Below are 143,572 nucleotides of genomic sequence, written 5' to 3' on the forward strand. Positions count from 1 at the left end.
TTGGTATACTTCGGTCAAATCCAACTTCCCAAAAATCTTGGAACCGGCCAGGGAGGCGAGGACATGGCTGACCACCGGGACGGGGTATGGGTGGTCCTATAGTGTTTTATTAATTGTGCATTTGTAGTCTGCACAGATGTGCACAACCCCATTCGGCTTGACCGGGGTGACTATGCGGGTTCCCCAAGTGGTGTGGGAGACAGGCTCTAGCACCCTCTGGGCCACAAGGCGGTCCAGTTCGGCCTCGATTTTTGGCTTAAGTGCAAATGGAACATGCTGAGCCTTCAGCCTTTAAGGCCTAACTGTGGAGTCCAGCTGCAATGTGATAGGTGGCCCCTTGTATGTTTCCAGAGTCCCACTGAATACTTCCAGGAACTCCCGGCACACTTGGTCGAAATTGTGGGCCTGTATGTGGTTCTCCCCTACAATTTTGATGTCCAGGGGCTTAAACCAAGCCAATCCCAATAGGGTGGTGAGCTGGTGCTTCACCACAAGAATGTCCAGGGCCCCTTTAAAATTTTTGAACTCCACCCTAACTCTGTCCCACCCCATGATCTGCACTGGATTCTTTTGAAAGTCCTGCAATATGAACTCCGCGAGCCGCAGGTCCGGCCGGTTGTGGGGGCAGAGTTTACTGAGGGTCTTCTCCGAAATAATGGAGATGGAGGATCCTGTGTCCAATTCCATCGGGCAGGGACCCCCCTCGATCAAGACGTGCACTTTGACCTTGTCGGGGGTGTCCTGGGGCAAGTTCATTACCTGGATGCTGCTTGCGGCCATCGTGTGTGTGTGTGTCTGTTGAATCGTGGTGTGTGGACTGGGGCCTCCTGTTGGGTCTGGCCCTGCAAGCTTGGGTGATGTGGCCCACTTTTCCGCAGCTTCTGCAGTCCACGTTACGGTAGGGGCAGTCTCGGCGGTCGTGTGGGTCCCCACAGCTGCCACATTTGGTGCTTGGCTTCTCTGCTGCCCGTGGTCAGTTTGGTGTTTTCAGCCCGCTGTGTGGCTGGCAGCGAAGCTGATGCGCCCCTTTCTCGTCAGAGCTGTCCGAGATCGAGGCAGCGGTGGCCTGGTTCACAGAAGGGCTGGTGTGTGTCTGTTCGAAGGCGGTCGCCTGCCAGAACGCTTTCGCAAGGTCGATCTCTTTGTCCTCATATGCTAGCAACTTTCGGCGCATTTTCTCCTCTCAGATGCCAACTGCGAAACGGTCCAGCAGGATCTCTTCCAGGTCCCCCATGGAATCGCATCTCAGGGCTAATTCACAGAGCTCTGCAAGATACTCAGCAGCGGACTCAGCTTGTCTCTGCTGTCTTGTGTAGAACGCGTGCCTGTGTGTGAGATGGGACGGCTGTGGCGCCATGTGGTTCATAATCACTTTGACCAGCTGGTCGTAGGTTGCCCTTGCGAGGGTGGTCGGCATGATGAGTCGCTTCATCAGCTGGATTGTATATGGTTTTACTGTACATTGTATTTACTTGTTGTGAGCCACCCTGAGCCTGCTTTTGCGGGGAGGGCGGGATATAAATAAAAAGTATTATTATTATTATTATTATTATGGTCTCCACCCCGCACGAACTCAGGAGAAGTGCCTTCTTCTCTGCCGCTGCCTCCATTTTGTGCAGCTCTATTAGTAGTTGATCTCGTCCACCCATGATTCCCACAAGTCAGGCCGGGTGACGTCGAATGCCGGTAGGGTTTGTCTGGGAGCAGTAGCCATGACCTTGGCTGCAGGAGCGCTAGAGCTTGGCTCGCAGGGCTTGCGGGCGGCTGGAGGCAACTCTCTGCAGTATTCCACCTTCATCTCCAGTAAATGTACTGATGTTGGAGACATTTCAGATGGCAACATGTTTTATTAGCGAGTACATCACAAAGACAACATGGAGGGGCCGGGTTCCCTTTCCCAGAACAGCCTTCTTCCTAGTCAGGTTCAATTCTATCCAGTTAAACTTCCTGCCACTGATCGCCATAGGCGGGCTGCGTTCGTCCCTTCCAGGCACCGCCCACAGGTGCGCTGTGCTGTATTTTCTGGGACGAATGCCAGACACAACAGAATGATTCTTAATGAGACAGAAGGTGCTGACTTCACTATCCTGTCTAAATCCTCTTCTTGCTGCCCCATGGAGGTTCTTCTCTTCTTCTTTCTGCACCAGACATGCCTATTCTAACAGAGGCATTCACTAGAACTTGTGAAAAGAGCTGTGGTAACTTTGGTGAGCTGTGGGTGACTTCTTAAGCCTTAGCTGCTGCGAAGAAGGGTACAAAATTCTAAGGGGGCCCAGATCAACTTGGCTGGATAGTAGCAAAAGACATAATCTTGTGGAGGGGAGCAGAGGGGATCTTTGTCGAAGGGCTCAGAATTGCTCTCAGGAGCTCTGTATGACCCTCACAATGAATTTTGCATTATTTCAGCTATCCTTTCAGCTACAACAGTATTAATATTCCCCCTGCCAATGATGATGATGCTCAAACTACAGCAGTTAGTATAAAAGCCACCAAATGAATTCATGGATGTTGAGAGTTTTGCAGCAGTAACTGTTTCCCTGAATCCCTTTGACTGTGAGAGATGAGAGAAAACCGTTATGGATAATGCCAGCAGAAGTGATAAAAATAACAGCTGAGACGGGTGAAGAAAAGTGGTTGTCATATAATCAACTATTAAAAATACAAAGTGCCAAAATAGAATTGAAAACTGCTGAAGAGCTGAATAATAAATATGATTGGTTTCAAATGCAACAAATAAAGAGCTTGGTGGAGAATGACATTAAAACTGAAGGAATAAGAAAAGAGCAAACAGAAATAGAAAAAGTTCTGCTTGGAGACAACGAAAAATTAATTTCAAAATTATATAAATTACTTTTAAAATGGTCTATGGAAGATGTAGTAGTGAAATCTCAAATGATTAAGTGGACAATTAATGTAAATAAAGAAATACAGATGGAAACTTGGGAATATTTGTGGAAGAACTTTATGACGCTTTCGACGTGTCATAGTATTAAAGAGAACTGTTTTAAAATGATGTATAGATGGTATATGACTCCTAAGAAATTGGCAAAGATGAATAATAAGATGCCAGACAGATGTTGGAAATGTAAAAAACATGAAAGTTCTTTCTATCATATGTGGTGGACTTGTGAAAGAGCAAAAAAGTATTGGCAGATGATTCAACAAGAAATTTCTAGGATCTTGGGATATGAATTTAAGAAAGTTGCAGAGACTTTTCTGTTGGGATTACAAATGGAAAAATTTCCAAAAGAAGATAGAACTATAGTTTGGTACTTGCTTTCAACTGCTAGGATGTTATATGTGCAGTTGTGGAAGCAAGAAAAAATACCAGAGAAATGGGATTGGATTGTAAAAGTTATGACATGGAGTGAAATGGACAAATTAACAAGAATTTTAAGAGACTATGATTTAGAAGTTCTTAAGATGGAGTGGAAAAAATTCAGAAGATTTGTAGAAAAAGAGTGGAAAATAAAAGGACACTGGACAATTTTTGATAATGATTAAGTCTTAGAAAAAAGAATATTAATTTTTGTTTTTATTAGTTAAGGGTACCTTTAAACATTAGTACTTTAAGTAGATAACACTGGCGGGGGTCAAGTAACGGGGGGAGGGGTGGTTAGTAAGTAATATATGGGATAGATAAAAGAAATTATTAATGATGCAAGAAATATAATTTGTTACCATATGTTACCAAATAAAATTGTTTTAACATTAAGACTCTTCTTGAAGCATATTGTTTGAATCTCTTGGCAGAGTTTAGCATGAGCTTTTGCCTTCTGGCGGCTGAGCTAGAAATAGCACAGAGGAGAACTGGCTCAATCCCTTTTTCTTTAGTGCCACAGGCTTGCTTTAAGATGTAGAAGCCGATTAGGGTAAATACTAAATATTTAGGCTGCTTTGGGGGGTAAGGGGTGGGGAAGATACAGGGAGATGATTCCTATTTTGATCGCAGCTGTTTCAATTTCTCCCTGGCCAGTCTTTTTGGAGCTTGGCAGAGGCTTCAGCCTCTGGCATTAAGACACCTTATCAAGCTTCTCAACTCCAAGCCAACCATTCATCGGCGAGATCCATAGAAAATTGTTCACGCTTGTTTTCATGCAAACAATAGGTTAAAAAAAAATCTTTTGCTAAAGAACTGATTTATTCAAACCCCCAGAGGCCATAATGGTCGGAGAGCCCCTAACCATGAAACATACATGAATGAATATATATGTGCAGCTGTTATTGCTGCTACCAGATGGTGCTTTTTGATTACTTTGAAGATGATTACTTTTCTTTTTTTGGTCATTCAAGTATTAACAAATTGCATTCCCTGGTTCAAATCTATCATGGGTCAGCATGTGCCCAAAATACAGCACATTCTAGATGTTTTGTTGACCTGGTGCAATAAGAAAATGGAGCCAGTCGTGAAGAATCTTGGATGATGGTCACACAGCCCTTCAAAAACATAGTCTTTGGGACTCACACATGAATCTGCCTCCTAATGAACCAGACCCTTGGTCCATCAAGGGCAGTATTCAAGCTGGCAGCAGCTCTCCAGAGTGTCAGGCAGAGGCCTTTCACTGGAGATGCCGGGGATTGAATCTGGAACCTTCTGCATGCCAAGCAGATGCTCTACCACTGAGCTATGGCCCTTCCTCAAAATGTAGTAAAGGAATGCGGTCACTCATCCAAAAGTGTAGGTTTTGTCTGATAATTCATCTGTTCTGGGTTGGATTTCTTGGATCCATTCTGCTTATGGTGGCCCTTCTACCACTCCCCCTGGGCTGGAAGCCTTGCCTCCAGCAACACCAGAAAGAAAGGTCCTTGCTGTGTGGGAAGTGCCAACATTCATAGGATCTGACTCTAGGACTCAGATGTATAGATGTTTGAACAAAATATTGTTTGGGCAAGTCAGTCATCTTACAGCCTTAACACATGAACATATGAAGCTGCCTTACACTGAATCAGACCGTCAAGGTCAATATTGTCTACTCAGAATAGTTGCAGTTCTCCAGGATTTCAGATATAGGAGTTTCACATCATAGACTCCCTGATCCCTTCAACTGGAGAAACCAGAGATTGAATCGTGGACTTTCTGTGTACCAAGCAAAGCCACAGCCCTTCTCCGACCCATGACATTAGGACTTATTTCCGAAATATGGAATCTACAGGATTGTGTTGTTGCCCTTCTCGGGAGTGTTTTCTTGGATATGTAATATTATCAACTTGGAAAAACACATCTGCTTCCAAACTTGGCTGTTGCTAGATTGAGGGTGGGGTGTGTACCAGCTATTCATGAATCATAGAACCATAGAGTTGGAAGGGACCTCCAGGATAATCTAGCCCAACCCCCTGCACAATGTAGAAAATGCACAAATACCCCCCCCACACACACACACACCCAGTGACCCCTGCTCCATGCCCAGAAGATGGCAAAACAAGATCCCTGGCCAAACTGGCCAAATTGTTGCCTGACCCCAAAGTGGTGTTCAGTGTTTCTCTGGACAAAAGTCCATGAGAACTGATGCAACCCTTCCTGCCCTCCTTCTCATGTGTCAAGCATTCTATTTCTAATTACTGTACCTAGTAAACAGACCAGAGTTAAAGCAGAGTATCACCTTTGTCTTTTCCCCTTTCTTCTTCTCCCCCCTCCTCTCCTTTCTCCCCCTTGGATGCATAATAAATCCATCTGGACCCAGGATGTTTAGTGTAACCTTGTATTAACGGTGTAGAATGCCTCTCCCCCAGATTCACACAGCCATGCCTTATCAGCTAACAGAGAATGTGTGAGAAATGGAGATGTTGTCTTTAGCTAACATTCCTTAGCCATAAAAGAGATACTAGTGAGTAGCCTTTGAACCTTCAAGTCAATTTGCATCTTTATGTTATTCTTTTGAAGTTATCTGTAACCCTGCCTTTTGAAGTTTGCCTATAAGATCCTATTCAATACTATGTATGCCATTACTTCCAAGGAATCCGTCCTTGGAGCAAGCTATGTAGTTTTACAATAAAGCAAGTTTTTGATTAAAGAACAAACGCTTGATTATTGCGAAATATCGATGCTTGACATCATGATCTGCTTAAGTTCACAGAATCAGCATTGCTGTGAGATGGCCATCTGGCCTCTGTTTAAAAACCTCCAAAGAAAGAGAGCCCACCTCTCAAGGAAGCCACTGAGGAGCCACTCTGCCAGGAAGTTCTTCTTAATGTTTAGCCAAAAGCTGTGGGGAAGTCCTATATGAAGTTAGATGCAACAATAGTTTTATATGTAGTTGGGCTAAGCTGTAGAAACGTTTGTCGTGCCGTCTTCAAAGGTATTTGATATTATTCAAAACCGATAAAGCTCACTGGCTGCTGGACTTCTCTGCTAGAAATAGAGATAGGAGAGGGGGCCATGGCCTGCAGAAGGTCACAGGTTCAATCCTCAGCATCTCCAGTTAAAAAGGACTCGGCAGTAAGTGATATGAAAGACCTCCATCTGAGACCCTGGAGATATGGACCAACGGACCGATGGTCTGATTTAGTATAAGGGAGCTTCGTGTTAAGAGTCCAGGGGCACCTTTAAGACCAGCAAAGTTTTATTGAGAATGTAAGCTTTCATGTGCTAAAAGCACACTTCATCAGACAGCTCACATTCTCAATAAAGCTTTTTTGGTCTCCTGCACTCTAACTTGGTTCTGTTGCTTCAGACCAACAAGGCTCCCTACCTGGATCACAGCTTCATGTGTCTGTGCAGAGTCCAAAGAACTTTCTGGAGTAATTTTTGTCATGTTAACCATAATCACACCCTCTAATGTGGATTCTTCGTTGCAAATCACACGAAACGATGGACACACTGCTGCAGCCAAGCACACTCACTCTAGCCAGCACATACTGTAACAAATTAATGTTTCAGGAATAAGTCTGATATTAAAAAATCCCACAGGGTTTGTTAATCAGGTCGCATCTCTTTTTGCTGGGGCTCTTGAATGATCCTCCAGAAGCACGTATCATGTCCGCAAATGTGGCTGGCTTCAGATGTCAAAAGAAACCAGGGTTTAATTAAACTCACTACAGGGGGCACTCCACTCTGGTTAGATAAGATCTGTCAAATCAGGATCAGAAACCAAAGTCTGAAGCTGGTTTATTAATAGCAGTTAATCTTAACTGACCTGAATGGGCCAGCCTTGTCAGAACTTGGAAACTAAACAGCCCCCCCTGGTTAGCCCTTGGATGGGAGACCCCCAAGGAAATGAAGGACTGCAGGACATGGAGGCAGGCAACGGAAACCACCTCTGTGGCTCTTGTGTCTTGGAAACCCTACGAGGTCACCATATGTCAGCAGGGGGGAAAAGCCCTAATTATTGTTGTTTCACATGATGTTTGAATGCGGCCATCTTTGATTCTGGCAGCCCTCCTGCTGGCCACAGAAATGCTTGGTAAGAGCCAGTGCAATGAAACCAGCCTTTGTTGAAGTGAGCCACGGTGTGAGCGATCAAATCAATCAGAGGCTCTTGCAAACCAGCAGGTGAAACGATACACCTGGTTGTGGATGGCAGGGCTTCACACTACTGATGAGGAATGACATAGCCAAATATTTCCCCATGGGGGAGGGGGGGGAACCCTGCACTTAGAAAAATAGTGGAAAACTGAGGGGAAGGTTATTTATTTATTTACTTTATTCATATGATTCCTATGAGAAGAAAAAACGGGAAAAGTTTAAAGAAACCCAGTTGGCTCCATAAACAGCTCTCTAAAGACTTGAGAAATAAAAAAGACTCCTTTCGGAATTGGAAGGAGGGCCTTATAACCAAGGATGAATATAAACAAATCACCAGTGCTTGTAGAGAAAAAGTTAGGAAAGCTAAAGCTCAGTATGAGCTTAGGCTGGCCAAAGATGCTAAAAACAACAAAAAAAAGTTCTTTTCTTATGTTCAAAGTAAGAAAAAGAACAAAGACAAGGTAGGCCCATTGCGAAGGCAGGAAAGTGAAATTGTAACGGGTAATGAAGAGAAGACAGAACTGCTCAATTCCTACTTTTCCTCCGTCTTCTCTTCTGAGGGAAACGGTGCTCAACATGGCAAAAACAGAATATATAAGGAGGGTATGAAGTTCCAACCTAGGATCAGCATAGGGGTAGTACATAAACACCTAGTTTCTTTAAATGACACTAAGTACTCAGGGCCAGATGAATTGCATCCAAGAGTTCTAAAAGAGCTTGCAGATGTAATTTCTGAGCCTCTGGCTAGTAGTTTTGAGAATTCTTGGAGAGCAGGAGAGGTGCCAGAAGATTGGAGGTGGGCGAATGTTGTCCCCATCTTCAAGAAATTAATGTTGTCCCCATCTTCAAGGGGGAAAAGGAGGATCCGGGTAACTACTGACCAGTCAGCTTGTCCTCTATACCTGAAAAAGTTTTAGAACAAATCATCAAACAGTCAGTCCTGGAACATTTAGAAAAAATGGATGTGATTACTAAGAGCCAGCATGGGTTGCTCAAGAACAAGTTATGTCAGACTAATCTGATCTCTTTTTTTGAGAAAGTGACTACCTAGCTGGATCAGGGGAATGCTGTAGACATCGTTTATCTTGATTTCAGTAAGGCTTTTGATAAGCTTCCACCTACTATCCTTGTTGACAAGTTGGTAAAATGTGGTTTCGATCCTGTTACCGTTAGGTAGATCTGTAACTGGTTGACAGATCGCACCCAAAGAGTGCTTGTGAATAGTTCCTCATCCTCTTGGAGAGGAGTGACAAGTGGAATGCCTCAAGGATCTGTCCTGGGACCTGTTTTGTTCAGCATCTTTATCAATGATTTGGATGAAGGAATAGAGGGAATGCTTATTAAATGTTCAGATGATAATAAATTGGGAGGGGTTGCAAATACAGTAGAAGACAGAAACAGGATACAGGATGGCCTTGATAGGAAGGAAGGTGCTTGTGAATAGTTCCTCATCCTCTTGGAGAGGAGTGACAAGTGGAATGCCTCAAGGATCTGTCCTGTTTTGTTCAGCATCTTTATCAATGATTTGGATGAAGGAATAGAGGGAATGCTTATTAAATGTTCAGATGATAATAAATTGGGAGGGGTTGCAAATACAGTAGAAGACAGAAACAGGATACAGGATGACCTTGATAGGATAGGAAGGAAGGAAGGAAGGAAGGAAGGAAGGAAGGAAGGAAGGAAGGAAGGAAGGAAGGAAGGAAGGAAGGAAGGAAGGAAGGAAAATAGGTGAGGAGTGAGAGAGGTGGAAAGAAAGTAACTTGGACTTTAAATGGATTCTCCAAGCCACTGGCTGGTTTGGCTTGAAGAAGTGGTTTAAAGAGACAAATGCCTTCTCTGGTGGGGGCTTCAAAAGCCACACAATGTGTGTGAAAGAGCCACATATGGCTCCTGAGCCACAGTTTGGCCACACCTGAACTAGAGAGATGGGTATAAGGCAGCTTCACATTTTCATGTGTTGCATTTCATATTTTCCTGGTTGCATTTCATATTTCAAAACTGTTGTGGCAAGGCCCAAGCCGAAGGGAAGAAAAGAGCATGGGTGTGTGTGGGGGTTGGGGGAGGGGGAGGGGATAGGCGAGATCAGGACCTTTAATCAAGCACATTTTTTTGAAGGGATGTGGGTTTATTACAGGAAAAGTTGGATCCCACTAATCTGGCAGAAACAGCAGACGGGATCGCCTCTGCTTTAGGTGTGGAAAGGGAGGAACTGCAGGCTTCCTTGCTTTCAAATACAATGCTTCTGATAGCAGTATGTGAGCAGTGCTCTTTCAAGCTACAGGGACCATAAGGCAAATTGTTGATAAGCTGTTTTTGAACTGTTGTTCTGCTATTTTGGTTTTCCAGAGCGTCCCTGACAAGTGTTCGTCCAGCCACTGCTTAAAGACTACCAGTGAGGGGGTTGACTGCACTGTTGAACAACTCTTACTGTTAAAAAGTTTTTCCTATGCCAGTCCTCTCCTCTGCTGCCAGCAGGAGAGTAATGTACAGTGAGCACTGTGGCACCTACTCTCTACACATGCGCAGGATTTCAGTTTTAGTTTAAAGAAAGAAGATGATACTGGATTTACATTCCGTCCTTTACTCTGAATCTCAGGGTCTCAGAGCAGCTCACAATCTCCTTTATCTTCCTCCCCCACAACAGACATCCTGTGAGGTAGGTGGGGCTGAGAGAAGCTCTCCCAGAAGCTGCCCTTACAAGGATAGTTCTGTGATAGCTATGGCTGATCCAAGGCCATTCTAGCTGAAAGTGGAGGAGTGGGGAATCAAACCCGGTTCTCCCAGATAAGAGTCCACGCACTTAACCTCTACACCAAATTGGCCCTCGTTTCTCACATCAGACTTTCTAGTTAATACAATTCAGACTATCCCTGAAGTTTCCAAGGGTAGCCGTGCTGGTCCAGAGTAGAACTAGATTCAAGCCCAGGAGCACCTTAGAGACCAACAAGATTTGGGAGAGGGGGCACAAGCTTTCCAATATTCGAACTCCCTTGGTTAGATAAAAGGAGCTTTGACTCTCAAAAATCTTGTTCTCTAAGCTGCTGCTGGACTCAGACTTAGCCATATAAATCAGTGGACTCTTTTCATCAACTTAATTTATTAACTAACATCATGGATCTCCTGCCTTCCTCTCCCAAGAGGACACTGAAGTGATTTGACACACTCTCCCCTTCTTTTATCCTCACAACGAACCTATGAGATGGGTTAACCGAGAGTATATTATTGGTCCAAGATTTCCGAGCAAGCTGCCAGGACAGAGTGGGTATATGAATCAGGACCTCCAGATCTGATTTGGACACCCTAACCACCAGCTCCTACTAAACACACTAAATTTTAATGTATTCTTTTTTTCCTAATGGAAACTAGAATGATGTTTATAATGTATGTTACATGTTCAAAAGTAAATGAGGTGGACAGGAACACCTCCGGGAAAGGCATGTTCTCAGTTTAACCCAGACCTGCAAGCAACAGAGCAATGAACAGCCTCCATTTATTGCCTTATGACACTCTTGCCATCATTCTCCCATTCTGACATGTTACTATTTTGTTGATTTCCTAAGGAAATGCTATCCAGACCAAATGTTCTCTCAGTTTGTTAATTTCACTATGAGTTGCTTTTTCTAAACTAAAACCTCAGTATTCAGGTTAAATTGCCGTGTTGGCACTTTGCGATAAATAAGTGGGTTTTGGGTTGCAGTTTGGGCACTTGGTCTCTAAAAGGTTCGCCATCACTGGTCTCATGAGTTGGGGAATACCTGAAGATTTGGGGGGTGGAGCCTAAAGAAGGCAGGGTTTGGGAAGGGAGGGATCTCAGTGGGGTGTAATGCCACAGAGCTTACTTTCCAAAGCAGCCATTTTCTCTAGGTGAACTGAGAGAAAACTGCAAATGAAACCAGGGTTTAATTAAACTATGGCTGATCATCCAAAAGGGGTGGGGGGGGGGGAGGGGAAGCCAGTTTGATTTAGTAATCTGGGAGAACCGGGCTTGATTCCCCACTCCTCCAAATGCAGTGGCTGGTATGATCTTGGGTCAGTCACATGTTCTGTCAGAGCTGTTCTCTCAAGAGCACTTCTCTCAGAGCTCTCTCAGCCCCACCTACCTCACAGGGTGTCTGTTGTGGGGAGAGGAAGGGAAGAAGATTGCAAGATGCTCTGAGATGCTGAGTGAAGGGTGGGGTATAAATCCCATCTCTTCTTCTCTGTTGCCTGGAAATCAGTTGCAGTCCCAGGAGATCTCCAGCTACTATCTGGAGGCTGGCAACCCTACCTCTGAGGAAGGTCAGTCGTCCTTTCTCAGCTTCACTGACTTCATAGGATTGTTGTTAGGAGCTGAGCACAACCATGTATGCCACCTTGGAGGAAGGAGGTAGATCAGTTGCCTGTAAATTATTCAGGGCCCTTGGGTTTATGTACTTCATTTATACCCCTTCTTTCTCCCTTGTAGGGATGCAAAGCAGCTTATATCTTCCTCCTCGCCTCCGTTTTATCCTCACAACAGTCTTGTAAGGTAGGTCAGGCAGAGAGAGTGTGCCTGGCCCAAGGTCACCCAATAAGTTTCCATGGCATTATTCGAACCTGGATCTCCCAGATCTTAGCCCAACACTTTAACAGGCTGTGACGTCCCTGTTCTCTGTTCTCTCCTGTGCCACAAACTTCTTTTTTTTCCATAGGGAAGCTTCCAGTCATGGGATTTTCTGCCTGCCATCTGAACCTGTTGTCATCCAGAAACAGATTTGCAGTCTCATCTGAAACTTGTAAGAACCAGGGCTGGTGTTTTAAGCCTCGTCTGTCCCGAACTAAAGTAAGGAGTTTGTCCAACTGCCAGTTTAAGTGGCATCACAGAATCACTTCAGTACCTATCATGATGATCCAAGCACAGGGGACATCCAGCTGTGTTTCCTATGTGAGCAGGAGATGCACTCTGGGAGATTTTGGTGCCAGCTGGCAAACAAGCATTCACTCAGCTTGTGTTTGGGTCAACACTGACACCTCGTGGTTGGTTGTGGTCCTCCCTGTTTTTGAGTGTCGCAAGTGTTTCACTATCCATTTAAGAGCCATACAAATGTTGGTGCCTTCCCTTGGCACGAGGAGTCCTCCCATGTTGCAAGAGACTATAGCGGAAGCGCCATTGTGGGACACAACTCACTGAAAGAAAAATCAGTCCAGGTTCTTTGCAGTTTGCAAGACAAATCAACCAATGCATTGTATTCTGTTCAGCTCCTTTTCATGCTTCAAACATGCTGCTCATCTTCCAACAAAATTCATATAAGATGAGATTTCACTGTCAAATGCTAGTGCTTCTGCTAAGACGGAGGTGGAAATCAAAGTGGTTTTTAAACACACTCTAGATTGTGGGGGTTCCATGAATGTGGTGTGGGATACTTTTAAAGTGAAGATCTGGGGGTCCTTCATTCCCTTATCTTCAGCCTATTTCCATTGCACATTCTTCTCATCCCCTTTTAAATGTGGGGTCAACTTCTCAGTGATGGCTTCAGACCAGGTGACCCAGATCCAGAGAAACAGGAAGCATTGGCTCTCTTAGTTGTAATGAGAGCTGCACAGTTGCACAGAAATTGCTGTCTATTCAGCCACAGGTTTCTCCAGAGATTCTCCTGTCAGATGGACATATGAACATATGAAGCTGCCTTATACTGAATTAGACCCTTGGTCCATCAAAGTCAGTATTGTCTTCTCAGACTGGCAGCGGCTCTCCAGGGTCTCAAGCTGAGGTTTTTCACACCTATTTGCCTGGACCCTTTTTTGGAGATGCCGGGGATTGAACCTGGGACCTTCTGCTTCCCAAGCAGATGCTCTACCACTGAGCCACCGTCCCTCCCCAAATGCTGGACCTGATGCTGGAGAAGATCAATGTTTTCATTCATAATCTTTTGATTCTTTGGAACCAGTCTGGTATATTTCTTCTTGGTTTTTTAATACTGATCTCAACAAGCCCACAGCAGGAGACCCATTGTGGAGGGCTGGACTCTTCTGCCATGAAAACCTGCGCATTTCCGGGGGTTGGGAGGGGTGTGCCGGGAGAATAACAGCTGGAGTGTGACCGAGGGTGGCAGGGCACCAATAAGATGAGACATGTTTCTTTATATATACATTCTTCACCTTGTTAAAAGAAGCCCGCAAACTTTTAAAGAACACTTGCAAAACATTTCTGAGGACTGAGGCATACTGCTGACACCACAGATACTACCCAATCCACTTTGTCCAGCTGATATAGAACAAGGGGCACTTTCTAAATTCCCATCATCCCTATTTCTCCCCAAATGATTCTTTGAAATGGAATCGCTGTTGGAATCAATATTGCTTTTACATTGAATCAATGCATCGGAAATTATTGTTTGAGTCATCTTCTCTTCCAGATTTGGTGCAGAGGGCTACATATGAACATATGGATTATTTTCATATGAACATATGAAGCTGCCTTATACGGAATCAGACCCTCGGTCCATCAGAGTCAGTATTGTCTTCTCAGACTGGCAGCGGCTCTCCAGGGTCTCAAGCTGAGGTTTTTCACACCTATTTGCCTGGACCCTTTTTTGGAGATGCCGGGGATTGAACCTGGGACCTTCTGCTTCCCAAGCAGATGCTCTACCACTGAGCCACCGTCCCTCCCCAAATGCTGGACCTGATGCTGGAGAAGATCAATGTTTTCATTCATAATCTTTTGATTCTTTGGAACCAGTCTGGTATATTTCTTCTTGGTTTTTTAATACTGATCTCAACAAGCCCACAGCAGGAGACCCATTGTGGAGGGCTGGACTCTTCTGCCATGAAAACCTGCGCATTTCCGGGGGTTGGGAGGGGTGTGCCGGGAGAATAACAGCTGGAGTGTGACCGAGGGTGGCAGGGCACCAATAAGATGAGACATGTTTCTTTATATATACATTCTTCACCTTGTTAAAAGAAGCCCGCAAACTTTTAAAGAACACTTGCAAAACATTTCTGAGGACTGAGGCATACTGCTGACACCACAGATACTACCCAATCCACTTTGTCCAGCTGATATAGAACAAGGGGCACTTTCTAAATTCCCATCATCCCTATTTCTCCCCAAATGATTCTTTGAAATGGAATCGCTGTTGGAATCAATATTGCTTTTACATTGAATCAATGCATCGGAAATTATTGTTTGAGTCATCTTCTCTTCCAGATTTGGTGCAGAGGGCTACATATGAACATATGGATTATTTTCATATGAACATATGAAGCTGCCTTATACGGAATCAGACCCTCGGTCCATCAGAGTCAGTATTGTCTTCTCAGACTGGCAGCGGCTCTCCAGGGTCTCAAGCGGAGGTTTTTCACACCTATTTGCCTGGACCCTTTTTTTGGAGATGCCAGGGATTGAACCTGGGACCTTCTGCTTCCCAAGCAGATGCTCTACCACTGAGCCACCGTCCCTCCCCTGCTCTCCAGGGTCTCCAGCTGAGGTTTTTCACACCTACTTGCCTGGACCCTTTTTTGGAGATGCCAGGGATTGAACCTGGGACCTTCTGCTTACCAAGCAGATGCTCTACCGCTGAGCCACCGTCCCTCCCCAAAACATATGAACATAGGAAGCTGCCTTATACCGAATCAGACCCTGGGTCCATCAAAGTCAGTACTGTCTTCTCAGACTGGCAGCGGCTCTCCAGGGTCTCAAGCTGAGGTTTTTCACACCTATTTGCCTTGGCCCTTTTTTGGAGATGCCACGGATTGAACCTGGGACCTTCTGCTTCCCAAGCAGATGCTCTACCACTGAGCCACCGTCCCTCCCCTAACTAACTCTGTGCTAACTCTGTGCACTTTAATGCAGCTTTCAGTTCCCACAGTACATGCACACATCCCCCCACCCCAACACACTATTAACTTTGCATGAACGTGCATTGATCCAAGTCCACAACAAATCAGTCTTAGTGTGATTTATGAACAGTTGTATCAAGATTCTTTGGGTGAAATGCTTTACCCTTGTGTAACAGTGTGTGGGCACATTCGAAAGAACCAGATGCACACACAAAACCCTGATGCTGCCAGGGCTTTTTTTTGCAGCAGGAACTCCTTTGCATATTAGGCCACACCTCCCTGATGTAGCCAATCCTCCTGGAGCTTACGGTAGGCCCTGTACTAAGAACGCTGTAAGCTCTTGGAGCATCAGCAATACCAGGGGTGTTTGGCCTAATATGCAAAGGAGTTCCTGCTACAAAAAAGCCTTGGATGCTGCTATATCTCAGTGGGAAGCCAGCTGATGGGAAGCTTGCCTCTGGGGCTCGTGCCATCCAAATGCTGCTCTTGCTTTGTGCGAGCAGGAGCTGGCTTTAAATCAGATGCTGTGCCAATGTCGAGCCCCATGGGTGGGTCTTTTGCCTCAGACAGAATTGTACTGAAACCAAGCCTCAGGATAGCATCAAGGAAAAACTGCAAAGCAGTGGGCAGGAACGAAATGCCCGGGCAAACTGTGGCTTACAGAATTTTCAAAATCAATTTGTAAATTGAGTCAAACCAGAATGAAGACGGCAGCGCAGGGAGACATTCCGGAGCAGCGGGATGTGGGATCTCTGCTTGCCCTTCACGGCAAAATGGCAGAGCTGTGAGCAAAATGCCACTTCTAGTATTTATTATTATTTATTTTAGCACGTTTCTATTCCGCCCATTCCCTGCAGGGCTCGAGGCAGAGTACAACATATGATAAAACAATAAAATACAGTAAAAACATTCTATAAACAGACAACAGCACTCAGATTACCATGTCATCACCTAGCCGTCTCACATCATGGCAGTTTTTATTCCATTTCCTAGCACAGATGACAGTGCCGGCCGGGGAGGCCAAGCAGATCAAGAAGAGACGCCCGCAGCCCCAGCTAAAAGCCTGGCGGAACAGCTCCGTTTTACAGGCCCTATGGAAGGCTAATAAGCCAGGTAGGGCCCATATCTCAATAGGGAGCCGATTCCACCAGGTTGGGGCCAGGACTGAAAGAGCCCTGGCCCTAGTTGAGGTGAGGCGGGCATCTCTTTAGGCTTCCCAATCCCCAGGTCCCAGAGGGGGATCCCCCAGTTTTACAGGCTTCCCCCCTCCCCCAGCCAGCTGGCCGGCGGGGGAGGCCCCGCCCCCAGAGCCATCATGCACCTCCATGAACGATTCCCATAGGGAATGATGGGGAATTAATCCACGGGTATCGGGGGCTCTGGGGGGGCTGTTTTTTGAGATAGAGGCACCAAATTTGCAGCGTAGCATCTGGTGCCTCTCTCCAATATACTGTCCAAGTTTCAAAAAGATTGGACCACGGGGTCCAATTCTATGAGCCCCAAAAGAAGGTGCCCCTATCCTTCATTATTTCCTATGGAAGGAAGGCATTTAAAAATTTGCGCAGTCCCTTTAAATGTGATGGCCAGAACTCCCTTGAAGTTCAATTATGCTTGTCACACCCTTGCTCTCGGCTCCGCCCCCAATATCCCCTGGCTGCACCCCCAAAGTCCCCAGATATTTCTTAAATTGGACTTGGCAACCCTACATCTCTTGGGCCGGGGACGGCTAACAGATGCTGGGAAGCCGAACGTAATGCCCTCCTGGGCATATATGGAAGGAGATGGTCCCGCAGGTATGTTGGTCCCAGGCCCTGTAAGGCTTTAAACGTTAGAACTAAAACCTTGAAGTGGATCTGGTACTCAACGGCCAGCCAGTGCAGACTGCGGAACGCCAGCCGAATGACCACCCGTAAAGGTGGTGCAGTCAGCAGGCTAGCCGTCGCATTCTGCACCTGCTGCAGTTTCCGGATGAGTCTCAAGGGTAAGCCAGCGTAGAGCAAGTTACAGTATATGGCCTATATGGTCAGGGTCCTGCATACCTTAGGGACCGCCTTTCCCTGCATACGCCCCAGCGAGCCCTTCGGTCCGGATCTCAAAACCTGTTGACAGTTCCCAGCATCAGAGAAGCGAGGCTCAGATCAACAAGAGCCGGGGCCTTTTCCGTTGCTGCCCCTAGCTGGTGGAATGAGCTGCTGGAAGAGATCAGGGCCCCGCAAGAGCTTCCACAGTTCCGCAGGGCCTGCAAAACGTCACTCTTCCACCAGGCATTTTTATGATGATAACGTCTGCAGCAGCGGGATTGGCCCATAGAAACATCACCGATGGCCTACCTCTTCATGCTATTGCGATCCTAGGAGCTCTTAGAATGGCTCGGCACCATTCAGATCGCGGCCTGAAACCTTGAGGCCAGTATAAGTAGACGTTTTTAGAAAATGTTTTAAGGTTTCATGTTTTTATTGTTGTTTTATTTTATTTGGTCAAACAATGTAACTGCGTGACCTCAAATTTGTGAGCCGCCCTGAGCCTGCCTTGGTGGGGAAGGCAGGGTATAAATCAAATCAATCAATAAATAAAACCATAGTCTAATCTGGATCACTGTAGCCAGGTCCTGGGGGGATAGATATGGTGATAGTTGCCTGATCTGCTGAAGATAACAAAAGGCAGACCTGGCAACCATCGTGATTTGGAGAGCCAGTTTGGTGTAGTGGTGAAGTGTGCGGACTCTTATCTGGGAGAACCGGGGTTGATTCCCCACTCCTCCACTTGCACCTGCTAGCATGGCCTTGGGTCTGCCATAGCTCTGGCAGAGGTTGTCCTTGAAAGGGCAGCTGCTGTGAGAGCCCTCTCCAGTCCCACCCACCTCACAGGGTGTCTGTTGTGGGGGGTGGGAAGGGAAAGGAGATTGCGAGCCGCTCTGAGACTCTTTGGAGTGGAGGGCGGGATAGAAATCCAATATCTTCATCTACCTCACAGGGTGTCTGTTGTGGGGGAGGAGGGAAAGGAGATTGTGAGCCGCTCTGGGACTCTTCGGAGTGGAGGGCGGGATATAAATCCAATATCTTCATCTACCTCACAGGGTGTCTGTTGTGGGGGAGGAAGGGAAAGGAGATTGTGAGCCACTCTGAGACTCTTCGGAGTGGAGGGCGGGATATAAATCCAATATCTTCTTCTACCTCACAGGGTGTCTGTTGTGGGGGAGGAAGGGAAAGGAGATTGTGAGCTGCTCTGAGACTCTTTGGAGTAGAGGGCGGGATATAAATCCAATATCTTCATCTACCTCAAAGGGTGCCTGTTGTGGGGGAGGAAGGGAAAGGAGATTGTGAGCCGCTCTGAGACTCTTCGGAGTGGAGGGCGGGATAGAAATCCAATATCTTCTTCTTCTTCTTGGGCCTCCATGGAAAGGGAGGCATCCAAGGTCACTCCTAAGCTCTTCACCTGTTGGGCTGGCACCAATGTGGCACCATCCAAAGCTGGAAGCTCGATGCCCACACCCACCCCACCCCACCCCGACTCAGGTACAGGACCTCCATCTTAGCTGGATTCAATTTCAGCCGGCTCTGTTGTAACCACCCAGCCACAGCTCCCAATGCCTTAGACAACTGGTCAGGGGCAGTGACTGGCCGGCCACTCATCAACAGATAGAGCTGGGTGTCATCAGCGTACCGGTGGCTACCCAAAACCTCGGGCAATTGGGGCAAGGGGGCACATATAGCTGCTAAATAATATTGGTGAGAGAATAACATCGGTAAGTGGATGCCGCAAGGAAGTCTGCTTGCCAAGCACCACCCTCTGCCCCCGTTCCTGGAGAAAGGAGGAAAACCATTGTAAGGCCACCCCCAAACTCCGGCAACGGCAAGGCAGTGGGCCATAAGGTCGTAATCGACCGTGTCAAATGCTGCTGACAGATCGAGAAGTATCACCCGCCTTGATCCAGGTGCCGTCTTAGGTCATCTGTGAGAGCGACTAGGACAGTCTCCGTCCCATGGCCCGGGCGAAAGCCGGACTGGAATGGGGTCCAAGGCGGATGTCTCTGGCCTGTTGTGTCTGCAAAGATTTCTACTGAACGTGGTGAAGCCAGACTAACTTTGGTGCTTCAGAAATACAAGGCCTCGCTTCCCCTCTAGAATTCAAGGTGTTTCCAAGGCGTGTCAATCAGTTTCCTGCATTTCCCCACTTCTGTTTATTGGAGAATAAACTCTTACTTATTAGAATGACTCTGAATGGAAAAGGCTCTTTTCAGCTTGTCCTGCTGCTGCTTGAGCTTTCTCATGAGAAGCAACTCAGACTCAAATGGGCGTCATTTATGAAAACGCTCTGCATTTTACTAAGGATAATGATGCAGAACAATTAGCAGAAGGCACACTTTGGCGCATTTCCAGCGGACGACTTGCTGTTTGCCGAGGGCTCAATGACTCGTTGTCAAGGGGCCTTGCCGTGAATACTGTTGGTCTCTGTATTTGCTGTCCCTGTTCGGAGAATGTTTGGGGGAGTCAGGCTCTGCTGTGTTTTGCTTTGGCCTGTAATGCATAAAGTGATCATTCCACCCTGGCAGGGATGCTCTCGTCTGTGTCAAGAGCACCTCTTGCCATGAATTTGGTGGGATAAGATTCGTGCCTGTATGTAACCTTTGGGGTCCTGCTTGACTATTATCCCTTTACTTTTATGCACTGGCCTGCTGTGTCTGCAAAGGTGCTATAATTCAATGCATCAAGTATCCACTAGCAACCCTGGGACCAGGTTACAGAATGCCTCCAAGGCCAACCACTGTTATCTGACTCCCAGAGACTCTCATGGTTTCGTTTCTGCATGCTTAAGGGGACTTGGAAGGTTCATGGGGGGGATGCTATTGGCAGATTTTGGCGCTTTTGCTTTTGAAGTATGTAATGGACGGACCCAGGGTATATCTATGTGGGCAGGGGTCGTACACTTGAGTTTCAGCAAGAACCTGCTTGCCTGTAACTTCTCTTACTCAATAAACACCTTTACAAGATGAAGGAGTATTGATTGGTGAAGAGCGTGCAGTAGTTGACAGTCTGGACCTCAAGGACGTGCTATCTTCCCCTCAGAGACTATCTTGGCACCTGATAACACGCAATTTGGGGCTGGGTGAGAAACTGTTACCTTTTGCTTTGCACGGGCTTTTTGCTCTGAATTCTGGTGGGCTTCTAACAGTCCAGGAGTGGGTATATAGATCTGGCCCCAGTAGCATAAGCCAGATCTGACGCAAGAGAGTCATACTGCTGTGAGGTGTCTATCAAAAAAAGTAAAACCTTTTCTGAACACCAGAAAGAGGCCTGCTGATGGAGGACTGCTCAGGAGCTGACACTCGCTATGGTTTCTTCCATGTTTATTTTAGCTGCCAGGACTTCTTCCTCCAAGAGGAGAAGGGGAGCACAGGGAACAAATACGCTCACCAACTAGCCTGGAGAGGGGGGGATTTCCTAATAAATATGTAGAAATGGCCAGTTGAAACTTATCACAGCATGGAGGTAAATAACCTCCCATTATGTCTCTATGCCTCTAGGGGAGGGATGGTGGCTCAGTGGTAGAGCATCTGCTTGGTAAGCAGAAGGTCCCAGGTTCAATCCCTGGCATCTCCAACAAAAAAGGGTCCAGGCAAGTAGGCATGAAAAACCTCAGCTGGAGACCCTGGAGAGCTGCTGCCAGTCTGAGGAGACAAGACTGACTTTGATGGACTGAGGGTCTGATTCAGTAGAAGGCAGCTTCATATGTTCATATTAAAGGGGTAGAGCATTGTTCTCCAGGCCAGTAAGGAAATAAGAAGGAAACCAAACTTTTCTTATCTTGCTGAGCAAAAAATACAAATACCTGTTAAGTTGTTTTCCCCAGAAGGAGTAAAAGCAGCTTGGTGGTTTCAACTGACTTCTGGTGACCTCCTGGGGTTTCCAAGGCAAGAGACGCTCAGAGGTGACCTCCGTGTAGCAGCCTGGGACCTCCCTCTTTGCCTCCCATCCAGGTAACTCGCCAGGGCGGACCCGGCTTAACTTCCAAGAGCTGATGAAATGGACTAGCCTGGGCCATCATGGGCATTTGCAAATGATCACACACTAAATAATGCACTTCCAATCCACTTTTAATGGTCTGAACTGGCAAAATCCAGTTGGAAAGTGCACTGAAAGCGGATTGGAAGTGTATTATTTAGTGTGCGTGAGTGCAGACAGGGCAGAAGAAGCTGTGGCGGGGGGGGGGGAGGTTTAGCTTTTTCTAGCAAGAAGACAGTATGGATGGTTAAAGTACCCCTGGCACTGCACCTCCTTTATAAATTCATACCGAATGCTTCAGCTCTAAATAAAGAAAAAGAAGACCCAACTTTAAACCAGCAGAGGAGAAATCCCTGAGATCTATTTGACTCCTGAGACTCTTCAAAACTTGCAGGACCTGAGGACAAACCACACAATATGTTCAGCCATGTCGGGGAAACAACTTTTTTTGTGGGGAGGGGAAGTCTGGAGCCCCTTCCTTACCTGGTCCTGTGGTCCCAATCCAAATCAGGGCCTGCAGCACTTAGTATCATAGAATCATAGAGCTGGAAGGGACCTCCAGGGTCATCTAGTCCAACCCCCTACACAATGCAGGAAATTCACAAATACACACACACACACACACACACATCCCCAGTGACCCGTGCGCCGTGCCCAGAAGATGGCAAAATCCTCCAGGATCCCCTGCCAAACTGGCTTGGAGAAAAACTGCTGCCCTACCCCAAAGCAGAACTCAGCATTTCCCTGGACAAAGACCCACGAGAACTGGTGCAAGGCTCCCTGCCCTCCTTCTCATGATCTGCCTAAGTTCATTTTACTCAGCTAAGTAAGTTCCTTGCAGCTCGTCTAGGAAACCCCATCCTGACTTGCAGCCAATGCATTGGGTACCTGGCAAGGGAAGAGGGCTTCATCTCGTTGGGGATGGTTAGAAGGGGACCTGGGAGCCCTGTGTCCCACAAAGACCACGGGGTGACCTGGGGGGGCCACTCATCTTCTCTCAGCCACACTGACTTCACAGAGCAGAACCGCATCTGCCACCATCAATGCCTGGGAGGAAGGGGGAATGGACTGGGCAGGTCTGTTGCACATACATTATTCAGGGCCCTTGGGTTTTATTGACTTGCTTCCTTCGTTTTATTCTCACAACAACCCAGTGAGGTAGGTTAGCCTGAGAGTGTGTGACGGGCCTAAGGTCTCCCAGCCAGCTTCCATGGCAGAGGCTGGGCCTCTGGGCATCCCATATCCTAGCCTGACACTCCAAGCACTACACAGCACCCCGGCTCCGAACACTTAAAGCACACTGGCGCATCAGAGAGATTCTAATAATTCTTTAAAAATTCACCCCAAACTAGAGACTGCTGGGACTGTCTGAACTTCTCTTGGACCCCTGCTCCGTTCCAAAAGAATCAGTCTTTCTAGACTGGGGTTCTTGGCTAAGCAACACACACTCTCTAAAGCTGCTCTACACAAGGCAACCACACCACACGTCTTGCTATTCTTAGAAGTTTCTAGTTTTTTTCCTCATCCAGTTACAGCAGCTTGCAGCTACAGGAGTTCCTTCCAGCAGCGATCTTCGGCTACGGTTGGTGTCTGAGGTAGTTCAGCAACACAGGTGGGATGTCCAGTCGATCGGCAGCCTGTGGCCGGCTGGCCAGCCTGAGGAACTTCCGAACAGCCAGCCTGCACTGACACATCAAGGACTTGGGGTGAGCTGCACGGGGAGGGTGGGGGGAGAAAAGGGGGAAAGAAAACTTCTAAGACTGCTGAGCTTTCAAGCTGCCTTCAGGCTCTGACAGGGATGCTTCACTGGAAACAGAGAGAAAAAGCAGAAAGGATTTGGCAGCACTGGCCAAGAGAACCTATCTGGCTACCAATGTTCCATCTAAGCTGCAGAGGCTTGTGAGCAAAAATTCTACTTTGTGAGCTACTGGCATTCAAGCTGTGAGTTACTGGCATTCAAGTTGTGAACTACTGGCATTCAAGTTGTGAACTACTGGCATTCAAGCTGTGCATTCAAGCTGTGAGCTACTGGCATTCAACTTGTGAGCTCCTGCATAAATTATTGTGCTCTGGGGCCATTTCTCCTGAGCTAAGACAAAAATGTGTGAACGGAGGCTAAAAATCTCTGTGCTAGCTCACGCTAACTCAGCTTAGAGGGAACACTGGTGGCTACCATCGTCTTCTGTACATCACAGCTGTGCCCAAAAGACAGCCTGCTGGACACCACCTTGTCAAAGGCCCCCTGCCACTCTGGAATTGCACAGGATTGGGAAACTCCTGGAGATTTAGGGGTGAAGCCTGGGGAAGGGAGGGGAGGGGAGGGGTCTCAGCACAGTATAATGCCACAGACTTTACCCTCCAAAGCCGCCAGGCTCTCCAGGGGAACTGATTTCTGTGGTCTGGAGATCAGTTGTAATTCCAGGAGATCTCCAGGCCCCACCTAGGGGATGGCAAACTTAGGAGATGGCCATGCTTTTTTAAAGAAATCATTAAGACCTTCTCTTCCACCACTACCCCCACCCCATAGTAGCACCTGGAAGACCAACAAGGCTTCCAGGGTATAAGCTTTCAAGAATCAAAGCTCCATTTGTCAGACCTCGATTCCTGCTAATCTAGCTCTTCTACGGCAGACCAGCACAGCTGCCCAGCAGAACCGATAAAATGAGTTACCTCTTTCCCTGGCCAGCAGATCCACCACTTCAGAATTTGCAGAGATCTTGCTGAGTGTGATATCGGGTAAGTACACATTGGCTCCAAAATCTATCAGGAGTCTGACAAATTCAGGCCCGCAGCCGTGCCTCAGGCAGATTTCTAGCAGCGTGGCTGGCTTCCTGATTCGTGACAGCATTTTCTGATCAGTGCAGTTGTAATCTGGATTGGCCCCGTAGAGCAGAAGCATCTTGAAGCACTCCAGGTGTCCATAGACGGCTGACAGGTACAAAGGGCCGGAGCAGGAGGCCGAGTTGGCTGCCCAGTCTGGGACTCTGGCTTTGACGTTAGTGTCGGCCCCGTGCTCCAAGAGTTCTTGAAGGATGTCGGTGTCCCCGTCTCTCGCGGCAGTCAGCAGAGGGGTACAGTTGTTGTGGATGCTCCCGCAAGGGTCAGCTCCTGCCTCCAAGAGGGCCTTCACGCAATCGAGGTGGCCGTTGCTGACCGCTGTGAACAGTGGGGTCTGGGCCTTCACATCCAGGCTGTCCACTTCAGCGCCATGAGAGAGGAGAACTTTGAGGCATCTCACATGGCCCTTGGAGGCCGCCAAGCGGAGCGGTGTCCCGGGCACCCCCCACCCGCTCCGACTGTTGATAAACTTCTTGTACCTCTCTTGGCACAACAACTGGTCTAGGAGTTGGTAGTTATCCTGGGACACTGCCAGGTTCAGCTCCTTTCTTTCTCTGACCCCTTCTTCATCTTCTCTAGGCTGGAACATGGAGAAGATCTTGGTGATATCCAGCAGGCTCATCTTGAGTTGTTTCTTGAAGATGACTTTCATCATGGTGTGATGCTTGAGAGCTACGAGGCAAGACTGAGAATCAGAGTCCAGATCTGAAGATCCTGCCAAGCCAAGCAGCCACTGAGATGAGCACGTGGGGGAGCCCTCCTGGCCGACCAATGTAGAGATCAGAATGGGGTTGTCACAGGGTGGGGCTCTGGGTTTATTTACTTTATTTATTTACATCATTTATACCCAACCTTTCTTCCCAATCAGGACTCAAGGTAGTTTACACAGATCTCCTCTCCTCCATTCGATCCTCACAACAACCACCCTGTGAGGCAGGTTAGGCTAAGAGAGTGTGACTGGCCCAAGGTCTCCCATGATAGAGTGGAGATTTGAACCTTGTTCTCTCAAATCCTAGGGCTCTTCCGCATTTGTCGCTTGTGTGTCCCTCTTGCTTTAGCCCCACCCCCCACCCCTTCTGCACATTTTTTTCTCCCTCTATTAGCCAATTTGATATTATATTGCTGTATGTCTAGCCAGGGACGGCACTGGGGTTTTTGCCGCCCCAATCTGCCCCCACGCCTGCGACCCCCCCCCATGGGGGTCGGGGCAAAGCCATGCCACCTCTTTCATCCACTCAGGTCTTGGGCAGGCATTCTGCCCACCTCCCAAACTGTCTTCCCTGCAAGTGTCTCAGGCAGGCCAAAGGGGGCAGTGGGGCTGTTCTGCCTCACTCCAAGGCTGTCTCCCCTGCAAGTGTCTCAGGCAGGCCAAAGGGGGAAGCGGGGCTGTTCTGCCTCGCTCCAAGGCTGTCTCCCTTGCAAGAGGGCATTCCACAAGGCGGAGGCTGCCACCGAAAAGGCTCTCGCTCTAGTGATGGACAGCCGAGCTTCTTTCGGTCCGGGAATCGTGATGAGATTTTGAGAGCTTTGTTCCGGTGGATGGTTTGAGTTCTGAGTCTGGGCTGTACCATGGTAAGGTTGCTGGGGGTGTGTGTGGAATCTACATGCATTTACAAAAATAAGCCTCCCTTCATATACAAAATGAGGCCAGAGGACCCTTCTTTCCAGCATCTAGTTTCCTAAGCATGGGAAATTATTTTGACAGGAGCAATGTGTGCCCTCCTCCCCATTGCATCCTGAAGTGGGACAGCCCTGCCAACGGTGCCTCGCCACGGGGATGAAACCAGACACCTCACTTGCTGAGCCTCTCATTCATCGGGCCAGCACCAGCTAAGTGAGCAGATGCCTATGCTTTCAGATGCCGTAGTATGCTGGGGTTCCTTGTGTATTCTTAACAAGTAAGTGGGATTTGGACTGAGAGCATGGTGCTGCAGGATCACTCACCCCGAGGCGGGGCTACTCATTGTGTCTCTGCATGAGTCTCTGTGGAATCCAGACTTGCCGGGAGGCAATCCCTGATCAGCAATTCATGCAGAATCAGGTGGGGGAAGGAAGACGTTTCATCTGAGAGGCTATTTTTAGATATCCTCCAAAAGCAAATATTTTTATATATTGAAATACATTTTGCCTTACATTTTAACAATAATAATAATAAGAATTGCAGATTTATACCCCGCCCTTCTCTCTGAATCAGAGACTCCGAGTGGCTTACAATCTCCTATATCTTCTCCCCCCACAACAGACACCCTGTGAGGTGAATGGGGCTGAGAGGGCTCTCCCAGCAGCTGCCCTTTCAAGGACAACCTCTGCCAGAGCTATGGCTGACCCAAGACCATTCCAGCAGGTGCAAGTGGAGGAGGGGGGAATCAAACTTGGTTCTCCCAGATAGGAGTCCACACACATAACCACTACACCAAACTTTTCAGGGGGGAAAGGTATGCCTTGGCTAGTAAAAAAGTGGTGAAAAGTACATTACATTAGAGAAAGTGTCAGCCATAGGGGAGGGGCTGTGGCTCAGTGGCAAAGCATCTGCTTGGCATGCGGAAGGTCCCAGGTTCAATCCCCGGCATCTCTAGTTACAGGATCTGGCAACAAATGATGTGAAAGACCTTTCTCTGCCTGAGACCCCAGAGAGTCACGGCCAATCTGAGGAGACAAGGCTGACTTGGATGGACGGAAGGTCTGATCGATGCAGCAGAAGGCAGTTTCAGGTGTTCACAGTGTTGTGTGCTGCTAAGAACGCAGGACCAGGACTGGAGAGATCCAGTAGCTTCACATCCCTGTTCTGCTATGAAGCTGGTCGGGCGTCCTTGGGAAGCTCTCCCAGTCTACTGTACTTCATGGGGTTGTTGTGAGGAATACACAGGGCAGGGCAGGGAGGAGCAAGTACCTGACCTCACCAGAGGTAAGCAGGATGAACACGAGAAAGAGAGAGAGAGACAGAGACAGACAGACAGAGAGAGACAGAGACAGACAGACAGAGACAGACAGACAGAGAGATGGATGCTATGTCCAGCCTCACAAAGCCCTTAGCTAAATTAGGGACAGAAGGATAAAGGGACATTCCTGGCAGCAAGAGGCACTCGTAAGGGAAATCCATGCAAGGCAATTCCTAATCTTCCTTGCGGAGGAATGTCAAGCCCCACCTACCTGGCTATGAAATGCTAGATGCCTGGGGGAGGGGCCATGCATTCCATCTCCAAAATATCCCTCACCCCCACCCCCTCAAAGAAGATGCCTGCCCCTCCTGCAAGTCCCTGGACCAGAGGCTGCCAAACCTGCTTAAAGAAAGAGCCACACAGAATAAACGTCGGATGTTTGAGAGCCACAAGATGGATGGATGGATGGATGGATGGATGGATGGATGGATGGATGGAAGGAAGGAAGGAAGGAAGGAAGGAAGGAAGGAAGGAAGGAAGGAAGGAAGGAAGGAAGGAAAGAAAGATAGATAGATAGATAGATAGATAGATAGATAGATAGATAGATAGATAGATAAGGAGGGAGGGAGGGAGAAGTGGAAAGAAAGCAACTTTAACTTGTAATGCATTCTCCAAGCCACCGGCTGTCTTGGAGAAGTGATTTAAGGAGACAAACACCTTCTTCAAGCTAGCCGGCAGGGCGGTGGGGGCTGGAAGAGCCACATAATATGTGTGAAAGAGCCACAGTTTGGCCACTGTCTTGAGTCTGTGTCAGTCACTTCGTGGCCTTCTGACCTCTTGGAGCCCACCACTGGATCTAGCAGAGAGGCTTGGAGTGGAGACTGGATCCCTCACAGGCAACAGCTTGTGTGTTCGGTCCTTCTGCTAACGTGGGGGCCTCCATGGGTATGTGAAGAAAAATATAACTTTGTAAATTAACCAAAAAAACAAGAGTGAAAGTCCTCAGAGCAGCTGGATGAGAACTGAGCATGCTCCAGAAGGAAAGGAAGAATTTAGAGTCAGTCAAGATGGGGGAAGGGAAAAATGACCAAAGATCTTATAAAATTCCTGGAAGAAGAGGTTTGCGGATGTGAGGAGGAACTACTTCTTCCTCCATGAATTCTCACAGGGCTGCTGCTTGTGCATATGCGTTAGCTAGCTTGGTGAGGTGGTTTGAGTGTTGAAGACCTGTGTTCGAATTCTCCCTCTGGCACAGAAGCCAGCTAGATGACCTTACTCTTTCTCTCTCTCTCTGCTTCGGGTCATAAGAACATAAGAGAAGCCATGTTGGATCAGGCCAACGGCCCATCCAGTCCAACACTCTGTGTCACACAGTGGCCAAAAATTTTATATATACACAAACACTGTGGCTAATAGCCACTGATGGACCTCTGCTCCATATTTTAATCTAAACCCCTCTTGAAGCTGGCTATGCTTGTGGCCGCCACCACCTCCTGTGGCAGTGAATTCCACATGTTAATCACCCTTTGGGTGAAGAAGTACTTCCTTTTATCCGTTTTAACCTGTCTGCTCAGCAATTTCATCGAATGCCCACGAGTTCCTGTATTGTGAGAAAGGTAGAAAAGGACTTCTTTCTCTACTTTCTCCATCCCATGCATTATCTTGTAAACCTCTATCATGTCACCCCGCAGCCAACATTTCTCCAAGCTAAAGAGCCCCAAGCGTTTCAACCTTTCTTCATAGGGAAAGCGTTCCAACCCTTTAATCACTCTAGTTGCCCTTTTCTGCACTTTCTCCAATGCGATAATATCCTTTTTGAGGTGCGGCGACCAGAACTGCACACAGTACTCCAAATGAGACCACACCATCGATTTATACAGGGGCATTATGATACTGGCTGATTTGTTTTCAATTCCCCATTGGGGAGGAGAGTGGAGCAAAAATAAACATGTAGATAAATTTCTGCCGACTGAATGTTAGCAGATGCCTCTGGTTAAGTAGACTTTAGTCCACAGAAATATACTCTGCAAGACTCCTTTGAGTTTCTGATGTCTAATCAGTACGTATTGGATCTCGGAAGCTAAACAGGATCAGCCCTGGTCAGTATTTAGAAGGGGGCCCGCCAAGGCATGCCAGGGTTGCTACACAGAAGCAGACGACAGCAAACCACTTCTGAATGTCTCTCGCCTTGAAAGCGCTATGGAGTCAGCGCAAACTTGGCAGCACTTTCCACCAGCACAAAACGAGCTCTCCTACATGCCAGAAAAGATGCAACAGAGGTAAAAGGGGTCAGGGGACAATCTTCCTAAAAGTGCAGACGAAAGAGAACCTCTGTATTTCTGCAGAGGAGGAGCAGTGTTGTTTGTTTGCTTTTGCAAACCGTTTTGTGGAAGAGAACGGTGATCACTGACAAAACTTAAAGTCATGCTTTGGATGGCTATTGTGAATGGTCACTCAGGGGAAATCAGTCCCAGCAGCAAAGCGTCACTGTTCTTTTGTGTTAACCACTAGACCCCCCAAATGCCAGGGACTCCAGCATCACCTAAAGTCATTGATGTGTGAAAGCCACAGACCCCACAGGGAAAGCCTCTCACAGCCCTACAGGCAGAGATGTTTCCCAATGACTGTGGCACATTTTGCGGTCACTTCCTAAGCATGCATTCTCAAAAACTCCACCAAGGAGGTGTGTGCATGTGCAAACAGCCCTACCTGGAGTGTATCAGCCCAGTGCTGACGCATAGGTATCACGTGCCCCCTCCCCAAATCCAGCACCAAACAACTGGGCTTCCCCATCGCTTGCTTCTCCACAGGCCCAATCCCCCTCTTTTAACTCTCAGGCATCGCCGCCAGGCTAAATGTGGGGCCCTACAAAGATAGGAGAGCGCAGAGAGCAGCAGGAGTCCAGCGCCACCTTCAAGACTGACAAAAATTTGTGGCAGGGGATGAGCTTTCAAAAAGCTCAAGGAAGTTTGTACCTGTCACAAATTCTGTCAGCCTTTCAGGTGCTGCTGGACTCTTGCTACAGACAGGCTGACACGGCTACCCACCTTGAGTGGAGTCCAGAGAGAGACCCAGGCGGGCATAAGAACATAAGAGAAGCCCTGTTGGATCAGGCCAATGGCCCATCCAGTCCAACACTCTGTGTCACAGAAGAACATAAGAGAAGCCCTGTTGGATGAGGCCAATGGCCCATCCAGTCCAACGCTCTGTGTCACAGAAGAACATAAGAGAAGCCATGTTGGATCAGGCCAATGGCCCATCCAGTCCAACGCTCTGTGTCACAGAAGAACATAAGAGAAGCCATATTAGATCAGGCCAATGGCCCGTCCAGTCCAACACTCTGTGTCACATAAGAACGTAAGAGAAGCCATGTTGGATCAGGCCAATGGCCCATCCAGTCCAACACTCTGGATCACACAGTGGCCAATAATACAATACAAGAACTCATGGGCATTCGATGAAATTGCTGAGCAGTCAGGTTAAAACGGATAAAAGGAAGTCCTTCTTCACCCAAAGGGTGATTAACACGTGGAATTCACTGCCACAGGAGGTGGTGGCGGCTACAAGCATAGCCAGCTTCAAGGGGGGATTGGATAAAAATATGGAGCAGCAGCTATTAGCCACAGTATATATATCCTGGCCCCTGGGGGGGTCTGAAGCAACAGAAGAAAGCTTCCGTGCGCGTGCACATCGCGCCAGCTACCGGAGCAGGAGCAGGTGCGCGCGCACGTGCCCACGAGGGCGGCTGCCCGGAATGAACCTGTGCGGGGCCCGGGGCGCCCAAGCTCTGCTCTGAGGCCGCGAGGACTGTACCATTACAGGTGGGGAGGGGGGCAGGAGACAAGCTCCGACTCCCGGACAGCCTCGCCCTCCCTGCAAGTGGGAAGCGCCCCCCCCTCCCCGTCTGGGAGAGAAGCGCGGCCCGCCCGGCTCCCCGCCTCCCCCGAGCCCTGCTCCTGAGAACGAAGGGGGGCCCCTCGGGAAATGTCCCCTCCCCCCCCGCCCGCCCGTCCGCCCTCCTCCTCCTCCTGCTGCTGCTGGGGCTGCCCAGGCGGGCTACTCACGGGGCGAGGCGGCTTGCGGAGTGGCGGCGAAGGGAGCGCTCCCCGGGTGCGGGGAGAGCGGCGTCCAGGCCGGCCGGGCCCCCCGAGCCACGTCGCCGCCGCCCTCTGTGAGGTGGCCAAGCCGGCTGAGGCCGCCCCGCGGGACAGCTGGAGGCAGCGGGCTAATTTTAGCCGCCCCGCGCCGGCCGCTTCCATTCTTGGCCAGGGGGCTGCTCGGCGCCCACCCGCCCCGCCCGGCCCGCCCCACAGCAGGCAGCACGGAAGAGCAGAAGAGCAGCCTGCTTGGAGCAGGCCAGTGGCCCCTCCAGTCCAGCACTCTGGGTCACACAAGAACATAAGAGGAGCCCTGTTGGATCAGGAGGTCCCTCAGTGGGGCTAGAAGCCCTCCCACTGTGCCCCCCCCCCCAGCACCAGAATACAGAGCATCATTGCCCTAGTCATAAGAGCATAAGAGAAGCCATGTTGAATCAGGCCAATGCCCATCCAGTCCAACACTCTGTGTCACACAGGGGCCAATATATGTGTGTGTATACACACACACACATATACATACACACACACACACGTATATATACTGTGGCTAATAGCTGCTGCTCCATATTTTTATCCAATCCCCCCTTGAAGGTGGCTATACTTGTAGCCGCCACCACTTCCTGTGGCAGTGAATTCCACATGTTAATCACCTTTTGGGTGAAGAAGGACTTCCTTTTATCCGTTTTAACCTGGCTGCTCAGCAATTTCATTGAATGCCCATGAGTTCTTTTATTGTGAGAAAGGGAGAAAAGGACTTCTTTCTCTACTTTCTCCATCCCATGCATTATCTTGTAAACCTCTATCATGTCACCCCTCAGTCGACGTTTCTCCAAGCTAAAGAGTCCCAAGCGTTTCAACCTTTCTTCATAGGGAAAGTGTTCCAAACCTTTAATCATTCTAGTTGCCCTTTTCTGGACTTTTTCCAATGCTATAATATCCTTTTTGAGATGCGGTGACCAGAATTGTACACAGTATTCCAAATGAGACCGCACCCCCGCACCCACTGCAGCAGAAGAGGATCCCAGGTGGGGGGGGAGATGGGCCAGACAGACGGAGCCACTCCAGTCATGGCCGGGCTCTCCCCTCCCCACCCCACCCCCAACCTGGGACTGCTTCAGAAGCGCCTGCCTTGGCACTGAAGAAGTGCCCATGCACACTGCACTAAGCGTGGTTGGTCTTAAGTGTGCCCCTGGGCTCCGCCTAGGCCTGGGGACAGAACATGCACGTCGATTACATTGAGAAAGATGCTGTGCTGGGGACACGTTCACCTTTATGGAAACGTGCACCTTTATGGAAACAGCTGTCCGCACACGTGCAAAGGGGCTGCCTGTCTCGGAGGGAGTGCAGCAGCCAGAACTGCCCTGTCTCCTCCCAGTGCCTCAGATAGAGCATAGTGCTGTAGATTCTCAGTCCTCAGAATGATCCGGGGGCAGCGGCTGATGCTGTGCAAATTAGGTCCCCGGAGTCTTGCTGAATCCCCAGGCAGACGTTTGAGGCAAGATGGGAACTTCCCAGAGGTCAGCAGGCAGGGCAAAGCAGCTGCCTTTTTAGCCTCTCTGGCAGAGCCAATTTGACCCAGGGTGACTGGGGGACAGGAGGGGAAAAAAGAAAGCCAGAAACGTCGGTGTCCGTCTCCATCCCATGCTGGATTTATTCTTAGACTTCTGCCCAGAATGTGCTGGTGTGCCGTCTGCTCCTGGCTTGCAGCGCTGCTGTGGGGCATGAGGGGCGAAAGAGGTGAATTCAGTTCCTTGCATGCCTGCAAATGAGGGTTTGATTCCAGATCATGAAAGGACAGGTGAAACAAACACACCAAAAAACCCCACGCATAACATACCCCAGCCCTTGGTCTGTGTGAAAAAGCAAAAAAAGTCATAGAAAAGTGCTTCTGCTTGACAGATTTTATATAAAAAAAAAGTACCTGGCAGACGAAAGTGTGGGTGGGTCCGTGCTGTTTCCAAAAGGGTCCCTCCAAAAGCTTGTGGGAAACGCAACAAGAGGGCAGGAAGGCAGCTGCCATTTGTCCATTGGCTGCTTCTGAACACAAATGTCACGCTGATCTGGTGCTCCATTTACCCCACGCCCATTTAAAAGTGCCAGGTTTAGGGTTGACAACCTCTAGTGGGGCTTGGAGATCTGGAATGACAGTTGCTCTCCAGACCGCAGAGATCAGCTTCCCCAGCTGTGTAGGAGGATGGCCTCTCTGGCATTATACCTCGCTGTGGCTCCCCCTTCCTCACTTCCCACTCCCACGCTCTGCCCTCAAAATCTCCAGGAATTTCCCATCCTGGAGTTGGCAACCTTAGCTAAGGTCGCATCCTGATTCTACCAGTTCATCATCTATTGCATGAACAGCCTCACCCTGCCCCTCCGGCTTTTCAGGCTGCTTGGGGCAGTCCTGATAATATTTAATTAAAATAATTTTACCCTGCCTTTCCACACAACCAGGGTCCACACTAAAACATTTAAACAATTAAAATACAGAAGCAGCCCCGTGGCACAGAGTGGTAAAGCTGCAGTACTGCAGTCCGAGCTCTCTGCTCACAACCTGAGTTCAATCCTGGTGGAAGCTGGGTTCAGGTAGACAGCTCAAGGTTGACCATTCTTCTGAGGTCGGTAAAATGAGTACCCAGCTTGCTGGGGGGTGGGGGGGAAGTGTGGATGACTGGGGAAGGCAATGGCAAACCACCCCGTAAAAAGTCTGCCGTGAAATGTTGTGAAAGCAACGTCACCCCAGAGTCGAAAACGACTGGTGCTTGCACAGGGGATTACCTTTACCTTTTCTAAAAAATATAGCATGCGATTAGAAACACATGCACAAGGAACGCTGGAAGGAGGGCCACCACTAACTGCTCCTGGGGTGATATGCCAGATGAAACAAGTCTTCTCCTCCTGGCAAAAGACAAGGATCGAGGGAGGGAGGCAGATCTCCCTGGGGAGAGAATTCCAATGTCTGGGTCTGAGAGAGAAAAGAAAATGTAAAACCCTTACTGGTTACAATGTGCCTTTGATTTATAGGTGCATCTGTTCCCCTTCATGAAAGTGTGGTTTAATTATTAGAGTGTCAGACTAGCCCTGGAAGTCCTGGGTTCCAATCCCCACTTTGTTTGGCCAAGTGACCTGGGGCCAGCCTTTTAGCCTGATCTCCCTCACGGGTGGGGTGGGGTGGGGGGAGAGAAGAACAATGCTGAAAACTGCTTTTATCCCAGTGGGGATAAAAATAGGGAATAAATGTATATATTTTAAAAAACCTTCACCCATTTGCAGAAACAGCTCTCAAGATACTCAGAGGAACTGTGACATGAGCATGCCTGCAGAAGAGCCAGGGCCAGATCGGGGGGGGGGGGGCAGAGGGGGTCGCTTGCCCCGGACACTAATGCAGGGGGAGGGCGCCAAATTGGGTATAGAGTCTATTGTATTGTATGGGCCCATAAGATAGAATGGGTCCATAAGGGGGCATCATTTTTTAATTTTGCCCCCCCTCAAAAACATGCAGTTAGTCCAGACCTTTATTGGCATAAGAGCAATAATGATTCACTATCAAAAGTAGGTACAAAGGCCTGAAATATAGTAAGAACAATACATAAACAATCTCTTAAAATAGCAGCCAACGATACTAATCAAAAGTAGACACCCAGCAATTAAAATACAGTCGTATGCCTAGATTTAATTTTATAGGCTTCTACTAAGAAGTTTGCAACACATGTAGTAATATAGGGTTTAACATCTTCTAAAAAGTAGGATAGAATTTTCCTTTTATTAAATACATTTTGTTGGAGATATTCAGCTAAAAATTACGTGTAGATCCGGTCCTGAGGAGAGCAGATCTCGACAGGGCCCTTCTGCTCTGACTGTGCTGCAAAACTGGACAGTTCATCAGGCCTCACCCTCTCCAAAGCTCTCACATGTGACATCGTCTGCTCCCTCCCTCCCCAGTGGTCCATCTAGTCCAGCACCCTGTCTCTGATAGTTCTGGAGGGCCAACAACAGGGCACAGAGGACAAGGCCTTCCCCTGCAGTTGCCTCTTGACACTGGGATTCAGAGGTTTACTGCCTTTGAATATGGAGGTTCTCTTTAGCCACTGATAGACCTCTCCTCTATGAATCTGTCCAACTGTCTTTTAGAAGACATCTATGTGACCATCCTCTGGCAGCATATTCCACATTTTAATTACTCGTATAAAGAAGATTTCCTTTTTCCCCCTGTCTACCGCCCATGAACTTCATTGGCTGCCCTTGCATTCAAGTATTTTAGGAGATGAGAAAAAGTTCTCCCTGCCCTGTCTGCCCCGGGCATAATTTTATAAACCTCCCCTTAGCCCCTCAGGGGTTGTTTTTGCAATGCTTTAAGGGCCCTGCCCCGCAAGGCTTGCAACACAGACTTGGCTCCTCTGTTTAGACATTCACACTTCAAGCAGAGATGGCCCAAGACCTTAAAAGGATCAGAGCTGGTGGAGCAAGCATTATCTGATCCGCTCCCCTGAGAACAGCGTTTCTGGAAGTCCCCCAGTGGATTCTGAACTTTTTATAAAAAAGTTGTCTGACAGGCTGAAGTGGCCTTATCAGAAGAACTCTTTAAGCAGTCGTGATGCAGGAGCTCAGCGGTTCTCAAGGGAGGATGGGTTGGGAGGGGAAGCAGATGTGGATCTTGGTCTTGTACGGCTGGTGCAAAGGGGAGGCTGGTGCAACCCAGGGGAAACGCAGAGCGGCTGTGGAAGAATTTGTGGCTGATCTCCATTTGCTTTCCTCGCCTTCCAGATCTGTGAAGCAGCTTCTGCCGGAGGGTGGGGAAAGCCACGCCCACCCACCCCCATCTCTAGCTGCATGGCTGCTGATTTATCTGAGAGTCAATTATAACGCAGTGTTTTTCATTTCATGGCATTTCACCTATTGCCTGGTCCTTTCCACAGGAGATGCCAGGGAATGAACCCCGGACCTCCTGCATGCCAAGCAAATGTTCTGCTACTGAGCCACAGCCCCCTCCAAAGTGTGCAGTGGGGAGGGGGTGGAGAGAAGGGTGGTAATCTCCTCATTTGCTGGGGAAGCTCTAGAATCCTAGTGACCCAGGCGGCTGGTTGCTGTGTTGGGCTGACATTTTGTTCAGTTCCGCACAAAAGATGCACAGGCTGAATTCTGAAGCTGCATTGAAGAATGAAAAGCCACAGCCGGCCGATGCAAGAATGATGGGACAGTCCTAAGCAGAGCTCCCCCCTTCTACACCATGGACTTCAATGGCCTTAGGAGGGTGTAACTCTGCCGAGGAGCACTGTGAGCCTCGGAGGTCCTGAGCTCTCATGCTGCCCCCTCCCTTCAGGCATGGCCCAGAGGCCTGAAGATGGCAAAATGAAGATCCTCGGGCTGTGCTGACAGCTCCTGTTGAAGCAGCATCTTTCAAAACATCTGCTCAGCCAATCAGATCTCCAGTGGCCATTCAGAAGCCTTGCAGGGCAAAAGCCCCAGCTGGCCCCACCCACTTAAAAAAAAACCCCACTTGGTGATGAGTCGGTCCCGCGAATGATGCTCAGGGGCCCATATTGGGGACCCCAGACTTCAGTTGTGCATTAACTACAAGCAAGCAGCTGACATGGCTTTCGTTTTGGGATTCTTCCCTTCAACATGATGCCCCCAGCCTCTCTGCCTTCTTTGACAACAAGGCAGTCCTTTTAAAGAAGCCCCTGGGCTAGAGCTGCCAATTTTGGGTTGGGAAAATCTTGAACATTTGGGGGTGGAGCCTGGGCTGGGCGGGGCTTGGGGAGGGGAGGGACTTCTGTAGGATAGAATGCCACCAGGTCCACCTTCCAAAGCAGCCATTTTCTCCAGGGGGAACTGATCTCTGTGCCTGGAGATTGCTGGTAATTCTAGGAGACAGTTAAGGCAAAGAATGATACTAGGCTTCCCAATCCTCCCGTCCTGGCGGGGGACCCCAGGATTTACAGCCTCTTCCCCCGCTCTTCAAAAAAATGGAAGCGGGGGGAGGGGGGAAACGGCACCAAGGAGCGTGGCGAGCCGCCCCATCTCGGAGGAGCAGCTACGGTGACCCGGAGAAGAGGTGGCAGCAGCGCAGTGGCATCGCCCGCTCCGCTCCGCCTCTGAGGTGAAATCAGAAAAGGGGAGGGTGGAGGGAAGGAAGGGGTTCAGTGATGCTTGTCACACCCTTGCTCCTAGCTCCACCCCAGTGTCTCCTGGCTCCACCCCCAAAGTCCCCAGAGATTTCTTGAATTGGACTTGGCAACCCTAAATGATACCCCTGTATTAAAACCTGGCCCAGATTACAGATTTGTCCGAGCTGCTATTTTGAATAGAGTTGCCAAATCACCCCTGGCTGGAATGAGGAGGTAGGACTGCCAGATCCAGGAGATTTGGGGGTGGAGCCTGGGGAGGACAGAGACCTCAGTGGAGTACAAGGCCACAGAGTCCACCCTTCAAAGCATCCAATTCATCCAGAACTATTCTCTGTAATTCCAGGGGATTCCCAGGTTCGACCTGGAGGCTGGCATCTGTTTGAACACAGCAAGGGTTGTGCCTCTTTCTTCACTCTCCCTGGATTTGGTGGGCTCCGTGGAGAAACAGCCTCATTTTGATGTTGCCTGTTTGCTTAGGCCGTGGATCCTGGCTTAGGCAAAGGAGTCAAGAAGATATGAACCCCTGGATCCAGGGGGGAGCGGGAGACAGAGATGCTTCCAACTGCCATTTGTCATGAGGGGGAGAGCAGTGCCGGGATCCTTCCTGCTGCACCTGCAGTGGCTGCCCTGGCAGATGTACCTCCTGCTCCACTTTATGTCTTTTTCTCATTCATTCCTTTTCAAAGAAACAACCTAGTCTTTGTTAAATACCATACATGTGCACAAAAACCTGTTTAACACAGTACATATTTGACACTGCATAAAACGTGCATAGCTGCACATTAGAATAAGCCTTAAACTGGTAGTTGTTTCTGCTTGGCGCTACTGACAAGAAGAAGAATTTGTACTGTTAGAACTTCGGTGGTGTCGTTCCGATTCTCTTTCAGAAGTATTACTTCTAGTACTGTGAATGTGCAGTTGCTACTTATTTTGTTGCCAGATTTTAGAGTAACGAGCATTTCGATAGCACTTTTTAATTGTTTTATCAGGTGTCATTGAAAGCGATAAAGTAATCAGAGTGAATAAATGTATCTGACTTATTTTGCAAAATGAGAAACTTCGGAGCTTTGTGTGTGGCGGTCCCATTCTGTGTCTTGGGGAAACTTTATAATACTCTGATGAGAATGCAATGCCATGGCAAGTGGAATGCATTGCGCATCTTGTCAAAAAGTACCCCTTTCCTTTATCATTCCATAGTCTTTTCAATTTTCGGTTTGTTTCAGATGACCCTGAGACCCAGAAGCACTGCCTGATGCCCTCGCTTTAGTCAGATCTCAACTTGGATAGCTTCCCTTGAAGATCACTCCCTAAGGAATTGCTGCTTAGCTCTACGTGGATGGATTTCTCTGCTTCCTTTTTTCCACTAAACCTTTTGCCCTGAGAAGTCTCTATCTTTCTTTCCTTAGAAATCATTAAGACATAAGCAAGTTTGCACATACCTGCCTATGCCTCTGTAGCCACCCAATAAGGAATATTATCCTTCATGAAGCAATAAAAACTACTAATGGTGCCTGTTTTTTTCTTTTTTTTAAATCAGCAAGAATTTCTTACATTTAATGGGATATAACATTTTCTGTAGCATATATTAAAAATGAAAAAAAAATGGAGCTTGGAGCAGTGCTATATATGGAGCTGGGAATCACCCCTGATTCAATTCCATGTTATTATTTCATGTAAATGGCTTGGAAATTTGTCTTGACCAAAGGGTGGGGAAAGTGAGGGTTTTTTTTAAACACAACACAAGGGAAAAGTCAACAAAGACACAATTCTTTGCATCTGTGGTGCAAATTGTATGCAGCCTTATGTGCAATTCATGTATGAAGAAAGTATAAATTGCATACTTGAAAATTGAGACTTCATGAGAGTGGCAGATGTTTCCCTGAACAAATGAAATGGGTTAACTACTGGAAATGTATTCTATAAATTAAGAGAGGTTGGAAGAGATGCTACCTTAGAGCAGTCCTATATATGAACAAGAGGTTTGTATCTGCAGTCCTATATATGAACAAGAGGTTGTATCTGCATTTACAGAACTATGGCTGACCCAAGGCCATACTAGCAGGTGCAAGTGGAGGAGTGGGGAATCAAACCTGGTTCTCCCAGATAAGAGTCCACACACTTAACCACTACACCAAACTGGCTCTCAACACAGTTCTGGCTGACTTGGTGTTGGGACTCGAGGGTGTGGCCTAATATGCCATTGAGTTCCTGTTGGGTTTTTTCTACAAAACCCTGACAATAAATATGAGAAATAGATTTAATATTAAAACATCCCAAACATTTTGGACACTCTAAAATTAAGATGTCTAATATATTAACAAAGATAACTATTCTACCTGTAATAAAATAGTATGATCCTACTAGTGCATGAAAACAAATAGCAATATACTTAAAATATACTACAATAAGCTAATAAACTGCAGCCACCCCTCCCCCCCATACTTTTTCTGTGCAGGTGTTATATATTGACTTAAGATGGTACCGCATGGCGAGCCCTACAGAAGGCGACCCCTGGGTCCCCGGATGTAGCTCGCCTGTCGCCCCGCCCACCAAGACCTGTGGCGGGAAGTTTGGACTGACCAGGATTGGCCTGGTCAAACCAGGGGGGCTGTCCGGGCGATGTATATAAGCAGGGCCCGGCCTGCGTGTTCTTTGTCTGGTAGTGTACTCCCAATACAGAATGTTGCCTTCAAACCGTCTCGGTTCTCAGTACATTACAGCAGGGAAATGGCTTGGGGAGCAGCAGCCTTTCAACTCCCTCCCTTAGAGGCATTCCAAGTAAATCTGGCGTTCATCATGGAGTTTTTGCCTAAATACCAAAGTGTAGCCCTGACTGGGTCACATTGCTGCATGTCGGATAGATCTCCCTCTTTTGGGGGATAAGTTCATTCTTCCAGCCAGCTAATGGGGGGCGGGGGTGGAGCTAGCAGCAGGGGACCCTCACTTCCACCAGTGGGTCTGGCAACCCTCAACTGCACAGGCTGGCTGGTTTGGTGTCTGTTTTCTTTTTTCCCCTTTAGCCATTGATGCCTTCTTACACTGTGGGTTTTCCCCTCTTCTGTCTGCACATTTCTCTTTTCTTGCTGGCATTTGTTCACTATACAGACCTCTTCCAACATCCTCTGGTAGTTCTGGGATGAAGACATTGATTCCCAGGTGGAGAAGGGTGGATGTGGGAAGCTCCAGAGTTATCTTGGAGATACCTTGCCATGATTGCAGTGGCTTTGGCAGCGGTTACACAAGACTGTTGGGAGAAGTCAGTGGTGGAAACATTCCAGCAGGTGTGGTGGAAACAGGCACAGTCTTCTCCATCAGCCAAAGCAGATTTGTCTTTGGGACTGGCTTTAAGGCTCACCTCTCTTGCTTGGCCTGTTTCAGCTCCAAAGGCAATAGAGATCTGGGGCTGGGGCTGCCTACTGGAACCCCCAGATGCCTCTCTCCCTGTCCAATGTGAGTGAATGTGGTTTGACTTCTGAAGTACAAGAGGCCTGTGTCATCCCACAATGGCATTTCTGGGCCATGTCCTTTTGGCACATCTAACAAAACAAATAATGGTACAGAGATTTTTAAGAAATGGATGGAGCACTGAGGTTATTTACCTTCAGATGACCAAAAGCAACAGCCACAGACCATCATCAAGCTGCCTTAATGCTTTGCATTTTGGAGTGCTGACACCATCGTTTTGTCAGGTTGCTCTTCTTGTTAATAGAAGGAGCTCTCTAAGACTTCATTTTGTGTTTTCTTGGGGATAGTCTGTGTTCTCCCTTCTTCTCTCTCTCCATACTGGTCTCCAGGGTTAGCTGCTTGCCCCTTTGCAAAGATATTCACTAACCAGTGGCCTCATTCTTTCTAGTCTGCTTTGATGGTCAGATACACTTTCCTATAATAATGGTTCAGTTGTGTACCTTTCTCACTTGGTCAGGACAACTCTACGTAGCCAGGAGCCGATAGTGATGCAGGAGTATCAACTCTGATGAATAGCTTTGTCTTTGGTCACAGACAATAGTTAACAAATGTCACCTTGGTCAATTTATAAGAAATGACTGTTGCATTTTAATGTCAGGAGCTATTCTGTAATATCATTTGTTTGACCACTGAGGAAGGCCATTGGGCCGAAACATGAGTCAGTCATGGTCATTTTCACTGGACAAGTAGATTCTTAATTGGGGCTACCACCGGGATCAATATCTGTTTTTTTCCATTTGTTTTGTAATAAATACAAGTATATTTTTACCTGTCAATATTTAATGTTTTCAGCTTGACTAACAGAACGAAAGCTTCCATTCTGAATAAAAATTGGTTGGTCTTAAAGGTGCACTTGATTCCCGCTTTGTTCTAATAGAATGCTTGGTCCCATGCACTCCGATTCCCTTAACCGTTTTAGGTTCTTACTTCCATTCAGCAGAATGCCAGTACTGGGTCAGGCGCTCTCCATCAGCTGACGCCCCATTGCTTGCTCCCAAGCCTGCAGTCACCGTTGTGTGTGTGTGTGCGTTTCTCTCAGAGCATCAGGTTCCCAAGGACACCAATCCACCCTCAAACAAAATGGAACTGGAACTTGGATGTATAAAGATGAGGCGGGAGTCTGTGGAGGGGTTCTCTCCCAGGTGGGGGAGGGTCTGTTGCCTTTGAGCCTCAGCTTCCACCTTCCCCCAAGTTTGGTCCTTGCCAGAGCCTCTGGTAGTGTGGGGATTGTTTTGGAGGGCTTCGTTCCCAGGGCCAATATCTGTTTTTTCAATTTATTATGTAATAAATACAAGTATATTTTTACCTGTTAATATTTAATGTTTTCAAGGAGTGGTGCCTGGAGCTGAGTTGGAATTCTGGCAGATGGCATGAAACAATCCTGAAGAAGTCTTTTTCAGAATCCTTACGAGACACTCGGCCTGTTAGGAGCATTGGAGGTAGTCCCTCTCTCCAGTGAGCGGCCAAACACCACTGAACACTCCTCATTGGGACATTTCCCTTCACCATGCCAGGCAGGAAACTCATAGGAGGAGTGGTCCAAGAGGGCTCTTCCGCCCTCCCCCCCCCAAGGGATTCAGCAGAGTGCCATCTTCTGTTGATGGATTCATAGGTGGGGGTAGGCTTCCCAATCCCCAGGTCCCAGAGGGGGATCCCCAGGTTTTACAGGCTTCCCCCCTCCCCCAGCCAGCTGGCCAGCGGGAGAAGCCCCGCCCCCAGAGCCATCATGCACCTCCATGAACGATTCCCATAGGGAATGATGGGGAATTGATTCGCGGGTATCGGGGGCTCTGGGGAAGGAGATAGAGGCACCAAATTTTCAGTATAGCATCTAGTGCCTCTCCGCAAAATACCTCCCAAGTTTCAAAAAGATTGGACCAGGGGGTCCAATTCTATGAGCCCCAAAAGAAGGTGCCCCTATCCTTCATTATTTCCTATGGAAGGAAGGCATTTTAAAATTTGTGCAGTCCCTTTAAATGTGATGGCCAGAACTCCCTTGGAGTTCAATTATGCTTGTCACACCCTTGCTCTCGGCTCCGCCCCCAATGTCTCCTGGCTCCACCCCCAAAGACTCCTGGCTCCACCCCCCAAAGTCCCCAGATATTTCTTAAATTGGACTTGGCAACCCTAGGTGGGGGAGTTGGGTGGCAGGTCAAAGAAAGAGAAATAATTTAAAGGGGAAATTGCAGCCCAGAGAAGGGAAGCAGGACATCAAGGATTCAGCTTGAGAGAGACAAGATCCAAGGCAGCCAAACACGTCATCACAGCTCAGGCAAGTCAATGACGAAGTGGAGTGATGTGGGAGGGAATGATGTCATTTGCTGAACTGAGTCCACAGTATCTGGTGCAGTCTTTTAAAATGTTAGCAGGGTTTAGGAAATAATCCAATCCACGCTTTGGAGTTTGCTTTCAATGAATTTAGTGCACCCGGGTTTTGCAAAAAGATCGGAACTGACTGCAGGCCACGAATACAACAAGAGAGGCCTTCAGAGCCCAAGCAATGACACAGCAGAGAGAGAAAACAACAAGAGGGAGGCTGGGCTGCAAGAGAAAACTTTCAGTCAACCCTACACACTACAGTGGGGGGGGGGGGGGACTGCAGCGTGGGAGCCACATGTGGCACTTTCACACATCCACCATCCCGTTGAAGGAAGCATCTGTCTCTTTAAACCACTTCTCCAACCCAAGCCAGCTGGCATTTAAAGTGAAAGTTGCTTTTTTCCCATCTCCCCCTTCCCATCTTCCTTCCTTGTCTTGCAGCTCTCGAACATCTGATGTTTATTCTATGCGGCAAGTTAGGCCGCCTCTGCACCAGAGTATGTGCCACAGCTCCCCCTAGGGGACAAGTGAACAAAACCACTCCTTCAGCCCTATTTACAGGATCCAACATAAAATGTAAATTAGACTAGAGAAAGGCCAGGGACAAAGACGCAAGAGAGATGTGGAAAAGGCATGCCAAAGGCTGTCCTCCCTCATCTTTATATACAGGGCTTTTTTTGGTAGCAGGAACTCCTTTGCACATTAGCCTATGTAGCCAATCCTCCAAGAGTTTACAGGGCTCATAGTACAGATCCTCCAGAAGGATTGGCTACCTCAGGGGTGTGTGGCCTAATATGCAAAGGATTTCCTGCTACACAAGAAGGCCTTTTTAGTTCTGTTTGAGAATGAACTGGTGTCTCTGGGACACTGATTCTCTGAGAAAAACCACATGCTCTCATGCAGCAGCTGGCTTTGGAAGCAAGCATTGGGGAGAGCGCTGACGGAGAGCACCTACCAGAGGTCAGAAAGGGCACAACCTGCATTGTGCCAAAGGATTCCTAGGAAAGGTCAGTGTCATGATTCTAAGCCTAGTGAGGCCTACAGGATCCTGGGAAGCCTGTGTAGGAGTAGCTACAGGGCCTACATTTCCCAGCATCCTTTCTGTCCCTCTAATTGGGTGGGCTGCCGTCTTGGAGGGGAAACTTGGCCAGAAGGGTGGGACCTGGGAGGAAATAAAAGGCCAGCTAGAGAGGGAAGTGGGTGTTCTCTCGGAAAGGTTGAGCTGGAGGGGGGTTCCCTCACCCAAGGGGTGGTGAGACAAGGAAACGTTTAGGTAGTCATATCAGGGCTGTAATTTTCTTTGCATCACCTTTGCTGTTTCTATCTTTTGCTGCTGCACTGATAACTAAAACCCCTTGTTGTTTTGGGCACTTACAATAAACTTGCCGCCTGGGTCCTCGCGTCTCTTTGGCCACGGTTAAAAGATACTTGCTGACAGAGAAGACAAAGGGGTTGGGTGGTGGCCAGTGTAGAAGAAGAAGAAGACTGCAGATTTATATCCTGCCCTTCTCTCTGAATCAGAGTCTCAGAGCGGCTTACAATCTCCTACATCTTCTCCTTCTACAACAGCTACCCTGTGAGGTGGGTGGGGCTGAGAGGGCTCCCATAGCAGCTGCCCTTTCAAAGACAACCTCTGCCAGAGCTATGGCTGACCCAAGGCCATTCCAGCAGGTGCAAGTGGAGGAGTGGGGAATCAAACCCGGTTCTCCCAGATAAGAGTTCGCGCACTTAACCACTAGGGTTGCCAAGTTCAAGAAATATCTGGGGACTTTGAGGGTGGAGCCAGGAGACTTTGGGGTGGAGCCAGGAGCAAGGGTGTGACAAGCATAATTGAACTCCAAGGGAGTTCTGGCCATCACATTTAAAGGAAACACACCTTTTAAATGCCTTCCTTCCACTGGAAATAATGAAGGATAGGGACACCCCTTGTCCAATCCTTTTGAAACTTGGAGGGTGTTTTGAGGAGAGGTACCGGATACTATGCTGAAAATATGGTGCTGCTATCTCAAAAAAAACCACCCCCCAAGCCTCAGATAACTGCAGATCAATTCTCCATTATACCCTATGGGAATTGGTCTCCATATGGAATAATGGAGTGCCCAGCAGCCATTCCCCCCTCCCCTGCTTTCTTATGACCCTGGAGCGGGGGGAGGGCCTCCAATTCCCCGCCCCCACCTGGGGATTGGCAACCCTATGCCAGTGTGACAGCTTTAAAACTTGGGGCCAAAAGAACAGCGAGACTTTGAGCCAAGGGAGAATAGCAGCCAGATCTCGAGGACAGTAGCCACTGAGCCCCAGAAGCTGCATCCATCCCAGTCACCTTTCAAGGGCTTACTGTGCTCCTCACTAAGGAAGGTCAAGCAGCTCAAGCAGGAGACCAGTGTGGGGGGGGGAGAGTTTCCCTAGGTCTCGCCAACAGGGGGTGGGAGAGAGTTCCAGGAGTTGGAGGCTTGATGTCTCCAGTGTGATGATGTCACTTCTGTGTGACATCATCACATTAGAAATATTGCACCAGGTCATGGCTGTTGGGGGCGGGGTTTCCCCATGGCTGGTTGGCTAGGGGCAGGCAGGAGCCTATGAAAGTGGGGGATCCCCTGCTCCCACCTGGGGGCTGGCAACCCTAGCGAGAAAGCACAGACTGCCCCCAAGAAAACACAGGTGGGTTCTTTAAGGAGCTCTTTCCATTCACAGCAGAAGCAACCTGAGAAAGAGATTATGTCAGAGCTCCCAACTCCATAGCGCTGAGGCAGCCTGGTGTCTGTCTGTTCTAGCTGATGGTTGCTGGTGGCCATTTGAAGGTTCATAACCTCAGTGCTCCATGCATCTTTAACGTCTATTCTAATTGCATTCTGTTTGGTTATTTTTTGTTTCTAGATGAGCCTCATGGGCGTGGTCAGCCAACATCTTCCTAGGATGGGAGAGGCTTCTTCTAGAGCCACACCACGTTTGCCTCATTCCCCAGCAAGAGAAGCATCCAGGTGATCTGACATCCAGTTGATCTGACTGGTCCCATACTTCCTCCGCCATTGGGGCTGAAACAGGCCAAGCAAGGAAGGGAAACCTTATTGCCAGTCCCCAAGAAAGACCTGGTGTGGCCTGCGATGAAGACTGTGCCTGTTTCCACCACACCTGCTCGGAAGCTTCCTCCAGTTCCTTCTCCCAGTAGTGTTCCTGGACAGCCATGGTCTACAGCTACAAGGCCTCTCCCTGAACCCCTGCCTCAGTCAACAAACTAGTGCTACAGCCCTTGGTTGGCTCACAGAACATACCAGTGTCTCTAGCTTCACCACCTACATCACCACCCTCTTCTTTTGCCAGACCACTGCATCTTCCCACACTGGACAACAGCCCCTTCCCAGGTCTCTTCAGGGAACGGATCCATCTTTTCCTCACCATTCCCAAGCACATCTCAATGTGGTGGGGAGAGCATCTAGGTTTCACCCAAGGCAAGGCCTTCCAGTGCCAGCCAATTGGAGGCCGTCTTGGTGAGTGGGGAGTGCCACAATCAACTTCCAACCATGAACACTACTGAGAGATCCCTGGTTTTGGAGAATTCTCTACCTCCACCGATCTGATGGTTTTCAGTAGTACTAAGCAACTGGCAACATCCAGGAAGTGTCAAGCCTGTGACAAGCACAAGGAAGAGGGTGGAGAAAAAAGCTCAAGAGGAGAGCGAAGAGGAAGGCCAGAGGACTTCTTTGGAGTCCCTGCAGTTTTCTTATGAAGCACAAGAAAGAAAAGGACATATCTGCTAATTTCTGATTTCCTCAGTGCTTCTGGACAGCTTATTATCCTATATTAAGCATTTCAGTTATATCCATACTTGTCTTATATCCTTTAGCTTGTAATATTAGAAATTAGATGCATTAGAATATTGGAAATTAGACTATTCAATGTGGCACAATCCTCTTTGTATCACAGTTAGAGGAACAGTTTTTGCCTTTGTTTACTTGATGTTTTCATTTTGGAGTGTGAAAAATTTTATATTTGTTTGGCATCTTTTAATATTAAATCTCACTATTTGTCATATTTATTGTATTTTATATTCACTTATATACTGTGAAAGATACAGTTCCAAGCAAAATGGAAACAGATGGTTTCATTGTCATCCAGGATATTCAATAACAGATCTTCGTAGGCAGCTCAGCTGGGTGTCTCCAAATATGTACTCTGCACCCAGAAGAAATGCATTGATTGCTTTATTAACATACTTTATATTCTGCCTTTCTCATTGGGACTGAGGCGGGTTACACTAAGTCAACACGATGGGGCATCCAGCGATTAATGAAATTGGAAATCTGGAATCCTCACTTAAAAAAGGATGTGAATGGAGTGGGTGCAGAGGACAGCAACAAGGATCATCAGGGGCCTGGAAATTGTGCTGATTGTGTAGACAGAAATGCTCATAGGTATAACCTGTTCTCACCACATCTTTATCTTGTAAGCCACCATCTGTATCACTGATAGGATACCTTGCTTCTGTTTGTTGTTGGCATTGTTCTCTAATTCTGTAATCCTAGCCCTACTCCCAGGGTCAGTGCCAACTAGGCAACCAGGTAGGGTGCAGACCTCAAAGGGGCACAGAATTGGCAATTAGCATTAGGGTGTGAAATCTGTCACACATTTATCAGGTGTAAATTTTCTAGTAAAAAAGGAGGAAGTTGAGGTAAATAGTGTGAATCCTGTCATAAATCTTCCAAGGGTGAATTCTTTGTGCAATTGGCTAGAAAAGAATTGGCAGGAGAGGGGGGAATGGAATAAAGCAGAGAGTGACATTTCAGGAATGAAGGGATAAAAATTGTGTTCTAGCAGGCTCATAAGAAAGTAAGAGAGAGAACAGGACAGCGTTTCACGATAGTCCTGGAGAAATTATCTTTTGACAGGAGACACATAATAAGGAATTTAAGTCTAGAGAAGTGAGCACAAATCTTTGGCTAGTAAATGCTATCCCATAGGAATCTTATTCACAAAGGGGGGTGGGGGGTGGTTTGTAGAATTGCATGTTTGCTTTAAAGCCTGAAAGATGCTGGGAGAGGATCCCACCTGCGGGCGCCTCCGGGATCATGCCCGCGGTTGCTTGAGCCTATGATGTTCACTCAGAAGAGAATCCCATTTACAGTCTAATCCTGTGCACTTCTTTATCTACTTCACATGTGGTCTGTCTTTCTCACTGAGACTCCAAATCGGTTACACAGTGTAAGTCAATGCAATAATGCACACGAGACATCTAATAAACAATTACAGCAATTTGAAACAAAGCAAAAATAATTATGCTTGGCATGTTAAACAATGCAAAAAATGATATTACAAAGGCAGAAAGCAATGCAGTAAGAGCGGGATAAGACACACAGGAAACAGTGTGTAATATACAGTTCTCAGTCCTGTTCATTTTATAAAAGCTCCCTCCTGAACCATTCCCTATTATTATCTTGATTAAAATGCCCTCTTGAACCATTCTGTTTTACGACGTTGCCAGAATGACAAAAGTATGGCAGCTTTTCTGACTTCCTCAGAAAGGCCATTTCACAAATGGGAGCCACAGCAGAAAACGTGTGTGTCTGGGCAGTTGCTGGTCCTTCCCATTTGTTGGGTAGCACCATTAGAAGCCTTGAGTTAGTGATTTACAGTGAAAAGGTTGTATTTACAGCTTCAGTATTTGGAAGAAGGCTCTTGCACGTCTTTAATTCTGCAAACTATGTAAAACAGTTACTTTTGAGGGCATTTTTGTAAAGCTTATGAAGAACAGGATTGTAATCTATGCCACAGGGCACAATCTGTTGTATATTCTATCATGCTCTTACAGCATTGTTTTCATTTTTTCTAATTCCATTTTCTTGACTAAGCATGTTTGATACTTTTTTTTGCTTTTTTTGCAATTTTTGTAAGCCTAGTCCTGTTGCATTATTAGATCTTATACACTATTTGATTACAATATTCTATAACATGTAATCCATGAGTCTCAAGTAGAAAACTGGCAAATGTCTAATAAAATATAAATGAATAATACAATATAATTCCCTGTTTGGGTTCCTGAATGATATATACAGTATCAACAAAAATTTACTGCAGATGTAACTTTAGGCCTGCAAGAATTTGGAAAAATCGTTCATGCGCAATGGAAACAATTCTTGCAGGCCTTAAGTTACATCTGCAGTAAATTTTTGTTGATATATATCATTCAGGAAGCCAAACAGGGAATTATATTGCATTATTCATTATTATAGTGTATTATTCATTTATATCTTATTAGTCATTTACCAGTTTTCTACTTGAGACTCAAAGTGGATTACAAGGTGGATTTGTATGCTAAAACTGTTTTCTGTTTGAGAAAGAAAATCAAAGATTGTTGCATTACTTATTCTCACAATTTTTTTTTTAAAAAAACTAGCAATTTCAAGTTTTGTGCCTTTCATTTTTCCTACAATTTATCTGTTTTTTGAGAATTGGTTAGCGTTGGGGGGGTTTAAGCAGTTATCCTTGCCTAGTTACAAAAATGCACATCTCTTGGTCGACTGTTTCAGGAGTTGTGTTGTGTCCCACAAAGTGGGTCCAAATCCCAGCTGTGCCCCACAGTGTGCAAAGAGAGGGCTTGCCATTTTACCAAGCTGAAAGGGTGCCTGGGACCAGTTGCTTGCCCCACTGGCATGCAACTGCCTGTTGAGCCAAAAGGGCTCTACCTGGGGAAAGGTGCCTCATGCACTCTGGTCCATAATAAAAGGTAACAGCACAGCTTTCCCCCCATGGGGGCAGGTACTTCCAACAGCTGCGGGGAAGCTCCATGTTCAGAGACAATCTCTGGGCATGCTGAGGGCAAACGGGAAGAGGCTGTAGCTGTTGGGTCCTTCTTGAGAGCTCCCAGAGGAAGGTGGCAAGTCACTGCTGGTAACATAACATGCCCCTACGTGGATCTTTGACTACAATGAAGCTGTACACTTGACTTCTGAAGTGCTCATATGAACATAGGAAGCTGCCTTCTACTGAATCAGACCCTCAGTCCATCAAAGTCAGTATTGTCTTCTCAGACTGGCAGTGGCTCTCCAGGGTCTCAAGCTGAGGCTTTTCACGCCTATTTGCCTGGACCCTTTTTTGGAGATGCCGGGGATTGAACCTGGGACCTTCTGCTTCCCAAGCAGATGCTCTACCACTGAGCCACCGTCCCTCCCCAAATGCTCTACCACTGAGCCACCGTCCCTCCCTCGATTCCTTGCAACTCTGGAATGAATCAGTATAACTAAAAAGACTTGCAGAACATAAGGAAAGCCCTGCAGGATCAGACCAATAATCCATCTAGGCCAGCATCCTGTCTCACACAGTGGTTCCTCTTCACGTTTAAAGTTTTATTGAATTTTCATAAGAATAGGGAAAAGAAGGGTACAGGGTATCAAGAAAAACAGTAAACAGAAAAGCACATTCGGCATGTCTATGCATCATTCACAATAATTAAAAAAAGGCCATAACCTATGCCAACTGGTTCCTCTGAATGGACCACAACAGGGCAAGGAGGCCGAGGCTTTTCCCTGGTGTTGCCTCCCGTCCCGACTCTGGGATTCAGAAGCTTCGTGCCTCTAAATGTGGAGGTTCCCCTCAGTCACCATGGCTAGTGGCCACTGGAAGCCTGTTCCTCCCATGAATCTATCTAGCCCTCTTTTAAAGCTGTTTAACCCTGTGGCCCTCACCATTAGTCACTCTCTGTAAAATGGTATTTTCTTTTGTCCATCCTGAACCTACAGCCCAACCAAGTTTTTCCCTTGAGGGAGAAATATTTTATTTTTATTTATTTATTTGTAATTTGTATCCCGCCCTTCCCACCAGGTGGCTCAGGGCAAATAGTTCTTAGTCAACTCTTTCCACCACATGTATAATTTTATAAAAACTTTATCATGTCTCCTGTGCCCCCCACCCCACCCCCCGGTCATCTCTTGGAGTTCCCTTTGCAGAAACTATGCTGATTTTTCCTGTGCAGCCTTTGTCCCTCTATGGGCCTAACAATGCTAGATTTCAATTACAGTTTCTACTAAGTTGTCTGGGACAGATGTTGGACTGATTCCCCTCTGGATCCCTTTTTAAAAAAATTGGTGTCACATTTGTTACTCTCCAGTTTTTTGGTATGACAGCTAAATTTAGAAATAGTTGGTTTACTAACCCTATATGTAACCTATCTCACATATGAGTTCTTGAAGAACTCTTGGGTGTATGCCCTCAGGACCTAGAGACGTATTGTTTTAATTTTCCCCAGTAGGCTTAGAACCGTGTGGAGAGAGTGTTTCTTTTCAGCCACAGAATCAGAGTGAATTTTCAAAAATTAATGTTGTGGAAATGGATCTCGCGTAGCAGGTAACTGAGAGGAGAACTCTGTGCTCAGACTGTTCCAGATGTTCACACACATGCAGCCAAGTTGTTTGCATGTTTTCTTGGATGTAAGGCCCTCTTCTATGTCACCTTATTAAAAGAAAATAAATCCAATAGAAATCAACACACAAGGCTTTTTGTATTAAAATTGCACAGTATATATTCATTTAATAATAAAAACAGTAATACTTAGAAATTAAACTTCCCATAAGACTTACAATTATAAGAACACAAGTGTTCTTTTAAGTGCCAGTAAAATTGCATTTTTAACAGTGCATCAAAAGAAACCAAACTTGAATGTACATACATATAGGGAAGGGGGTGTATGGGACCATCAATCACAGTTTTGGACAACTACGGATTAAAGATTGTTTCAGCCAGCCTACAGGAATTGCACAGTATTTCAGAAACATATTTAAGTTCTTCCGCTAAGGAAATCGATGTATAGTTTGAAATAGAATCCGCCAAGATTTATGCTGTCTAAAGGCTTGTTACCCTCTTGCTAGCTAATGCACCAAATCTTTGGAAAAACTCCCTTCAATTTCAGGCCAGAACTACAGAAACCATCGGCATAAATCCATTGCTCCATCACTATGCCTGGAGACACATCTACGGCTAAGTAGACAGATGAATGTTTAGCAGATCAGGCAGTAGGATGGACATTCCAGTTCTCTTCCTCGATGGCTTCAACAACCCCAGAGAACTGCCAACAACGATAGTATACTCTGCCCCCATGCAATACCTGTAGAAGACTAATTCTTGGCGTTCTGGAAGCCTCTCGAGAAGGAGTGAACAAGCTTCTTTAAAACACAACATGCCCGACTCTACCCACCTTCCCACACATTTGGCAACCACAGATACAGCAGGTGTTCTAGGTCATGGAGAGCAACCGCTACCACAATAAGCTTGGTCCAGAAGGTTTTGCAGCAGACATGTCCATGTTGAAAGGGATTTTCTGAAGGAGGAGGAGAATCTGGAGACCAGCTACTCTGAAGGGTTTCGAGGCACAGAGCTTCAGTACAGCAAATGACAGTTTCAGAAGGCCGCCGTGTTGTCCTGCAGCAGAACAGTGAGATTGGAGTCCAGGAGCACCTCAGAGACCAACCAGATTTGGGGATACAAGTTTTCAAGATTCAAAGCTCCCTTTATCAAGACGCCTGTATACCCTGAAACCCTTGTTGGTCACTACTGGACTCAAATCTAGAACATTTTGAGAAAGAGTCCCAGGCAAACCTCGGTCCCATTTGTGAAGCTTCCTCCAAAAGGCCACGGAGCTCCTACAAAGGAATAAACAGCTGCAGCGTTGCGGTTTCCACCTTTGTATATAAATTTTAAACAGACAAATACGGATTCTGACAACCCAAGCACTATGCTATGGATGGCCCAACGCATGCCTCGAAATGGGGGAACCAACCGACTTTACTACGCCCATTCTAAACATGCAGAAATGAGAGAATTGTGGGGTTGACTTCTCTGCCTACTACAGTGGTGCCTCCCCACTGCTGCTTCTAGGAAACCCGTGGGGCATCTTACGCATCTGTTTGACTTCTGTATGGCAGTGTGGATCAATAAGCCGAGCAGCTTCATATGTCCAAGCTGCCTACCCCCTTCCTTCCCACTCCTGGTCATCCCAGCTCCCATGTGAATCTGTGCAAACCAGTGAAATGGCACACGCAGCAACTCAGGGCAGGGCCCACCAATTCCCTTTCTAGTTTTCTTCTGACAACATGCCCAGGATGATCCAGCTGCCCAGACTGCGGCATTCGAGGTTCTGAGGAGCAGCAGAGGGAGGCACAGGTAAAGAGAGGGAGAAAAGATGCAGCTGTTTACAGACCTTGTGGTTCCTATTTGAGCAATACGGGTCCTATGAAAACATCTGGAAAGACAGCCCTGGGCATCTGCCTCCAGATTCTTCTTCCCAAAGGAGTGTTCAAAGCAAAAGCACAACTTTTTATCAGCAGGTTAAAAAACTTTAACAAAACGGAGCTCTGCAGGGCGCCGCAGCAGGAAGCCAATTACAGCTGCCGAAAAAGGCCGAAGGACACTCAGCGGGGCTTTCAGGGGCTCTGCGCTTTTTTGTTCTCAACAAATGCTGAAGATCAGTGGAGAATCCACCAAGATTTGTGCTGTCGAAAAGCCTGCTGTCCTCTTGCTAGCTAATGCTCCGTATCTTTGGACAAATGACTTGGTGTGTTTAGTAGCGGGGATGGCTGTGTGAAAGGCAGCTCTCGCATGCAGGCTCCATGAACAAATACACTTAAGCAAAGAATTCTGCTTTTCCTTTAGCCCTTCTCAGCCATTAGCCTCTGTGTGACTGATCCAAGGTTGCAGCTGCTTCAGAAATGTGTATGAAAGGATACAGCCTGCCTCTCCAAAATGAGATCTTGAGTTGCACCGCTCTCTCCCAACAAATGGCATCTTTGATAACAGCCACAGGAAGACTGCAGGATAGAAAGCTACAGATCTGCTGAAGACAGTCACAATACAGCTTAGGGGGGGGGGGGGGGGACACACCCTTGCAGGGCAATTCAGAAACCCATCCTAAAGAGTCCAAGGGGTTTTCTTTCCAAGGCAGCTTAATGGTGCTTGAGAGAGGCATTTTCTCATACAAATAACTAATTCCAAGAGGTTAAACGGCAGCAACCAAAAACAGCTTTAGAATAGACTGAGTTTTTAAAAAAATATATTCCTACATTGAAGTTAAAATGATTTAGGCAAAACAACAGCAACCATAATTGGCAACAAAACAGAAGGTTAATAATCCAATCACTTCTAAGTAGTGTGTGTGTGGGGAGGGGGGGGGAGAGTCAAGGCCTACCCACTGGTCCCATCCAAAAGAAGGTAAACTGAAATAACCTGAACTGGTTCCTTCTGAATATATCTCGGAAGCAGCAGCCTGCCTTTCTAGAGTGCCAGAACACCTTTGTGATCCTTACATGATATCCCTTTATGAAGATTCCAAACAAGTTTCCTCCAATTACCTGAAGACAAGAACATACCAATGTGATGGTAACAATCAGACAAAATCCCTGCCAGCCCGTTTCATTTTGTGATGGGTTGAAAGCTTTAAAATTAGGATGAATGGAATCTCCCTCCTGTTCTGTAGGCCACTCTATCCGACATTCTGTTCCGCCAAGGAGGATCTACAGCATTGCGCTTTTGCATATGCACTGGGTCACAGCTCATTCTCCCTCCAGTTCCAGGGTTACTGATGCATGTCAGTGTCCATGTGCATTGGTTAAGGGGGGGGGGGAGAGCAGATACAACCCCGTAGGGACCCTGTCTATAGTGCCATCATCTAAGCAGTGCATAAATGCTCTGGGGAGCATCGGCAACCTGCAGGAAAGAAATATGTGCTGGAAAATGTGGGAAACTGGACATGCACAGTGAACTGCACAAAATCTGGAAAACTGCCACCCCCCCCGGCCCAAAAAGGAGAAGTAGATCATTACATTACAGTAATTTGGAACTCCTATATCTGGGAACTTTTTGTGTGGGAAGAATTTCATAAGCATCAGAACATTTTTCACCCTTGTCTTTCTGAATAACCAAGATCAGAACTTTAGACCAACTCAAGAAGAAAAGCTGTTCGAAGCTGGAAGACTAGAAAGGCTTAGAAATCAAAAGTATCAGTACTGAAAAGGGCTATTAAATTGGAAAAGTGACCAAAAGTGAGGAACTAGACAGAGAAGAGTAAACTAAAGAGCTATTTCTGAAGGAACACAGTACAGCAGCAACTGATTACCTTCCTGGAGAAAGTGATTAGTTCAGTATTAGAACTGGAAGCAGAAAGGCAAAAATTTAGGCTGCTTTACAGTCCAGGTAAAGATAAAAAGATAAAGATATCTAGATCAAATTATACAACATCACACCTGTGAGTGAGTCATCAGGCTTCATGGCAATTATCTGGAATTTCCCTCAGCCAAAGAACTAAAGAACTTTCTTTGGAAGTATTAAATTGAGAAATATAAAGTTTTAAAGTACACAAGCAACAGTTCTTTCACAAGACAAAATTAGTGAGCAACAGGGTTTTCTATGGAAGCAATTCTCCACTGCAGGTGACACAAAATGTGCCCATAACCCCAAAAGCTCTTGCTGGAACGGACCAAGAACCCTGGCAGTTGAAATGTAATTGGAGAGGCCTGGTATGTGGTCTGCAGTGAGCCAGAAGATCCCAGCAGTCACTATGTAGGTAGCTATGAAAGCATGCATTTTTTTTCATGTCATACCAGGTTAGTGTGCAGTGACTTATTCACAGATTGTAATATTGTACGTGAGTGTCACAGAAAGACAACACGTATCTTTTAAAATGGCATAAAGACTTGAGAGGGACAGTTCGTCTGCGTACCAAGAAGCCAGCATCTTCTCAGCGCACAGGACATAGTACTAAAACTTTTGGTCAGACAATTATAAGCAGATAAAAGTGTGTGTGGGCTCCATTTCTACATTCTGTTAAGCCTAATTCATTAACCCCCGCCCCACCCCAGTTCAAACTTTCAAAAGGTTAAAAAAAAAGAAAGGAATTAGCAGGCAAATAAGGAAAATCAGTTCCAGGCGTTCAGGCACCTCTTGTCTGACTTGTGGTGAAAGATATACCTGGTACACTCTACATTTTTGCAGCCAGTGTTCTCTAACGCACTTGTGATCAGCAGAACTCAAGAGGAGGGGGAAGGATGGCATGTTTTTGGTTAATATGGGGGTCATGGGTGGTTGCCAAAATGGTACATCGTGCGAAACTGCTAAGACTTTGCTCCTCAAGCAAAGAACTGATTTCTTACAAGCCACAGCAATGCAACGTTTCACGTTTTAATAAAAAAACTGTAAAAAGTACTGCTACATGGGTCCTCAGGGGGTTGTGGCAACTGTTCTAAATAGATGTTCAGTCATGCCACACCATACAAAACAAGTGCCCACTACTGAATCTCATTTCTTCCGGAAATACAGAAAGATTCGCAGGTGAATTTCATCATGGGGGGTGGTCAACTATATTTCCAGGATGCGGCACAGCTCGGCAGTGACTAAAACCACCCCCAGATCTGGTGAGCGCAAATGGCCTGTCCTTTCTTCTTAGTTACTCGACACCCATATATATATAATCTCTACAGAGGTAATGAGTTGGTTCAAATCTGGACGATTCTTGAGTAAACATGAAACCTAAACCAGTTTACAGCTGTTCTGAGTTAGCCTGCCACCATTGCTTACAACTCTAGAGAATGGGAAAGGAGTGGTTTCTCTTCAAAGGGCATTATCCACTCTAGGACAGGGGTAGCTCTCCACATGTTTTTTTGCCTACAACTCCCATCATTCCCAGCCAGCATGGCCAATGGATGGGGCTGATGGGAGTTGTAGGCAAAAAGAAACATCTGGAGAGCTACCGTTGGCCACCCCTGCTGTAGGGCATTACATCACCAAGCACAAAGTAGCAATAGTATTGGGCATGTGGCTTTGGAGCCAACAGTGCTTCCTCCATATGCACCTTGTATTTCCACACCCTCTTGCAGCAGTGGTGCCAAGCATTAAGCCCTTCTCAGGGCAGCCCAGGAAATGTTGGACCTGACAGAAAGCCAAATGAAGGGAAGGCCACAGACAGGTTCAAGCAAACATTCAGAGACTTTACATGCTGTGAGACCATCTGAGGTTATTAACACATTGCTACCAAGAGAGAACTCGCAGTGAAACAGCAATTACAAAATTCAAAACACAGTTAAAAAAACAAAGATATCGCAGAAGAGCACATACACATTACAGCCACTTATATATCACAGTGATAAAAATATAGTCGCATTTCTAACTGGTTGGGCATGACAATAATTGCTCTGCTTTACAAAAAAACAATAAAAACACATGTCTGCATACAAAACACAAACAGGGTAACAAAAATGCACCAGCGGAATTCCTTCAAAAGGTGCCAAAAAAAAGAGGTGCCCTGGCAGTGCAGTGCATACACTAACCGTATGTGCTGCCAGAGCACCTTTTCTGAAAAACAGCCAACAAAAGCCTCTTGAAGTGAATTGACATTCTCAGCCCTTCACTAACTAGCACACACTGCTTTTACTTCCACAGATTAAATACTGCGTGGCTTTTTAGCTCCCCCTGGATTCAGAAACCAGTAATGGACCCAGTTTCGCAGGTCAAGGCAGGAGCACCTGAGCTTTCACTGGAAAAGGAGGCCAGACGTGATGGGGGACAGCACCCAAAGCCCCTTCTGCAGGTACCTCCTCCTGTGTCAGACCATGGCAGCTCTGAGCCCTACCTCTGGACTGCTCCTGCGACCCTCAAACAGGCCCCCCACCTCCGAAACACAGAACACCACAACACTTTGTCATAACATGGGTGAAGGCGGCTACCCAGCACCAAGCCACAGGTCTTGCCTGCCCTCTTGCCACTTCCTATGGCGCACAGCAGATGCGCAGGTCAGTTCAGTTCAATGGTTTTGGAGATTCCCTGCACTGACGGCAGACTGGACACTCCTGTCGGGGGTGGTGCTTCGGTCACCATCTGGGACATCAAGGGGATTCACAAGACCCTCCTTACTCTTCAGCTGGGCGGGCCTGTCGTCCTCCACAGTGATGGTGCCGTTGGCCACTAGGGCAGGAGGCTCATCCTCATAGTCCTGGGGAGTGTTGAGCATTGGAGATTTCGAACAGCCGGTCGGAACGGTGGCCATTTTGGCTAAGATGGAAATCTCATCTGGCAGGGATCCATCTAAGATGGGCAGTTTCTGTAGTGATAGAAAGGAAATTACTATCAAAACCAAAAACCTGATACCAGCGAGAGCCTCTAATTGGGCAGCAATGACTTCACAAGCATCATGCCTAGAAGTCTGGGGCAACTTGGCACATCTCCTTATTAAATAATAATAATAATATTTTATTTTTATATCCCGCCCTCCCCGCCAGGCGGGCTCAGGGCGGTTAACAGACATGGGAGTCCCATGATTCACATTAAACAGTATAACAGACATGGGGGTCCCATGATTCACATAAAACATAACAATAAATATCAATTACACATAAATTAATTAAAATAGATAAAACATATAGAAATAGGTGCTAAAATGATGTAATCCTGATGTACATAAGATGGCTAAGCGTCTGTTCGTTAGTTAATCAGGTTCTGTCTCAAATGCCAACTGAAAAAGAAATGTTTTGCAAGCCCTGCGGAATTGGTTCAGGTCCCGCAGGGCTCGCACCATCTCTGGAAGGTCGTTCCACCAACGGGGGGCTATCACCGAGAAGGCCTGCTCCCTAGTGGCCTTCAACCTAGCTTCTCTTGGCCCAGGGATTGTTAATAAATTCTGGGAACCAGACCTCAGTGCTCTCCGGGGTACATATGGGGAGAGGCGGTCCTTTAGGTAGGCAGGTCCTCGACCATATAGGGCTTTAAAGGTAATAACCAGCAATAAAGGTGGTGTCAAGTCTGCAGATTCAATAACGAGTCAATGTAGGTACAAAGAAGCTAGTTTATTGATACTGGATGCTTGTGGCCTGAGCCAGGGTTTGAAGAGACTGAAACCATACAGTAAATACATTGCATATAAAGAGCACTTCAAAAGCATTCCTACGGGCAGGGAAATTGTGCAGGGGACATTCACACACAGATGTTACTAGTACATTCTCATGTTGATTAGGCGTAGTGGCCTGGATGTTTCACCAGGCTCCTACGACTCCCACGGGCCTGGACTGAGAAGGTTCAGATAAGACTTTTCACACATCACCATTTCAAAGCAGGGAGAGCTTCTAAGAAAAGGGAGGGGGAACAGCAGAGAGGCACTAGCAGCATTTGGTTCTACTTTGGTTCTACCCAGCATGCTCTCTGGTTGAGCCATATTCAGACGTGACAGGTGGACAAAAGCTGAATGAACCACCAACACAGTCTGAACACGAATGGTTGCCTTCTTGGGATACCCATCAATTTAACCCAACTTTGTCTCAGGTAAATTGATGGAGACCTGCCCTGGATGACCCAGACAAGACCAATCCTATCATATCTTAAGCAGTCAGCCCTGGCTAGTACCTGGAGGGCAGAACACCAAGGAAGCCCAGGGCTGCTACACAGAGGCAGGCAGTGGGAATCATCCTTTGCAATTCAAGCCAGTTGCCACTTGGTGGCACCCTCTAGCACCACCACATTGGGGGAAATCATGCTCAAGGTGAGAATTACTGGAACAGGCCTGCATAACTTTGTCCAGTCAAGAAGTGATGGAACTACAGATCAGATTAAATGATCAGAATCCAAAACACTAAAGGGTTCCACTCTCCTTGTGCCAAAAGCAGCAGAATTTCTGGAGACCGTGAAGCCACATTTGCATTTTCTTCCCCACACCCAATGATATGCAGGACTTTCTTACTGAACTTATCATGCCCCATTGAAGAAATTTAAATACATCACATATAATTTAGCAGAGAACTCAGTATTGCTTGGTATGTATGAGGAGGAGGAGGAGGAAGAGGAAGAGAAGGAGAAGATTTATATCCCGCCCTCCACTCTGAAGAGTCTCAGAGCGGCTCACAATCTCCTTTCCCTTCCTCGCCCACAACAGACAACCTGTGAGGTGGGTGGGGCTGGAGAGGGCTCTCACAGCAGCTGCCCTTTCAAAGACAACCTCTGCCAGAGCTATGGCTGACCCAAGGCCAGGCTAGCAGGTGCAAGTGGAGGAGTGGGGAATCAAACCTGGTTCTCCCAGATAAGAGTCCGCACACTTAACCACTAACCATGTTTTCGCCACTGAATTTTATTAAGATCTAAGTTATAGCACCACAATGTTAATTTTAATATAGTTGTTAATGGTTTAATGATGATTTTATTATTGAAACGGTAATTTGTTATGTATGGTTTTATTGTATTTTATTTTATTGTATTTTATATTCGTATGTTGTGAGCCGCCCTGAGCCTGCCTTGGCGGGGAGGGCGGGATATAAATAAACTGATCTAATGTCAAATATATATATGTGTGTGTGTGCACGTATATATATATATATATATATATATATATATATATATATATATATATATGTATATAATAATAATAATAAATTTTATTTGTATCCCGCCCTCCCCGCCTAGGCGGCTCAGGGCGGCTAACAACATTTTATACATTTACAATTAATAGATAAAAACTTTGAATTTAACAAATAAAAATTAAACATATAAAAACCAGTCAATAGAATTAAAACACATAATTTAAGTTAAATGTATCTGGCAGCAATAAAAATATTCTGGCGCTGGTTCTGCCATACATATATATATGTATGTATATATGTATATGTGTATGTATGTTTGAAATGTCATAAAGTATGAAAGCCTTGTTTTATTGAAACAGTTATAAATAATATTTGGCATTAGTTCAAGATCAATCGCCCTGTTAATCTGTCTGTAGCAGCAGAGAAGAGCAGGAGTCCACGAGCACCTTACAGACCAGCAAAATTTGTGGTTGCAGGGGAGGAGCTTTCGTGAGTCACTGCTCACTTCTTCAGATCTGATATTAGGTGTGAGACTGGAAGCCACGTCTCCCAAAGGTGTGTGGGTGTGTGTGTGTATCCTTCTCTGCTTGTGCTAGCCGAGAGGGCAGAAACAAAATAAAACCTCCAGCAGTTTTTATGAGTTTATAAAGACGAGGCAGCATTCAGAGAACCACACAATTAGGTCCACATACCAAAATGCAGCTTTTGGGCTTGAGTTTCTTAAACTTCCCTCTTTTCCTGACTTACAGAAATCTCCTTGGAAATGAGGGAAGTTGCAAAAGCTCTTTGGGGTGAACTCTCAGGTATGTCATTCCAAAGAGGGGGGGATCCTACTCGGCACACCTGAAGGAGCTCTGCAAGCTGCAACCAGAATGCAGAACTGAGCATTATACAGAAACAGGTGGGGAAAAACCTGCTTATATGGCATGATGGCCTCTGAACTGGATGGGACAGCCACGAAACCGGGTCTTGCAGCTGTGGTGACCAGTTCCACAACAGCAAAGAATTGATAAGGCACAGCTGGAAAGAAATTAAGAGCATATAACGGCTATTTTTGCAATTCCCTCACGTAGGGTCACAAACGGGGATCCGAACATTGTGGATTTTTCCAGCTTGTTCGTCATCGACCCGATAACTCTAGCCCAGGGGTGGCCAACGGTAGCTCTCTAGATGTTTTTTTGCCTACAACTCCCATCAGTCCCAGTCATTGGCCATGCTGGCTGGGACTGATGGGAGTTGTAGGCAAAAAACATCTGGAGAGCTACCGTTGGCCACTCCTGCCCTAGCCCCACAGGGCAGCTTCTGTATAGGGATGACTGCCTGGACCTCATGTTTTAAACAGCAGCATGGCTGTTTCCGAAGGGGGTTGTCTTTTAAACTTCAAAGCCCTGAAAGTGACCCCCAGGGGCGGTGGGGAGTATGCGCCAAAGCTAAACTCCTTGCTCTATCAAGAGCCATCAGCCAGAAGAGCTAAATGGAACCTCCATGTACAAAGGCAATATACCTTTAAAAACCCCCAGCTGTTGGGACCTTCCACGCTGCTTGCTTATTAGCCCAGAAGCCCGCGGTCAATCGTTGCTGGAACCAAAATACTGCAGTAGGTGGGCTGATCCAGCAAGGCAACTCTTATAGGAGTTCAAGTTCCATAATACAAAACCACACTGTGGTACCTTGGACTGCCAGTCAAAGCAACAACACCACTTTCAACTTGTGTGCTGCAAAGAGTGAGAGATGAATCTGTGTCACCTCTCTCTCTCTCTGACGTACTTCTCTGGAGACTGTGAGGCTCTCCTCTACAGGAGTAAGAGGGAAGGAAAAGGCCCCTCAGCCTATTTTCCCATCATCGTTCCATGCAGTTCAGGGGAGAGAGATTTCTATATCTAACTGTTCTGAGCCTCAGAGCATCATGGGTAGCCAAGTTGGTCTGTCTGTAGCAGTCAAGAGTCCAGGAGCACCTTAAAGCCTAATGAAGTCTGTGGCAGGCTCTGAGCTTTCACAAGTCACTGTCCCCACTTCGTCAGGTATCTTGTATGAAAGCCTTTCAGTTCACAGGGACACGTGAAGATGCCTTACACCTGGTTGATCCACCTAGCTCCGTGGAGTCTCCTGAGAAGACAGCTGGTCCCTGGCACAGAAGGAATTATTCTCTCTCCTTTAACTGGAGAGGCCAGCTCTCTACTGTTCCTCTAGCTCCAGTGTCTGCCTTCCAGAACAACACAACCCTATCACCCCATCTCCAGCTAGCCTATCAAGGCCTCCAGGCAATGGACTGCCAGTTTGGTGCAGTGGTTAAGTGTGCGGACTCTTATCTGGGAGAACCGGGTTTGATTCCCCACTCCTCCACTTGCACCTGCTGGCATGGCCTTGGGTCAGCCATAGCTCTGGCAGAGGTTGTCCTTGAAAGGGCAGCTGCTGTGAGAGCCCTCTCCAGCCCCACCCACCTCACAGGGTGTCTGTTGTGGGGGGAGAAGATATAGGAGATTGTAAGCCGCTCTGAGACTCTTTGGAGTGGAGGGTGGGATATAAATCCAATATCTTCATCTACCTCACAGGGTGTCTGTTGAGGGGGAGGAAGGTAAAAGAGATTGTGAGCCACTCTGAGACTCTTCGGATTGGAGGGTGGGATATAAATCCAATATCTTCATCTACCTCACAGGGTGTCTGTTGTGGGGGAGGAAGGTAAAGGAGATTGTGAGCTGCTCTGAGACTCTTCGGATTGGAGGGTGGGATATAAATCCAATATCTTCATCTACCTCACAGGGTGTCTGTTGTGGGGGAGGAAGGTAAAGGAGATTGTGAGCCACTCTGAGACTCTTCGGATTGGAGGGTGGGATATAAATCCAATATCTTCATCTACCTCACAGGGTGTCTGTTGTGGGGGAGGAAGGGAAAGGAGATTGTGAGCCGCTCTGAGACTCTTCGGATTGGAGGGTGGGATATAAATCCAATATCTTCATCTACCTCACAGGGTGTCTGTTGTGGGGGAGGAAGGTAAAGGAGATTGTGAGCTGCTCTGAGACTCTTCGGATTGGAGGGTGGGATATAAATCCAATATCTTCATCTACCTCACAGGGTGTCTGTTGTGGGAGGGGGAAGGTAAAGGAGATTGTGAGCCGCTCTGAGACTCTTCGGAGAGTAGGGCGGGATATAAATCCAATATCTTCATCTACCTCACAGGGTGTCTGTTGTGGGGGAGGAAGGTAAAGGAGATTGTGAGCCGCTCTGAGACTCTTCGGATTGGAGGGTGGGATATAAATCCAATATCTTCATCTACCTCACAGGGTGTCTGTTGTGGGAGGGGGAAGGTAAAGGAGATTGTGAGCCGCTCTGAGACTCTTCGGAGTGGAGGGTGGGATATAAATCCAATATCTTCATCTACCTCACAGGGTGTCTGTTGTGGGAGGGGGAAGGTAAAGGAGATTGTGAGCCGCTCTGAGACTCTTCGGAGTGGAGGGTGGGATATAAATCCAATATCTTCATCTACCTCACAGGGTGTCTGTTGTGGGGGAGGAAGGTAAAGGAGATTGTGAGCCGCTCTGAGACTCTTCGGAGTGGAGGGTGGGATATAAATCCAATATCTTTGTGAAGAAACACAATTTAACTGCTGTACCTTACTCACATTTTCCAGCTCATCTGCAGCATCTTCCAACTCCAGTTTCCGGCTCATGCATCCAAGGAGATGATCCAAAACACACTGCTTTGGGTGCATCCCTTTATCAAACCGGTTATACATGCCGCACCAGAACCTCAAGGAGAGAGAAAATACAAAGGCTTCTGAAACAACAGGAGCAGGGGGAGAAATTGCAAGTACCAGAGATCTATCCTTCTAAAGGAAGGAGGAAGAAAATTTTTTGATGACTTAACACAATTTTAAAAAATGAATTAAAAAACCCTAATAGGAAGCAACACACCTAAAAACTTAGCTTCTTTGCTTTGGCTGATGCAAAAAAATTACTGTACTTAAAAACAAAATAATTGTAATGATAACAACAAGATTTATAACAGCAAGAAATTGTGAAGATGCAGAGTGGACTTCTGAAGAGGCTCCCCGCAATGGAAAACATTGTACACACAACAGCTCAGACTTCATGTGGTGTCACAACTGAAGACACTTCTGGGCCCAACACAAACTCAGGTCAAAGAAACATGTAGTGAGGAACAAGAAGAAAGGGAACATTTCCAGGGCATCTTATCTTTTCAAAGTCCCTGGACATGTCAAGCAGCAAAAGGCTGCAGCCTTGCTGGAGAGAACGAACCTCTCATGACTTCCAAGATGCTTCCCCCCAAGGGCTCTGCCCAGGGACTGAACTGAGACCCTTTAAATAGACCCAGGGCTGAACTGAGGCAGCTGCGAGGCCTTTCCTAGTCAGGAAGCAAAACTCTGCTTTTGAAACAAGCAGTCATCTCACAAAAGCCCAATATGCAGCTGTTTTGCACTCAGGGAATCTGCAATCAAGCACATCTTGCTCAAAATGGAAATGACATGGGTCGTTTTCGCACTCACCTCCAGCCGGCGCGACCCCCCTCTTCACCGCGCAGGATCTGCGCGGATTTCGCATTAAATGCCGCGGAGCAGCCTTTTGCGCCGGAAACTCCAGTTGCAAAAGCCGCTCAAACGTAAATCGCCAAAAAGCAGTTTGGCGTTTGCGCGGCTTTTGCGACGGGAGTTTCCGGCGCAAAAGGCTGCTCCGCGGCATTTAGTGCGAAATCCGCGCAGATCCTGCACGGTGAAGAGGGGGGTCGCGCCGGCTGGAGGTGAGTGCGAAAACGACCATGGTCTTTTTAGATGTTAGAGACAATTCTAAGAACATGTGGTGATCCTGGTTTCCTGTGGCCTCAAATTAGGAAAGCAAGCTACAGTCTGGGAGAGGACTGTTGGGAGAACAAATCAATAAACTGGACCAAGGGAAAGAGCAGTCAAGCCTCATCCTCAACTGTGAGGACAACGATGTCACCCTCGTCCAAATGCAGATCTGAGTGTATCACTTACCAGTCATAAAAATAAGGCAAAGTGTGCCACTGAGGTGCCGTTTATTCATGGCGACCCCATGGAGCTCAACCTCATGGAGTTTTCAAGGCATGAAGATGATGACTTTGGATTTATATCCCACCCTATACTCTGAATCTCAGAGTGGTCACAACCTCCTTTACCTCCCCCCTGCCCCCAACAGACACGTTGTGAGAAAGGTGGGGCTGGGAGAGCTCTTACAGCAGCTGCCCTTCCAAGGACAACTCCTGTGAGAGCCGTGGCTGCCCCAAGGCCATTCCAGGAATGGGGAATCAAACCTGATTCTCCCAGAGCCTGCGCACTTAACCACTACACCAAACTGGCTCTCTAGAGATGAGCAGAAGTGGTTTGCCGTTACTTGCCTTGGTATATCAGCTCCTACCTTCCTTGGTGGTCTCCTGCTTAGTCTCCAAGTTCTGGCAAGATCAAGACGGGCTAAGAAGATAGCTACAATAGAAAGCAGACCTGGGGGGGGGGCGGTGCCATGATCTTAGGGACAGTATCATAATGCTCCTGTATAAATTGATGGTGTAGTCTAACTTGGAGTGCTGTGTGCAGTTCTGGTCGCCGCACCTCAAAAAGGATATTATAGCATTGGAGAAAGTCCAGAAAAGGGCAACTAGAATGATTAAAGGGCTGGAACACTTTCCCTATGAAGAACGGTTGAAATGCTTGGGGCTCTTTAGCTTGGAGAAACGTCGACTGCGGGGTGACATGATAGAGGTTTACAAGATAATGCATGGGATGGAGAAAGTAGAGAAAGAAGTACTTTTCTCTCTTTCTCACAATACAAGAACTCGTGGGCATTCGATGAAATTGCTGAGCAGACAGGTTAAAACGGATAAAAGGAAGTACTTCTTCACCCAAAGGGTGATTAACATGTGGAATTCGCTGCCACAGGACGTGGTGGCGGCCACAAGCATAGCCACCTTCAAGAGGGGGTTAGATAAAAATATGGAGCAGAGGTCCATCAGTGGCTATTAGCCACAGTGTGTGTGTGTGTGTGTGTATATAATTTTTTTTTTGGGGGGGGGGAAGCACTGTGTGACACAGAGTGTTGGACTGGATGGGCCATTGGCCTGATCTAACATGGCTTCTCTTATGTTCTTAGACTGATAAGAGTAAAATTAGTCAAAACCAGCTCCTTGATGGAAATGTGGGAACTCAGAATCTAGAATCAATGAATCTGCACAAACTATGACTGCAAGCTGTTTTGTTCTGAAACCAGCCCAGTACCATCGAATCCTCAAGACCAGCCCAGTCCCATCAAATCCTCACAAAGATACATAAAGTCTGCACGAATGCAAGAGAGAGCATTAATGCGGCATTCAGCATCTCAAGAACCTTGACTTCCTCCCCACCCCCTTTCAAATCATGCTCTTATCGAGCCACGAGCACCCGGCCTGCTGGACTCTGGGAAGGAGTGCTGAACAAGATTTCGCAATCAATCTTTATTTGGTGGGATCACAGATCATGCAAGACGGACACGCATGGAGAGCCACCGTCACATCAACATAAGATTTCTGTCAGGGAGGGTTTCAGTGCCTGATATTGCTATTTTTATCCTTTATGCAGGTTGGAGAATTCAGCTCCCCTCCGTTCAGAACTTGGATTTCTTCAGCAAAGGAAGAAAATGAGCTTCAACTCTAACAATATTCGGGTTATTTGTTATTGAAGAAACACTATAAACAATTTACACATTTTATTTTCCTTCCCTTTTAACATCCGGCATCCAGTAACCTTTTTTCTCTTGCATTATTAAAGAAAGCAAAACAAAATAGCAATGTTATCAAAGATTTCAGGTGTTCACGGCTGGTAACATCATTAGGGTTTGTAGAGTCTTTCGGGATCAAGTGACGTGTTCTACTGGTGAAAGTTTTCCTTCCAGACGTTTCGTTCTCAGCTGCGGAGAACATCCTCAGTGGCGTTGCAGCCGGAGCAGGAGCTCAGACCTTCCTGGCTGCTGTGCATTGAGTGGGGCCAGGGCTGCTGGAGAGCTGCTATTTCTAGGCTGGAGGGGGTGTGATTAAAGGGCAATTGCCAAGAAGGTCTGAGCGCCTGCTCTGGCTGCAACGCCACTGAGGATGTTCTCCGCAGCTGAGAACGAAACGTCTGGAAGGAAAACTTTCTCCAGTATAACACGGCACTTGAGCCCGAAAGACTCTACAAACCCTAATAAAAATAGCAACGGCATGTTCCGATCGTTGATGTTTTCCTGGCTCGTTTCCCCCAGCGAGTGACTTACTGGAAGCTGAAAGGCAGAGTGTTGGGCCGGAGTTCCTTGTAAGTGGAGAATCCCTTATACAAGGGGTTCCTGAACTCTTGCTTCCTGTGCTGCAGGAAAGGCCACAGGGAATGGGTCTTCTCAAAGATCCTGAAAAATAAATAAGCCAGCTCTCACTGGGGGAGGGGGCGGTCAATAAATAAGCCTACAGGGCAGCCATTCAGGACTGCAGTCTCAACCAAAGGAGATCCTCTTTACTGCAACGCTAGGAATTCACTTCTGAAGAGTGAGGAGCGGCCGTGGCTCAGCTAGAAAGAGAGCTGCTACCAAAACGCCTGCCGCAAATCAAGTCCCCGCCCCCTTCAATATCAGTTCCAAGCTACCCCCTGCCCTCATGGGATGTGTGCAGCAGGACACGGTGTACAGCGATGGGGGTGGGGGGAGAGAAGTAATAGGGACCAGTTTCACTGCATAGAACAGATGAGAAGAAGTCAACACAAGGATGATGTTTTCAAAGGCAGCCCCGTGTTCTTTGAAGTTGGTACGCCTCCCAACACAAATAACAATGTTTATCCACTATAATGAAGATGAAGAAACAAACTGGTGCAGAGGGAAACAGAATTTTGAAAAATTACCGTATTTTTCGCACCGTAAGACGCTCCGGACGATAGGACGCACCTTCCTCCTGGGGGGCGATCCGCTGCCTCCGATCCTGGCGCTTCCTCCGTGCCTGCCTGCCTGGCTCCAGCTCTGACGCTTACAGCAAGCGCCAGGATCGCTCCCTCTGCCCTCCGATCCCGGCGCTTGCTGTAAGCATCAGAGCTGAAGCCAGGCAGAAAGGCACGGAGGAAGCACGCTGCCCTCTCCACAGCCGGCGCTCGCAAAGCGCTGGGTTTGCGGAGGGGGCGGGTGCTTCCTCCGTGCCTTTCTGCCTGGCTTCAGCTCTGATGCTAACAGCAAGCGCCGGGATCGGAGGGCAGAGGGAGAGATCCTGGCGCTTGCTGTAAGGGTCAGAGCTGAAGCCAGGAAGAAAGGCACGGAGGAAGCGCCGGGATCAGAGGCAGCGGATCGCCCCCCAGGAGGAAGGTGCGTCCTATCGTCCAGAGCGTCTTATGGTGCGAAAAATACGGTAATTTTTCAAGATTCTGTTTCCCTCTGCACCAGTTTGTTTCTTCATCTTCATTATAGTGGATAAACATTGTTATTTGTGCTGGGAGGCAGCGGATCGCACCCCCCCCCCGCCCCAGGAAGGTAGGTACCAGTACCTTCGCTCCATAAGACGCACACACTTTCCCCCCCACTTTTTTGGGGGGAGGAAAGTGCGTCTTATGGTACAAAAATATGGTATACATCCCCCATGTGTTTTGCATTTGCCAGGGGGAATCAGATTCTTTTTAGAATCTACACCGCTTTGTTTCTTCATCCTTGTTTTACCTTAGTGCCCCCCCCACCATTTTCTTCACTGTATATCCACTACAGCCATAGAAAGGCACACACATTTCAGGTGAGGCAAATCAAGGGACAGAGGGAGGAGGGTGCAGAGCCATGCACCTCCCCCCCATTTGAACCTCCTACAATCCCTAAGGGTTCTATGCACATACCTAGGTATTACCATCCTTATACTTCAAATCTAATTCTGAAGCTATGTACTTGGAAGCAATGCTATTTGGATTCAATACAGCTGTGGAATGGACCTACACGTAAGGAGTATGTAGACCAAGCCGAAGAGGCCCAGCAATAACCAGGAGCTGCTACACCACAGATTCTGCAGACGCCGTGCCCTTCCGCATTATTCTCCAGAGTTCATGAGACAATTCATTCCTTGGTCTTCAAAAACAATCCACTCCAAAGACAAAAGCGAAACCACTAAGATCTCCTGTCCTCTGGAAAAACCAACTGACCTCAGATCTTCCCGGTCCTTCTGACAGGTGCCCAGAAAATTGCCGAACTGGCAGGAATAGATGTGATCATGGACCTCCAGGAGAAGACGCTCATTAAAGTCAAACGCGCAGGGAAATTGCTGCATTAGTTGCCAGGTGCAGTCCACAAACTGGGTGAAGACCGGGGACACCTCCTTGGGGTCACCTTCTAGATGGCCACACCTGTAGAGGGGGAAAGGCAATTTACCATCACCGTCACCATCCACCTGCAGCCTTTCCACAATAATTGGGACCAAAATGAGGAAAATCAATTTTCCATACTCCTGATAACCTTCTCAATGAATAAATGGAAGCCACACAGTCCGTAGGGAAAGGGGGGCGGGGAAGCTTAAATGGAAGAACTGTAGTGGGGAAGTGCTTCAAAAAAAGGTACGTTTAAACCTATCTGCCCTTTCTGTTATTCTCGATCTACGGTGTGCAGTCAGCTTGGTGTAGTGGTTAAGTGTGCGGACTCTTATCTGGGAGAACTGGGTTTGATTCCCCACTCCTCCACTTGCACCTGCTGGCTTTGGGTCAGCCATAGCTCTGGCAGAGGTTGTCCTTGAAAGGGAAGCTGCTGTGAGAGCTTTCTCAGCCCCACCCACCTCACAGGGTGTCTGTTGTGGGGGAGGAAGGGAAAGGAGATTGTGAGCCGCTCTGAGACTCTTCGGAGTGGAGGGCAGGATATAAATCCAATATCTTCATCTACCTCACAGGGTGTCTGTTGTGGGGGAGGAAGGGAAAGGAGATTGTGAGCCGCTCTGAGACTCTTTGGAGTGGAGGGTGGGATGTAAATCCAATATCTTCATCTACCTCACAGGGTGTCTGTTGTGGGGGGGAGGAAGGTAAAGGAGAATGTGAGCCGCTCTGAGATTCTTCGGAGTGGAGGGTGGGATATAAATTCAATATCTTCATCTACCTCACAGGGTGTCTGTTGTGGGGGGGGGGGGGGGGAGGAAGGGAAAGGAGATTGTGAGCCGCTCTGAGACTCCTCGGAGTGGAGGGTGGGATATAAATCCAATATCTTCATCTACCTCACAGGGTGTCTGTTGTGGGGGGGAGGAAGGTAAAGGAGAATGTGAGCCGCTCTGAGACTCTTCGGAGTAGTGGGCAGGATATAAATCCAATTTCTTCTTCTTCAGACTCCTTTCCAATGCAAAGCAGGACAGAGGGTGCTTCAGGCCCAAGAAAGGCTGCCAATCTCCAGGTGGGGGCTGGAGTGCTTCCAAATTACAACTAGGGTTGCCAATCTCCAGGCAGGGTCTAGAGAACTCCCAGAATTACAACTGATCACCAGATTACAAAAGTCCATTCCGCTGGAGAAAACGGCTGCTTTGAAGAGTAGATCTGGCGGCCTGTCCTCCACTGAGGTTTCTCCCCTCCTCCAAATTCCCAGGAATTTCCAACCCTGATGCTGGCAACCCTAAGCCCAAGGGAGAACCCAACGAGAAACTAACAAATACCTGTCTGGAGTTCTCTGGAGCACAGAAAAGAAATTAAACTTTTCCCCCAGTGCTATCAGTAATTCCACTGCATTGTTTGATTCCTTCACCACCTCTACTCTAAGTATTTTGAACAAGGAGGCTGACAAAATCCTCCCCTTCTGTTTTATCCTCACAACAACCCTGTGGGGTAGGATGCACCATGCGCTTCAAGAAGAGACACCGCTCAGACAAACCTCACCTTCCTCAAGCCAACCTTAACCCACGTTCTATTTTTACCTGTGTGAGAACTTGTGACCCATGGCGATCCATTCCTTTTCGATCAGAACCTTTAAAGGCAGAGAAAGACAAACTGTTATAAACTGACTTCGCAAAAAGAAGTTAAGTGTCAAGCATGCGGGTTCAATGACGAGTCGAAGCTGATACAAAGACTATGTTTATTGACAGACCGATACTTTGGCTCAAGCCGTGGCTTGAGAAGAACGAAACCAATACATTGATACACAACTCTTAAGCTACACTTCAAAGGGATTCCTACGGGGAGGGAAAGCAGGGGAACATTCACACACAGAATATCAAAACTATATACATTCCCAGGACATTATCAGGCATTCGGCCTTGCAATGCCCAGATGGCTCATCCTCCCGGGGAAGGATTCATGGGAAGGTGCTGATTGCTTTGTTCCCTCTAATTAACAGTCATAAAACAAGAGAGGAGCCAGGAAAGAATAATAAACTAACAACATTTGGTTCTCTAGGATACTACCCAGGCCTGCTTTAGCCAGGCCCTAAAACCATCACTTATTGATCAGAATTAGCCATGCTTGACATTAAGGGACACACCATTCAGATCTGCATACCCCCCCAAATACTTGGTCAGAACCTCACTCCAGGCCCTCCTGGAGGAAAGTCTGATAGAATACAGCAAGACAGCAATTTCTGAGTGAGCATGCATGGGAGTGCTCTGTCCTGCTGCTACCTCGAAGCCAAGGATATCCTCTCCCCCACCCCCCAGGGATTTATTTGCAGAACAAGAACATCTTCCAAGGGTTGGGAGAAGAGTTTTCACCACCAGCCCCAACAAGGAAAAGAAAAAGCCTAACTCCAGTTCAGACCACTGAGGCGAGTCCATAATAGAAGAAGATGATGATATTGGATTTATATCCCGCCCTCCACTCCGAAGAGTCTCAGAGCGGCTCACAATCTCCTTTCCCTTCCCCCCCCCCCACAACAGACACCCTGTGAGGTAGATGAAGATATTAGATTTATATCCCGCCCTCCACTCCGAAGAGTCTCAGAGCGGTTCACAATCTCCTTTACCTTCCTCCCCCACAACAGACACCCTGTGAGGTGGGTGGGGCTGGAGAGGGCTCTCACAGCAGCTGCCCTTTCAAGGACAACCTCTGCCAGAGCTATGGCTGACCCAAGGCCATTCCAGCAGGTGCAAGTGGAGGAGTGGGGAATCAAACCCGGTTCTCCCAGATAAGAGTCCACACACTTAACCACCACACCAAACTGGCTCTGATGATTTCCAGAAGCACAAAGCCCACCCCCGTCCCATGTGCTAAGAGAATGGCCTCCAGCAAGGCTCTTTTTCTGGGAAAAGAGGTGCCGGAACTCTCAACAGGGAAATGAAGGAGAGACATTTGGGTGCCTTTCGTGAACTTTTAAACATTTTAGAAGAATTTTGTTTCCACAAAGAGGCTCTAGGACGCCATTCCACCATGTTCCCCTGCAAAAAAAGCCCAGGCCTCAAGGCTTCATCCGTATAGAGCCCCAGAATCTGCTTTGATGCTACAAATCAGAAAACATCCTGCCCCAAGCAGAGATAATCTGCACAATCGGTGGAAACAGGGCAGAGCGCGACAGCCCAGCAGGGACCTCTTCGGAGCAGGTCCTGGAGACAGATAAGAGAAGGCATCTACTTCAGAACAAGCTGAGCCTTCTCCACTGTTAGAAGGACAGACTTGGTAATAATAATCAGATTGCTTATTTATAGAGCACCTCAACAGCTGGGTACAGCGCAAGCATTGTATTAAGTACAAAGCCTGCCTCCGGGCTCGCGGCTCCTCCTTTTCCACATCCCAATATAAATGAGTGAACATGGAAGACAGCAGAGGCAGCAAAGCTAGGGATGACTCACTGCAGCAATCTGCCTGATGGGCTGTTCTTAAGCCCTGCAAAAGCATAACCACCCTTGTTTTTCACTTTCCCTCAAAACCAAGCACAGACGTGCCCGGCCTCAAAGGCCCTGCTGTAACTCTCACAACGTAATTCTCGAAGGCTTAGAAAAGTTGCTCAGAAGGTTCTAAAGATGGAGGAGACAAACCCAAAGAGGGTACGATTGAGTAAGTTGGCAGATTCCTTCTAGGTATGCAAACATTTGAAGTTAATGCAAGAATAAATGCGACAGTTACAGCCTTCCATAATGGCCCCTACATGGTGGAACCAGCTGCCGGAGGAGGTGAGGGCCCTGCGGGACCTTATTCAGTTCCGCAGGGCCTGTAAGACAACCTTCTTCCGGCTAGCCTACACCTGACTGGGAAATAAATGTAGCTTATTAGACTCCTGTTAATTATATTGTATAAGATTTGATGTTAAGGTTTTTAGGTTTTAAATGTTCTGACTTTTTAATTGCTTATATATGTAAATGTTAATTTAAATTCTGTTTTATCGTCTGCTGTGAGCCGCCCTGAGCCATTTTTGTGGGAAGGGCGGGATACAAATCATAGAATAAACAAATAAATAAACATGGAGAATGAAAATACGTGAAAACACAACCGAGCTGCCCAAATTTTTGGTCAAAGCCTAGAGAGGCACTCTAGTTGGCTGTCCTCCGCACACTCACCTACCCTCAAACAGATGGCTACTGATGCGACAGTTACAGCCTTTTTATTTGACGTTAATGCAAGAATAAATGGCCTTAATCATGGGATATCTTTGAGCTGGATGGAACAAGGGTGGATCGCCCCCAGGCTCTCATGATAAACATTTCACTAAGGTCTCAACTGTAAACATGAAGTTTCAAAAGGCCATGCTAAGATGCTTCAAATGGCCACAGGGTACCCACAAGAGAAGTCCACAGTACAAGCTAGTGACACTAATGTGCACAGTAGCACACGTGCAGGGTTGACTCCGTGGCACTGCCAGGTCAATGGGTTTTTCAGCTTATGCCTAGGCACACAATAGATCTCTAATGCCTCTGCCATCACAAAGCCTAAATAAAACTATCAAAGATTTCAGGTTTTCACGGCTGGTAACATCATTAGGGTTTGTAGAATCTTTCGGGCTCAAGTGCCGTGTTCTACTGGAGAAAAATTTTCTTGCAGACGTTTCGTTCTCAGCTGCGGAGAATATCCTCAGTGGCGTTGCAGCTGGAGCAGGCACTCAGACCTTCTTGGCTGCTGTGCATTGAGTGGGGCCAGGGCTGCTGGAGAGCTGCTATTTCTAGGCTGGAGGGGGTGTGGTGAGAGGGCAATTGGTTTGTGGATGTGCCTATTGTTTGGTGGGGCTTCCTGGAAGGGTAGTGATAAGGAAACTGGCTGTTGAATGTGACCATTGTTCTGTGTTAATTGCTGGGAGGGTTGGAAGGGGTGTGAAGAAAAGGCAGATGGTTGTTGACTGTGCTGATTGTTCTGTTGAATGTGCTGGTTGTTCTGTGAATTTCTGCAATTTATAGTCAGTAGGGTGTTTTGCAGAGCTGGATACCAAGATTGGTGGATGGAAATGCCTTCTTCCTTTCTGTTAAAGTTGTGCTGGTGTTTGTAAATCTCAATAGCTTCTCTGTTCAGGCGGGTATGATAATGTGAGGCTGTAGAAAGCCAAGTTGTGAGGATAACTGTAGAAAGCCTCTACAGCCTCACATTATCATACCCGCCTGAACAGAGAAGCTATCGAGATTTACAAACCCTAAATAAAACTGTTTGGCTACACACACCCACACCCGTGGAAGCCAACTGAGGCGTACGATGGGGGCTTGTTCACTTTTCCAGTTAGTTCCCAAAGCCGGGGGGGGGGGGGGGAGAAGAGTGACCCAGCGCTTTGTTCAGAAGCCTCAAGATGTTCTCTCCTCTTACCATGAATCCTTTTAGTGTCCGATAAAACGGATCTAGGAGGAGGCTAGCCAGGGAGCAGACTTGGGCAGTGCGGTCCCAGCCGTCTGAGCAGTGGACCAAGACGCTGGCGTGCTCATCTTTCACAGCCTACAAAGAGATGAATCGCAGATGCCACATCAAAAGGCTTCACTGCCAAGATAACATAAAGCACTGGTTTAAGTAACTGAGAATTTATTTATTTTTTCCCCTTTCCAAATTACCTTTTATTATTTAACATTTAACATAGTAATACACAATAATACAACTTACACACTAAAATATACACATTTACATATCAACATCAACCTACTAACATAAAACATCTAATGGAGTGACTGAGTCAAGAAAAGACTATAACTTTCAATATTTTCATATCATTTCAAATCCTAATGTTTTAGCTCACAAATATATCGGGCTCCAGGTCTCTTTACATTCTTCCATATTTCCTCCTTTCAATCTACAAGTTAACATATCCATTTCAGCTGCTTCCATTAATTTAGACAAAAATTCATTCTTGTTTGGCGTTTGCGGCTTTTTCCAGTACTTAGCATACAATATCCTTGCTATAGTAATAATATGCAGTAACAGCCTTTTCATTTTCTTAGATAATGTGATTTGACAAATATTTAATAAGTATAGTTCTGGTACATGAGGAATTCTTGTTTTTAACATCTTTTGGCACCAGAGGGATATTTGTACCCAACTGAGAATTCAGACCACTCTAGGTGCAAGGAAAGCCTACATCATGACGTGTGAAGCGGAGCTGCAGGAAGCCAGAGCTGAGGTCTCCAATATGGCAGCTGAGGGCTCCATGGCACTAGCCAAAACACCGTGTTTTTAGAAAGTGCTTGGAGCCAGGTAGGGCTTTTGCCCAGCAAGGCTTCTGATTGGCTGTGCAGTTTTTTAAAAAATGTTGCTTTGGCAGCACCTGCCAGCAAAGCATAAGGACCTTCACTGTGTGACTGAAGGGAAGTCACAGCAGGCATTGTGTGTGTGTGTCTGGCTCTGCCTTTTATGGCAGCCATTTTGTGGCTGCATCCACCGCGCTGTGTCAGAATTCCAAAGATGCCCGCAGGCTCAGAAGGAACAGTTAGGGATCTCTGCCCTGAAGAATCAGTAAGAACCTTCCCTTCATGACGCCTCTGCATGCCAATAAGGCCACTTGCAATTCTGTGAGACTTGCCCTCAGGAACGTTAAAGATTTGGGCCCCTATCGGCCATCCAAAATCCAGCCACATGACAGAAGCCTTTGCTCAGCAATGTCAAAGTGTCTATAACTTGTTTCATTTATACCCCCTCCTTTCTCCCCAGTGGGAACCAGAGAGACTTAAGTTCTTTTCCTCCCATTTTATCCTCACAACTGCCCTATGTGGTTAGGCTGAGAGTCAAACTAAATGTGGTCACAAGCAGCGTTCCCTCTAAGCTGCAGAGTCTTGTGAGCAAAAATTCTACTTTGTGAGCCAAACTAAATGTGGTCACAAGCAGCATTCCCTCTAAGCTGCAGAGTCTTGTGAGCAAAAATTCTACTTTGTGAGCCAAACTAAATGTGGTCACAAGCAGCATTCCCTCTAAGCTGCAGAGTCTTGTGAGCAAAAATTCTACTTTGTGAGCCAAACTAAATGTGGTCACAAGCAGCGTTCCCTCTAAGCTGCAGAGTCTTGTGAGCAAAAATTCTACTTTGTGAGCCAAACTAAATGTGGTCACAAGCAGTGTTTCCCTCTAAGCTGCAGAGTCTTGTGAGCAAAAATTCTACTTTGTGAGCTCCTGGCACTGAAGTTGTGAGCGACTGCATAAATGAGTGTGCTCTGGGGGCATCCTTCCTGAGCTGAAACAAAAATGTGTGAGCTGGAGGCCAAAAATCTGTGAGCTACCTCACACTCACTCAGCTTAGAAGGGGACACTGGTCACAAGGTCACCCGTGGCAGAACAGGAATTCAAACTTGGTTCTCCCAGATCCTGGTGCAACAATCTAACTGCTGCACCACTTTGGCTCTCTCTTCAATACAATACTGTTCTGCACTTCAATACAATACTTAGGAGAGAATTGAAAACTTATGGGAAAACTACGTTCCTAGCACACATTAAAACCCCACCCCAAGCAACAAAGTTCCTGGAAACACACCCAGCGCCTCACAGGCAGAGGGAAGATTTACCTTGGCAAGAAAGACGCCGGCGTCCATCACTGCTTTTATGTGTCGCAACCAGCCAGAGCTCTCCAGACCAGTCAGGAAGTCACTCATTGAAGGGGATTTGGTTTCGCAGACTGAAGGAACAGAAGCAGAAGAGGGGAGGCTTGAAAAGGCCGAAGGCTGGCTCAGCTCTGCTCCCACTTACCCCTGAGCCTCACAATCAGAAACTCAGATCGCTACTGAGGTATTTCTGAGCCTCATGAAAACATCTTGGCTCTACATTAATTCATAAAATGCCAGCCTGTTCATAAAACGTATTTCTTTGAGAAGTGCACCGGCTTGAACTCTGAAGGTGACTTCTGGGAGGATCCCGTCACTTCACACAGGGCACCCTCCGAGGTCCCCTCACAGGCAGCAAAGCCTCAAACAAGGGGCTACCTTCAACTCAGCAGCAGCCTTGAAAGGAGTCACAAAAAGGCAATTTCTTTATCCTGCATGTCCTCAAATATCACAGGTGCAGAGGGATCCACCTCCAAGCAGCCTAGACAGGAAGGGCTTCCCTTCCCCATGCTGAAGAACGTGGCCGTTTCTGATCCAGAAATTCTGCAGCTGTATTACTTCAGAACTTTATTCTTTGGGTTGTGCTTATTATCTAGCATGTTTCCCCAACTTTGGCCTCTCTTCCCAGTAAAAGCAGAAGCGCCTTCCATAACTGCTTCTTTCCTCCCTCTCTGTGTGGATGTAAAGTGCTGCCAAGCTGCAGCCTATGGCGACCCCTCCGGTATTCAAAACAACAGGAGGGGGTTTGCCGTAGCCTCCCTCTGTGTAGCAGAGCTCCTTGGTGGTCTGCCATTCAAATACTGACCAAGTTTGACCCTTCTTAGCTCCAGAGATCTGACGAGATCAGGCTAGCCCGGGCCACTCTTCCCTCCTGGTGCTTAATACCAGCTGGCAACGCAAGCCACTCGAGCAAGCAAAGAACACGGCAGTTGTTGACTCTCCTAATCTCTTCCCTCTCCCACGCCCCCAGAGCACACAGACTTGTGTCTACAGCACTGGCTCATTCCACAGCAGGTGATGACCACAAGCCGTCCACCAAAGCCAGCACACCTTCCAAGAGCTTCTGAAGGCTACTCCTCATGACATGGATGTTTTCAATGCCGATGAATTTAAAACGGATGTTATCGTAATTGTCCACGTTCTCGTAACCCTTCCCGGCGGCTCGGTTGGCCATGGCATTCAACTGGAAGAAGTAAAGGGCAAATGTGAGTAACAGCACATTCCCCAAAATGCTGAGCGGTCCAACAGTACTATATGAGAAGTGCCAGTAAAAATGGTACCTTTTTTACAGTCTCCTACGCACGAGTTGCAAATTCTAAGGCTATAGCCAGATGTCGCACAAACTGCAGAGTTACCAGCATGGGGAGGGGTTGTGGCTCAGTGGAAGAGTACCTGCTTGGCATGCAGAAGGCCCCAGGTTCAATCTCCAGCCAGCAAGACCTCAGCCTGAGACCCTGGAGAGCCACACACTGAGTAGACAGTACTGACTTTGACGGTTTGATTCACGATGAGGCAAGCGTCACGTGTTCACCAAAAGCAGCTTTTCCCCCTGTCCAATATTGCTCATAAGAACATAAGAGAAGCCATGTTGGATCAGGCCAACGGCCCATCCAGTCCAACACTCTGAGTCACATAAGAACATAAGAGAAGCCATGTTGGACCAGGCCAATGGCCCATCCAGTCCAACACTCTGTGCCACAGTGGCAAAATTTTTTTATATATACACACACACTGTGGCTAATATCCACTGATGGACCTGTGCTCCATATTTTTATCTAAACCCCTCTTGAAGGTGGCTATACTTGTGGCCGCCACCACCTCCTGTGGCAGTGAATTCCACATGTTAATCACCCTTTGGGTGAAGAAGTACTTCCTTTTATCCGTTTTAACCTGTCTGCTCAGCAATTTCATCGAATGCCCACGAGTTCTTGTATTGTGAGAAAGGAAGAAAAGTACTTCTTTCTCTACTTTCTCCATCCCATGCATTATCTTGTAAACCGCTATCATGTCACCCCGCAGTCGACGTTTTTCCAAGCTAAAGAGTCTCAAGCGTTTCAACCTTTCTTCATAGGGAAAGTGCTCCAGCCCTTTAATCATTCTAGTTGCCCTTTTCTGGACTTTCTCCAATGCTATAATATCCTTTTTGAGGTGCGGCGAAAGAGCAAATTTCATTTCTTTACAATAAAATGCTCATTTCTTTACAATAAAAATGCAGGCTATGGCATGCTTTCTTGCAAGTGGCAGTCAACAGGATGGACCTGTCCTGCCTGCACAGGTGCATTCCTCTGGGGAAAGGCTTCTTCCCTGGTGCAAGACCCTCTTCCAAGCACCTTGCATCAAAAGGGACACCTTCTGCTGGAGATAAAACTACTCCAGTAACAAAACGGACCTGTGGGACTCAACCCCGTGAAAAGAAGCAAAAAGGGCCTGGGAGTTTTATTGACAGTTTGGGGCTAACAGAAATGCAAAGTTTTAGAAAACTGCAAAGGCATTCAGCAAAAGAGAAATACTGCAGCAAGTAGGGGTATGCATTCTGATCTATCCAATTCAAATATACCCCCAAACACCTTACCAATGTTTTCTGGGTTTACTTCAGCATCCCTAATTTATCTGGGATTTTTTGGGAGAACTGGGGGAAAAATCCTGAATATATTCAAGAATTACCAGCAAACACTGAAAAACAGCTGAGGGGCTCACTCAGAGCGATCCATTCAGCTGTTTGCAGGTTTTCTGCTGCAGTCCCTTTAAGCAGGGGGCCTTGCGGGAAAGGCTGAATACAAGTGGGATGGAAAAAACCCCTTATGCTTGCTAAGTAAAATACAAAGTTTATTATCTGTTGAACATGTACTCGCATTTATTTACTTATCTCCCGTTTATCTCCCCAGCTGGACTCACAGTTGCTTAAGTTATCTCCGCCTCCATTTTAACAACCCTTTGAAGTAGGCCAGGCTGAGAGTTGGGCAGGCCTGTTAAGGAATTTTAGATGTATCTTGAAAGTTACACTGTCAAGTAAGACTGAGATCAGGGTTTGTAGAATCTTTCGGGCTCACGTGCCGTGTTCTACTGGAGAAAGTTTTTCTTCCAGACGTTTCGTTCTCAGCTGCGTCTGGAAGGAAAACTTTCTCCAGTAGAACACGGCACTTGAGCCCGAAAGACTCTACAAACCCTAATGATGTTACCAGCCGTGAAAACCTGAAATCTTTGATAAGACTGAGATTCTAAGAACAACTTCTAAATTGCAAGCCTACGTTGGGCTTGATATTTTAAAGATGTTCTACGCCTTCCTAACTACCACACACACATCCCTGCCAGTAAACCGACTCTTTGGCTTGCTAATCTAGAAGCACCTTATCTCAGTCAAGGGTCTGTTGCATCCGTATTGCCTATGAAGAATGTATAAAGGGGGTGTTTTCCTTTTCTCCCTAGAAGGAATGCAAAATGTACTCAGGAGGAAGGTAAAAGTGAATCGTGAACTTTTGGGGGGGGGATTCAAGTCCCTCACTTTTGTCTGTTTTATCCTATAAAAGAAGAACTTTGAATCACGTTCAGAATGCCGGCTTGCTCTTCTGTTTGCATCAGATGATCATCTTATTAAAAAGCCTTGAGCGAATCTTTTTTTCTCCCAAATAGATCTCGGGGAAGGGGGGGGGGAGGGAGGAGATTGTATTAGACTCCCCTAACAGGGCCCAAATTGTATAACACTCCCCTAACAGGGCCCAAAGTCATCCAGGGAGCTTCCATGCTGGAAGTGACAACATGACATTGCCTTGTGCGAAGTTAGATCCTTTCCTCTTGGCATGCTGACTGCTTGAGCCATTCCCAGCATAAGAGCATAAGATCTCAGCTGAAGAGACAGGGATCACCTATATCTGATGAAGGAAGCTTTGACTACTGAAAGCTTATATACCAGGGGTGGCCAACGGTAGCTCTCCAGATGTTTTTTGCCTACAACTCCCATCGGCCCGAGCTAGCATGGCTAATGGTCGGGGCCGATGGGAGTTGTAGGCAAAAAATATCTGGAGAGGTACCGTTGGCCACCCCTGGTATATACCCGTGAAATCTTATTGGTCCCTAAGGTGCGACCAGACTTAAATCCAGCTCCCCTTCCCAGCACTGTCACCCAGAATCCCTGAGTGGAACAGCTGAGAAAGATGTCTGAGGCCAGTGCAGATGCCTTGTCATTAAGCCATGTTCTCTTCCCACCACTGCCCCCTGGAAATCGTGTCCAAGCATTTTAAATAGCGACTGAGACATATTGCAGGATTTCACAGGAGCACAGAGTGCAGCAGCAGCAGCAGCAGACTTCCCTTGTTAAGCGGCCTCAGCTTTCCCTTGTTAAAAAAAGGACTCCGTAGTCCAAGGGTTCCCTGCACATGGTGCCAGTGGGTGCTATCATGCCCATCAGAACCTCTTCCAGCACCTGCCAAGTGTTTTTAGGAAATGGGTGGAGCCAGTTCATGCTTTTGCCCACCAATGCTTCTGACTGGCTGTGCAGATTTTTAAAATGTTGCTTTAGCAACAGCAGCTACAACAGCACAAGGATCACTGTGTGGTTGAAGGTAAGCTGCCGCAGCCACTTTGCCGCAGCCGCCCTGAGCCCGCCTCGGTGGGGAGGGCGGGATAGAAGTCGAATAAATAAATAAAATTTTGTGGCTAGCTCTGCCTCCCGCGGCAGCCGTTTTGCTGCATGTCCAACATGTCCGGTCAGAATTCTACATGGGCTCAAAAAGGCTGGGAGGCAGAGAGGCAGCCAAGTGAGCCCCACCCCATAGCCACAGGCAGGTCTTCGGTGCCTCGCACAGCTTTTTACCCTTCCCCACAGCTAGCAGAAGCGCAACCACACAAGTGTGAGCTCTTCAGAATAAAAAACACGATGCAGGTAGAATGCAGCATTCAAAACACAAACTTTACTGGAACAAAATTTTAAGTGCTGAGTAGAAACAGCCTCATTGCTTTGCCTGGAGCCATTATGCGCTTAAACTTGGAAAACAAAAGTCACCTAAGGAGGACACCAATTGAATAGCAAACACGGACTATAATGAATGTCTGGGTGGGTCTAATTTCCAAGAGCCCTGTGGCACAGAGCGGTAAAGAGATCAGGAACCCAAAATCTTCTCGTTATCCCCGGGCCAAAGGAAGCCCGCCTACAATCTACCAGGGATAGTGCTTTCTCTGTAATGGTCCCTTCCTGGTGGAACCAGCTGCCGGAAGAGGTGAGGGCCCTGCGGGACCTTGCTCAGTTCCGCAGGGCCTGTAAGACAACCCTCTTCCGGCTGGCTTATAACTAACCGGCATAGGAAACTAAGTGTAGCTCTATTAGACTTCTGCTTTGTTTTAATGATTTTTTATATTTTAAATGTTTTTAATTGTGTAAATGCCTAAACTTAATATTGTTATGTCGGATTTCATGTGTTGTGAGCCGCCCTGAGCCACCTGGTGGGAAGGGCGGGATACAAATCATAAATCAAACTAAAACTAAAGCAGTTGAAGCTCTGCTCATGACCTGAGTTTGATCCTGGCAGAAGCTGGGTTCAGGTAGCCAGCTCAAGGTTAACTCAGCCTTCTACCCTTCCGAGGTCAGTAAAATGAGTTCCCAACTTGCTGGGGGGAAAGTGTAGATGACTGGGGAAGGCAATGGCAAACCACCCCATTAAAAAGTCTGCTGTGAAAACGTGATGCGATGTCACCCCAGATTCAGAAACAACTGGTGCTTGCAAAGGGGACTACCTTTACCTTTAATTAAAGGGAGCCCATTCAGACCTTTCCTCCCTACCAAGTCCTTAAAATTCAGCATACAAAGGGCAGCCCTTGTGTGAATTAGTATGGTGTAGCGGAAAGGGTGGCAGACTCCAACTCTGGGCAACTGGGGTTGGAATCCCCACTTCTACCATGGAAGCTCACTGGGTGACCTTGGGATCATCACAAAGTCTCAGCCTGGTCTGCCTCACAAAGTAGTTGTTCTCAGAAAATACAGAAAGAAAGCAAAAGCCACTCTGAGTCCCAACTGGGGAGAAAAAGCAGGATATAAATAAGACAGTGCATGCAATGCATACACCGAAAGCACTGAAGTCACTGCTCCTTGGAAGGAGCATCAGAGACATGAGCACCCACAGATCCCATGAAGAGATACCTTTGGCCTTGTGTCTACAACATACATGAACGGACTCCCTGGATTGGCTTGCCGAATGGCTTGCAGCAGCTGTTCATCCTCCAGGCAACGAGCGCTGAACCCAGACAGAGGCTGGCTGCACCGGCATATCGCGGCCTGAAAGACACACCAGGGTTAACAGTGTCTCCAAAACAGAGTGCTCTACCGACACACCTCCATATCCCCTCCGTGGCCCACCTGTACATAACGCAACAGTGCCGCAATGACAAGCAAATGGGCACAATGGACGTATGACACAGCTACATACAGGCAACCCTCTGTAGGCCACCTCCAGGACCAGAATGCAAGAATGACTCAGCGAACCCAAATGAAAAGAAAGCATTTCTTCCCTTGGCGGTGGTGGAAAGAGGCTCTTAAGGTTTTCAAAGCAAGAGATGTTGCCGTCGCCTGCTTTTGTGCAGCAACTCTGGTATTCCTTGGTGGTCTCCCATCCAAGCACTAGCTGTGACTGACCCTACTTAGCTTCCAAGATCTGATGAGATCAGGCCAAGACTAAGCCATTCAGTTCTTTCTTCCCACTATATATATGTGTGTGTAATTTATGGCATTCAATGCCATCCCCTTTGGAATAGGTAGCGATGGAGATTATTTATGGTGGTCCATCAGCAAGCACTGGCCATCGCAGCTACATCTAACCTCCAGGTTCTGCAGCAGTTCGCCTCTGAACGCCAAGTTTGGAAGCAAGCAACAGAAGAGGGTTATTGCTTTCTTGCTTGCGGGCTTCCTGGAAACATCTGTGGTCTAAGCAGAACCTGGGAACTTAAATGTTCGTTAAGACTCGCTTTGGACCAAAAGCTTCGCAGAGCAGGAGACGCTCCCGTTTGCCTGTCGTACGAGTTGTCAGCAGCTTGCAGAAGAACACACGGAGCATGAAGTAGCATAAATGCAGGGGCGCGTCCATGTCACATGGTTGGTTATTGCAACACAGAAGCTACAACTGGCCCAGAGCACAGCAACCTGACTACTGTGAGGGGCTAGCCCCTGAGAACACATACTGCCTGTTGGGAAACAGCGACATGGGCTGCCAGTCTATTTCTGAGTTGAATTCAAGGTGCTGGTTATGACCTTTAAAATCCTTCAAAAGTTGGGACCATCTCCTTCCACATGTCCCTCTGTGCCAATTACGGGTCATCCAGCAGCCACCCATTAGCTGTCCCACCACTTCTAGCGGCCCATCTGGCACTGAGCAGAGCCCAGCCTTTTCTATCATGGCTCTGGCTCTGTCAAATGGGCTCCCTCAGCAGGTGAGAGAGGTCCCCCTTCTCGGCGCTGCTAGGCCTGCCTCTCTGCTAGGGCTTTTGGCACACACATCTCCTTGGGGTCAATGCTGATGCCGAACACGTTCACTCACTACCTCTATCTAGAGGGCCATCTTCTTTCAGGAGACAAGGCTGCCCCCGCCCCACCCTCACCCATCCTCCTCTCCAACACTTTTGGTAATGCTGAACCGTCGAAATACATCAGCAAATGAAGCCCAGAAGAGGGAGCTTCTCCCAGGAAAGGAAGCTCATCTGGGAAAGACACCTGCCCACACCTGAGGCGTGGCCAACACAGAGGCAGGGAGCTAAGCAGTTAAGCAGCTATAGCATTTCCCTGCACAAAAAGTAACAGTTCCACTTCAGCGAGTTAGTAACGTTTTAAAAAAGCGATTTGCCCCAAGCTATTTCTTCAAAAGCTGAGATTAGCAAAGGTCAAATGAAATTAGCTGAAGACTGCCTAACTTAACCAGTTTTTGCTGTTGCAAGAAAGCAAAAAATATTTTTTTTCCCTTCAGATCTGACACCTGCCACCAAATCCTCTGCAAAGCTGGAGCCAAGGGGCACCTTGACAGGTTTTTGCACCAGGCTGGGGGGGGGGAGGGTCTTACTTAACCCACTGGGGTCCCAGAAGGTTCCCCAGCAACCCTGGGGCACACTGAGGCCCCTCGAAACCCCCACTGTGCCTTTTTTTTAAAAAAAGGTTCCACATGCCTAAAGAGCAACACCCCTTCCCACCCATTAAAACAGGCTTTGGAAATCCTGGATGCAGAAGAAGATGATGATATTGGATTTATATCCCGCCCTCCATTCCGAAGAGTCTCAGAGCGGCTCACAATCTCCCCCACAACAGACACCCTGTGAGGTAGATGAAGATATTGGATTTATATCCCACCCTCCACTCCAAAGAGTCTAAGAGCTGCTCACAATCTCCTTTACCTTCCTCCCCCACAACAGACACCCTGTGAGGTAGATGAAGATATTGGATTTATATCCTGCCCTCCACTCCGAAGACTCTCAGAGTGGCTCACAATCTCCTTTCCCTTCCTCCCCCACAACAGACACCCTGTGAGGTAGATGAAGATATTGGATTTATATCCCGCCCTCCACTCGGAAGAGTCTCAGAGCGGCTCACAATCTCCTTTACCTCCCCCCACCCACAACTGACACCATGGGAGGTAAAAGAAGATATTGGATTTATATCCCACCCTCCACTCCAAAGAGTCTAAGAGCTGCTCACAATCTCCTTTCCCTTCCTCCCCCACAACAGACACCCTGTGAGGTAGATGAAGATATTGGATTTATATCCCGCCCTCCACTCGGAAGAGTCTCAGAGCGGCTCACAATCTCCTTTACCTCCCCCCACCCACAACTGACACCATGGGAGGTAAAAGAAGATATTGGATTTATATCCCACCCTCCACTCCAAAGAGTCTAAGAGCTGCTCACAATCTCCTTTCCCTTCCTCCCCCACAACAGACACCCTGTGAGGTAGATGAAGATATTGGATTTATATCCCACCCTCCACTCCAAAGAGTCTAAGAGCTGCTCACAATCTCCTTTACCTCCCCCCCCCCACAACAGTCACCCTGTGAGGTAGATGAAGATACTGGATTTATATCCCGCCCACCACTCCGAAGAGTCTCAGAGCGGCTCACAATCTCCTTTACCTCCCCCCCCCCCACAACAGACACCTTGTGAGGTAGATGAAGATACTGGATTTATATCCCGCCCACCACTCCGAAGAGTCTCAGAGCGGCTCACAATCCCCTTTACCTTCCTCCCCCACAACAGACACCTGTGAGGTGGGTGGGGCTGGAGAGGGCTCTCCCAGCAGCTGCCCTTTCAAGGACGACCTCTGCCAGAGCTATTGCTGACCCAAGGCCATGCCAGCAGCTGCAAGTGGAGGAGTGGGGAATCAAACCCAGTTCTCCCAGATAAGAGTCCGCACACTTAACCACTACACCAAACTGGCTTCATGACCTGCAAGAGGACCTGCTTTTCCCTTCAGGTGTGTCCAACTTGCCTTCAGAAGCCAAAGTGGGTTAAAAAGCCTATAAGTAAAGGCCTGCTTTGACCTGACTGGTCCGGGCTGGCTTGATCTCATCAGAGCTCAGAAGAGAAGCAGCAACAACCCTTGTGAAGGCTTGGATGGGAGACCACCAAGGAAGCCCAGGGGCATCATGCAGAGGGAGGCAATGGCAAACCACCTCTTAAAACCCTCTCATCACTGTAAGGCAGCTCTAACGAGACCACACTTCCCCCCACAATGCACTGTCAGGCTCTGTTCATTCATGATTTCAATAACTGCTGTTACTAACCATTTCCATTAATACATAGAGAAGCCTACTAACAAGGGACCGGGGTAGCAAGGAGGGAGGGGGGAAGAGCAGAGAACCATTCCCAGGAATATCAAAGGTTACCAAGGTCCCTTTGAAGTAGACAGTATGTGCCAGATTCTCACCTCATCCCCGGAGGCACCAAGGACGTTGGCCTTGAGAACTGTAACCACCAATGGAAGAGATAAAGGGGGGGAAGCGCTGGGAACAATCGCACATGCAAAAGTAACCTTTTGTTTTGGGAATTGAGGGGTAGAGATTATTGCTTTGAAGTAAAAGGTTAAATGCTAACAATTCGGACTGATCTCCATCAGTTCCAATCTCTGCAATGCTGGAGTAACTCTGAAGCATCCAATAAATGCAACTTTGTTTTAAACTACCAAGTCTGCTTACTTGTGAGCTTCAATGAACCCACGCCTGACATGCGCTAGGACAATTTATTTATTTGATTTAATTTCTAGCCCCCCCTCCCCCTTTCCATGAGCAGGCTCAGGGCAGGTTACAACAGTGATCATACACAATAAAATCCCTTTTTAAAATAAGAACTACATCTACAGTAGAATGAAAGCATCAAGACTATTTCATATATCTCCACGGGGTTCGCTAAATTACAAACGTCTCCGGCAGGCTGACACCAGTCCTTGAGGGGCCGAGGTTAGTACTTGCAATTTTCAGAGATGGCATAGAGCAACGGTGAGTAGAATAACTACAGCGAGCAGAGGAGGGGCCCAGTAGTATTTGACACCAGCAGCCTCACCCAAAAGCCTGGCAGAACAGCTCTGTAACTGAGAGCCTCCAGGAGTCTTTTGCCATGACAGGAATGGGCCGCGCTAGCCTGGTCTTGGATCTCAGAAGCTAAAAAGGGCTGGTTAGTACTTGGATGGGAATCCACCAACGAAGTCAACGGCAAACCGCCTCTGGATGTCTCTTGCCTTGAAAACTCTATGAGTCAGCATCGGTTGGTTCTGACTTGATGGCACTTTCTCCCACCCATGGAAAGGGCCTAGGTCTGGCCCAGTTCCTTAAGATCCAGTATATCTGCAGCACTTGGGGGCAGCAATGGGCAGGCTGTGGTTCGCGTCGCGAGGAGGCTGCCTTCACGCCCAACGGCTGCATAGTCGCATATACAACAGATCACTTCATGCCCTCAATGGAGACTGAAGGCCAGAGGGATCACTTCCCACGAACATTATATGGGTCCACATTAGAGTACACCACGCACGAAGAAGAAGATATTGGATTTATATCCCGCCCTTCACTCCGAAGAGTCTCAGAGTGGCTCACCATCTCCTTTCCCTTCCTCCCCCACAACAGTCACCCTGTGAGGTGGGTGGGGCTGGAGAGGGCTCTCCCAGCAGCTGCCCTTTCAAGGACAACCTCTGCCAGAGCTATGGCTGACCCAAGGCCATTCCAGCAGGTGCAAGTGGAGGAGTGGGGAATCAAACCCGGTTCTCCCAGATAAGAGTCCGCACACTTAACCACTACACCAATCCGGCTCTCCCGAGCAGCTCGGACTGAGCAAAGGCTCCAGTTCCGACTCTGCAAAAGAAATCCCCCCGAGAAAGGCATTCAATAATATGACTCTTCTGTGAGTGGAAGTGGCACAGTCCCCTTGACAGCCTCACGACTCCAGCACCTCATTATGCGGTGTGTACAGATCAGTCCCAAGAACAGCTGGAACAAAATCCTGTTTGAGACACCCAGTTTCCCAAGCCAAAGCATGGAGCCGTTGGCAAAGATGGACACATAAACCCCAGAAAGAGCAGAACATGCATGACTAACATTATTCTCTTTGTAGAAGTAGGAAAGCACTGGTATCCGACCTCGGCTTCTGAACTTTGAGCTGCCCAGCACCATCGATCTCGTAGCAGCTTTGGGCACCACCAGCTCCCGAGGGTACGTGCTGCAGGCCTGGGGAAGAGAAATGGCATCTTCAATTATTCATCGGTGCAATATTAACTTGCTGGAGCATTTATTGCAGCTTCGCACTTGCTGATTTTAACCACCCGAAGCTGAGATGAAATCAAAATCAGTTGCAAGAGCTTCGGAACATTAAAACAGATCAGAAGCAGCAAAAAACCACCAGGCCAGAAACCCAAAAGACCACTTGGGAATTTATTCTCTGTGTTGACCCTTGGAGGCTGAGTGCCCACTCAGTACTCATCAGGATATGGAGGAAAGGACCAAATGAAGTTCACAGGAAACAAATACAGGACAGACAATATAAAGTGCTTCTTTGTGGAATCTCGTGTGGAACTCACTGCCACCGGATGTAGTAAGGGCCACAACATAAGCCATCAGCACATAGTAGCCATGCTGGAGCATCCACATTATGAATACCAAGGCGGGGGAGAGATGGCAGGAGAGGCTTCGGCCTCCTACTCCCTGTCTGTTGGCCTTCCAAGGCAGCTGGTTTTGGGAAGCAGGACACTGGACTAGATGGATCATGGGTCTGATCCAGCATGTTCCTATGTGAAGAGTCTATCCCAGGACAAATGCATGGTTCTCCTTTCCCCCATTCTGTCCCCACAGTAACCAAGTGAGTTACAGCAAGCTGAGAGAATGGGACTCCAAGAAGAACCCGTCCGTCAGACAAACAGCTCATCATCCTTATATATCTGTTGCTGAGCTTTACCACTTTGGACAAGGGAGGGAGGAGTCCTGTGTCCTTTCCTCTTGCAAAGTCCTTTTCTCCTGCAAGTACCATCCACGCTTGCAGAAAGTTAGATGCTGAGGGAAAACACTGTAGGGGTTTGTCTTCTCCCTGACATGCTGGAAAGAGACATGCAACTCTGAACTTAAGAGTTCAAAATGGTACAGCTCAGGAAGTTTTGCAGTATGCCCTGCCTCTTTATGGAGACTGGCCCCAGGTTTTCCCTACAGAACACTGGTGCATTTGACACACTGCAGCAAGCAGCTGAAATACCTCATAGTCTTTGTTAGAATCGGTTATTTCCCAGAAGTCATTGGGAATCCCCATTCGCTGGTAGTCCACCATGACATCTATCAGCTTCCAGCCCACTTCTCGGTTTTCTTTGGGCATTTTAGGATTATAAGAGAAAGCATACAGTTCTTCTGGTTTCACTAGAGTGCAAAGACGGAATTCAGAGAAAGAAAAATCAATGATTCTGACCCACAGCTCAAGTCGAAGTCCTTCAGGACACAGTGCACTAAAAAGAAATTCACAGCCGCTGTAGATTTTTGTATTGTGCCAGACTGGCTTTTAACCGATTGCCTTCACCTTGCCAATAGGTTCTATCAAGCTGTTAGTTCCTACCCTCATAACACAGAGACTTCTCTCTCCATAAACCTGGCAGAAGAGAAAAGAAAAACCACCTTTTGCAAAACTTCCCTACTTGACTGCCTGGAGACAATTCATGCTCGCCACCAGTCCAGGGGCAGGGAGCTTTCTTCCAGGTGACCTCACCTCAGTATTAACATCACAATCAATCACAATCAATGGGTGAAAAGAGTGGAATGCCTGCTGGGTGGAAAGGGCAGGCAGCAGAGAGGGATAAGGCTGAAGATGAACACATGGAACTGAATTGTTCAAGAGAACTGTAAAGGAGGACGAACACACTATGCTAACTCAGGCCACTGGTCCCATCAAGGTCAGTATTGTCTGCTCTAACTGGCAGCAGCTCTCAAAGGTCTCAGGCAGGGGCCTTTCACGTCACTGATGGTGTGGTCAGGGATTGAACCTGGAGGTGCCGGGGATTGAACCTGGGACCGTCTGCATGCCAAGCAGATGAGCCACTGAGTCAAGGCCGCTCCCCAAACTTTGTACAAACAAAACTCCATCCCATTCGGATCCCCTCCAACTGCTTTTGCTCATGATGGTTCTATACTCCAGAATGTTAATAATTATTTTTAAAAAACAGTATTACTGAAGGTGGCTGCAGGTGGCTTGTTGAAGGGATTAGGAAATTAAGAGAAGTGGGAGACCCGTGCTCTCACCTTCAGAAGCAAAAATTCTACGTGCAAGATATCGGTATTAAAAGAGTAGCCTCCAGTGAACAGCTGGCTTTATAAAGCCGAGGTATTTTAATTTTTTTTTTTACTGACAAGCTATGTTTATGACTGCCACCCTCCCCCCAATAAAAATTTCTAGAAATGGTTAAAAAAAAAATCACTAGTGGATTAAAACAAAACTGAACTTGGGATGCTCTACTGATGCTTCCTTTGCTCTTCTGCATTTGGTGTTTATATTACTTTTAATATCACAAACAGAACTGTGATTTCTCTCCAAATAAACCTTTGAAAAGTTACCATTAAGGTTGGTCTAAGGGTGTGGCCCCTTGCGGGAGATCTGGTGGAGATTATCCTTCCCTGGCAAAAACGAGAAGCCCTGACAGGCCGACAGAGAAAGGAAGCGGAGCTGGGGTTGCTAAGGAACTACTTTCCCACCTGAGTTAAGTGCTGGTCTCTGAGGGGCTGTCGTCATCTTGTGCAAATTACTGAGATTTCACATGCAGGAGAATAAGCCCCTTCTGTATGAGCCTCTCTCAGTCCTTCATGGAAACCACCACTAATGCAAAAAACGACTGAACCCATCTCAGATGGCCATCTGACTGCAATGCTGATTCTGTGAACTGAGGCAGATCATGAGAAGGAGGGCAGAAAGAACTCATGGGCATTGGCCCATGCAGAAGACATGGACGCTACCTTATACCCAATCAGACCCTTGATACACCAAGGTCAGTCTTGTCTAATCAGACCGGCAGCGGCTCTCCAGGGGCAGAGGTCTGTTACATCATCTCCTGATTGCTCTGCTCTGATTAGACCTCACCTAGAGTACTGTGTTCAGTTTTGGGCACCATAATAGAAGGATATGGACAAGTTGAAACATGTCCAGAGGACAATGAAGATGATGGGTCTGGAGACCAAGTCCTATGAGGAAAGGTTGATGGAGCTGGGTATGGTTAGCCTGGAGAGGATCCAACTGAGAGGTGATATGATCACCATTTTCAAGTTCTTGAAGGGCTGTTATAAAGAAGATGGTGTGGAGTTGTTTTCTGTTGCCTCAGAAGGTTGGACCAGAACTAACGGGTTGAAATTAAATCAAGAATTTTTGGCTCAACATTAGGAAGAACTTCCTGACTGTTAGAGCAGTTCCTCAATGGAACAGGCTTTTTCAGGAGGTGGTGGGCTCTCATTCTTTGGAGGTTTTTAAACAGAAGCTAGATGGCCATCTGACTGATTCTGTGATCATGGGAAGGAGGGCAGAAAGAGTTGCATCACTGCTTAGTCCTCGTGGCCCTTTCTTACATGCCCAGGGAAATGCTGACTTTGGCGTCAGGCAGCAATTTTTCCCCAGGCCACTTTGGCCTGGGATCCTAGAGGGTTGGGGGTTGCCATCTTCTGGGCATGGAGCAGGGGTCACTGGTTGTGTGTGTGTGGGGGAGGTATTTCTGAATTTCCTGCATTGTGTAGCAGGTTGGATTAGATGACCCTGGAGGTCCCTCCCAGCTCTGTGATTCTGTAATACTGCTTGGTTCTTTTTACATGGACATACTGGAGATGAAACCTGGGACCTTCTGCATGCCAAGCAGATGCTCTACCAGTGAGCCACAATGCCTGCATTGTGCACATCTCAACTCAAGTGCCACTCTACTGGGACAACACTTCCAATTTAGGGTGGCCCCATGCATTGTGAACAGGGCCTAAAGATTTTGCCCTTACGCTGGCTTTGGTCTTCCAATCAACACTGTGATATTGATGCTTTCCTCAAGCAGAGGAATTCAGTGAAAAAAATGTGGTTCCTGCACTAGTTTTGTTCGAGGCTCTCTGTCCATCTACAACTTTCTGTTTCAATAGATCTCAAATGTGTGCATGTTGGGGCAGGAAAGGGTGGTTTATTTCAAGCAGCATGGTCAAGCAATGCTAGCTTTGGTACCCCTCCGTCTGTCTTCACTTTCTGCCTTCCCACTGGCCTTCTTTCTCCCTGAAAGCACAAATCCAGTTGATAACCCACACAGCAGCAGGCTGTCCAGAGGCCAAACAGGCCGTGCCAGCATCTGATAAAGCAGCCAGTTTGCCAAACAGGTAATCTCCAGCTGTCTGTCACTCTCCAACAAATAATGAGTAACTGTTGACTGCCAAGAAAAGATAGCGTGGGATATTATGCAGGAACTGAACCCAAACTAAACTATGGGAACTCAGGCCACAATATGTTAGAGCATGGAGACAGCAGAAGGAACCTTCAGTGTGCATTTGCAAGTGTACATCTGGGAACTCAGGGATTGTTCAACACACAGTCCCACAATCCTCAACACAGAACCCCACAAGGGGAAGGGGTGGCACATTAACAGAAAAGCGGCAGTCAAGTAAATCCCACTAACTGCTCATTTTCAGCTTGCTTTTTGTATCTTTCCCGCAACAAAGTATTCATGCAGAACCATTTGATGTTGCATTCATGCTGTAAAATGTTCAAACAGATAATCTGCTATATCACAGACTGATTCAGAATGGCTGACAGTTGATACTAGATCACAGCAGCTAAGGTTAAAATAAAAGTAGTTCTCCAGCTTTGTAAGATCCTCTCTACTGTTGTCGCACCCTGGGCACCCCTCCCGGTCTCCCCGGTTGCCGGCCGTCGCCCCTCCCGGGCACTCTGGGGCGTTCCCCGGAGGTCTCAGAAACAGGGGTGGGAGCCAGGTTACTTCACCACAAGCCCCCGTTCCCCTCCTGGCTGTGCTGCGGCTCCTGTCCCTCTCTCTCGCGAGGCAGCCTCAATAAGCACCGGCCAGCTTCCTCCGACCTCGTGCCTTCCCTTCCCTTTATCCCCCGTCTCAATCCTCCCCCCCTTCCTGTGTTCCGCCCCTCTCTGGCTCCTCCCCCCCTTCAAAGCCCCAGACGCCCGGGAGAGGCGAGCCGGGGCTGGGCTGCCTGGGCGTGCCTCGGGCGTCCCTGGACCTCTGCAGCGCGCTTGGGGTGTGGCGTCTCTCGCCGCCATGGGTCAGGCGGCTCTCCTCCTCCCTGCCCAACGCTGGGCTTAGCTTCTCCCTCCTGTTCCCCGACGCCTCGCTCCAGCCAGTTCCTCGGACCCGGAGACGTGCCTGTCGGCTGTGAGGTGTTGCTGTTGGCGCCCCCGTCGGCCCAGGTGAAGGGTGGGGCCACCCCGGGGGCCTGGGAAGGTGTGGGAGGCTCTCGGGGTGGCGCCGGGGGCCGGAAGCAGCTGGCAGGCGCCGGGGGGTCCTCCTCACGCAGTCCTCGCCCGGGCTGGGCGGGACAACTGTAAAACAGCGTCTTACCAAGTTTGACCTTTCGTATTTTACTAACTTGGTCCTTGCTTACGTATATGATATTTAATGGTTCCTCATTATGCCTAAGGCATATGATCTAGCTTGTCTTCATGCTAACCCACTATGAAGTACTGCATGCGAGGTTTTGTAATAGTCCATATTCAGATCATTTTTTTCCCTTGAGGCCAGGGTACAAAGTGATACTTTATCTCATAAAATATTGGGATGCTTCTTGTTTACTGTTTTTAGAATTGTTGGGTTTTACCCACGGGATGTTATTCCCTATCTGACATGAGACAGTGATCCAAATATAACCTCATCAGTTGCTAAAATTCATGCTTATCGCATTTTCCTTTACAAAACAATTTAGTACTCTTCGAGTCATTGCTTAAAGATTTACTGTTCGGAGGAGCTCTGAAAAGGAAAGGAAGCTTTTGGCTGAGGCAGTGGACGAAACATCACATGGCTTCAGATGGCCCCAGCCTTTGGCCCATGGGATGGTTAACACCTGTGTCTTAGCCCAGTTATGGGGCCTCATCCAGGATGTTTTTTGTCACCATCCTGCTATTTTAATTAATTTTATCTGATGTTTTAACTTATAACGATGTATGATATTTTTGATGTGATTTTTATCTGTTGTTACCTGCCCTGAGCGCATTCTTGGGGAGGGTAGGTTATAAATTGAGAACAGTACATATATACAGAATGGAGCTCTGTACCAAATGCAAATGGAAGTGAACGCTCTGCACTGGAAAATTACGGACATGCCCTCTGGGATCTGGACCTTTGCCAAGGGAGCTGGACATTTCTGCTGCCTGGTTAATGTCCACATTTTATTCCAGACTTACAGCTGCTAAGGGCTATCTGCATCGCATCAACTTGTGTTGAAACTTTGCTCCAGTAGTCATTGCAGAGTCTGCCAAGGCTGATCAGAAATACTTCAGAGGGCTTTAAATCACCGTCACTACCACTACAACAAAATAATAAATTACCATATTTGCCGGCGTATAAGACGACTGGGCGTATAAGACGACCCCCCAACATTTCCACTCAAAATATAGAGTTTGTTATATACTCGCCGTATAAGACTACCCCCTCTTCTGCACACCTTCCTCCAGCCCGCCCCTGCATCTCCCTGTGACCGGCACTAGTGCGCAAGTGCGAGCTCTGCGTAGACAAGCGCCACTGCTTCCCGCCGAGCAGAACGGGCCGGTCACGCCGAAAAGGCTGGCACCCCTGTCTCGCTGCTGATGCTCGCCGCAGCCACGCTGATATCCCGCTGTGGCCACGCTGATGACCCACCGCGGCCGTGCTGGATACCGCGCAATACTGGACGGTATGTAGAATGAGGTGGGCGGGCATCGGGAGGCCACTATGGGCAGCTATGTCTATCCCAACTGAAGTGCACCCGGCGTATAAGACGACCCTCCCACTTGGAGGCATGTTTTTCAGGGGGAAAAAGTCGTCTTATATGCCAGCAAATACGGTAGTAATTCAGTCTTCAACACGATGTTTTGCTTGAACATTGCCAAAATTCTGTAGGAAAAGATACATGCTTCTTCTACCGCTCTAACAGAGACAGGAACAGAGATTGCGCTTTTTCCCTGTCCAGGTCAAGAGAGCTCAGGAGGCCCGTAACCAGAATTCATTTCCCACACAGCCATTTGCAACTGCGCTGCCAGAGTCTGGGAGAAGGCTGCATTCCCTGCATACCTGGTTGCGAAAGTTTCAGCAAGGAGGTGTAGACTTCGTGACAATCCCGCTCGTGCCCAATAACAAAGTGTGCCACACGGAAATTCTTGCAGCGAATAAGCAGCGGGCACCCAGATGGAGTCAGAGGCAGCTTCTCCACGGCTGCAATATGGTGATGAAGAATCTGTTGAAAAACGACAAACAGGAAAGGAAATAATTATTATTTTATTATTATTAAATTTTATTTGTATCCCGCCCTCCCCACCTAAGCAGGCTCAGGGCGGCTAACAACATTCAATAAAACATTATACAAAATACAATAATTAAAACAACATTAAAATTATACATAGTTAATACATATCTTGAAACTAATCCAGCATATATAATCTATAACTTAACAGCAGCAGAGATGTTCCGGGCGCTATTTATCCATTTACATATTTAAATGATGGCAAGAATCATTAGAGAGTCACTTTGTTGGATCCTCCGTTCAGCCACCCTCTGTCAGCAGTCTGAGAAGGCCTGCCTAAAGAGGATGGTCTTGCAGGCCCTGCGGAATTGATCTAAGCTCCGCAGGGCCCGCACCTCCTCCGGGAGTTGATTCCACAGGCACGGGGCTGCCACGGAGAAAGCCCCGTGCCCGCATGCTCTGTAATTTTGCCTCCCTTGGCCCAGGGACAGTCAGCTTGTTCTTCCCTGCTGACCTCAGTGCTCTTTGGGGCTTGTATGGGGAGAGACGGTCCTTCAGGTAGGCAGGTCCTCAGCCATATAGGGCTTTAAAGGTAATAACCAGCGCTTTGTAGCGAATCTGGTATATAACTGGCAGCCAGTGCAGTTCGCGCAGCCCCGGCTGTATATGCTCCCATTTCGGGAGTCCTAATAACAGCCCGGCCGCTGCGTTCTGCACTAGCTACAGCCTCCGGGTTCGACACAAAGGCAGCCCCATGTAGAGAGCATTACAGTAGTCCAATCTTGAGGTGACCGTCGCATGGATCACTGTTGCTAGGTCCCGGCACTCCACGAAATTAAGGGAGCAAGCCTGAAACCACTTCCTGTGAAACACGTATCATGGCACTGACCACTGTACATGCAACTAGAAGGCATCAGAACTGCAGGAACGGGAGCTGAATCCAACTGCAATTTTAAATACAAACAGTGACTTTCTTTTAAACCACAAATAAATAAAGCAGACAGGTGTGTGTGTGTGGGGGGGGGGAGTCTGAGTTGATTTGGAGAATGTACTCGCCAGGATGCTTACAAAGCTAGCGTTCCTTTTTAGGAAATTAAACAAGGTTAAAATGAAAATATCAGAATGAAAATGAAATGTTCCCAAACGATTCAACACCCTAAACAACACATCTTGACCCAATGTGTGGCTAGCATTTGGGAAACATGTTGTGTTTCCAGCAAGTACTACCGACCCTCTGTTACAGCAACCTCAGACTATGTGACAGTCAACACACTAAGGACTTCATTTCACACTGTAAAACACACCAAGAGTGTTAAAGAAGCAACATGATTCAAAAGCAAGATCACTTCTGAACACCAGCTACTTTGGGGGACACAGCTAGAGAAGGCCTTCGAGCCCTGTTCACTCAGCAACTCTCCCCCCATCCCAAAATTACCCATGTCTCCTTCCGAACTTCGGCTGAAGCATCCACATATATCAGATGAGTTGCAGTCAGGTAGAGCGTCCCATGTGCTGGCTTCCTGTGGGTATAACGATCTAGTAACTTGACATTTTCCACCTGCAGCGTAAGAAAACCCCAATTAGAACTTGTTTACAAGTTGTGCCACATGAACATAAGAGAAAACATATTGGATCAGGCCAATGGCCCATTCAGTCCAATACTCTTGTGTCACACAGTGGCCAAAAAAACCCCCAGGTGCCAGCAGGAGGTCCATCAGTGGGGCCAGGACACTAGAAGCCCTCCCATTGTTGCCCCCCTCAGAAAGCACTAAGAATACAGAGCATCACTTGCCCCAGACAGAGAGTTCCATCAATACCCTGTGGCTAATAGCCACTGATGGACCTCTGCTCCAGATGTTTCTCCAATCCCCTCTTGAAGCTGTCTATGCGTGTAGCTGCCACCACCTCCTGTAGCAATGAATTCCATATGTCAATCACGCTTTGGGTGAAGAAGTACTTCCTTTATCTGTTCAGAGTTGCAGTGCACACAAGCATACTAAGGCAGAGGAGATGCTTTCAACTTCCTGCTATGAGCCAGCTTGGCAAACAGAAGAGGTGCTTCCTCATCATGTCTCTCTTCTAGCCAATCAAGTAAGCATCTCATCCTCCAGTGCCCCCACTGGGAAAGGAGGCCAGTTAGATTAGGATGCTAAATAGCTACCCACCTGCAGCAAGTACGAGTCACTCCAGATGATAAAAGAACCATCATGTGTCACTACTGATTAACTTTGCTACGTGTTGGCAGGCAGGTAGTGAAAATAACTTCTCTCCAGCATATACCAGATCTAACAGAATATGCCATGGCTGTAGAACAGCCTTTTCCTGTTGCATCTACTGAATGCACATAGTTTCTCCTGCTGGAGAATATCCTAGGGCTAGGCTATTTCTCTTGACACATTTCTAATTCAGGCTAATGTTTAGGGATCACTTTTAAGTCATGAAAGTGCAAAGAAGCGCCAGTGATGCTTTGGTTAAAATTTTACACTGCTTTGCTGAGGGAGGAGGAAGATTTTGATGTTTCCCCCCAAGCTGTAAATGGATAAAAGAAAGCCTGACCAAGTTTCTGACAAGAATAAAACATTCGACACCTCAACTGCCTACCATAAACTAGAGGTTAGCAATACTCATCCAGGTTAAATAAGAATACTAAAGCTGTGTTTCTTACCCATGTTATCAATGTTTTGTATTAATGAAAGAGTCCTAAGACTTTTGCCAAACAGACAGCAAAACAGGAAGCTGCAGTACATTCTGTTTGTAGTAAGACAGCTCGACCCCAGAGCTTCCCATGTCTGATTGCCTGGTTATTAATCATTCACAGTGTTGGGTTCTCTTATCTACACCGCACAGATAAAAAAAACAATGAGGTTGAAGGGGAAAAAAATGCTTTGAGTTTCTTCACTGTTAGATGAGATTCGGGTGTTGGTTAAAAGCCACCGACTTTTATGCTGCTCAAGTTCGAAAATGAGGCTACACACGAGAGGAACTCATCTTTGCTCACTCCCCATTTACGAGGAGAAGGAGGGAATGCTTTCACCTGCATGCATTGGTAATATTGATTTGTGGTCCAGGGTTGCGACGGACAAAAAAGGGTTCTTCTGTGCAAAGACAGTTAGAGATGCACACACAGGCCCTGGACAGGGTTGTATCATAGAATTTAGTCCAACCCTTCAAGAAACAGTAAGAGATCACAGATATAATGCACTATCTGAGCTACGAATAAGAAAGTCCCCAGTTTGAAACCTAACTGTGCTGTAAGCCTCAGAAGCTGTAATGCTAGCTTAATTCTGTCCAAAGGCTGTTGTAAAGATAAGATTGTGAGCAAAGTGAATCACACCAACTGGGCAGTTCACCTAACCTTCAAATATACATTAGCACCGAGAGCTGTGCACGCCCCAGGCACACAGACACTATCCTCAGTGCTGTTGAAGGCAGTGCCAGACTAAACTAACTTTCACAATAAGAAAGGCTTAGCAGGGAGACAAATTTTGCTGAACAGCAACAGAGGTTTAGTTGTCTAAAAAAACTGCAGCTGGCTTAGAATTTCTGATGTCTGCTCCTGGTGCAAATTATTCCATATGTCTTAAAAAGCCATTCAGTTGAAGAGAAAGAGGAACAACAGGTGAAACTCAGCAAACTTCTATTAATAAAACTTTTAAGGTGTTTTTTTTTGGAATAATAGCTAAACGCTCTGTTTTCAGTACTTGATGGACACAACACCATCATGCTAAAGAGTCATAGAAATAGGTAGATCACAGGTATGGCGAATACAATGACCATTCATGGCTTACACTCCACAAACTATCCTTGCACTCCTGTTCTCCATGCATTTCACCCTTACCAGTCCAGCTGCAGACTCAGATGCCATCTGCTACTTCCTTTTACCATTTACCATAAACCATAAACCATTGCTACTAGCTGGAGAGCCAGTTTGGTGTAGTGGTTAAGTGCGTGGACTCTTATCTGGGAGAACCGGGTTTGATTCCCCACTCCTCCACTTGCACCTGCTGCAATGGCCTTGGGTCAGCCATAGCTCTGGCAGAGGTTGTCCTTGAAAGGGCAGCTGCTGTGAGAGTCCTCTCCGCCCCACCCACCTCACAGGGTGTCTGTTGTGGGGGAAGATATAGGAGATTGTAAGCCGCTCTGAGTCTCTGATTCAGGGAGAAGGGCGGGGTATAAATCTTCAGTTCTTCTTCTTCAAACTAGAACTAACATTTTCTCCCCAACAGGAGAGCAAACCACAGGTTACAATCCTGGTTTTGAAGTGAAGTATGAGCTTTGCACCAAAGAGAAACGGAGTCTACTTGCATGCAAGATTAATTTGTGGTCTTAAATCCAAGCTCTCCTAAGAACTTAAGTGAAGCCATGCTGGATCAGGCCAGTGGCCCATCCAGTCCAATACCCAGGTGCCATCAGGAATAACAAGCTTTGTTTATACGGTCACATTTTGTTTGGATTTAATTCTGGGAGGAAACATAAGCTGATACGGCACTCACCTTGGTCTGGGGCAGGCTTCTGTTTCTGCGCGGAGCAAGCCAGTGATTTCGCACCACTTGCTCTGCGCCGCCATTTTGCGCGGGACAAACCCGCGATTTGCCCTGCCGCAGTGTAAACCTCTTTTTTCAGGTTTGCACTGCGGTGGGGCAAATCGCGGGTTTGCCCTGTGCAAAATAGCAGTGTGGAGCAACTGGTGCAAAATCGTCGGCTTGCTCCGTGTGGAAACAGAAGCCTGCCCCGGGACCAAGGTGAGTGCCGAATCAGCCCCAGTGAAGTAAATAAATATATCAAAGTTGGAGACTGATGTGTAAATGTATCTTTCTGAAATGTGGAATACTGAGAGTAATTAACTGAAACCTTGTTGTTACACTCTATCCATCTCCTCTCAAGCATGGAGGTAACTGACAGCATCCTTTTCTTTGGAGTGTTGTAATTGATGACAGAGGAGACATAAGTTGAGTTCGCATGACCACTGTTTGCAAGTTGATTTTTCCATTTCACATAGTATAATCTAATAATAATTTTAAAAGGTAGTCCCCTGTGTTAGCACCAGTCGTTTCAGACTCTGGGGTGACATCGTATCACAGTGCTTTCATGGCAGACTTTTTTACAGGGTGATTTGCCATTGCCTTCCCCAGTCATCTACACTTTCCCCCCAGCAAGTTGGGTACTCATTTTACCGGCCTCGGAAGGCTGAGTCAGCGTTGAGCTGGCTACCTGAACCCAGCTTCTGCTGGGATCGAACTCAGGTCATGAGCAGAGAGCTTGGACTGCAGCTCTACCACTCTGTGCCACAGGGCTCCTATAATCTAGTAGCAAACGGCATTAAAAGGAATTATTTAATGTGTGTGAACGAACCTGTAGTCTCCTTTTTGGGCCTTGCATCTGTTAAACGTCTGCTAATTTGCTGCTCACCCTCTACGATGGACTACGTGTGGACTGTTAACCACTATTCAGTGTATCCAAATAAATGTGCCTGCACATGACAGTTTATACCTTGAATAAAACTTAGCTGGTCTTAAAGTACCACTGGACTTGAATTTTGTTCTACCCCAAACATGGTGTTCCATCTATACCTTGTGGCCACTGATGGATCTCTGCTCCACGTGTTTATCCCATGCCCTCTTGAAGCTGTCTGTGCTTGTAGCTGCCAACCTTTCCTGCAGCAGTGAATTCCACATGTGAATTACTCTTTGGGTAAAGACCTTTTATTTATTCTAAGCCTAATGCTCATTAAGTTCACTGAGTAGCCACAAGTTCTTGTATGGTGAGAAAAAGAGAAAAATACTTTCTATACCTTCTCTATCCCATGTACATTTCTGTAAACCTTTATCATGTCACCCCTCAGTCATCATTTTTCCAAGCTAAAGAGCCCTAACCGTTTCTTAAGGAAGGTGTTCCATCCCTGTGATAATTTCAGGTGCCTCAATGCTATAATATTTTTTTTTGGTTTAGGTTTGGTGACCAGAACTGTACACAGTATTCCAAATGAGGCCACACCATTATAGATTTATACAACCCTCAAGCTTGTCTGTACATACTCTTAGTGAAAAAAGCCACATAGCTCATTGTTAAGGAAATAACTACAAATGTAGCTCAAATATACATCTTTGATCCTGTTTCTTCATTTATTAAGCATTAAAAAGCACACACAAAATGGCATGCGTATTGTATGGAACACAAACATAACTCAAACAAAATATATTGCAGGTCCTTTTGTTTTACCTTGACTTGCAGCAACAGCAATCAACAGGCAACTTTTATTACCTTTTCTTGCTACCCAGACCGAATGATCTTCCAATTTATTACACTATCTCGCCATCTGATCCTAACTCTGCTGGACTTAAAGGGCAGCTTGACTCCTACTTTGTTCCACTGCTTCAGACCAACACGGCTGCCTGCCGGGATCTACACCCCAAACGACCTAAGCCTGTTTCTTCATTTCTAAAGCATTAAAAAGCACACACAAAATGGCATGCGTACTGTATGGAACACAAGCATAACTCAAACAACATATAATGCAGGTCCTTTTTGTTTTACCTAGACTTGCAGCAACAGCAATCAACAGGCAACTTTTATTACCTTTTCTTGCTACCCAGACCGAATGATCTGCCAATTTATTACACTCTCTCGCCATTTGATCCTAACTTTACTGGACTTAAGGGGAAGCTTGACTCCTACTTTGTTCCACTGCTTCAGACCAACACGGCTGCCCGCCTGCATCTACACCCCAAACGACCTGAGCCTGTTTCTTCATTTCTTAAGCATTAAGAAGCACACACAAAATGACATGCGTACTGTATGGAACACAAGCATAACTCCAACAAAATATATTGCAGGTCCTTTTGTTTTCCCCAGACTTGCAGCAACAGCAACCAACAGGCAACTTTGATTACCTTTCCTTGCCCCCCAGACCGAACGATCTGCCAATTTATTACGCTCTCTCGCCATCTGATCCTAACTTCGTCTCGGTTTGCATTCTTAACCCGCCCGCTGCACCCCACGCCCTCGCCTCAAGAAGCAGGCGTGCATACGAAAGCTGACGTTGAGGATAAAGCTTGGCTGGTCTTAAGGGGCGGCTTGACTCCTGCTTTGTCCCACTGCCCGCCCGGCCCTGCAACCCAAGCGACCTTCTGCTCCCATTCCCAGTGCCACTGAGCAGCCAAGGCCCGGGTGTGCCTGTGACACGGGCTCGCGTGCACACAAACGCTCTTGGACACGCGTTCCCGCGCAGGCCCTCAGCAGCAGCCGCCGCACTCTGCACATGCTCCCTCCCTCCCTCGTGCAGAGCCCCGGCCCCCCGCCGCACTCTCGACATGCTCAGAGGCCTGCCCGTCCCCGCCGTACCTTGGGCGTCGTGATGTGCTCCATCGCTGCCGCTCCTCACTCGCGCCGACGCCCCGCCTCCGCCCTTCCTCTCGGCCCGGAAACATCGCGAGACTGGCGGGCGGGCAGGAAGCTCCAGGCGCCATCTTGCGTGAGGGCGGAGGCCGCGCAGGTGCCTCCCAGGGCAACTGGGCCAACGTGGCTGCCGCTGCCTGACTGGACGCAGCTTGGCTTTGGGCTGGCACAGTTTCCCAGGGAAGGAGGGCAAACTGAAATTGGGGAGGGGCAGGGCAAGGTAGATTGCTGGGTTAGTGGGAAAGAGAGAAGGAAGCAGGAAAGGGACTTCCAGGAAACAGAATAGGGTTGCCAAGTCCAATTCAAGAAATAGCTGAGGACTTTGGGGGCGGAGCCAGGAGACTTTGGGGGTGGAGCCAGGCGGCATTAGGGGTGGAGCCAAGATCAAGGTTGTGACAAGCATCATTGAACTCCAAAGGGAGTTCTGTCCATCACATTTAAAGGGACGGCACACCTTTTCAGTGCCTTCCTTAACAAAAACAGGGAATAGAGGGGAAGGGGAAATGAGATTTCTTCTTAAGTACCAGAGCACCTCTGAACATGTAGCGTTGATCATTTGCCAGTGTTCATATACCAGAAGTGAGAAGAGGGGCTTGTGTGTAAGAGTTAAGACACCACACACTGTGCAAGCTTTCACGTTCTCCATGAGACTGGATGTTAACATATAAAGCTCTCTTTATGTTAAAAGTTCCCCCAAGTTTTACTATAGTTTTGCGCAAGAAAGAGTGGCTAGATCCTTTGCTAAGTTTCAGGGCCGGATTAAACCCTGTGGAGGCCCCAATGCAGTCAAAATCTCAGGGGCCCCCTTGCAAATTATCTTAGAGTTGGAGTACCCCCACCACCACCCTGCAGCCTGAAGGCACCTTCTCAAAAGCCCCTTTGACAGCGTTGCAGGGGAGAGGCAAACTTGGCAACAACTCCAGCAGCAGCCACAGCAGGCAAAAAGGGCAAAGAGCAGCTCAGTTGCTGGCTGTGCATGCATCCTGGGAGGGCTGCAAGCAGGGGAGAAATAGGGGAAGGAGCCAGCCCAGGGCCCCTAAAGATGTGGGGGCCCGCAGGCCTGTGCTTACTTGTCCTAATGTTAATTCGGCTCCGCTAAGTTTTCAGTTTGCGAGCAATTTAGACTGATGGGGAAGCATCCACTAGTGATACATCCCACCTCCTCTTTCAAACGCATTTATTGACCCAGCCACCTGCACAGAATCCCTGCAGCTCCACACTTTGATATAAGTCGCTTGGCCAGGTTGTGCTCTGTTGTTGAAATAAAGCTGCTTTACCTGGGTATCTGAAGCACCGTCTTCTCCCAGGAATTAAAGTCACAGGGAGAGGCCCTCCTGACTGTCCCATCAATCAAAGATGCTCATTTGGTGGGAACACCCCCCTGATTATGGAACAACTTCCTGGGGGAGGTATGCCCGGCTTAGGGTTGCCAAGTCCAATTCAAGAAATATCTGGGGATTTTGGGGGTGGAGCCAGGAGCATGGGTGTGGCGAGCATCACTGAACTCCAAAGGGAGTTCTGGCCATCACATTTAAAGGGCCCTTTTAAATGCCTTCCTTCCATAGGAAATAATGAAGGATAGGGGCACCTTCTTTTGGGGCTCATAGAATTAGACCCCCTGGTCCAATCGTTTTGAAACTTGGGGGGTATTTTGGGGAGAGGCACTAGATGCTATACTGAAAGTTTGGTGCCTCTACCCCAAAAAACAGCGCCCCCCCCCCCGAGCCTCAGATACCCATGGATCAATTCTCCATGATTTTCTATGGGAATAAATCTCCATAGGGAATAAGAGTTCCCAGAAGACATTTCCCTTCCCTCCCCTCCCCTCCCCCTGCTTTCTGATGACCCTGAAGCAGGGGGAGGGCCTCCAAACCGGGGGATCCCCTGCCCCCACCTGGGGATTGGCAACCCTAGCCTGGCTGAATAACTACATGTGACTTCTGAGCCACTGTATATCACTGCTCTAAGCCCACTGAAACAAAAGGATTGAGACTGGAAAGACACCCAGTGAGCTCCATGGCTGAACAGGGGTTTGAACTCAGGTTCTCTTGATCCCTGTTCAGCACTCTAATGAGGACTCCCAGCCTCCAGGTGGAGCCTAGAATGATCCCAGAATGCCAACTGCTGTCTTGGAGAGCAGACTCCATGGCATCACATCTGCAAGGAGCTCTCCCCAAATTCCACCACTCCCAAGCATCACCTCCAAATTGCCAGGGATTTTCCAATTGGGCAACCCTATTTTTTACCTGTCCCTTAACAGATTTCCAAAAGAATTCAGGGTTGCCAATTCCTGGTTGGGAAATGCCTGGAGGTGGAGGGGTGGAGCCCAGGAAGGTGGGGCTTGGGGAAGAGAGGAGTCCCATAGGGTATAATAGTATAGAGTCTTGCCTCTGAAGCAGTCATTTGGAATATATATGCACAGGAATATATATGCACCAATAACATATATAAGCAAAGTTACAATAGAAAAGTTAAAAACAATCCATATATCACAGCACCCCCCTCTAACAGTTCTAACACACTCAAATGATGCTTATCTTCATAAGCTGCAATATAAATTTCCTCTCAGGATCCCAATTAACAACTTTTCTTAACCATACAGCTTCTCATATTTCAAAGTACGGGTAATATCCCTCCTTTTTTTTTATTATTATGAAAAATTTTGAATTTTATTAAGAAAAGGAAAGATACAAGCAAAACAAAACACTAAAGCACTAAAAAACACTAAAACGGAAAAGAGCACAAAACACAATGAACATGACAACATACAGCTTCTAACTGTAAACAACTACAACATAACTACAAATACCCCCCACAGGAGAGGGAGAGGATTAAGCTTGTACATAAAGCATTCATTACTCCATCACCACTTTAAAGTTGATATAATTATTTTATATCAAAACCTCTGTTTTTAACCCACTCGTATACAGGGTCCCATTCCTCCCGGCATTTCTGCACATTACCACTTCGCAGCCGGGTAGTCAACAAATCTGATTCCGCTATTTCTAAAAGTTTAATGATAAATTCTTCTCTATTAGGGGTTCTATCTTCCTTCCAGTATTTTGCATATAACATTCTGGCAATTGTGACTATATACAACAGTAGTTTCAGCTTGGACACAGGTAAGTTTTGTCTACAAATGTTTATAAGATACAGTTCCGGGACATGTTTCACTTGTATATGTAGGATTTTTTGGATCCAGATGTTGATCTGTGTCCAGTATTTTCTAGCCTTTTTACATTGCCACCATATATGGAACAGAGAGCCTTTAACTTCAGTGCATTTCCAGCATTTGTTAGAATAAGAAGGATATATCTTTGCCAATCTATCTGGTGTTAGGTACCATCTATATACCATTTTGTACATATTTTCCTTAAGATCTGCCGGCTTTATTAACTTTATATTTTGCTTCCATAGCTTTTCCCATTCTTCCAAATCTATATTGTAGCCGAAATCCTTCAGCCATCTGATCCATGCTTCTTTAACCACCTCATCTTGCATCTTAACTTGGAGCAACCAGTCATATACTTTGGTAATTAATTTTTGTTTAGACCCCAGGATCAAGTCTAAGTCCGAATAAGAGTTCAAGAAGCCGATCTCTTTATCTTTCCGGAATCTTGATCTCACTTGACATTGTAGCCACCAAGATAACTTTGAAATCTCCTCCTCAATCAGTTCGTTTTGGTCATTTAGCAGGTAAGCATAATCTTGTTGGATTTCCCAGTTATATAGTTTGGGGTGTGATGCAGCCTCTATCGGGGATATCCATCTTGGAGTGTGTTTGTACATCACTTTAATTTCACTCCAGACTGCATACAAAGATCTTCTTATTTCATGCCTAAGGAAGCGTCCGGTTTTGATAGGAGTTTTATACCACATGTAGTTATGCCATCCTTCTCCTAACCCATCGCCCTCTAAAGACAGTAATCTTTTATTTTCCAATTTACACCAGGCTCTCAACCACGCAATATTGCACGCTTTATAATACAGTTTCCAGTCAGGAAGAGCTAGTCCTCCTCTTAATTTAGAATCTTGCATAACTTTCATTTTAATTCTGGCCTTCTTACTCTGCCAAATAAACATTTTGGTCAATTCATTAAGTTGCTGAAAGAAGGATTTAGGTAGTGTAATTGGAATCGTTTGAAATAGAAACAGCACTCTCGGCAAAATGTTCATTTTAATCGTTGCGACTCGACCAAGGAGCGAAATTTGGAGATCTTTCCAATTAGTTAGATCCCTCCGGATCTCTCTCAAAATTTTTTCATAATTATCTCTGTATAAATTCTTTAAATTATTAGTCAAGAAAATTCCCAAATATTTCACCTTCTTTTCATTCTTGAATCCAGACAGCTGTTCCAGCCTTTCAATTTGGTCCTTTTCCATATTTTTCGTTAAAATCTTGGTTTTGATAGCATTTAGTTTAAATCCAGATACTTCTCCATACTCTCTTAATCTTTGTTGTAAGAGCTCAATCGATGATATGGGTTGTTCCAATGTAAATACCAGGTCGTCTGCAAACGCCAACGTTTTTAATTCTGTATTATTTATTCTAATCCCCTGAATTTGAGAGTCTTCTCTAATCTTCTTAATCAGCGGTTCCAAGGTCAATATAAACAGTAGCGGAGATAGTGGACATCCTTGTCTTGTACCTTGTTCTATTTCTATTAAGTCGGTCATTACTCCATTAAAGTTAACTTTCGCTGTCTGCTTCGTATACACTGCTTCAACCATTGAACAATATCTTTCTCCACACCCAACTCCTGCCAAAGTCTCTTTAATAAAATTCCAGTTAACATTGTCGAAAGCCTTTTCAGCATCTATCAGGATCGCCGCAAATTCTTTATCTGGGTGTTCCCTATAGTACTCAATTGCGTTCAAGAGCAGTCTCACATTCTGATTCATTAAGCGTCCTGGAACGAATCCTGATTGATCTTCATGAACTAAACTTCTAATGACTTTCTTCAATCTATTTGCTAGTATTGTCGCGTAGATCTTGTAGTCACTGTTCAGCAGAGAAATTGGTCTATAATTTTTAACTTCTGCTGGATCAGAGTCCTCTTTATGTATAAGAGATATTAGAGCTTCTTTCCACGATTCTGGGATATCACCTGTATTATAAACATTTTCCAATACTTTCTTGAATGGAAGGAGTAACACATCTTCAAAGGCTCTAAAAAATTCAATCGGCAGTCCATCTGTACCTGGCGTCTTGTTGCTTTTTTGAGTTTTTATGGCATCCACTACTTCCTGCATTGAGATTGGATTTTCTAAGCTTGCTTGTTGTTCCTTTGTTAATTGTTGCATCTCCACTTCCTTTATATAAACCTCTTGTTTTTGTTGATCAAGTTTCTGTTTTTTATACAGTTTCCGATAAAAATTCTGGATAATGGTTTTCATTTGAGAGTTTTGAAAAATCTCCTCTTTCGCCTCATTCCTTAGCATCTTTATGATCTTTTTCTCCTTCTCTTTTCTCAATTTGTACGCCAACCATCTACTCACTTTGTTCGCATTTTCAAAATAATTTTGTCTTGTCCACTTTAATTTCTTCTCAATTTCTTCAGCCAAAAGAATGTTTATCTGATGTTGGACAGCTATAATTTTTGTCTTGATCCCATTTAGGTTCACCGTTTTCTGTTGTTTCTCGAAATGGTTCAACTTTGTTAGAAGCTCATTATAAGTCTTTCTTTGTTCTCTCCTCCTCCTTGATGAGTATCGGATGGCAGCCCCCCTAAAGAAGGCCTTGAATGCATCCCATATTATTGAAATCTTGGTATCTTTTTCAAGGGCTTCCGGAAGATGGCGGAGTGAAGCGGAGCTCCTTTCTCTAGCTCGAGAAGGGACTCTGTTTGGGGGGCGACAGAGGGGGTTTCCCGGATGGGAAACACCCCTATCGGAGCTGTCAGGTGACGCTCCGGAGTCTGGAGGGCTTCTGGTTGATGGGGGGGAGCGGAGGTTCCCCACCCAGCGCCGGTTCCTCCTGGCCATTGCCCCTCAACGCTTAGGCGCTTAACTGTGCTGCCGGAGTGAGGGAGAACGGAGAGGAAGCGAAACTCCCATTAGCTGTACCCTAAGACTGATCGAAGGTGGGTACTGTACCCCGGCGGAATACTCAGCGGTTGAAGAGAAGGCTTTCTGGGTCGGTGGTCCGAGAGGCGCGGAAGCGGAGGTGAGGAGAAAACGGCGGTGAGTGGTGGCAAGTGGCGGCGCGCTTTTCGGGAGGCTGACCGAAGCCGCAAGCGGAATTGAGGGTGGATGTGGAGACGAATAAGAGCATGAGAGTGATCGGGTGAGTGGAGCTGGCAGAAGGGGTCTCAAAGATTCAAAGACAAGAAGAGAAGCAGGAGTGAGGAGGGGGAAAGGAGAGTCTAGATCATTGAGGGTCCGGGAGAGGCATTTCCGGAAGTAAGCCGGAATGGCGGATGGAACTTACAGTGATTAAAGAGAAGTGTCAGTAACTCCCCGGGTCTGAAGAATTTCCCCCCCCCTATTGAAAACTTCGTTTGGCAAGATTTGACGGTGCTTGGTGGTTGTTGGAACATATTTTTCTTTTTCTTGTTTGGTTTTTGTATCCGGTGCTGGAGTTGAACAACGTAAAGGGTAAAGTGGCGGTTCTTAGCGGCATCAGCCGCGGCCGTACTTTATCGAAGATCTAGGTGCTGTGTCTGTGTCGGTGTTGACAATTAACAGGAGCGGAGAGAACTTGGCGGTGGATTTATTTTGTTTTGTTGTAGCTTACTTTGGCTTTTTGCCCAGATTTTCTCTTCTCCCGTGGTCTTGCCCAAAACAACTAGACTGTCAGAACTCTGGGGGTAGACTGAGTACAACAGAACTTAACAGGAACTATTTTTAAAAATTGGATTCAGCCTGATAGAACAATAGGACAGGACTGGGGACTCAGTGATATAGAAGGCAGAAGAAAAGAAGCAGGGGTAAGGAAGAAAGAAGGAAGAAGAAAAGAAGAAGAGGCAGACAAGAAGCAGGCAAGATAAGACTGTGAATAAAACTTTCATTCATCTGTGGAATATTTACAACACCACAATTGCATAACTGTTTTATTATTTCAGAAATTGTATTTTGCCATTGTTTTGAACTGATTGCTGAAAGGGTTTATTTTATCAAACAACTGAAGTTTCTAATCATAAAGTAATAAGAAATTAATTGAAATATTTGATCTATATTTTAATTGATCTGAAATATTGATGTTTAAGGGTTAATCTATTTAGGGGAGTTGATTTAGTATAACAGAATTTTGAATGGTAAATTAATGATTGGAGGGGACTATTGATTATTGAATTGGTATAGTTTATCCTTAATAAGAGGGGATCTGGTTTTGTCAAGAAGAAACTGGGAGATTGGATCGTATAGTACTCACTAGATCTGGTCCAGCAAAATTAGAATGACAGAAGCGAAGATAAAAAAATATCAGCAAGGTACCCCACCGGCGGGGGGAACAAAAATGACTCCAGGCTCGGGTAACCAAGATGCACTGGAAAAACTCCAGAAGAGTGTAACAGAGGGATTTAAGAAAAATCATGAAGCATTGGATGAGCTAAGAACTGATTTGATGAGTGAGGTAAAGAAGACAAATGACCAGTTGGCAGAATTTCAAAAACAATTGTTGGCAAATACGCAACAGGTCCATGGTTTAACTGCCAAAGTAGATAGAATGGAAGAACGGAGTAAGCAGACAAGTGAAATAGCTAGAGAGAACCAAAAGGAATTGACAGAGATGGAAGATCGTCTGATGAGACTTGAAATGGAGAAAGCAGCAACAATTCTGCGTTTCCAAAACATACCTGAAGAGAGGGAAGAAGATCTACCTAGTAAAATAATGGATATTTTAACAGTGGACAATGAAGAATTACTGGAGGAAGGCCCAAGAGACATCTTATGGGCCAAAAGAGTCTCATCAAGCTACATAAGAAAGTTCAAACTCCCCAGGGAGGTTCAAGTCAAACTTCTGCGATCTGAAACAACGGAAAGAGTCCTGAGAAAAACAAGAGAATGTGAAATCAACTGGAAAGGAAATAAAATAAAGATCTTAAAAGAGATACCTTGGAGTGTAAGGCAGAGGAGGTTTAAATTCAAGAAATTGTCAGTGTGGCTAATTAAACATGAAATTCAGTTTAGATGGCTTTTTCCACAAGGTCTTTTCTTTACATTTCAAGCGAAGAGGTACAATATTACCACTGAGGCAAAGATGGAAGAATTTTGGGACCAGTACGTGGAGCGGAGTGGATCGGAGTCAGGGGGCGATCAAGAGCTAGAAGGTGATGAGGAATCTCCGGCTGGAGGATCCCCAAAAAAACAACGAGAAAAGATGAAGACAAGACTTCAGAGCAGGAAGGAAGTCAAGATACCTGATAGTAAGGAACCAGCAAAATGAATTCCAAGGCAGAGACTAGAATATTTTCTTTGAACGTGAACGGATTAAATGAACCCGGCAAGAGGAAGAGGGTCTTTCAACAATTGAAAAAATCTGATGCACAAATTATTTGTTTACAGGAAACCCACATTCGGAAAGATAACGTAAAGTATTTGGAAAATAAGAAATTGGGAACTTTGTACGCATCATGTGATTCGCAGAAGAAGAAGAAAGGGGTAGCAATCTTTATTTCTCACCAGATTGAATCGAGCTGTTTGTATTCGGATGAGCAAGGAAGAACTCTTATCGTTGAAGTAGAATTAAATGGTCAGAAAACAATTTTGGCGAATATATATGCCCCCAATGAAAACCAAGAAAAATTTTACCAAGACTTGTACCTTAAGTTAAGAGAATTGAAATCGGACAGATATTGTATTATAGGAGACTATAATGCGATATTTGATATCAAACTGGATAAAAAATATGAAGACTCACAAAAGAAAAAGAAGAAGATCCGAAATTTATTACCCAACTCCTTCTTAAAAATGGCTGAGGAACTGAATTTAGTAGACGCTTGGAGAACAAGGAATTCGAGCACAGCCGACTTCACCTTCTACTCACAACCACATAAGTCTTGGTCAAGAATTGATATGGTCTGGGTGTCTCTAGATATGATGTTGTCAGTTAATCAAGTGGATATTCTTCCCCAATCGTATTCGGATCATAACCCAATCTCGGTGGCATTTCAGGAACAAAAAAGAAATTTTAGATGGTCTTTAAACTTACAAATTTTGAAAGAAACTAAATTTCTGGAAGAAGCTAAAAAAGAAATACAAGAATTTTTTAAATGCAACCTTGAAAAAAAAGGGTAATATCCCTCCTAATCCCAAAAAGCTGTTGGTATAGTTATACAGGATCCTCCCAAATTGGTTTCAGGCTATAGGATGCTGTTTGCAGGTGAAGGGCTATTAAAGTTACAGTACAATATTAAAGGTGCAGAACATGCCTCTAAACAACAACAACAATGATAAATAATAAATCTGAAGATGCCATCTTCCAACATAGCCCAGCATCAGGTTCACAAACTGACATTGTTATCTTTTCTTCCCCTGTAAGTTTAACTATGATTTTTCATGGTCTGATTTAACTATGGTTTCAGCTTAATGGGCAAACTAGATTCAGAGCACAAGGCTTGAAATGAGTTTGCCAACTATGGTCTGTGCAGCTATAGGATTGGTATATCAAAGTTACAGGGGTTGGACTGTTCCTCAGATATAGTTAAAATATAGGACGAGGATCTGGGAGGCCCAGGTTCAAATCCCCCCTCTGCTGTGGAAGCTGGCTGGGTGACCTTGGGCCAATCACACACTCTCAGCCTACCCTACCTCCCGGGGCTGTTGTGAAGATAAAACTGAAGAGGAAAACAACGCAAGCTGCTTTCAGTCCCCACTGGGGAGAAAGGAGGGAGGCAAAGTGATTAAATAAAAAATAAAGATGGGTGTTGAGTTAGTGGGAAAATAAATTCAAAACTGTGCATACGTCCGTGTATGAGAGGCATAAATATATTCGCACAAGGAAAGTGGACTAATCAGTGTTGATGATATTGCTTTTGTTATTCCAATGTATAAAACTTCCCATTTGGGGGAAGGACAGGATAGAAATCTAAAATAATAAATAAATTAAATTGCTTTTCCAATGCATTGCTTTGTTTTTGATTTGCAGCTTAGCCAAGATTAGGCTAAACACCAAAGTCTGCATTCCTCTCCACCTCCCACAGAAACCTGAAATTAAGTCCCTTTGGCTGGTTAAATCTAAGGATGTCTATTTGTCATTATCTTTAGTCTCCTAGGGGTGTTCAGACCTTCAGCCTCTATCCTGCACGGATGTAGTGTTACCCCTGCTAATTAAAAGCATTGCTTGCAGAACCTTGAAGCTACTAAATCCAAAGTGGTTATTCTTCCCATAGCTAGAGACGTTCCTCCCAAAGGAAAAAAAGCATCAAGAGCCTCTGCTGGAATCTCCAGGTGTCTGATTTGATTTGATTCCAGCAGAGTGCAAAGAGCCGCTAGATGAGCCTCAGGCTGACTGTGTGTATGTGTGTTTGCAATGAAAGACACCCTGGATAACAGTAATGGGTAATTTATTCAGCAGTATTTCCCGCCTTTTGCTACAGACAGGTTGTAAACAGAGACCTGTGACCCTGAATCTAACGACTTTGCTATCGTTGTCAAAGCTCAGTAGTATGAAAAAGCCTCTGGAGATGAAAAAAAGCTACGGCCTCAACAACAACACAGGGAACTTTCTAACAGCATAGAAAACTATGAGGGATGAGTTGTTTAATTGGGGGAATTTATCATAATGTTTTCCCATCCCTTCCATAACACTGTGTGCTCGGGCTGCCAGCCTCTAAGCAGTGCCTGGATAATTACGACTGATCATCAGACTACAGAGCTCAGTTCCCCTGGAGAAAAGAGCCCGAATCCAGCAGCACTTTGAAGACTAACAAAGATTGTGGCAGGGGAGGAGCCCCCATGTAATATTGAATGTTTAGTAATGATTAAACTAATGATGTAGTCAAAATATATTAGTTCTGAAGTCTGGAACTTAAATTGTTGAATAAAATTGTAACCCGACAGAAGCAAGAACTATTGCATTTTATAGATAACACTCTAAAATTATAAGGAAGAAGAAATTGGATTTATACCCCGCCCTGCACTACCCAGAGGAGCCTCAGAGCGGCTTACAATCTCCTTTCCCTTCCCCTCCCCACAACAGACACTCTGTGAGGTAGGTGGGGCTGAGAGAGCTCTGGCAGAAACTGCTCTCGAGAGGAACAGCTTTGTGAGAACTTGTGACTGACTCAAGGTCACATCAGCAGCTGCATGTAGAGGAGTGGAGAATCAAACCTGGTTCTCCTAGATTAGAGTCCTCACACTCAACCACTGGCTCTGAAGGGGATGTAAGAAGAAATATTTCTGTCTTGTACATTTTATACTATATGTCTTTCCCAAACACACGTTTTCTTTCTTTCCTTCCCCCCCCCTGTATCCTCACTGTCTTCTTAAATAATTTTTTAAAAGATCCGAAGACGTGAGTGGCGACTCATGTCAGCTCCTCCCCTGCCACAAATTTTGTTAGTCTTGAAGATGCTGCTGGACTCTGTGGCTCTTTTTTATCTGAAGAAGTGAGCAGTGACACACAAAAGCTCCTACGTTGCCACAAATTTTGTTGGTCTACTGGACTCTGGCTCTTATCTGTCTGAAGAAGTGAGCAGTCACTCATGAAAGCTCATACTCTGCCACAAATGTTGTTAGCCTTTAAGGTGCTGCTCTTTTCTACTGTTACAGGCAGGTCAACATGGCTGCCCCCTAGAGAAAATGGCAGCTTTGGAAGGTGGCCTTTGTGGCATCACACCCTGTTGAAGTTCCTCCCGTCCCCAAACCCTACTCTCCAAAGGCTCCTTCCCCCAAATCTCCAGGAATTTCTCAACCAGAGTTAGCAACCCTACAGTCCACATAGAAAAAAATACTGCAAGTTTTGCAACAAAGCAATCGTCATCTGTCTGTTTTGTACATATTTATCCCAGTTTTCCTCCAGGGTTAAAACCATCCCCTCGGAGGGTGCTTGAAAGATGCCCACAGCAATTGTGCAAGGCTAGAAAGAGTATAATTTACCCAAAGAGCCCAGGTTAGTCCAGCTTTGTCAGATCTCAGAAGCCAGCCCTGGCTAGTATCGGAATGGGAGGGAGACCTCTGAGGAAAATGGAGGCCGTGATGCGGAGGCAGCAATAGCAATCCACCTCTGAACATCTCTTGCCTTGACAACTCTATGCCCAGGGTCGGTCGCTTTAAGTTAGCTGTGACTTAACCGCACTTTCCACCACCAGAGGGTGCCTTGCTTTCCCAACCAGGTGTGTTGTACCTGCTGCTTTTGAACATCTCTGAAGGGATGTCCCATGCACAGCCTACTGCAGTAGTCAGTCCTTGAAGCGACCAAGGCTCCTTATCTCTATTCTTTGCAAAGTCCTCAACAGCGTAGGGCCTTTTCGTTGGCAAGATTTGATGTTATGCCATCAGCAGTTTTATATGGTAGATTTCATAATATACCCTATCCGGCCAGATTATCCAGATCTATTGAAACCATTTCACATATTCTTTCGTCCTGCCCTTTTTATGTAAGTATTCGCTGTCGATTTTTGGATCCTATTCTGCTAGATAAGATGGGTCTGGCTGATCTAGATAAGGTCCAGCTTGTCCTGAAGGATGTTATCCCTGACATAACTGTGAATACTGCCTCATTTCTGTACTGGGCCAAAAAGATTCGTCAAGACAAGGAACAGTCTTGTTGTTTCATGTAACTGTGATCTTATGCAATTGTGTTTTAATTTTGATACAGTATTTCTACCTTTTATTGTTCCTCAACCCATTGTTTCTTAACCTGTTTTATATGCCATTAAAGGTTGATTGATTGATTGATTGACCAAGGCATGTGCCACTTACCCCAAGAGAGTGGAGGCTGAGTATAAAGGTCGAGCTATCCCTGGAGCGCCAAGCCAAGCCTAGCCTTAGAGTAAGTGCTTGAGGGAATGATCTCTAGAGGAACATGGCAGGAAGAAAGGTCTTGTCTAGGGTTGCCAACTGGACAGAAAATGGGCCTGATCTGCTCTTGTGTACTTAAGAGCAACCTGATGTGCAGAAACCAGTAAGAGAAAATGGTCACAGCATGGCAATAAATGTGATCACCCACTTAGGTTTACTTGCCGTGGCCTTTGTTAAAGGCACAGCAAGAGAGGACAATGTGAAAGGCGACCTTCCTCTTTCTCCAGCCCATTCTGGGCTCCAGGCATCCATCCAGATGCCACAGCAGCTCCGTTGTTGTCATCCTGGAGATAAAAATGAAACACAGGATGAGGTTCATCCATGTCCTGATGACACAGTGCACTTTTTAGCCACAAACCAGCCCCGTCAGCACTTTCATTGTAGAGGTTTAATAATGCCGGGCCCTGACCCGGAGACCTCAGGTCCGGTCAGATTACAGAACTGGAAAACTGTGAAATGAAAACGGTAAAATAAATATAATGAACGATTAGGGTTGCCAAGTCCAATTCAAGAAATATCTGGGGACTTTGGGGGTGGAGCCAGGAGACATTGGGGGCGGAGCCGAGAGCAAGGCTGTGACAAGCATAATTGAACTTCAAGGGAGTTCTGGCCATCACATTTAAAGGGACTGCACATCTTTTTAAATGCCTTCCTTCCACAGGAAATAATGAAGGATAGGGGCACCTTCTTTTGGGGTTCATAGAATTGGACCCCCTGGTCCAATCTTTTTGAAACTTGGGAGGTATTTTGGGGAGAGGCACTAGATGCTATACTAAAATTTGGTGCCTCTATCTCAAAAAACAGCTCCCCCAGAGCCCCTGATACCCGCGGATCAATTCCCCATCATTCCCTATGGGAATTGTTCATGGAGGTGCATGATGGTTGTGGGGGCGGGGCTTCCCCGCTGGCCAGCTGGCTGGGGGAGGGGGGGAAGCCTGTAAAACCGGGGGATCCCCCTCTGGGACCTGGAGATTGGGAAGCCTATGAACGATGCAATTAAAATGCCTTAAATTGCACAGATATTAACTACAGCCTGGCCTGACCGAGATCTCATCTGATCCTGGAAAGCAAGCAGCTTCAGCCCTGGTTGGTATTTGGACCAGGGAAGTCCAGGGCTGCTATGCAGAGGCAGGCAATGGCAAACCACCCCTGAACATCTCTTGCCCAGGCCTGCAGCCGCGAGGGGGCCTTCCAGGGCCCTGCCTCCTGACTTATGGGCAAGTCCCCCTAACTTCCACCCCTCTACTTGCCCCCAACTTGATTTTTGCTACTGCGTGCCTCTTGCTGCCATCTCTGCCACCCGCTCTCTCAACAACATACATGCGCGCGCACACACATACACCCCCACCAGCCGCCCTCTCTCCCACCCCTCCCATCTTGAGCTGAGCACTTGTGCTGGGCCCCAGATGCACCTGTCAAGAAGAGGAGGAAGAGGCAGAAGGAGGGCAGTTTGCTTGCCCACCATCACCCCCCTATCACCCAGGAGGGCACTCAGCATGGCTCCTCCTTGGCTCCTACCTAGTGGCGACTGCGGCACCAGTAGGGTTGCCAAGTCCAATTCAAGAAATACCTGGGGACTTTGGGGGTGGGGCCAGGAGGCTTTGGGGGTGGAGCCAGGAGATATTGGGGCGGAGCCAAGAGCAAGGGTGTGACAAGCAGAATTGAACTCCAAGGGAGTTCTGGCCATCACATTTAAAGGGACAGCACACCTTTTAAAATGCCTTCCTTCCATAGAAAATAATGAAGGATAGGGTCACCTCCTTTTGGGGCTCGTAGAATTGGACCCCCTGGTCCAATACTTTTGAAACTTGGGGGGTATTTTGGGGAGAGGCACTAGATGCTATACTGAAAATTTGGCACCTCTACCTCAAAAAACAGCCCCCCCCAGAGCCCCTGATATCCGCAGATCAATTTCCCATCATTCCCTATGGGAATCGTTCATGGAGGTGCATAATGGCTGTGGGGGTGGGGCTTCCCCCGCCGGCCAGCTGGCTGGGGGAGGGGGGAAGCCTGTAAAACCGGAGGATCCCCCGCTGGGACCTGGGGATTGGGAAGCCCAGGCACCAGCAGCAAGAGGGAGAGGAAAGCCTATCAGAAAGGTCCCTCCCTTGCCACTTGGCTCCTCCCACCCAGCAGCAGCCGTGACACCACCAGCAGCAGTGCTCCACAGGAGCTGGGGTCCAGCCAGGCTGGCATGAGGGGAGGGGAGGCAAGGCAAGGTGACTGGGGAGGGGGCTGTGGGGCAGCTGGGAGAGGGCTGGGAAGGGATTGCCTTGGGGCAACTGTGAGGAGGGGGAGGCCATGGGGCAGTGGGCCGGCAGCCTTCCTCCTCAAGCAGCAGCAGGATGGAAGGCAAAAGGGTTGGGGCCACTATGTGCCCCCTGAAAAAATTCAAGCCCTGCCCCCAACCCCCTGTTCTTCAAGTACTGGCTACGGGGTTTGCTCTTGCCTTGAAAATCCTATGAGGTCACCATGAATTAGCTGTGACTTGCCATCAATTTACACCTACACACAGGCGACAAGAAGGAACAGGTTAAATTTTATGGATGTGAGCAGAAACTTGCTGCTCAGCCCTGCTGGGCCAGCTTTCCCAATTGATTGAAGTGACTGACGAGCTGGCCCAGAGGCCAAGGGTGCTGCATGAACGGAAGCGTGGAAAAAGAGACTAGTTCAGAGCAATTTTCCTTCCATAGCTGTTTAGGCCCACCAGGCGACTCCATCAGGATCTGCAGGTCCATCTCATAATTAAACATGCTTTCTTGGATCATTGCAACTCAGTAATTCCATCTCTGAAAATCACCTCCTAGCATTCAAGTTTTGCCGATTCACCGGACACCACAAAGGCATTCTGGTTCTGCCGTTCTTAGTCGTGGCAATGAATTGGCAGTTCTGTAAGTCTCGGGGCACATTCTGCACCTGAATTGTTGATATTGTACATGGGAGAGAGAGCCACGGCCTTGTCCACAGGAGGCCTGCTTATAAAACAAGAGCATCAGCAACAAACGCAGGAAGCTGCCGTATCCTGAATCAGACCAGCCATCCGTCAAGGTCAGTCTTGTCTACTCAGACTGGCAGGGGCTCTTTATGGTCTCAGGCAGAGATCTTTTGCATCACCTCCTGCCTGGTCCTTTTAAACCTGGGATCCTCTCCATGCCGAGCAGTTCCTCTGCCCCTGAGCCACAGCCCTTCTCCATACAGCTACACAGCCAGCAGGACATGCCCAAGACCCATCCAGAAGGCACCCAGGAGATACCAGTGGCAGTAACTGTTGACTCACGCCCCCCCCCTTAGGGTAGCCTGTCTGGCATCCACCAGAGCCCAGGGCCTTGTCCATCATGGCTCCGGCTCTTCGAAAAGGGCTTCCTGAAGAAGTGAGGCCGGGGACCCCTCCTTGGAGATGCTCGGTGTGCCAGGGCTTTCGGGGTGTGTGTGTGTGTTAAACGGCAGGCATCCTTCAAAGGGGGGATTTGGGGTTCAATATTTTTGGTTGTAACAAAATATTTTAAAACTATGGTTGTCAGCTGCCTTGGACCACAAGGAAAGGCGAGATGTAAATGTTTTGAAAAATAAACCATCTTGAACGTTTTAAAATTCTTTTAAAATGAGAAGCAGCAGCAAATGGGGAGATGCTGTGAAAAAGCCCTGCAATTGTGTGTGAAAACCTTGTAATCGTGCAAAAGGACACGTCTGGGTTCCTTTGGACACATCCAAACACCTCAGCAGATGGCTGGCTCCTTGCTTTTGACTAGCAAACAAGATGGGAGCTGCATTGGTGGCCACCCATGCTCGTACCATGTAAAATGCCCTGTTTTTATAGTGTTTAGGTGGCTGGTTTTAATACAAGCTGTTTTACATATTGAACATATGAAGCTGCCTTCTACTGAACCAGACCCTTGGTCCATCAAAGTCAATATTGTCTTCTCAGACTGGCAGCGGCTCTCCAGGGTCTCCGGCTGATGTTTTTCACACCTATTTTCCTGGACCCTTTTTTGGAGATGCCAGGGATTGAACCTGGGACCTTCTGCCTCCCAAGCAGATGCTCTACCACTGAGCCACCGTCCCTCCCTTAACATCTTAACACCCTTAACACCGTCCCTCCCTTTTAACATCTGCTGTTCACAGCCTTGTGGATCCTGATTAGGTCAAAAGGTGGTGCAAAGAGGTTTTAAACAAGTAAATAACAAGGCTATGTTCGACTGTGATGTGGCTTTCATAGGAGAGTAATTCCCCCAGCAGCTGCATGTCCAGCACTATCTTTGTATCTGCCTGAGTGAAATAATAGCTATTCTGTGCCTGTTTGGCTGTGGCTTTATATCCAAGATACAGAAAAAAACAGAAGAACAGCAATAAACTCATGAGGGTCCAGAATGGTTTAACTTGTTTTCTTTCTTGGGTTAGTTTGCATCAAAACTGAGATCTGTTAAAGACTCCCCTCCCCCCCCACCACAAAAAAAAGATTGTTGACTTACAGACCAAATTAATCTTTCTTTGAGCTTTTCCGGAAGGATTAAAAGCTAGCCATTAAAAATCCAGAGAGGCTTAGTCTGTTATCTCTGATGCCAGCTTAGGTTGTGTTGTGGGGAGAGGGGAAGGAGAGAATTTTCTTAGCGCAGAAAGTAAATATAAAATAAAATAATACTTCCAAATAGTAGGCTGTTAAGCGAGGTGCAAAAAGGTCTGAAGCTGAACTCAGCTTGGATTTAAGAACCCCCAAATGATCGCAGGCCCTAATTTCTTAACTTGGCCAAATCAATTGTTATCATTGTATATCAGAAACCACTGAGACCCACAGTGATTTAAAGAAGTGTCTGAAGAAGTGTGTGAGCACATGACAGTTGATACCTTGAATAAAACTCTGTTGGTCTTAAAGGCCCTGTGAGGTTTTGCCAGCTATTGACCCCAAAGAACAGTAAGCAGAAAAGACATCTCACTCACTGGGAACAAAATAGGTAATGACATGGAGAAAAGGTACATGATAATCAGTCACAAAGATATTGAAAACATAGAAAATGTATGTAATATATCTCTAACAAAGCATTCTTTCTAGACCTATACATAGAGGCAGTAAAGTCTTCCAAAAGGGGCTCTCAGGTGTACAAAAATATATCAAAGTCTATCAATTTCACCAGCCCTCCGCAGACTGAAAACTGCTTGTATAATATTCTCCAAGGTCTCCGCTGCCCAACAGCTGTTTTGGCAAATGAAATGGAGTCTTTATCAAGAGCAGGGAGTAATTCTCTGAATGAAATTAATCCTGGAATAGCTATGCCTATTTCTTTTTTCTTCAAGCCCCAACGCTTCTTGTTCATAGAATCAGAGTTAGAAGGGACCTCCAGGGTCATCTAATCCAACCCCTGCACAATGCAGGAAACTCACAAACACCTCCCCCTAAAACAGGATCTTCATTGCTGTCAGATGGCCATTTAGCCTCTGTTTAAAAACCTCCAAGGAAGGAGAGCCCACCACCTCCCAAGGAAACCTATTCTACTGAGGAACTGCTCCAACAGTCAGAAAGTTCTTCCTAATGTTGAGCCCAAAACTCTTTTGATTAAATTTCAACCCATTGGTTCTGGTCCTACCTTCTGGGGCCACAGAAAACAATTCCACACCATCCTCTATATGACAGCCCTTCAAGTACTTGAAGATAGTGATCATATCACCTCTTAGCCACCTCCTCTCCAGGCTAAACATCCCCAGCTCTTTCAACCTTTCCTCATAGAACTTGTTGCTAGCAAATAATGTGTGCCTCTGCTATTCTCCATTTCATAGAATCATAGAGCTGGAAGGGACTTCCAGGGTCATCTAGTCCAACCCCCTGCACAATGCAGGAAACCCACAAATACCTACCCCAAATTCACAGGATCTTCATCGCTGTCAGATGGCCATCTAGCCTCTGTTTCAAAACCTCCAAGGAAGGAGAGCCCACCACCTCCCGAGGAAGCCTGTTCCACTGAGGAATCGCTCTAACGGTCAGGAAGTTCTTCCTAATGTTGAGCCGGAAACTCTTTTGATTTAATTTCAACCCACTGGTTCTGGTCCTACCTTCTGGGGCCACAGAAGACAATTCCACCCCATGATCACCATCTTCAAGGACTTGAAGGGCTGTCATATAGACAGCCCTTCAAGTCCTTGAAGATGGTGATCATATCCAGTGACTGATCCCAGTCAACGTAGTGCATATAGAAATGGTCAGTAGTTTATTCAGGGTCAGTACAGAGCAATGGACTTTCATGCCACAAGGCCGCTGCTGAGAATAAACTCACCAACAGAACCAATAATATACCAAGCAAAAAGGTGCAGCACTTAAAGCCAGTCCCTGTCAGGTCCCCAGGGTTAGGTGTACAGCAAAGAGAGTATTTGCTGGATGCTCCAGGTCATCTGGCCAAAATCAGATGCTGCCATGGCTGCCAGATAACAATTCCAGTGCCAACTTCTTCCTCTGGCACGTCTTGAGAAAGTTACAGCAAGCAAAAGGCCAAAGCGAGCCCAATTAGCTCCACGGCTGAGCAAAGTGTAAAATGACTGCGATTCGGATTATACTGGTACGCAATGCAAGGTGATAAAGAGAAGTGAAAAGAACTGAATGAGTGAAACCCACAACAACAGCAGAACTCTTCTGACCTGATTGTCAGGGAACCTGCCGGGTACTACTGGACTCAAACTTTGTAGGGGTTAAAACGTCAGAGTTGGATCAGGGAGACCCAGCTTTGAATCCCCCCCTACCCCTCTGCCTTGGAAGCTTTCCTGGGTGACCTTGGGCCAGTCACACACACTCCGCCTAACCTACCTCATGGGATTGTTGTGAGGAGGAAAGGAGGATGATCTGTTTAAGACCATCAACACCCCCCCCCCCCCAAGAAAAAAAGACTGCTGACTTACAAACCAGTGAGATGAAAGGCAGGATCTCCAAACTCTAGAAATCAGTTCACCTGGATGAACTGTAGGGTTGCCAAGTCCAATTCAAGAAATATCTGGGGACTTTGGGGGTGGAGCCAGGAGACATTAGGGGTGGAGCCAAGATCAAGGCTGTGACAAGCATAATTGAACTCCAGAGGGAGTTCTGGCCATCACATTTAAAGGGACGGCACACCTTTTCAATTCCTTCCTTCTATAGGAAATCATGAAAGATAGGGGCACCTTCTTTTGGGTCTCATAGAATTGGACCCCCTGGTCCAATCGTTTTGAAACTTGGGAGGTATTTTGGGGAGAGGCACTAGATGCTCTACTGAAAATTTGGTGCCTCTACCCCCCAAAACAGCCCCCCTAGAGCCCCAGATACCCGCGGATCAATTCTCCATGATTTTCTATGGGAATAAATCTCCATAGGGAATAACAGAGTTCCCAGCAGACATTTCCCTCCCCTCCCCCCGCTTTCTGACGACCCTGAAGCGGGGGGAGGGTCTCCAAACTGGGGGATCCCCTGCCCCCACCTGGGGATTGGCAACCCTAATGAACTGGCTGCTTTGGGAGGGTGGACTGTGGGCATTATGCCCAGCTGAGGTCCCTCCTTTCCTCAGGTGCTGCCCCATATGTCCATGAATTTTCCAGCCTGGAGCTGGCAACCCTAACCCTAACCGGCTTTGGGAAACCTTCTTTTTGGGTGGGTTAGAATGTCGGCTTTGTCTGATCCAACAGGCCTCCCTTGACAACACTTCTCTGCCACTAACCCCGCACTGAGAAAGGTAGACTATAAATGTAGCAACTAAAGAAAAAAAATTCTTTTAGCTTCAAACCACCACTTGCTATACGAGTTAATAACACCGAGCCACTTTAAAGGCTTGTTGCAAGAGTTGAAAGAAGATGGTGTAAAAAGCATGGGACACCAAGGCAGCCCCTGTACCGCCAACTTTGTCCTGCTGCTTCTGAGAAGCACAAGCGGCTGGATCGAAACACACCTTGAATGTTTCATTACCACGTTTCTCTCCGGCCTTTCCTGAGGACTCCAGGGGGCTTACTTCGGAGTCAAGGCCGGCCGGCTTTACTGCCCTGCTGGGCCAATGGCTGCTGGCTGCTGGAGCTCCCAGGCCTGGGGCGGTTAGAGAAGGCTGTAAAGGGGGGGGGGGGGCGGCTTGCAGAGCTCTGAGGAGAGATGGGGCGCCCTGTCACTGGGGAGCACCTCTGCAGCTACTCGAGCGGGGCTCACTGGAAAAAGAGCGCCTCGTTGTTCTTCCTCCTGTGGGGCTGGCAGGCGAGAGGGGCCAGCGGTGGCATGAGGGTCGCCCCGTGCCGGTGGAGGCTTTCCTGTGCCCCACCAAGGCAGATGGATTGGGAAATCCCCGGAAACTCATGGGTGGAGCCTGGGAGGGGGGGGGGTTAGAACGGGTCTCAAGTAGGGCTTCCAATCCCCAGGTGGGCAGAGAAATCCAAAGCACAAGGCACACCGTGAAAACCAGCCGCCCTCCAACCAACAAACTCACCAAACAATTCAACAATTACAAAAGCATATATTCGTTCACGATAGACCATGCAATTAGTCCTTAGCAAAATGGGGAAGGTGCTCACCAAGAATCAACAACAACAACAACACATTTTATTTATATCCCGCCCTCCCCGCCGGAGCAGGCTCAGGGCGGCTCACAATAAAATTCAATTAGTTATACATTGAGTTAAAATACATTAAATTATAACTAACAATATAAACCAGCAAGTAATTAAAAACTATTAAAATTCTAAAAACAATAAGTAAATGTTAATAGGTTGATAGGTTGGTGCTATGCAGATGGTGAATTTACTTAGCAACTTACTCAGTAAAAGCCATTCGAAAGAGAACGGTCTTGCAGGCCCTGTGGAACTGTTCAAAGTCCCGCAGGGCCCGCATTTCTTCTGGAAGCTGGTTCCAGATCTGTGGGGCCATGACAGAGAAAGCCCGAGTACGGGTACTCTGGAGTTTTACATCTTTTGGCTTGGGAATAGTCAGCAGGTTTTTCCCTGCTGACCTCAGTGCTCTCTGGGGTTCAGAATCAGGCCAGTCTTTATAGCAATCATCGCTCAGTTCATTCCAAGGAATCCTGGTGAAATAGTTGTGCAATGGATCAATGTCTCTCAATAGATGCCGCCAGCAATCCAAAAGGTTGAAAAAAACAAGGTTGTACTGGAACCCTGGTTTCGCACAGGCTTCTTTGAGCTTTTTACAACATTTTCATACCCTGGGCAAAAAACGCCATTCCGTTACAACATTGAAAGGCACTTGAATAGTTTGAATTGAATTGTTTGGTGAGTTTGTTGGTTGCGTGGAGGCTGGTTTTCACGGAAAGCCTTGTGCTTTGGATTTCTCTGCCTACAATTGCCGTGATTCTCTTTGTGGGTTGCACAGGCCCTAAGTGGGGGCAGGGGATCCCCCGGTTTGGAGGGTCATCTGAAAGCGGGGGGGGGGATGTCTGCTGGGCACTCAATTATTCCCTATGGAGAACAATTCCCATAGGATATAATGGAGAATTGATCCACAGGTATTTGGGGCTTTAGGGAGTTGTTTTTTGAACTAGAGGCACCAAAGTTTCAGCATAGTATCTGGTGACTCTCCTCCAAATATTCCCCAAATTTCAAAAAGATTGGACCAGGGGATCCAATTCTATAAGCCCCCAAAGTAGGTGCCCCTATCCTTTGTTATTCCAGATGGAGGAAGGGCATTTAAAAGGCGTGCGGTCCCTTTAAATGCAAGGGCCAGAACTCCCTTTGAAGTTCAATTGTGGCTGGCCTACCCTTGCTCCTGGCTCCACCCCCAAAGTCCTCAGATATGTCTTGAGTCCCATTGGGCAGCCCTAATCTCAAACCAGGCAGGCCACCATCCACAGCAGCCCTCTTCTGCAGAGGAGACGGGGAACAAACATTTAACAGAAACAAGCCGGAGATCAGCTGTAATTCCAGGAAGTCTCCAGCACACCCCCCCCCCCCGAGGTTGGCAAGTCAGCCCGGGTTGGCAGGTGGCCTTGCGGGGACAGGTGAGAGGGCTGCCAGCTACAGGTCTGTCTGGGAGGCTTTGGGAGTGGAGCCTTTGTCTTCACGGTGTCAACTTGGAACCAATGGGTAATTGAAACTGTTGCAAAATTTTTATATTTAGCATCTAGGAGGCGCTTAATATATTCGCAAATTGCCATTGGATGGATTGGCTCCCTGTTATGTTCGATATCATGCCAATAAAGGTTATTGTATTGGGAGTGGAGCCCGGGGAAGGAGAGGGAACACAGCTGGGCCTCCAGCCTCCAAAGCATCTCTTGATCTCTGTCATCTGCGGATGAGCTGTAATTCTGGGGGATCCCCAGGTCCTACCTGGAAGGAAGAGGCCTTTCCCTCTAGTATTAAAGGGCCCTGGGCTGAGGCTGCTCTTCCCAGGCATTTAATCTTCCTCTCATGGGAGGGGGTTGAGTCAAAAGTCCTCTGCTCTCCTTGGCTGTCTTCTGCATGGGCTTCGCACTAGATCATTGGGCTGATGCTTTTCTTCAGCCAGAGCTGTGAGAATGTGCAGGTATTTGAGGGTTGTGTGTGTGTGAGAGAGAGACCCTCCCCTCTTCCTCTGGTGTGTTGGTGGAGGGAGCAGAATTTCCCCCACTACTAAATTGGGGAGACCATGACTTAGGTAATCCAGATCTCCAAGCTAAGCAGCCTTGGCTCAGAAAATATACCATTAACTCAGTAACAGTCAGGGAATTGCTTATGTTAAAGAAATGGGTTAATACAGGGCTCCTTAACCTTTTTTTCGTCTGCGGGCACTTTGGGAGTTCTGAGAGAGGCCAGTGGGCACGGTCACAAAATGACTACCACAGGAGGTGGACTCAATAAAAACGATGGCTGCAGGAGGTGGAGCCAGCCAGGAGCAAGACTAGGTAACATTTCAGGCTGAAGCTCTGTTTACCGGGATGCCTTTTAATCTGTACATCTAATCAGAAGCCCTGCTAGGCACTTTCCAGGAGAGGTGCGGGTGGCACCATGGAGTCCCTGGGCACCACATTGGGGGAAGCTGAGTGTATGACTGCCTTGGTGTAGTGGTTAAGTGTGCGGACTCTTATCTGGGAGAACCGGGTTTGATTCCCCACTCCTCCACTTGCACCTGCTAGCATGGCCTTGGGTCAGCCATAGCTGTGGCAGAGGTTGTCCTTGAAAGGGCAGCTGCTGGGAGAGCCCTCTCCAGCCCCACCCACCTCACAGGGTGTCTGTTGTGGGGGAGGAAGGTAAAGAAGATTGTGAGCCGCTCTGAGACTCTTCGGAGAGGAGGGCGGGATATAAATCCAGTATCTTCATTTACCTCACAGGGTGTCTGTTGTGGGGGAGGAAGGGAAAGGATATTGTGAGCCACTCTGAGACACTTTGGAGTGGAGGGCGGGATATAAATCCAGTATCTTCATTTACCTCACAGGGTGTCTGTTGTGGGGGAGGAAGGTAAAGGAGATGTGAGCCACTCTGAGACTCTTCGGAGTGGAGGGCAGGATATAAATCCAATATCTTCACCTACCTCACAGGGTGTCTGTTGTGGGGGAGGAAGGTAAAGGAGATTGTGAGCTGCTCTGAGACTCTTTGGAGTGGAGGGCGGGATATAAATCCAGTATCTTCATTTACCTCACAGGGTGTCTGTTGTGGGGGAGGAAGGGAAAGGATATTGTGAGCCGCTCTGAGACTCTTCGGAGTGGAGGGCGGGATATAAATCCAGTATCTTCATTTACCTCACAGGGTGTCTGTTGTGGGGGAGGAAGATAAAGGAGATTGTGAGCTGCTCTGAGACTCTTCGGAGTGGAGGGCAGGATATAAATCCAATATCTTCACCTACCTCACAGGGTGTCTGTTGTGGGGGAGGAAGGTAAAGGAGATTGTGAGCCGCTCTGAGACTCTTCGGAGTGGAGGGCGGGATATAAATCCAATATCTTCATCTACCTCACAGGGTGTCTGTTGTGGGGGAGGAAGGTAAAGGAGATTGTGAGCCGCTCTGAGACTCTTCCGAGTGGAGGGCGGGATATAAATCCAATATCTTCATCTACCTCACAGGGTGTCTGTTGTGGGGGAGGAAGGTAAAGGAGATTTTGAGCCACTCTGAGACTCTTCGGAGTGGAGGGCGGGATATAAATCCAATATCTTCATCTACCTCACAGGGTGTCTGTTGAGGGGGAGGAAGGGAAAGGAGATTTTGAGCCACTCTGAGACTCTTTGGAGTGGAGGGCGGGATATAAATCCAATATCATCATCTTCTTCTTATACAAGCACAGCTTTTAGGTTTGGTTCAGATGCGGGTTGTAAGCAGTCGGACTGCTGTATAGGCTCAGGTGGGGCAGTGAAGGGTGGGGGTGGGGGTGGGGGAACTGCTGGAGCTTTCAGTATTCTTATCACAGAATTCTACCCCTTGAAGGGGATTCTGCGGGTTCAAATGAAGGAGTGGGGAAGGCCATGGTGTAATGCTTTGGGGCAATGAGTGAATCTGCTGTCTTCTCTTTCCAGGTCAGTTGCCGTTTGTCATGTTGGGTCTGGTGGTGTCCTTCACGTTCTTTCTGTTCATTGGGTGTTATGTCTTGGTCAACTACAAGTGGCTCAAGAGCTGCATAGGATCCTGCAAGAAGCAGCAAGACCCACCCTCCATCACGGCGGCTGCTTTGCATCCCATATCCTCTTTGGAGGACCCTTCGAGACTAGATGCCCCTGAACTTCATTCATCCTCTACGATGCTTGTGCTGCCTTCCTCTGAGGAAGACTGAGATGTGGTGGCCCTTCCCTGTCCTGAAGACCCTGCAGTGGAGTTCCGATGCACACACCTGAGAGCACCAGAGGCTTATTTTCCCCGTTATTTTTTCCCCTGGCCTTTCCAGACAGGCCTGTTCCCGGGGAGACCCCAGAGAGCCTATTGGATGCTTAGTTAACCTCCCCACCTCTGATGAAGAAGAGACCAGACAGACCAATGGGCTGCAGAGCTAACACCTGGTTTTAGGGCTTTTAAAAAGGGAGAACATGGATTATGCTTTTAGGGCAAGGTGAGTTTAACCTCATGAACGTGTTTTTTAATATGTACTAACTAGACTTCTTTCTTTAAGAAAACAACAACTTTTAAGTGTAGTACTTGACTTAGCCAAAGCTTTTCCCATTCTTGGTATGCTGTAAGCAGCATGTGCAGAGGATTTCTGCACCCACCCCCCAGTGCTTGATTTTGGGGAGGGAAGCTCCACACCCCCCCCCCCCCGATCGGTCCTTCTGCAGTGCCCTCCTCAGCTGGGTCACATCCTTCTAAGCTCTTTGAAGGTGACGGTCTTAAAAAGGTGTGACTCTCTATAGGATGACACTACACAATTGTAAGGGGGATGGAATTGAAACAAAGAGGCCCCACATCAGTCCTTTTCCTTTGACGTAGTGGTCACATATCCTGTGTATGGATCGCCCTGGGACTACATAGTACATGATGAAACCCTTTTTGCCTTACCAAAAGTTGTGCATCTGCAAGGAACGCTTCCGACTTCTCAAAACTAAACCTGAAGTGACTTGCCTTCTGTTTTGGAGCTGGTGAGCTCTGCCTCTTTAAGGACAACCATTTCTATACAGTGGGCTATTTGTGTCTAAAACAAGGTGAGGGGGAAGAATGGTTAGAAGATCTCCATAGTGTCGCTTCACTGCAGAGTCCCTGCTATGCACAAATCAGTGACATTACTTTTGAGCTGTGAGGAGGCAAAAGGTGGCTGTACTTACAATTATTTCCTTTTTTAAAAAAATTGCTGAGTAAGCAAAAATATTGTTGGACTACCCTGGTGTGTGATGTATTTCCCACTGGGGCAATGGTGCATTGGGCTGGTTTACCTGGGAAGAATTGTTTTTGTGACTGTCTGTTCTTGAACTTTAACATTTCCCCTACTGGGGGGATGTTTGCCCAGCCATCATCTGAGCTGCTTGGCACTGTGAAGTTTTCTCCAGCATGGGCATTCTGTGTATTAAACCTGGGTATGGATCTTGAGAAGGTGAAGTGGAAACTTGTCAGTGTTTGTCCCCTGCACACCGTGCTTCTAATACAAGGCTGGATTGTCTAATACCTGTACTATGTTTGTAATTGTCTGAACTGAATATACAATAAAAAATTGTGCCTTTGCTTCCTTAAATGGCTGGTGGCCTTGGTCTCTGTCTTGCGACCACCTTTGCCCGCAACAGGCTTGGGAGGCTGGAGATGTTGCATTCTAGAGATGTAATTCTGTGTGCAAGGCGGTCGAGTCCCCTGTTAGGCCAGGCCTGTCTGTTGCTTTGGGGAAGGGGAGAGGACAGTGGTGGGGACTGTGCCAGTTGGTAGCCTTTGCCTGGAGTGAATGGTCCTCTTAGAACTGTGGTGTAGAAAGCTCTCCCTTCCCTCATCCGAAATTCCCATCTGCTGTGGGTCAAAGTTGGTCTTGCAGATCCACGCCATTCATCTCGGTTTCCATTGTCTCTTGTCCTGTGTTTTTTCCTCCATGATGCAATAGCAGCTGCCATTGGAGGACAAAGAGGATTAATAAGTGAGCATCCAGGTTTGTGGTTCATTCCCCCTGCAGGGTTTCTTTCTCTTTCTCCCTGGCTCTCTATAGGCTTTCCTTTTTTTTTTTTTCATTTCCCTTCTGCAATTATTTTGCAAGGCTTGGCAGCCATTTTGAACATATGAACATCTGAAGCTGCCTTATACTGAATCAGACCTTTGGTCAATCAAAGTCAGTATTGTCTTCTCAGACTGGCAGCGGCTCTCCAGGGTCTCAAGCTGAGGTTTTTCACATCTATTTGCCTGGACCCTTTTTTGGAGATGCCAGGGATTGAACCTGGGACCTTCTGCTTCCCAAGCAGATGCTCTACCACTGAGCCACCATCCCTCCCCTGCTCTCCAGGGTCTCAAGCTGAGGTTTTTCACACCTATTTGCCTGGACCCTTTTTTGGAGATGCCAGGGATTGAACCTGGGACCTTCTGCTTCCCAAGCAGATGCTCTACCACTAAGCCACTGTCCCTCCCCTAAGGGACGGTGTTGGCTTCACCTCCCCAAACCCATTTTGGGTTGGGCTTCACCTCCCCAAACCCAAGCTTTGACTAATTTATAAAATAAAGCAATAAAGGGTGGGGTTTTAAAACAATACTTAAACCGAAGAGCCGGTTTGGTGCAGCGGTTAAGTGTGCGGACTCTTATCTGGGAGAACTGGGTTTGATTCCCCACTCCTCCACTTGCAGGGGGTTAGACAGATTCTTGGAGGATAAGTCTAAGAGTGGTCTACTAGCCATGGTGGCAGAGGGGAAACCACCACATTCAGAGGCGCTAATCCTCTGAACAGCCCCATAATTATGGTGGGGTCCACAAGGTCCTGGCCCCTCCACCCTTCCCTGGGCTTCTATGGGCTCACCTCCACCTGGCCCCACCACTTGCCGCTGCTGCTGTCCCATGCTTGCCGCTGCAGCCAAGAGGCCCTCTTCTTCCTGCCCCGGGCTGCCTGAGTGAGAGGGCTCAAAGGAGAGAAGCCCAGGGGAAGGAGGAGGAGGAAGCGGCTGTAAAGCTTGGACAGGTGCTGAGGCCCTCAGAAGGCTTTGCCTTAAAGGGGAATAGAGGGAAGCAGCAGCCATGCCATTGCCAAGGAGTCCACCAGCCCCAGCTCAGCTGCCTGGGGAAACTGCGGCTGCAGTGCTGGCCTTGTGCAGGAAGCCCTCTGGACCTGCCTGGGGCATGCAGCTGGCATGGAGGCTGCTCTCTAGACGGACCACTGGTCCGATCCAACAGGGCTCTTATGTTCTGATGAGAAAAACCTTTGGATAGGGTGGAACAGAATTTTGCTCAAAGTCTTTGAACACTGTTTAGTTTTGCCATTTAAAAATATATTAGGAGACAGCACTGGAAGGAGCATTTTTGCAGGACCTTGGAGAGCTACTACAGCGGTGGTAGACAGTGCTGTCACGTCGCAGCCCGGTTACGGTGACACCAGTAGGGTTTTCAAGGCAACAGATGTCCAGAGGTGGTTTGCCATTGCCCGCCTCTTCATCGTAACCCTGGACTTCCTTGGAGGTCTCCCATCTAACTACTGATCAGGGCTAACGCTGCTTAGCTTCTGAGAACTGAAGAGCTTGGACTCGCCGGGGCAATCTGGGCAGCTATCGCACAGCTGCTCATGATTCTCTGCCAAAGCAATGTGATCTGTGTCTCCCACTCCTTTCTCCTCCCCTGCCAGGACCCTGGTCTTTGAGACAGCGGCTACCCAGTTTGGTGTAGTGGTTAAGTGTGGTGTAGTGGTGAAGTGTGCGGACTCTTATCTGGGAGAACCGGGTTTGATTCCCCACTCCTCCACTTGCACCTGCTGGAATGGCCTTGGGTCAGCCATAGCTCTGGCAGAGGTTGTCCTTGAAAGGGCAGCTGCTGGGAGAGCCCTCTCCAGCCCCACCCACCTCACAGGGTGTCTGTTGTGGGAGGAGAAGACACAGGAGATTGTAAGCCGCTCTGAGTCTCTGATTCAGAGAGAAGGGCGGGGTATAAATCTGCTCTTCTTCTTCTTCTTCCCACTGTCTGTGACTTCCCGACATCACATCGCTCTAAGTCAGGAAAAGTACATCTGTGCAGTAACCCTCCGCTTTTGTGCGGCAGGTGCATTTTCCACAAGAGAGGGGCAAGAGCACTGATGGGAAAGTATGGAGTTTGGACCTGCAGCTCACACTGATCAGCTCCCCTGTTGACTGCAGGGGCCAAGAAACGCTGTCTTGAACATTTATTCCTGAATGGGTAAAGGAGAAGGAAGGTCTCTAACGCCACTGAGCACTTATTGGATGTCTGGATTTCAAAAGTTATGGATGAGGTTCCAGCACTCCCCCTGTGCAACCAAAAGCACTGTCTTCCCCACTCATGCCCAAACTAAAGATATGAGAACATTCTGGCCCAGGGCCTTCTTGTGCTTGAAACTGGCACGATACATCAAGGGTTCCCGGGTTTGTTTTTTTGAGCCTGTGGGCATCTTTGGAATTCTGACACAGTGTAGGAACTGCTGCTGTAGGAGGTGGAGCCAGCCACAAAACAGTTGTCGCTGCTTCCCTTCAGTCACACAGGGAAGATCCTCACGCTGTGGGGGCACCTACTGCAAAAACACAGTCCAATCAAATCTCCAGTGGACAATCAGAAGCTTTACTGGGCAAAAGCCCCACTTGGCCCCTCCCACATTCTCAAGGCATTCGGCAGGCACTGGCAAAGGTGTTGGCAAGTGTGGAGGTGCCCAAGTGCACCATGCTGGGGACCCCTGTATGGCGCCCCGTGGCCCAGTTCTTCCCATGGGAATCAATCCCACTTCATTTGAGGAGGGTTTTTTTAATTTTGCTTTTCTATGATCAGGGTGGCTTGCAAAGGGATTCCTGAAATATAAAGCCCACTGAAGCCAGGTTTAATGTACAGGAAGTACAATCTCCTTTCCCAGACTGGATGGAGCAGAGCTAATGCTGGAGATCAGAGCACTCTGCTGTCCAAGTTCACACATGCAGCCTGTTACTTGTACACCAGACATCAGCTACCTCTTGCAGCTGGAGGCGGCCGCGTCAAGCAACATCCGCAGGCAGGGGAGGTATTTGCCATCAAAATGACCTCCATGGGAGAGACTGCACATGAAGGGGAAGGGGGAAACAGGAAGTGGTGAGGCTCACAAGGGGTAAAGATGAGCACAAATGCTCCATTTCACATGAGTTGTAAAAATAAGGCAAAGCTCAAACTCAGGCGAGATGGCATGGTGTGGGGCTAGGAGCTGAGAGACCAGAGTTCAAATTCTCCCTCAGCCTGAAGCTCACATTCTCTCCGCCTCTCCTATCTCTCAGGGTTGTTGTAGAAACAAAACAGGGAAATGGAAGAATCAGGTACAGCCCCTGAGCTGTCTGAAGGAAGGGTACAACAGACGAAAATGCACAGGTACACAGTCACCACTAGATAGCAGCAAGAACTAGTGAGGCTTTGCCTGTCTGAATGGTAAGGTTTCCCAGCCCTTTAACAGAGACTGACTTACAGGTTATTTACCAGTTGATGTTATTTACTTCCATGCCGTGGAGAAACATCGGCTGGCCTGTTTCATAATTTTGGGGATGGGAAGTTCTGTGGAGTTGCAGCTGACTTATGGCCATCTCAGAGAGTTTTCAAGGCCAGAGATGTGCAAACATGGTTTGCCATTGCCTCCCTCTGTGCAGTGACCCTGGGCTTCCTTGGTGGTCTCCCATCCAGGCATTCTCCATCCAGGGCTGCCCCTGCTTAGCTTCCAGGATTTGATGAGATCTGGCTAGCCGGGGCCATCCAGGACAAGGCCTCGCGTGTTTAGCCTCCATTAAAGAGAAAGACGTTTTCCTCCAGGCTTGTTGGCAACCCTAGGGAATTGGGTTATTACTGGCTTCACATCCTGAGCAAGAGGAAGGAAGGCAGCATGGTGTAACCTGACCTTGTTAGATCTTGGAAGCTAAGAAAGGTTGGTAGGGTTTTTTTTGAGTAGGAATACAGTTCTGGCTGGCTTGGTGTCAGGGGGTGTGGCCAAAGGTTCCTGCTGGGCTTTTTCTACAAAAAAAAGCCCTGTGTGAAACTATGGTGACACCAGGGGGTGTGTGGCCTAATAGGCAAATAAGTTCCTGCTGGGCTTTTTTCTTAAAAAAATAGCCCTGAGTGTTGGTACTTGGTTGGATGGGAGAGACTTCCCCCTCCCAAAGGTTCTGTAGCAGAAGGCAATGGCCAACCACTTCTGCTTCCTGCTTGCTGGAGTCACCAGAAGTCTCTTGCATCCTATTGGTATTTATGTACACACCCTAGACAAGAGTCCCCTGTTCCATCCCATCACCTCTGTTGCAGTGGAGTTCTAGAGCATCTATAGCAGGAGTGGCCAACGCTAGCTCTTCAGACGTTTTTTTGCCTACAACTCCCATCAGCCCCAGCCATTGGCCATGCTGGCTGGTGCTGATGGGAGTTGTAGGCAAAAAACATCTGGAGAGCTACCGTTGGCCACCCCTGATCTATAGCATCAGTTCACAAATGAAGGGGGGCAGGGAATAAATGGCACTCGGTTGCTCTGGACTGCCTGTGTCATGTGTGAACTGACTGCATTGCAAAGCCTTGGGTCTGGGGTCGTGTCACCTCTGTGAGATCAGAGATGGATGTGAAGGCCTGTGGAAGCTGCCCCTTGCTGTGGCTAGAGCTGCCAACTGCTGACCAGAAGTAAAAACAGTTGCTATTTTCTCCTCTGTCTTGGTCAATCTGCAGAAACTGACTGCTGAAGCTGGCTGCTGGCACATGAAGAGAAGCTGTATCACCTGCTACTGACTGAGAGTCTGCTGCTTAAAAGGCCCAAGAGCAGGGACCAGCAGAGAAGATGGCAACCATAGACCCTGCAGTCGCCAAGGGCAAAGCATGTATGTGTGTGAAGCAGAGGAATCTAGTGTACAGAAATCACTTGGGCATAAGAACATAAGAGAAGCCATGTTAGATCAGGCCAATGGCCCATCCAGTCCAACACTCTGTGTCACACAGTGGCAAAAAAAATACACACACACACACTGTGGCTAATAGCCACTGATGGACCTCTGCTCCATATTTTTATCTAAACCCCTCCTGAAGGTGGCTATGCTTGTAGCCGCCACCACCTCCTGTGGCAGTGAATTCCACATGTTAATCACCCTTTGGGTGAAGAAGTACTTCCTTTTATCCGTTTTAACCTGTCTGCTCAGCAATTTCATCGAATGCCCACGAGTTCTTGTATTGTGAGAAAGGGAGAAAAGTACTTCTTTCTCTACTTTCTCCATCCCATACATTATCATGTCACCCCGCAGTCGACGTTTCTCCAAGCTAAAGAGTCCCAAGTGTTTCAACCTTTCTTCATAGGGAAAGTGTTCCTGCCCTTTAATCATTCTAGTTGCCCTTTTCTGGACTTTCTCCAATGCTATAATATCCTTTTTGAGGTGCGGCGCCCAGAACTGCACACAGTACTCCAAATGAGACCGCACCATCGATTTATACAGGGGCATTATGATACTGGCTGATTTGTTTTCAATTCCCTTCCTAATAATTCCCAGCACGGCGTTGGCCTTTTTTATTGCAAACGCAATAATATTATATATATTTTTATTGCAATAATATTATAATTTATTGCAAATCTATGAGAGCCCTGTGGCGCAGAGAGGTAAAGCTGCAGTACTGCAGTCCAAACTCTGTGCTCACGACCTGAGTGTGATCCCGGCAGAAGCTGGGTTCAGGTAGCTGGTTCAAGGTTGACTTAGCCTTCCATCCTTCCAAGGTCGGTAAAATGAGTACCCAGCTTGCTGGGGGGAAAGTGTAGCTCAGGGGTGGCCAAGGGTAGCTCTCCAGATGTTTTTTGCCTACAACTCCCATTAGCCCCAGCCATTGGCCATGCTGGCTGTAGCTGATGGGAGTTGTAGCAAAAAAACATCTGGAGAGCTACTGTTGGCCACCCCTGGTGTAGATGACTGGGGAAAGCAATGGCAAACCACCATGTAAAAAGTCTGCTGTGAAAACATCATGATGTGACATCACCCCAGAGTGGGAAACGCCTGGTGCTTGCACAGGGGACTACCTTGACCTTTACTATTCTTGCCTCCATCCTGATGGAGTTGTTGGTCACCTGATATTCTTTTCTTCCTCTAGCTCCATAGGAGTTACAAATGTCCAGTGGCTAGTTTCATCTTCCTTTGCTGGCAGGGATCCTCTGTCTACTAATGTGGAGACAAGCAATTCAACAGATGCATTTTTCATGAGGAGTCTATGTGTAAAACTCTCCCTGTTGACTTGTAGTTCTGTTTCACTCCACCCCACCTTGGTAGAGATCCTCTGACTAAGAATGGTGTGACAGACAATTGTTCAAAAGGAGTGTTTTGGCATGAGTCCAGGGATAAAACCCTGCCTGATGAATTTCTGCCTTTTTCAGAAAAAGTGTTGAGAAGGTAGTAGATCTACCCTGGAGCTTAAAGCTTAGAATATTTACTCCCAGGCAAGTCCCTCTGTGTTGAAAGGAGTCCTGCTTGTCCATATGTGGGCCAGAGTGGCTGTCTGTATAGTTGGATCCCTTGAAGGCGCCTTAGAAATAGCTCCTCCAGCTGATGCTAACTGGAGTTACTCCTAGGTAAAGGGAGGATATGCCGCTCAGTTGTCTATGCCATTATTGGGCACATGGATAGACCTCCTTGGAAGCAAATCCCATTAAACTCAGTAAGGCTTACTCTTGAGCAACTCTACCTGGGAGCAGGTTATCAAGCAGTATGTTTCACTGATCACCAGAGGGCTTTCTTCTGAGTAAACAGCACATAGAATTGAATTACGTGGGAGTAAACGTAGCTGCTGTGGGGTTCTTCCCAGTGCAGGGATCACTGGATTTGGGAAAGGTTAATTTGGGAAGAGTTGTTTCCAAATAAGTCTACCTATGAGCAGCTTATCACAGGGCTTTCTCTATACAGGTTTGGCTTACTTCTGTGTAAATGCAACTGCTCCTCCGGTCTTCTCAGCCCCTCATTATCGACTCTGAGAGGTGTTTGTTGTCTTGGGGAGCAAATTGTCTGCAGGGCAGGTGAAAGTTGTTAGTGCAGCTCTTGTTGGTGGGCAGATTGCAAAGTAGTGGAAAAGGAGATGGGTTTGGGAGCGAGGTCAGTATAAAAGGTGGGACTTTTACTATCAGCTTTTTGAAAAAAAGGGGTTGTTTTGTTGCTGTTTGAGTGGGGCTGGGTTTTTTTTTTCATTTTTGTTATTGTTTGGGGCAGTTTTACATCATGGGGATGATAACTCTATGTATTTTGTTGCTCTTGGCAGCAATGGGAGGTGCTTTTGAGGGGACAGAAGGGGTGGTTTCTGGGACCCAGACCACAAGGACCCTTGTAGACATAGTAAAGGTCTCTTACCTCCCAGTGATGGTTACTGCCTCGAACCAGATAGCCCCCACAGAGTGTGAGACCACCCCTGGAGGTGTGACTGCAGCTGCTTCTGAAGAGTCAAGGAAGATGCCCTGTGAGTTTCTGGTTGGCTTGGAGTGGGTGATTTCTCTTCCAGAAATGGAACTTTTCCTGGACCTTTCCTCTGTTCCTGTGTCTTTGTCGCTACACCCCCTTTCCTCTCTTCCTTTGCACTTTTTTCTCGCATATCCAACTGTCCTTTCATGGAGAGTGGTCCCCAGACATGGTGAGACCCTAGGGGAGGTTTTGGAAGATTTTTTGGGGAAGATTTTTATTAAGAAATTGGAATGTTATTTTGGGCTTCCCAAAGTACCCCCCAAGTTTCAAAATGATTGGACCAGGGGGTCCAATTTTATGAACCCCAAAAGAAGGTGCCCCTATCCTTCATTATTTCCTATGGAAGGAAGACATTTAAAAAGGTGTGCTGTCCCTCTAAATGTGATGGCCAGAACTCCCTTCGAGTTCAATTATGCTTGTCACACCCTTGTTCCTGGCTCTGCCCCAATGTCTGCTGGCTTCACCCCCAAAGTCTCCTGGCTCCACCCCCAAAGTCCCCAGATATTTCTTGAATTGGACTTGGCAACCCTACCCTCTTCCCACCACATTGGGACCTCCTTCTCAGTGAGAAGGTGCCATTTTTTTTTGCACAGGAATAATTATGTCCTAGGAGTAGAGGACTGGGTCATGAGGGAGACTAAGGGCTAGTGGGAACAAAAAGGGATGTATTGGGGTGCTTGGAAAGCTTCTGATGCTGACTCTTTTTGTTCCAGTTTTCAAGGATGGCATGGACGCTTATATTGTAGTCTTCCTAACCTCTTGGGCCATCTTTGGCTTCTGGTGCTGCTACAACAGGATCACACCCTACCTGAGAATCTACCCAGTGAGATCACAGCGAGAGATCATCAGGAGAGCTAGCAGGTCTTCAGGTGATGATAGCGTTCCTTGCCTCAGTAGTCACAAGGCAAAGGCTCCAGCAAATGCTCCGAAACTTAAGGGCATCCTCAAAAAATCAGAGACGACCCATGGCGGCATCCCATTGTACAAGACCTGGAAGGCAAACTAGTCCTGGGGTATCATCTCCTCCAGGTGATGCTCTGGACTTGTACCAAGATCTAGTTGAATAAACAGTAGCCAACAAACTACCTGGAGACCTACCTGAAATGGCTAGGTATGCCTACTCACTAAATACCTATAGTTGGATTTCTAGGAACAGAGGAATAAACTTGATAGGCTTATACTTTTCAGACAAAGGAATTTGACACTGTGATTATGCTTTTTAAGATGATGTATTAACTAGAATTTTATCCACATGTGAATTTCAGCATTCTGCTTGCCCAGAGTTGTCTACTTTCAAATGACGTTGGGACAAGGGTAGGGGTGGGAAGCATATGACCTCCCTCCATTAATGTCACAGCTCAGAAAGGAACCGATATGGAAACAGGAGCTCCAGCCCATCTAGGCAACTTAAATGATGCTCCTCTTTTAAAGAGGATGGAGCTGAAACCAGCCGTTTCCCTCTCATCCTGCCATGACAATAAACTGGCCTTGGTAGCCATCGGATACCCTGTTTATCCTGTGAATCTGTACCAATATGCAGTGCTTGGCCCTAAAGTTTAAAGCTCAAACTAAGCTTGACGTGAGGCTTCTCTTTCTTTAAAGGAGAACTGTTTCTACGGGATTTCATGTTGTGTCCCAAACATGGGTGGTGGGGAGAAAGGATGAAGCACACAATATTTTTTTTTCCACACTGTGTTCTTTAGTCACGCTCATTTCCTTCATAGGCAGAGCTGCTTTCTGCACAGCTTAGTGGAGTTCCTTTTGAGCTGGGAGCAGGCAAAAGTCCTTGCAACCAGCTCTCTTGAAACTACTGCATAAGACAAATTATTGATACTCGGGGGTCGGCCTTGCCTGGATGCATTTGCTTCCAGGGTGATGTACTTCATTCCGGCTTCCTTGGGAAGAATCCTTCTTGTGCCATGGCATATTTGTTGACTTCACTTCTCTAAGTTGGGCATTTTGTGGACCTTTATGTGTGTTAAGTTTTGGAGAGACGACATGGGCTGCTGACGGACAGAATTTGTCCCCTGAACGAAATGTTTCTGATACCAAAGTTCCGTTGTGTGTTTTTAAAATGTCACATTATGCTTGTAATTTTATTAATCAACTATCAATAAAAAAATGTGTGTTTGCTTTTTTAAAAAAGGTTGGTGACTTTGGTTTCTCTTCACTGACTCAGTATTTCATGATCTTAGTATACTTATTGCCAGGGTACTGGTATTCCTATAGAAGGTTGCATCCATATCCACCAATTTCCCCAAGATCCAGGTGATGGTACTGCCACAAAAAGCCCTGCCTACTGGAAGGTGAAGCAGGCCCTCTCCCTGGCTTCAAATCCATGTCCGAAGAGGTTAACCTCCAGGTAGACTGTCTGCTGCTTCAAGGCAGGGGGTGGGTGGACGGTGCTGGTGGATCAGATGGAGGAGATACCTAGGGCATGGGGAGAAAGCCTCAGTTTTCTCCCTGACAAGCTGCTTTTGCCACCCAAGGAAATGTAAAAAAATATCAAAAATATTGTGCAAGACACACACTCTTGAATAGTTTATACAAAATTAAGTATATTGTATTGTGTCATATAACGAACAGCCTACAAAAGTAGGCATACATTCATACCATCAGAAATTAAAGCCAAACAAGAGTCTCAAATACAGTATTTCAGGCAGGACCCCTCACAGTCTCTTAATTTTCCAAATAGAGTACTAAGACTCAATAATAAAGTTCCACAGGAGTCCCTCCGTTGCTTGTTGGCTTCTGAAGGAAAAATCTAGCCTTCACGCAAACTCCGGCTTTGATTGCGTTCCGCCGCTCCTGCAGCTTCCTCATAAGCGAACTGAAAATTCCAGCCAAGTTCTCTCTCAAACGCCTATTTCAGTATCTTAATTAGCGGCTTGATTAAGATACTGAATTAAGATACTAGCCACTAAGATTAAGATACTAGCCGCTAATTAAGATACTGAAATGGGCGTTTGAGAGAGAACTTGGCTGGAATTTTCAGTTGGCTTATGAGGAAGCTGCAGGAGCGGCGGAACGCAATCAAAGCCGGAGTTTGCGTGAAGGCAAGAATTTTTCCTTCAGAAGCCAACAAGCAACGGAGGGACTCCTGTGGAACCTGAGCCATTCGTGGGAAGGGCGGGATATAAATCCCAAATAAATAATAAATAAATAAAATTATTGAGTCTTAGTACTCTATTTGGAAAATTAAGAGACTGTGAGGGGTCCTCCCTGAAATACTGTATTTGAGACTCTTGTTTGGCTTTCATTTCTGATTGCATGAATGTATGCCTACTTTTGTAGGCTGTTCATTATATGACGCAATACAATATACTTAATTTTGTATAAACTATTCAAGAGTGTGTGTCTTGCACAATATTTTTGTATTCCATATATTGTGCTGCCATTCTTCTTTTGCACCCAAGGAAATGTGGCAGTGATAGCACCAAATGGGAGAGGGGCAAAAAAATAATAATTAGAACCTCAGTGGGTATATCATTCAGTTATACTATTCCCATATATTGCCCTGACCTGCATAGCCCGGGCTAGATCTCCTCTGAACTCTCCTGATCTCCTCTGAACTTGGAAGCTAAGCAGCGTCAGCCCCGGCTAGTGTTTGGATGAGAGGCCTTCAAGGAATACCAGGGTCAGGGTGCAGGGGCAGGCAATGGCAAACCACCTCGGAATGCCTTACAAAAGTCTAGCTTTCCACCTAGTGGTGCATAATGCTAAAAGAGCAAGGACTTCTGGCTGTGCCAGACCATCTTCAGATCTCCTGGCTATTCTATATGCAAAGCCATTAATTGATTAATTACTCCTGGATAACTGAATAAAACCAATCTTTCCCCCTCTGCGCCAGGATTTTTTTTGTCCTTTGCTCCGTCTTTGGGGTGGGCCTCTGCTCCTCTGTTTTGCACTGAATGGTGGGGGGGGGGGGGGGCGGCACTTGGGGAGAGGGTGCCAGCCAATGCAAATTCCATTTGGTCAGTGTTCTGACAGTCTTAACGGTTTGCCAAATCCTACGGAACTTCAGTTGGGCTGTTGAGTTTATAAAAACTGCTGCTTTTGAGGGTTTCTGTCAGTCTGTACGCTCCAATTGGGTGAAAGTGACGAGCCCAGAAGCCCTGGCAGTTGTCCTCTTAGCCCCGCTGTGAAGGATCTGGGCCCTTGGTTCAAGCTGGGTACCCAAACCACTAACCCCCTCCCTGGCTTTGGCTGGTTTTTGCATTTGCACGCAAGGCTGAGATTAAGGGTCATAGGACATGCAGTTTCAGTGATCTAAACTCCGGTTCTAATTCTGAGGATGGGTATCCCAATTATGCTACTTCCACTTTCTTTTATGCATGTGCACACAGACACACACACAGTGACTTCAGCCTAATATAGAGTCCAGAAACACTCATCAGTCTGGCTGGACAAGAATCCTGGAATCACAAGAGTTGTAAGGGGCCATGCAGGCCATCTAGTCCAACCTCTTGCTCAATGCAGGATCAGCCTAGAGCAGGTGTGGCCAAACTGTGGCTCAGGAGCCACTTGTGGCTCTTTCACACATAGCGTGTGGCTCTAGAAGCCCCCACCGCCCCGTTGGCCAGCTTGGAGAAGACATTTGTCTCTAAATCACCTCCCAAGCCAGACAGCGGCTTGGAGAGTGCATTTAAAGTTGCTTTCTTTCCACCTCTTCTTCTCTCATCTATTTTCCTCCCTCCCTGTCTTGCAGCTCTCAGACATCTGGCATTTAGTCTATGTGGCTCATACATTAAGCAAGTTTGGCCACCCCTGGCCTAGGGCATCTCTGACAAGTGTTCATCCAGCTGCTGCTTGAAGGCTGCCGCCTCCCTAGGCAACCAATTCCACAGCTGATCTACTCTTACTGTTAGTTTGTTTCTTAAAAAACCCCCCCTAATATCCAGCCAGTAGCTTTCTACCTCTAATTTAAACCTATTATTGCAAGTCCTTTCCTCTGCTGGCAACAGGAACAGCTCCCTGCCCTCTTCTAAGTGGCAGCCTTTCAAATACTTAAAGAGAATTATCTTATCGCATTTTAACCTCCTCTTGTTCAGCCTTAGCCTTCCCTAGTCCCTCAGCATTTCCTTGTTGCTCTCTTTTGCATCCAAGTCCATGCCGTCCACATTCTTTTTGAAGTGAGGCCTCCAGAACTGCACACGGTACTCCAGGTGCATCTGGTCTGCAATAGGTGCAGCCTGTCAACTGCAGGGTACAGCAGAATCTTGTGATCTGGATTTTACACTTTTGTC

The 143,572-nt window shown here is 47.2% G+C and overlaps 2 protein-coding genes across 2 annotated transcripts; both read right to left on the reverse strand.

The window, feature by feature from the left end:
- Positions 1–22,763: 22,763 nt before the first annotated feature.
- ASB12 (ankyrin repeat and SOCS box containing 12) lies at positions 22,764–24,765 on the reverse strand. Its single transcript, XM_060249433.1, has 2 exons — positions 23,932–24,765; positions 22,764–22,972 (listed from the first exon to the last, which is right to left on the reverse strand). Exons 1-2 carry the CDS (start codon positions 24,752–24,754, stop codon positions 22,839–22,841), a joined length of 957 nt encoding a protein of 318 aa, XP_060105416.1. The 5' UTR covers positions 24,755–24,765; the 3' UTR covers positions 22,764–22,838.
- Positions 24,766–56,921: 32,156 nt separating this feature from the next.
- MTMR8 (myotubularin related protein 8) lies at positions 56,922–103,460 on the reverse strand. The gene is made up of 14 exons (XM_060249985.1): positions 103,400–103,460; positions 97,494–97,616; positions 95,890–96,052; positions 89,859–90,016; positions 88,715–88,843; positions 83,299–83,433; positions 78,219–78,351; positions 77,133–77,242; positions 74,962–75,087; positions 71,166–71,215; positions 69,427–69,627; positions 67,547–67,675; positions 63,913–64,039; positions 56,922–58,051 (listed from the first exon to the last, which is right to left on the reverse strand). Exons 1-14 carry the CDS (start codon positions 103,421–103,423, stop codon positions 57,755–57,757), a joined length of 1,905 nt encoding a protein of 634 aa, XP_060105968.1. The 5' UTR covers positions 103,424–103,460; the 3' UTR covers positions 56,922–57,754.
- Positions 103,461–143,572: the final 40,112 nt, after the last annotated feature.

Source organism: Heteronotia binoei, chromosome 11, assembly GCF_032191835.1.
Source record: "Heteronotia binoei isolate CCM8104 ecotype False Entrance Well chromosome 11, APGP_CSIRO_Hbin_v1, whole genome shotgun sequence".
In the NCBI taxonomy this organism is placed as follows: domain Eukaryota; kingdom Metazoa; phylum Chordata; class Lepidosauria; order Squamata; family Gekkonidae; genus Heteronotia; species Heteronotia binoei.

Bases quoted from the DNA above. Each gene is read 5' to 3' on its own strand.
- MTMR8 (XM_060249985.1), bottom strand. From the start codon at position 103,423: ATGGAGCACATCACGACGCCCAAG. The intron at 88,844-89,858 runs GTATTTCAGCTG...TCTCTTCCCCAG, and splicing joins ATTCTAACAAAGACTATGAG to GCCTGCAGCACGTACCCTCG. The intron at 77,243-78,218 runs GTGTGCTGGCTT...CTGTTCCTTCAG, and splicing joins CCTTCAGAAGCTCTTGGAAG to TCTGCGAAACCAAATCCCCT.
- ASB12 (XM_060249433.1), bottom strand. From the start codon at position 24,754: ATGATGAAAGTCATCTTCAAGAAACAACTCAAGATGAGCCTGCTGGAT. The intron at 22,973-23,931 runs GTAACTCATTTT...CTCCCCGTGCAG, and splicing joins TCTGCTGGCCAGGGAAAGAG to CTCACCCCAAGTCCTTGATG.